This window comes from Tenrec ecaudatus, chromosome 14, assembly GCF_050624435.1.
Source record: "Tenrec ecaudatus isolate mTenEca1 chromosome 14, mTenEca1.hap1, whole genome shotgun sequence".
NCBI lineage: Eukaryota > Metazoa > Chordata > Mammalia > Afrosoricida > Tenrecidae > Tenrec > Tenrec ecaudatus.
Genome location: NC_134543.1, coordinates 108856054 through 109000232, shown reverse-complemented (window position 1 = coordinate 109000232; position 144179 = coordinate 108856054). Strand labels below are relative to the sequence as shown.

Here is a 144179-nt window from a genome sequence, read left to right as displayed (position 1 = left end):
CTTACACTGTTGCTGAGTGGAATCTGACTCACGACGACCCTGGAGGGCCAAGTCGAACTGCCCTGGAGGGTCTCCAAGCCTATAAATATTTCACGGAAGCAGACTGCCCCATCTTTCTCCTCGAGAGTAGTTGCTGGGTTCTAACTGCTTACCCTCTGGTTCGCACTCTAGCACTTAACCAAAGCGCCACCAGGGCACCATTTAATCTTTATAGCAGAACATAGAGAGTCCGTCTCCATTGTCTTTTTTTTTTCTTTAATTGAATGCTATTTTTTCACCATAAGGTATGTAGAGTGACTTGCAAGTTGAGGAAATGAAATGTATCATGCTTATACCCATGCCTGGAGAGGTGGCAAGGCGTATTCCCAGGCCAAGTAAAAATTTGGACAACGTCTTGCAAGGATGGTGATCCCCGAGATGCCAGAATAAAGACCAACAGGTGCCAAGGCAGATGACTCTGTGGTCACCTTGACACCAGTGAAGACAAGGTAGTTCACATTCCTTTTTCGCTTCCCCTAGACATGCCAGACACAAGTTTTCTTTTCACACCATCCACAGAGGGCCCAAGATGGATCAACTCAGATTTGAGGAAGATTTGTTTTTTTAAGACATGTTTTGGGAAAAAGTCAAATAGCACAGTGGTTCTAAAACCCCCTTAATTAGCAGCGGCGCCTGAACGCCAACATGAAGATGATGGCAGAATGAGAGAGGAAGAGCATATGTAACTCTCTTCAAAGTGAAGGAACTCTGGCTCATAGCTGAATGACTTAAGGAATATGAAGAAATGGTTTGCAAATGGTCAGGATCAAAACCAAGTTTATGTCACGTCCTGTTGTTCTTAGATGCCATCGAGTCAGGTCGGACCGGAAGCAGGCTGAGGCAGCACAGAATGAAACACTCCACAGTCCTGGGCCATCTGCACAACTGAGTCTGTGCTTGAACCCATTGATGCAGCCATGGGGCCACTCCATCTCTTCTCATAGAGGGCCTTCCTCTTTGTCGCTGCCTCTCCACTTTACCAAACATGATGTTCTTCTTCAGGGACTGGTCTCTCCTGATAACCTGTCCAAAGTGTGTAAGATTCCAGTCTTGCCATCCTTGCCTCTAAAGAGCATTCTGGCCTTACATGTTTCAACACGGATCAGTTTGTCCTTTTAGCGGTTGTGGTAGTTACATAATCTGGTGTCAATATGGGACTTGAGAGGATTAAGAGTGAAGGGGTGGAGTCTAGTCTGTCAATCAGGTCATAGCCAGTGAAGTCTCTGTGTAGGCATGGCCTTCCCTGAGGATTCTGGTAACTCCTATAGTTTTTCCTTGGAGGTGGGAATGTCTCTCTCTCTCTCTCTCTCTCTCTCTCTTTCTCCTCACTTCCTGTGAGACATTTCTGCAGAGAAGCCACATAAAGCTATCCAGAGGCAGTCAGAGTTTTGGAGTGGAAGGAACCATGTGGAGACCCTGCCAGCACCAAGGTGCCTCTCACTGCCAATGGATTCACCAGACTTTTCACCCACTGGCCTGTGATCTTCCTGCATTCATTGTCATGGATGTGTTGTGTGAGTCTGAAGAGGTATTTATAGACTGGTACTGGACATATGGGCTAATATTGGACTTTTGGCTTGGTCTGAGCTGGGATGCTTTCTTAATGTACAATTGCTCTTGTATATAAAGCTCTTTTCTAAACACATATAAGTGTCTATGAATTTGTTTCTCTAGTCTACCTGGATTAATACAGCAGTTCAGGGTACTTTCCATAGTTTCTCCAGCACCAGAATTCAACTGCATTGACTCTTCTGTGGTCTTCCTCATTCAATGTCCACCTTCACATGTATGTGATGCAATGGAGAATATTATGGCCTGGGTCAGGCGCACCCTAGTCCTCAGAGTAACATCCTTGCTCTTCAATACTCTCAATAGGCACAGTGCAGAAGATTTACCTAAAACCATGCATCTTTTGACCTTTTGACTGATGCTTCCATGATCATCGATTGGGGAGCCAAGTAAGACAAAATCCTTGACAATTTCAACCTTTTCTTAATTTCTAATGACGTTACCTATTGGTCCAGTTGTGAAGATTTTGGTCTTCCTTACACTGAGCTATAATCTCGACTGAAGGCTACCGTCCTTTATCTTCATCAGCAAGTGCTCGCCGTCCTCCTCACTCTCAGCACGCAAAGTTGTGTCATCTGCTTACCCCAGCTTGTTAATAAGCCATCCTCCAATCCTGATGACTCACTCTGCTTTATATATCCCAGCTTCTCTGAGGATTTGATTCAACCCTGATACACACCTTTCCTTGTTCTGTTTGCTCAACTGCCTCATGATCCATGTACAAGTTCCGGATGAGCACACTGAAATGGGCAGGAATTCCCTTTCTTCTCAGGATTATTCACAGTTTATTGGGGTCCACAGTGAGGCCCAGAGCTAGAGCTAATTTCTCTTTTTTTCTTCTTATAGTATAGTATAAAGAAGAAATGGAACATTCTACTTTAAATTATTTTGGGTTTTTTAAAGAGTGAGTTGTGTTTGGATTTCACCCACCTTCTGATGGTCACAGAACATATTGCTCAGCTCACAAAATTGAGAGGACTTCCTTTTCTGTTACACTAGTCAGACCCATCTAGTTAAGGCTGACTCACAGCAAGCCCAGGACAGAGGAGAACTGATCCTCCAGGGTTTCCAAGACTGTGCATCTTTAAAGAACCCCCTGCCTCATTCTCCCACAGAGCAGCTGGTGTGTTTGAACTGCTGAACCTTTGGTTGGCAGCCCCACACTTAGCACACTGCCTTGCCAGGATTCCTTGTTGCACCAGGTTAGATCTTCAGGTGAATTTGTTATGAGAAAACCGACAGCTTACAGATGAAGTAACATCAACCTCACTGAGGAGGAGGACGTTCACACCAATACTGGACATGTTGCAAATGTCTTCTCCCTCTTGTGTTGTTTCCCTTTGAATTGGGAAAAGTACGCTCTTGATTGGTGGAACTCCTTGTTTCCAATTAAAGCATTGAAATATTTTAGCTACCTATATTTATCTAATCGGAGGAAGAATTCTCAAAAATCTTGCTCTTCATTGAATGCTTGAGCTGGAGCCTGAAGCTTCGCTCCATCAGCACTGTGATGTCTCTGTTGCCACGCATTCTAAAATCTCCATCTGAAGTAAACATAATTCAATCCATACCTCTGTGAAAGCCAGCCTCTCAGTCAAAAAATAGAACCTACCTTTGTACATGGCAAAACTACACAAAATGTTCTCTTCTGTCACTCAAGGCTGTGTTCCAGATTTTTTTAAAATAAAAAATAAACAGGTCAGCCAATAGTTGTAGGTGGGTTCATGACACCCCTCACTTCCAAAGCTACCATCTTTAGACTGCCCCACTTTCTTATAAGTGAAAAAGCCAAGGCACAAATAGAGTAAGTGATTTATCCAAAGTCAACGAGATGGTAAGTATCAGAGCTGATATTTGAAATCTGCAATTCGGCCCAAGGGTCCATAGTGTACACAATGCCAGTGTACTATGCTATGGAACGATATCATTACTACCACTCTCTCTTTCATAAGGACCCTGAAGGACAGAGCAGAACTACCTCACGGGGGTTTCTGCAACTGTAAATCTTTATGGAAGTAGAAAGCCTCATCTTTCTCCCTTGGATCAGCTGGTGGTTTTGAACTTCTGTCCTTGTAGTTTGCAGCCCCACACATAACCTGCTATGCCATCGAGGCTCCTTTGATAAGTATCACATACAAGTAAGCTTTACCAAAGATAACTCAAAATGGTTGCAGCAGCACAACAACAGAGAATAACCAGAAATGGAACTCTGATTCAGAAGGAAACACGGAACCAAGCATATCATTGTTGCTGTCATATCGTTCTTGGCTGAAAGCAGCAAGATGCTTCCTTGTGCCATCCTGACTGTGCAAGGCCATTATGTGTAGATCATAATAAACTATGGCTAAAACTGGGAAGCACAGGAATTCTAGAGCACTTAACTGTGTTCGTGTGGAACTATAACCAGACTAACAGGCAGCTGTTTGAACTGAACCCGGGAATCCTGAGTGGTTTAAAATAAGAAACCATTTGCATGTGTCCTTTCACCATACTTTAAAATTTTTTGATTAGCTTGTATTTTATTTATTTATTTATTTAGATCATCTTATTGGGGGCTCTTACAACTCTTGTTACGATTCCTACATCAATTGTATCCGACATATTAGTACATATATTCCAGCATTCGTTTCTAGAAATCTACTTTCCATTGAGCCCTTGGGATCAGCTCCTCTTTTTTGTTTTCCTCCCTCTACCCCATCCCACCAACCCTTGTGGGCCCTTGAAAAATTACAGATTGTTAAATTATGTTTAAGTCCCACACTGACCACTGTCTCCCTTCCCCTCTGGTTTCTGTTGCTCTTCCCCCTGGATGGGGTCACCATACTTTAATCTCTCTTCTAAGAAAATAACCTGGAAGCTAGATGTGGCCGTTACATCATCTCCTGTCAACTTGTGAAGGGGTGGAGTCTAGCTGTCAATCAGGTTGCAGCTTGATGGCCGCATTTTGAGGTGTGGTGGAGATAAATAGCTGACTGGAGGCCAGAAACACACTCACTCCCTGCGAGACATTCCTGTTGACACAAGGAGACCTCTGATGGGACCAAAGCCCTGGAGCTGGAGGAGCCACATGGAGACCCATGCCAGAGCTGAAATGCTTCCACCACCCTGGATCCACAAGACTTTCCACCCACTGGCCTGTGATGTTCCTGCACTCGGCATCATTGCATGTGTTTCCTGAGTTTGAAGAGGAATTTATAGACTGGTATTGGAAATATGGGCTAACCTGAATATGGACTGGACTGGGTTGTTTTCTTAATATACAATTACTCTTTGATATAAATTTCTCTATTCCACACATATTACAGACCCAGACTAACACGCTAGACTACATAAAAAACAAACATGGTGTCAGGATCAGAGGAAGACTCACGCATCACCTGTGCTATTCAGATAACACAGCCTTGTGTGATGGAAGCGAAGAGGACTTGAAGCTCTGGCAGTTGGAAATCCAAGACTACAGCCTTCAGTATCGATTACAACTCAGTGTGAAGAAAACAGATATCCTCACAACCGGGCCAGTAGAAAACATCGTGACGAATGGAGAAGAGATAGTCATCAGGAATTTCATTTTATGTGAAGCCACAATAATCGATCATTGGAAGCAGTAGTCAGGAAAGCAAAGAATGTATTACATCAGGGAGTAGCAAAATCTCGCTTTGAGGACTAATAAGAGTCAGACCCAAGCTATGATAGTTCCAATCATGGCATATGGATGGGAAATCTGGACAATGAATAGGGAGATTAAAGAAGAAATAATGCCTTTGAATTATAGTGTTGGAAAAGAAAATTGAACATACACTAACTGCCAGAAGGAACCCTGGGGGTGACCAGTCAGGCTGCTAATCCCAAGGTCAGTAGTTTGAAATTACCACTCATGGGGAGAGAGAAGAGACTTTCTACCCACAGAGGCAATTCTGCTCAGGCAGAATCATCTCTTCTGGATTTTTCCCAAAAGAACAAATGAACCTGTCCTGGAAGAAGCGCGGTAGAACACCTCTTAGAAACAATGCCATTGAGACTGATGCTCACGTACCTTGGGCAGGTTATCTGGACGGAGCAGTTACTGGAAAAGGACATGATGCTTGCTAAGTCAAGGGTCAGAAAGTAAGAGGAGCAGTCACAATGAAATGAATTAATGCAGTGACTTAAACAACGGGTGCAAACAGAGCAGCGACTGGGAGGATGGCGCAGGACTGGCAGTTTTTTCTCTTGTCCAGAGGAAAACCAGACTTGAGTCACAGCAGATTTGATAGCACCCCAAAACAGAAACAATACATTATCCAATATCTCCTATGTAATATACAACACATGGAGCCTAAAAATAAACTTATAAAATGGTAAACTTATTAAAATGTTAATAATAATAGCAAAATGTCATATGTTATTTCCTAGCTATGAGGCTAGAATACTGTGTCCCTGGAGGGCTCGGAGGTGGGGAGACATGGTTCATAGCAAGAATAAAACGTGAATACTCTGGCCATCCAGAAAATCAATAATAGAAGGGGGAGGGGGGAGAACATGACCATGACCTCAAATATCTCCATGGCAACATTCCATGATAAATGACCATTGACCACCCATGTAAAAATCAATATGAAAATCATTTAAATTGTTTATATTCCTATTTACCTTCATTTACACTTCTGATTCAAATAGATTCATATTTTGCTTGAAAAGTAAATTTTATGATATATTCTTGGGTTCCTTGCTGTCAACAGCATACAAATTATGTGGAAATATTATTTATAACAATATAATACATGGTGTGGGTAAAGAACACAGATATACTTTATGGAATAAACTGGCAATATCTTATAAATTATGTATGTTTTCATTTCTTACTTAGTGAAACATTGGAACTCACTGGTAAGAGCAAAAATTATCCTATTTACTTGTCTTTGTGATTTCACAGCACTAAGTCATATTAAAAGGTATAGTTTTATACAGTTTTCAATTCTGCCACTGGGAAGGTATATTTCTGAAGGTTGGGAGATAAAACGTATTTCATGGAAAGCGAGCTTCCATGTGTACTGTTGCCCAGAACCCACACAGGCTAGATTCTGGCTGCGTAGCTTACCTAACACTAATCGTGAGGTGGAGAAAGAGAAAGTGTAGGGTAGAGAAAGGATGCTAATTTCCTCATCATTCATAGCAAAGAATCAATAAATACTGTCTAAAGTTTCAATAAGGTGGGTTTATGTTGCTTTTTTTTAATGATTCCCAATCTCTTAATGTTCTTCATAATTTTTTAAATTATGGGTATCTTTCAGCAATTAGGACTGCTTTTCTTTGATCAAAGGAAGGAATAATCTAAAGATGGGTATGGTGGTTTTACTTTTAGTACGTCTAGCCTGTTAATATGCGTGTGAACTTAAAGGTAAGGTGGCCCTGTGTGTTAGGTGCTGGGAAGCTAAGCCTGGGCTTAGTCAAAAGCAGCAGCAGCAGCTGCTCAGGTGAAAATCGAAACTCTCTGCCCAGGCAAAGGTTACAGCCTCAGGAGCACTCTTTAAAAAAGAGTTGCTGAGAGTTGAAATAGACTCGATGTCACTGAGTTTGATTCGGTGTAGATTTTATTAAAATAGCTTACTAAGTAGCTTCGTTGTGGTGAGGTTTACTTCCCAATAGTCTTTCTTCTTTACAAATATAGATGTCAAGAATGATAGCCCCTCAAGTTAAACAAAGGAGATTTCTTGTCACACGGAGCTTTGATGCTGCAGTAGTTAAGCACTCCCCTGCTGACTAGAACACCAGCAGTTCGAACCCACCAGCCCCTCCCAGGGGTAATGATGAGTCAGTGATGATCCACTTCTACAGCAGTGGTTCCCAACCTTCCTAATGCCGTGACCTTTTAATACAGTTCCTCATGTTGTGGAGACCCCAACCATAAAAGTATTTTAGTTGCTACGTCATCACTTTCATTTTGCCACTGCTATGCCTTGTGCGACCCCTGTGAAAGGGTCGTTCGACCCTCAAAGGGGTCAGGCCCCACAGGTTGAGAACCGCTGTTCTACAGGGAAACACCCTTCAGACAAACAATAGATAGATCTATGGGTGAATCTAATACCAGGGGGGAATGATCTGAGAACAATCACCACCTGCAACCCAAAAGGCAGCATCTGCCCCAAAACAAAGCTCAGAGAGCAGGAGTGGGCAGGAAAGAATGAATGGAAACAGGAAATCCGGGGGAAGCAGGAAGAGCGCTGTGACCTTGAGAGGGTGGCAATCAACCTCAAAAACACAAGCAAAACGTGTACAAATTGTTGAATGGAAAATGAATTTGCTCTGTAAATTCTCACCCAAGTCACACTAAGAAGTTAAAAAAAATGGCAGTCTTGGGAACCCTGCGGAGCAATTCTAGGCTGTATTTTAGGGGTGCCAGGTGTCATGACTAGCTCAGTGACGTAACAGGTTTGGGGGGTTATTTGTAGTGAGGAAACCGTGGTGTGATTTTTTCTTATTTTGCTATTTCCCGTCTGGTATTTGGAATTGCCTGGTGGTCTTGTGGGAGAGTGGCTACACTGGGCTTCTAGCTGCACGATCAGCAGTTTGAAACCACCAGCAGCCACAGGAGAAAAACCCGGGCTTTCTACTCCCCTAAACTGTTACGGTCTTAGAAGCCCACAGCGGGGTTCAATGACTCAGTATTGATTCTAAGGCAGTGAGTCTGGTTTGTTGGTTTGGTTTGGTTTGGTTTGGTTTGTTTGGTTTGGTTTGGTTTGGTTTGGCTTGGCTTGGCTTGGCTTGGCTTGCTTTGGCTTGCTTTGGTTTGGTTTGGATGGCAACAAACAGGAACCCTGGTGGCCTAGTGGCTGCACATTGGGCTGCTAACCTCACGGTCAGCAGTTTGAAACCACCAGCCATCCCTTGGGAGAAAGGTGAGGTTTTCTACTCTCATAAAGAGAGTGTAGGAAACACACAGAGGGCGTTTTTCCCTGTCCTACAGGGTCGCTATGAGTCAGAATTGACTTGATGGCAGTGGGTCTGGTGCTTTCCTTGGGTGGTCCAACCAGTTCATGTTCTCAGCCCTCACTGAAAGGTTAATGGTTGGAGTCCACCCCGAGTCACCTTGCTTCTTCCCCCAAATCACTAAGGAAAGCTCTTGGGAGCACAGGTGTATGCTGACAGACAAGTTGGAATCCATAACTGCTTCACTCCGATCTTTCTTTTGGCCGCTAGGAGCTATTATTTTTTCCACACGCCCAAATTTGAAATTGTGAATGTGTTCAGGGACAAGAAAGACCTTTATAGTCACACCACATACCAGGGAGCAGAACTGTGTCTGGCCCTAGGTGAATGGGGCTTCCTGGCATGATGGAGATGACGTCAGACAATGTCATCCCACTTCACGCCCATCGAACAGGATCTGCATCTTCCTTAGCGATCTGCACCGCGCCATATGGCGCCCTGACTAAATCGTTGCACAGTGTGAAATAATTCCTTTCGACAGGATAACCGCTATTCCAGCAGGTAGGCCAGGCTGCGGGGAAGATGGTAATCAAATTACATAAACAGTTGCCAGACAATCCCGTTTGTCCACCACCACATGCTAGACCTGATCCTATCAGGGTGTCTGCGGAACATATGGTTAGGATTGAATTGTACGGCTGCGTAGACGCTGTACCCTCCCAAGGTTCGGATGAGTAAGCCTTTAGACCGTACTGATGGCAATCGCACAAGGCCTGGTTTTCACCGTGGTTCAGAAAATAAATGTTTCAGTCCATGGCTCAGAGCTCAAAGGGCTAGCCCTAGGAACAAGGCAGTGACGACAAATTGCCTTGGCTGTTTAGCCTGGTGGTCTCATGCATTAGTTTAATGACCATGATTTTTAAAATTCTGACGTTAAAGGCTCATGTTTAAGTCTCTGACAGAAACGTACAGTGGCAGGCTGTGGGCAGTGAGGCTCAAATGAACCTTCTTAATCCTCCAAATGAACTTCTTCCCCTCCCTCCCATCTCCTGTCCATGGGTCTCTTGGATACTTCTATTGGAATGAGCTGACTAAAAGGCACTGAAATCCTTTCTGTTCATTCCCAAGATGCTCTGGCAAATTTCTTCCATTTCCCCTTCAACGTGAAGGAAGTCTGGTGGCCCTGTGAGGTGAGGACTAGGCTGCGAACTGCAAGGACAGCGGTTCAAGACCACTAGCTGCTTCTCAGAAGAAGGACCAGAATGTCTTTTCCAATAGAGATCTAGCATCTCACATACCCTATATAGGTTTCTCGTTAGGAGTCAGAGTGGGCCCTGTGAGAGCGGTGTGGGTGTGAGGTTGGTGTGTGCTCTTGAACAGAACTGAGCCCCCCCACCTCCTGCCCCCAAACCAAGCTAAAGTATTTTGAATGAAAAGTTCCTCTCGAACTGAATGGGACATAAGAGGTCCTTTGGAGAGGACAAAGCTTCTGTACCCAAGGAGGCGAAGTATTCTGAAGAACACCACAGGAGCAAAGAAGGCTTTTTAATATCTGCTAAAGTGAGACGCATCTGACAAAGCTTCGAAGCTGTGCACGAAGTCCTTCTTTGTTGTTTGTCCTAAGCCTGGAAGCTCGGCTGAGACCTGGTCACCTTGCTTGACCCCGGTGGCGCTGGAAGTGACGCAGCTGCCAGCATGACAGAAGCGCACAGTTCCCCGAAGTACCACCAGCTGACGGGCACGTGGTGGTGCGGGGGATGGATACCGAACGGACCAGGGACTGATAAAGGACAAACTGATCAGTGTTGGAAGATGGAGAGTCAGAGTGCTTCTGAGAGGGAGGCTGGTGAGACGTCGTCCTTCTTTGGACACGTTGCCAGCAGAGGCCTGTCCCTGGAGAAGGATGTCAGGCTTGGTAAGCTAGAGGGCAGTGCAAGAGAGGAAGGCCCTCAAGTGATGGTGCGACCCCGTGGCCGCATCAGTGGACTCAGGCCCAGGAACAACGGTGTGGATGGCGCAGGGCGGTGCAGTGTTTCATTCTGCTGTGCATCTGGGTCAGAGCCGACTCAATCACCCCTAACAGCAACATCAACGTGAGAAGGAAAGGCGTCGGGGAGTGATGATGGAGTCTGACAGCTTCTTTAAAGCGGGGTCTTTGAGAGCAGTCAATTAAAGTTTACCTGCTGGAACATTTTGCAAAATAAATCAATATCTCATTTACTAAAAATTAAAAGTCCATACACTTCTGATACAGGAGTTGGAGGGAAAAAAAAGACAGGGAAATCATGTAGTAATGAAAGCCAGGGGACTAGAGGGGAGAGAGCCCTACCACATCCATTTGTGATTTTTAAATATGCCACAAAGTGCGGGGTGTTCTCCGGTGGCACTGCATGACATTAGCATAATCAGGTTTGTTTACTTTGAGTTTATGAGCTGTAGACCACAGTTAGGCTTGATTTGTGTTCCGTTTCTGCTAAATCACTGGCTCTGACTCTGGAAGCAGTAGAAGTAGTTAAGGAGACGCTTACAGAGACAGGGAGCGTGAGCAGGTTATCGACCTGCCTTGAAATGGAATAGGTAACAGAAAGCATAGTGGGATGGAGATTTTTCTTACAGCTGGCTTTTGTATGAGTTCCCCACCCCCCTCCATCACCCCAAAATGGACTGAGGAACCCACAACGTCAAGGTGTAAAGTGAGACTTTGCAGAGAGGGGGGGATACACGGACTCATTGATTCTGGCTTTAAGAATGGTAGGCCATGGGTTTGCTCTCGGTGCTCACTGTGGTCCACATCTAAACCAATACCAATAAACTAGTCATCTCAACACTTTTAGCCCCAAGCGCCAAGCGTGTTCGTAGGTTTGAACTACCTGGGAAATGAAAACCAGCCCCTTGGGTACCATGCCCACCCTGCTTCATTTGTTGTGGCCAGTGCTATGGCGTACAGCCTGGTCATGGGGTTGCTTTGGTTGTTATTTTAATCCCAAAGTGATTTGAGAGAAACTGCCATGAACCCCCAGAAAGAAACAAGCCCTTCTGCCTCAGGGTCTTCTAAGTAGAGGTAGGAGGGGGGCCAGAATGGTGGGACTTCTTCATCTCACACGCTGCGGATCTGTGATCAGAAAGGACCGGTTTCTGGAAAAGGGCATCCTGCTTGGTGAAGCAGAGCATCGGCCCCAAAGAAGAAAGTTCTCGACAAGAGGGATTGATTGACACCGTGGCTGCAACACTGGGGTCAGACCTAGCAATGATGAGGATTACACGGACTTCGGGGGTACATTGGCCTGCTATGAGTCAGAATCAATGCGCTGGCTCCCAGCAACAACAACAACAACCATTAGCTAGAGGTTTTCAAAGTGTGGTCCCAGAAGCACCTGGATCACCGGGAAGCTTGGTAGCCAAGCAGACTCTCTGGCCCCGCCTTAAAGAAGAACAGTCAGAAATTCTGGGGGCCAGGGCCAGCAATCTGTTGTAAGAAGCCCCTCCAGCTGATTCTGCCACTTGCTCAAGTGTGAGAGCCATTGTCTTATGCAGAGCGTTAGGGAAAGCTTTAAACCCCAAATGATACCCACTGCCCTTCAGTCAATCCCAACCCGAAGCGAGCAGGGAGAGAGAGCAGAACGGCTCTGTACGGATTTGCCCACAGGACTGCAAAGTACAAGGGTGGCAGTTCGAAACCACCAGCCGCTCTGCCTGTAGCGGCTAGGAAACCTACTGGGACCGTTGTACCCTGCCCCAGAGTGTCGCGATCCCGTAGTGTCACGATGAGCCAGAATTGACTCGATGACAGTGAGCAAGCTATATCTTCCCAGAAGCCGGCTGCCACCTGGTTGTCTTGGAGAGTAGCTGGTGGGTTCACCCTGAGCACTTTAAACCTCTGTGCCACCAGACTCCTTAAGTACTATTTTGGAAACCTACATGGTGTGACACTATTTGTGTAGCTCTGATTCACGTCCTAAATTATTCTTTCTAGGAAGCAGCAAGAGATGGCAGAAGGATAGCAGGCTTTGGAGTTAGGCCAGACCCATGTGTGAATCCCAGCCACATCATTTATGACCTGTTTAAGATTAGACAAACTGTTTACCCTCTCTGAGCATCAGTCTCCTCCATTCTGAAACGAAGGAGATGTAAAAATTAAGTGGGTAACGATATCTAATAATATTTATGTGTTAGCCCAGGTTGACTAGAGAAACAAATTCATAGACACGCGTATGTGTATAAGAAGGAGCTTTATATACAAAAGCAATTGCACATTAAGAAAGCATCCCAATTCTGTCCAGTCTAAACCCATAAGTCTGATATTAGCCCATAAGTCCAGTACCAGTCTATAAATTCCTCTGTAGGCTCATGCAATGACGCCGAATGCAGGAAGACCACAGGCCAGGGGTGAAAAGTCTTGTGGGTCCAGTGGCAGTAGAGGCATCTCAGCGCTGGCAGGGGGCTCTACGTGGCTGCTTCAGCTCCAGGGCTCTGACTGCCATCAGCCTGTCTCCGTGTGGCTTGTCTTTGATAGCGAGCGTGTGTCCCACTTCCCAGGAGAACCTCCTTAGAGTCTCCAAATGAGGGCATCAAGCTACGGCCTGATGGACAGGTTAGACTCCACCCCTTCACGTGGAATTTTCGAATTGACACCAGATTATGTAATTACCACAATCTAGGATGCCGTCACTGAATGCTAATTGCATCTCAGTTCCTGGTTCCGGGTTCTCCTACGTGTCTATTCTGAAGTCTAAACAGCGGTAGGGAGATGTGGTAAAAATTCCTCTATACACTAGCATCTCCCCATCTCGGCCAGTTCCTAAACACTCCATAAATGGAGTCCCTGGGAGGTGCGAACATTTAAAGGGCTTGATTGCTGGGCAGGGCTTTGAACGGTCTCATTCCAGCTCATCCCCCGGGGACCTTGTTGACCACGTCGCTTCTGATTCATCTTTTCCAGGAGAGAAGAGCAAATTCTTAGCAGGGCTCAGACTGGAATGTCCCGGTTTTGAGCCCACTGTGACAGCCTTTGGGTCAGTTCAACTTCTGGAGGGTTTTACTGTATTTTGCTGCCCTGCCACTTTACCAAGCCTGATGTCCTTTTCCAGGGACTGGTGTCTCCTGATAAGCGACAGAGAGGTACCTTAGAAAACTACCCAGAGATTTATTTCTGAAAAAAAAAAATCAGCTATTGAGAACCATCTCGGATCATAATTCTACTCTGACACGCACACGGTCACCTCCTGGGGTGAAAGGGTTGAAATTGATTGACTAGAAACTAGAAGGAAGGAAAAGTCTTTACATTTTTATTTTGTCCTTTTTTTTCTTTTAATAAACATTTTTATTGGAAAATATCATACCATTCAATAGTTCAGTGGTATCACCAACAGCTTAGGAGCTCTGGTGACATAGTGATTTTCGAGTTGGGCTGTTAACCATTAAGATCAACAATCCAAACCCATCAGCTTCTTCTCTGGATAAATATGAGGTTTTCTTCTCCAAAAAAAATTTACAGCCTCATAAATCCACAGGGACAGGTTTACTCTGTCCTATAGTGTCCTGAGAATTGGGATTAACTGGATAGCAATGAGTTTTGAATTTTGATAGTGTTACTATGGGTCAAAATTGACTTGATGGCCATGGTGTTTTAAGACAGATATAGAATTGCTACTAAAAGACATGTCCCTGTGATTTCGTACAAACCTCCAGATCTAGAAAACCTACTATCAATGATCTACCCTCTACTTTCATTACTGTCCCTTTGGTTCCAATAGTCTTAGTCCCTCCCTTGAACAGTGAGAGATTTCATGAGAAGACTGCGCGTGTTTTCCAAGTTTAGAAGAAAGGTAAATAAGACAGAAAGTAACCTGCACCGAGATTTCCAGAAGTCTCTGGAGCTCTGCTTCTGAAAGGGCTCTGAACAAATGCCATTAGCACCTCCTGGGAGACAGTACATCAGCACCTACACCAGGCTGACTGATCAGAATCTTGAGGTCAAAAAGCCCTCCAAGAGATTTGGCTGCATGGCATGCAATTTCTAACAGGCTCTCAGATAATAAACATCCATGCACTGCGGACCACACTGTAGTAGCCAAGCCCAAGAACACGCGTCTTTCTCTTCTCGTCTCTGGACTCCCTACCTCACACCCTAGGGCTTCAGCATGGGCAATTTCAAGGACTTGTTTCCTAGGACCTAACCTAATCCTCACAGCCCACACTCTACATCTGTGTAAAAGTAGGAAAGCTGGGGGCTCCTCTGAGGGCCTTCTGGGCAGATTCCTGGCAGAGGTGTCTGAGAGTGAGTTACAGCTTCAAAAAGTGGTGCCCTGGTAGGGCAGTGATTACATGTTGGGCTGCAGTCGTTACGGTCGGCACTTCAAAACCACCAGCAGCTCCAGGGGACAAAGACTGCAGAAAGGGTGTCAGTGGTGGCCAAGGAGAGAGGTTTTCTTCCTTTCGGTTGTATTCTTGAAGTCGTGTGGACAGGATTTGCTGTCTTGCTACTCTAGTAAACAATTATATAAACAAATCATTGTTATAACAAACAAGTAAAGTCTCAGAAACCCACAAGGATTCTCTCTGAGTCAGCATTGACTCAATGGCTGTGAATTAAGCTTCTGTGGCAGTAGAAAAAAACATATCTATGAAGCTTATTCTTGGCATCACTCTGCCAACATGTCAGGACAGGGGACTGGCTGGGATAGGCTATGGCTCTTAAAGATCCGGTGTTATTCACACACCAGGAAATATGATACATTTTATAGGAGGCTTTAGAAATGTCGGAGTAGAACCATCCTCTTCATCTCGACTCTCAAGAGCCCCTCTCCTCTTGATGTACATAAAACAGACTGAGTTTACCTTCAGTTTCTCCTCATGCCCAGATTCTGAGTGATCTCTTAGCACTTGCCTGGGCTGTGCCATCTTTCCGTTTGGCTCTCTATCATGCTCCCTTATCCGAGTCCTGATCAATGGATGCCCTGTTCCCTATAAAGGTTCACTTTCTGAAGTTCCCTTGACCAAAAGAAATTACAGCCTTAGTCTTAATAATGACATAAATCCAAAGCAGAACTTCGAAGTCATCTCTTGCGTGCCAAAATCTGTTCCAGCCTGTGGAACTTCCCAAATCAGTAAAAGCACTAAAGTCATAGAGTGACTTCAGCTGAGTGAGGCGTCACCCACATTTCCTCCTTGCAGCATCTCACATCTAATCCAGCAGCAAATCCTGTCTACAGTGTCTTGGGGATATAACCCAATGGTACAACCGTGTCTCCTTGGCCACCACCAACACCAAGACAGTGATCTCTTGACCATAGCGCCCCTTTAGCGGCCCGCTGCTTCCAGTCTGGTCCTCTGTCTACACAGAGGTCAGAGTGATCATTTCATTAAGACTTTTCAGATGATCACCATGACAACCCCTGATCTGCCTATTTCAACGAACACTAATGGGGTTTCGAGGACATCCAAATAGGTCATGATGAACTTGGACTTGTGTTTCCATCTGGTCTCTGACCCCATGTCTCTCATTCCCTCCAGGTCAGCTACATGGGCTTGTTCCTTTTGGTCTGTTTTCTCCAGCTGGCGCTCTCTGTCCACAGATGTTTGTCGGGCTCCCTTCCTCTGCTCACCCCACACTCCAGCACCTCATTCTTAAGGAAGCCTTTGCCTGGCCACATTTTCTCAACAGACTCTCTTTCCAAGCTTATGATATCGTAGCAGATCTTCCTAGAGCTATCACAATCTGAATTATCTGGGCCGTGTCTTTTTTGTTGTTGTTGTTGCTTCATTATTGTACGCCTCCATCCAGGAGTATGAGTTCTTGTCGGTTTGGTCCATATAGAGGGCCTTTTGTACATGAACGGAAAGGCTGAGAGAGAGGAAAAGGTGTAAGGGCATTGCCTTCTCCATTTCTTTTTTTTTCCTTCTCCATTTCAGTGATAATTTGCTATTATCAAAGAGGAAGAGAAAACTAGCTGTATGAGTTGGAAAATCATAGCTATGAACCCATGATGCAGCCAACAACCACAACTCGTACAAGCTGGGGAACCAGGTAATGGACTGGTGATGAATCAAGGGTATCTATTTCCATCTAGAGCACAGGATTTTAAGATGCAGAACTCTGCGCTCTTTGGAGTGATGGAAGAGTCGACAGTGTCGTAGGACAAAGAGCAGAGGAGGTCAACTTAATAAGATCATCGATTTGTCCAAGAAATAGAAACGTATTCTACTTGGTTTCCTCTTTCATTTAGAGAGCAAAGCTCATGCTCCAGGGAGACAGTAGCTCTGTCCCATGTTGACAGATGGATGTCTATGGAAAGTCTGGATTCCTAAAGGGACATAAAGGTAGGAGAAGATGTCCTAAACTTATGTATGCCATCAGCCGTCCCATTATTAAAAGGCGAGAAAGAAGGGCAAATAGCCTAAGACACAGAGAGTTTTCAGTCTTCCCTACATCCTTTAGGGCTTCTCTCCCCCAACATTGGCATGGCCATAGCATTGTTCTGGTTCTGAGGCTGATTACCATATATGTCGTTTGCTCTGTCTCCCACCATCATGACCGTCCTCGAACTTCAGAATTGTATCTCTACTTGCCAAAGCATATTTTAAAGAATGCTTTTACATTAATGAGGCAAAAGTGACATACCAAAAAAACGGCATATATTTAAAGGGTGCAGTTTGATACATTTGGCAAACTGTCACCACACTCAAGATAGTGAACATATCCATCACCTCTAAACTTGTCCTTGGACATCTAGCAGGCAGATCTGTTTCCCAGCTCTATAGACCAGTTAGTATGTTCTAGAACTTACATAAAGAGAAGTAGTCATTATTTACTCTGTCGCCTGGATTCTTTTGGGGGATCCATGCATGCTATTGCATAATTCCCCCACAGAGCCATACAATTATATATGTGTTTGCAGTTTCTCAATATGTTCCTTATTTAATTCACTTGGAACATTTAATCAGTAGGATAATGTGTTAGTCTGGGTTGACTAGAGAAATTAATTCATAGATACTCATATGTGTGTAGGAGAGAACTTTATATCAAAGAGCAATTGTCCAGATCAAGTCCATAAATCCACTATCACCCCACATGTCAATACTGGTCCATAAATTCCAAATCAAGTCCATAAGTCTGATATTGCCCCATATTTTAAGACTAGTCATTAAATTCCTCTTGTGGGAATTTATGACTTACGCAGCCAGGCAATGATACTGAATGCAGGAAGATCATAGGCCTGTGGGTGGAAAATCTTGTGGATCCAGTGGCAGTGGAAGCATCTCAGTGCTGGTGTGGGTCTCCACGTGGATCCTCCAACTCCATGTGGCTTGTCAATAGGAACGTTTTGCAGGGAGTGAGTGTATCTGGCCTCCAGTGAGCTATTTATCTCCATTCCATTTCCAAATGAGATCATCAAGCTGCAACCTGATTGACAGGCTAGACTCTACTCCTTCACAAGTTAACAGGAGATTATGTCCCTGCCACAGATGATATTTAAATTAAATAATGTTTTTCCTCTCAATTCTATAGTGTTCCTTTTAAATAGTGACCTAAATATTACAGAATATTTTTATCTTTATGACAAAAATTATTTTAAAAAGGAGAAAATGACATTGAAGATATAATTATATTTCTCTAATGACTAGAGATGCTAAGCATTTTTCTTGTGCTTGTTTATCATCTGTGTTCCATCTTTGGAGAAGTACATATTAAAATATTTTTATTTAAAAGTGGTATTGTTTATTTTCTTGTTACTGAAATTTGAGTTCTTTAAAAACATAGGTTAGGGATATAAAAATTTTATGATATAAATGATTGGCAATGGCTTTGGTGGTCATTATGCTAATAGGGTTGTGAATTTTATTTTTTACCTACATTGCATAAAACCCACAATACATTTCTAAAACAAATAAAAAAGAAGAAAAGGAAAAAGGTATTAAACAGCATTGTATCAAGTTTATTGGAATTCATAATAATTATTAAATATTGACACCTAATTAAAGGACACTGAGTTATACTGAAATTAAACATAAGATAATCAAGCAGCGTTCTTTCTGTACGAATTTGTTCCCTTATAGAAGATGCTACACTCACTTACCACATGGAGAGAGTTCAAGGGCCTGTATGCCGTCTGAAATCAGCATTATGTGAGAATTGAGGCTGTTACCTGTCTTGGGAGTTGGTGCCCACCCTCCGTCACACATCATCCAATGGGTGGCCCTGGCATGACTTGAGATACACGTGGCACCATGGTCCCCGGGCCCAGCACACTTTCCCCACCACTATGAAACCAGCTGGAATCAGGGGGATGGTGGGTGTGGTTAAATGTCGCCATCTGCCCGCTGCCTCTCACTCCATCCCCTGCGTGAAGGCCATGTTCACCTCCATTCATCGCAGCCCATACTCCTCAAAGGTCCCCTTCCTTCCCCCCAATTCCCACCGCCTTTGGGGCCCTGGCCTAGCTTTCTCTGCCATCACAAGTGACCAGGAGAAGCAGTCTGATAGCTGGTGGGCTCTCACCCTTCCTATGGGCAGATCATCTCTGGGGTATATCTCTAGATATAGTGTTTATCTTGTCCCATGGAGGGTGCTCCAGGCGCAGACATTGTCCCATGTGGGACCCAGATCATTGGAGTAACAATCGATTTTCCCCCAACGTTATAAGTGCAAAATATCCAAATATGAGAACATTGTTAGGTGAGGGTGTGTGCAAGGAGCAAGAGGTGCACACAAAACATGTTTTCATCAAGTTCCCCTCTTCCTTGTAAGTTTCAGGTGTACAGTTCCAGCATTTATAGCCCAGCGGGGAAAAGGGATCCCAGGATTGTTCTGCCCCACTTCACAGCCTGGAGTGGGACTGACTCCCCGGGGACCTCTATAAAAGCCTAGTCACTGAAGCTCCGCCTTTCTTACTACCACTCCCTACTGGGACTGAGTAGGGATGGACATGTCAGGGGGCTGGGGTGGAATAAAGGTGATTTATTGGCATGGCTCTCCAATTGTTTACACCTTTCTGCTTTGTAAAACCAGAGGCCCGGGGGGGCGGGGGTGCGCATGCACGTGGTGTTGAGGCACTGATGCTAACTGAAAGGTAGGTGGAGTCTTCAAGTCCACCCAGAGAGGTCAGCCTCTGAAAGGCTTGGTCATCCACTGAAAACCTATGTAAGAGTTCTACTCTGACACATAAAAAAGGAGGCCACGCGTTAAGGGTCAACTCATACTTGGATTGTATTTGTTTTTATTTTTCTTGCTCACTTAGGTATTTGCAGTGAAGTAATATTTTCATTGTGTCTTTTAAAAATTTTTTTAAAAGACAAAATATTCCATTTAGGTAAGATGCATGTCTCGAGGCTGACCAACCAGTAAGCATGATGAGGCTTAATGCCCAAATCTCCATGACTCCAAGTGACTTCCATCTTTATCTGTATCACCACCATCATCACCACCACCCTCAACACCACCCACGGCAACTGGTTTTGTCATTGTTCATCTCGTTTGCTTTCCAAGCGTGGACTCTGTGTTTCATGGTGTGTCTGTAAGCTCACCCTGGTGTTTCTCAGGGAAGGCCATTCTGAATGTGGAACAGGGTGTCTGCTTCCTTTGACACGTTTGCCCTTGGGTGCTGAAGGAATTGAAACCCAGCTGCACTACATGTAAAGGAAACGAGATAACAACTTCACACCTAGATACCAGAGATTCTTGTCATTGCTATCCCAGACCAGACGCTGCAGGTGTGGTCAGCAGAAGCCAGAGATAAGGCCCCTGAAGGAGCTCAGCTGGAGCCTCAGACAGCTGTGAGGGATCAGCCCTTTCCTCTGCCTTGTTGGTGGGTCCGAGCTTAGATTGCTAGTCCAAAGGCCAGCAGGACCTCACATATGCAGCCCTGACAGGTGAGAAATCTGTGTCCTGGTCTCATTGCCTATCAGTCATAATGTCGGCCTTGAAGCTAGAGATGCTTATAGCACCTCTTTTGAAATTAAGAAGCGCAACACAATAATCTCATTTTCCAAAGAGTGAAAATCTCAGAGCAAGGTTGTGCAAGTCCGCGAGTATTTAGAGATGTGTTCTTTCAGTGTGCAGAAGCACGCAGACGTGTGCGTACACACGTTGTTGATGTACCTGGAGCTGATGAACTAGAAAAAGTGGCAAGTCCTTTTACATGCTTCCCCTGGGAAAATGTTTCAACCCCCCTGGAATCCAAGCGGGTCTGTGAATGTTTGACCAGTTGAGTACACAGGAAGTGAATCAGTGCCTGGTCTGTTAGAGGACTGGCCTCGTTGGCATTCTCGACCACTTGACAGCATATAAGAGGCATGGCTGGTCCCTTGGAGAGGCTGCAGGGAGAGGCCTTGATTAATGGAAGACAGAGAAATCCAGCTGAGGCCAGCCTTCCTGATGTTCCTGCCAAGGCAGTGAAGTCCTTTTGCATGTTGTAAACCAGCCAGGTCCCAGGTTAAATAACCAAGTGGTTCCAGTCTTCTAGCTATGATGCCTCCACATGATGCCTTACCGAAATACAGTGTAGGTTGTTTTCATTCCCTAAGTTATATAATACTCTGATAATCAACAAGAGGTTCCTGAGGCAATGGATAAAGTGCAGAATGACCACAGAATCCAGCAAGCACTGGATGGAGGCTTAAATTTCTGAGAACCACGTTTACAAAAGATTACAGCTCACAGTGGAAGCCCTACATTCATTTCTGGGGCTCCACATAAATTCGGCGTCCATCGAATTCCTTCTGACCATTTTCCCCGCAGCACAAGTAGCCCTGCCCTCAGGCAGAGTACATTAGAGAGTTTCCCTTCCCTACATAGTCAAGGGTTTGGCATCATAGTCTTTAGGGACTGGCCTGGGTGTGCCCTTGGTGGAATTGGGAATGCTAAGATCACAGGGCCATGAGTCACATCCTCATTGCTTTGGAAGGAGAGCTTCGTTAAAATTTCACGAATTCATCTCACACAATCAAGCTACGCTGAACCCATTACCCCAAAACAAGGCCCTATGAATTAATGAAATACGAATGGAAATGATTCATAAAGCTCATGAAGCACTGGGAGCACTCAATCATCCATGCCAGGGAATTTGGAAGGTCAACTCACTGGAAAAGAACCATATTTGTACTCATTCCAAAGAAAAATTACCTAACCGATTGCTCAAATTATAGAACAAAACCATTAATATCACATGCAAATAACATGTTGCTGAACATCATCCAACAGCAATTGCAGCCGGACATTGACAGGGAGCTGCCAGCAATTCAGACCAGATCCAGAAGAAGACATGGAAAATGTAGGTAGCTTAGCCTAGGAATTGGGATGTCCATTGACACATGCCCAGGAAAGCCAGCATAGGACAAAGCTGGATTTTCCCGCCATGGGGCACGGATGGACGTTGAACCTGGATCGGCCCACCTGGGCCAGGTGATTGCAATTCAGCCAATGGGATCGACCTGGGGTCGTTCACCACGCCTCCCCTGGGAACCCTTGAAAAGGCAGGAATGGAGAGGGAGAGGGTCTTGTCTGGTCGTCTTATTTTGAGGAAAACTTGGGAGAGAGACCTTTGCGTGACCCTGAGCAGTCTCTGCCAGGCCGCATGGTCAAAAGGAATCCTCTGGGTGCCACGTAAAACATGAAGCTTCTTTTAACTCTCATTAAATTCACTTGGATCATGAGCCAGGCTTCGCCATGAATTCTTTCGCGTGCGGAGCCAAGGACCGGGGCTGAAATCTAGCCAGGAGAGAGAGACCTTACACTTGCTGATGTCAGATGGATCTTGGCTGAAGGCAGAAAATACCGGGATGTTGTTTCCTTGTACTTTATTGACTATGAAAAGACATTCAACTGTGTGGATCATAACACACTATGGATCGCCTTGAGAAGAAGGGGAATTCCAGATCACGTCATTGTGCTCATGCAAAAACTGTGCATGGATCCAGAGGCAGTTATGTGAATAAAACAAGCAAATACTTCATGGTTTAATGTCAAGAAAGGTGTGCGCCAGGCTTGTATCCTTTCACCACAATGACTTGATCTGTACGCAGAGCAAATCATCAGAGATGCTGGATTATATGAATTAGAATGGGTCATGAAGGTTGGAGGAAGGCCTAATACAACCTGTGATATACAGATGACACAATCTTGCTTGCTGGAAGCGAGGAGGATTTGATGTATTTGCGGTCTTCAGTATGGATTGTGACTCAAGGTAAAGAAAACTCAAATCCTCACAACATCATGATAAATGAAGAAAAGATGGAAGCTGCCAACGGTTTCATTTTTCTTGGATCCGCAGTCAATGCTCATGGAAGCAGCAGTCATGAGATCAAAAGACAGACGAGTTGCCCTAGGTAAATCTGTTGAGTAAGACCTCCTTAAAGTGTTGAAAGCAAGAATACTACTTTGACTATTAAAGTGCACCTGACCCAAACCATGGTATTTTCCATTGCCTCGTAGGCATGTGAAAGTTGGACCTGAACTAAGAAAGACCCCAAAATACTTGGTGTGTTTGAATAACGGTGCTGGCAAAGAATATTAACAATACCACAGACAACCCAAAGAACAAACACGTCTGTCTTGGAAGAAGTACAATCAGAACATTCTTAGAGACAACGATGGCTGAGACTTTGTCTCAGATACTTTGGACGTGTTGCCAGGAGAGCCCTGGCCCTGGAGAAGAACATCGTGTTTGGTGGAGCAGAGGAGCATGGAGACAGAGGAAGGACCGGACAAGATGATTCACACAGCTGCTGCTGGTGTAATAGCTCCAGCAAAGGCACAATGGTGATGACAGGCAAGACGGGGCAATGTGTCATTGATTTGTTCATAGGGTCGCTAGGAGTTGGAAGCAACTCAACTGCACCTCCAAAAGCAACATAGCCTACTTGTGCCAATCATGGTCCTGTGCTCACTTCCTTCATCTTTCCTGTATCTGTGATGTCTTTGCTGATCGGCCGCCAAGCATCGTTTTTTGATAACTCCCTTTGCCCTCCCATGCACTTTTTAAGTCTCCTGATCTCCACAAATCGTAGGATGTCGTGATGACCTGGTACTCACAGTCTCTGTTTTTTCCTGTTCGAAACAACAATCCACTGCCGTTGAGTCAATCCTGACTCAGAGTGACGCTATGTGACGGGGTAACTATGCCACTGTGAATTTCGGGACTGTAACTCTTTAGGGGAGGAGAAAGCCTCAACTTTCACCTTCTGGTGGTTTTGAACTGCTGCTCTTGAATTTACAAGCCCAAGGTACAACTACTATACCACAATGTTCTCCTTGAATTCTATTTAAAAGTTGGAGTTTCTTTTGTACCTCAAACAGCATAAGTAAGTTCATGCTAACGTTACTTCCCAGTTACTCTCCCCCTGTCAGAGATTGCACATGGGAAACAAGGCGTTGCTTCTGTAGGAAGGTGCTGTGGGGATGGAAAGGAGATGCCAGCCAGCTCTAGAAGCAGAATCTTTGAAGTGGGAGAACATGTGAAGCTGTTCACGACAGATTAGTAAGCAAGCACCAGTTAGACTGTGTTTACTTTGTTTATTGTGGAAGCCAACACTGGTAAAGACAGATTCTACAGGTGCCTTCAAACTGGATTCAGAATTTCTAGTTCCTTTCAAGACTCAGTTCCTGTTCAGGCCTGTAGCTCCTCATGAGACAGTTTAAGGTCGAGCGAAGGTCCCTTGGGACCCTCAAAATCATATTCATTATGGTCCCAATCAGGCTCATAGACGAGTCTCTTGGGCCTGTTGTTATTATTGCTGTTGTTAATATTACTAGAAGCATAACTCCTATTTGTAAACGAATTAACTCAAAATATCAGAGCCTCATGCTCTGTCCAGGCAGGGTGCCCTGTGACAGACACTGTATTAGTTGCTATGATTGCCATTTTAAACTTTTTTAAAGACGTGAAAATCACACACAAGGCAGACCGCACCCATCGTCTGAATGGATTCTGACTGGGACTGAGCCTACAGGATGCGGTTGGATGCCCCATAGAGTCACCAAGACTGTCATCTTGATAGAGCAGATGACCCCAGCTTTCTCCCGAGGGTCAACGAGGGAGTCTTGATCACCAATCTTTCGGTTAACGCTCCAGCACTAGGGAGTAGGATTAACCAGAGAGAAGAAGTAAATCTTCCCAAAAGTTTTTTTTATTCCCTGAGAGGAAGGAAATATTCACAGATGGAAACTGGATGCTTAATTATGGCTCTTTAATCCTCCCCTGTGTTTCTTTGTAATTGTCACGTTTTCTTTCCTCCGAAGCTCACGTCCTAAAGCCTGTGCTGCATTTCCAGATATAAATCCCAAAGTTCTCAATTATTATTCTCTGCTAGAGCTATTTTCTCAGCCTCGGCCCCTGCTAAAATTAGCACTTCTAGTGGGGATCCATCGTTAACTCAGAGCGCCTCTGTAGCTCTGAATCACATGCCCAGAACACCTTTTCAATGTGGTTCCCAGGGTGCCTGCATTGATGTGCAGGAGTGGGGGCATCAATATGATGCTCAGTGATGCGGAGTTGTTTCTATTCTAAGGGCTACATTTGACTTTTGGAGAACTGCAAGAAACAGCCTAGTCTCTGCCCGCTGACACAATGAATGTGGGTGAGATGCTCCAAGATGAGTGGCTTTCAGGCATGTGACCAGTAATCAGCTGAATTTAGGCGTGGCTTTGTCAGAGGCAGTTTACTGGATCTTAGTTCTTCAAATGGCCTTTTCACTGGTTCTGGGCCAGGGGTGACTTTTACTTAGCCAGTTAAAAGAAAAGAGAGCACATGAATTTGACACATCAGAAGGACCCTTTCTCATTTATTAGGAAATTGTGAAGTATTTCCCGGTCCTCTGGTGTTAAAGAGTAGGACATTTATCAAAAGCGCAAAAAGAAATACAATCTGGTGGAGGAAGACTTGAAGATGATAGAATTTGTTCCTGTTTGTGGTAATCATTCGGATTAATACTGGACTTCTTCCAAAGAGTGGGTAACTCAAGATTTCCTAAATGTCCAACATCCCCAAGATGCCACTTTGTGCCTCCCAGACCCTTCTCCCTTGAGTTCAGCCCCCACCCATGTCCCTAGGTTCTTCACTTCTCCGCCGCACCCTACAAAACTCATGAAACTTGGAGGAAACATTTCATGTGGTGGGGCTGCTATGCAGCGCAGAATCTGTGGGTCAAGCAAGGGGGAACCAAATGCAGGGTTCAGAGGCAGAAGTCAAATATTTCCAAGAGCCTCAGCAAGTCTTCTTCATGCTTCTACCAAAAGCTGAGTCAGGAAAACAGAGGTCTGGCTTTCCAGGTGAGGTGACCTTGATAGAACTGTGTGGTAGCACCATTGTCCATCCAAGAGCTCACCCTAACTCACAACCAGGACTCAAGTGGAGTCTTAAAGATGCCTTCAAAGAAACAAAGGATGTGGCTTTGCCCACAGCCTCCACTAAGGTCAGGTCTGAATCCCACATCATGCCTATCCATCAGCACAGCAGAGAATGCTCTCCAAAATGCGACCAGAGTTACAGAGTTACAGTTATAAGTCTAGAACCAAAATTAATCATATATAGAATTTGGTAGGACTTGTCATTTTCAGTTGTAAAAAACACTGGGCAAGGCCTATCAGTTATTTTCCATACCAAGATACTTTTGAATGAAAGATGGCCCTTCTAGAAATTACTCTAGGACAATAGGTGTCAAGTTCTTATCATGTCTCCACTCTGCATTCTTCTTCAATCTGTGTGCTGAGAAAATCAACAAGGAAGCTGAATTATAACAACCCACAATATGTAGATAACACAAACTTTCTGAAAGTAAGGACAATTTTAATGAAGCTCAAGATCAAGGATTATAGATTTCAATTTAAAAAAATCCTCACAACTAGACCAATAGATAACATCATGATCGGTGGAGAAAAGGTTTAAGTTGTCAAGGATTTTGTCTTACTAGGATCCACAATCAACGCTCACAGAAGCACTAGACATGATATCAAAGCAGAGATCAGTTACATTAGGTAAATCTTCTGCACAAGACACCTTAAGAGTATTGAAGAGCACGGATGTTACTTTGAACTAGGGTACACCTGACCCATTCCTTCAGATGCATCTTAAAGTTGGACATTGGATAAGAAAGAAGGGATTTGAATTGTGGTGCTGGAGAATATTGAAAGGACAATGACCCGCCAAAGGACAAACAAGTCTGCCTTGGAAGAAGTGTGGCCAGAGTGCTCCTTAGCAGCAAGGATGGGGAGACTTCATCTTACATGCTTTGGACATGTTGTCAGGAGAAATCAGTCTTGGAGAAGGACTTCAGGCTTGGACCAATGGAAGGGGAGAGGAAAAGAGAAGGGCCTAAAAAGAGGTGGATTGACAGGGTGACTGCCACATTGGGATCAGGCATAGGAAAAACTGTGAGGTGCAGGACTTGCTTCTGCTGGGCATCGGGTCACGATGGGTCAGAACTGACCCAATGGCATTGAAACAACAACAACAAAAAAAAGCTCTGTAAAATGCCTTGATTGACTTACACCAACAAGGGACTGCCCTTAGAGGTGCGAGGTCAGCAATCTCCTAAGAAGTTAGACCAGATACCAGGGACAAGGGAACAACAAGTGATCCAAATTGGTGGTGAGGAGGGTGTGGGAGGCCTGGTAGGGCATGATCAAGGCTAAAGTAACCAAGATGAATTGCTGAGGAATGAGCATGATAGTGGGACAGGAGGAAAGTCAAGGGAAATAGAGGAAAGAGCTGGGAGGCAAAGGGCATTCATAGAGGTCTAGATAAAGACATGTACATATGCAAATATATTTATCCATAAGGATGGGAAAATAGATCTATGTGTATATATTTATAGGTTTAGTATTAAGGTATCAGAAGGACATTGGGCCTCCACTCAAGTACTCCCTCAGTACAAGAATACGTTCTTCTATTAAATTGGCATTCTATGATGCTCACCTTCCGGACACAACTGCTGAAGATAAAGTGGGTGAAAAAGCAAAGGTGGTGAAGAAAACTGATGGTGCCCGGCTATCAAAAGATATAGCATCTGGGGTCTTAAAGGCTTGAAGGTAAACAAGTGGCCATCTAGCTCAGAAGCAACAAAGCCCATATGGAAGAAGCACACCAGCCTGTGAGATCACGAGGTACCGAAGGGATCAGTTATCAGGCATCAAAGAACAAAAAATCGTATAATTGTGTGCTCATCTCCACGATATGATTGCTGAAGACAAATGTATGCATAAGCAAATGTGGCCCACATGGGAGAAGCATGTCAGCCTGTGTGATTATGAGGTGTCAAAGGGATCAGGTATCAGGCATCATCAGAACAAAAAATCTTACCATAGTGAATGAGGGGGGTAGTGTGGAGTGGAGACCCAAAGCCCATTTATAGGCCACTGGAGACCCCCTCACAGAAGGGTCTCGGGGAGGAGAGGAACCAGTCAGGGTGCGGGGCAGCAACGATGAGAAATACAACTTTCCTCTAGTTCCTAAATGCTTCCTCCTCCCTCCCCCCACTATTATGATCTGAATTCTACCTTGCAAGTCTGGCTAGACCAGAGGATGTACACTGGTACAGATAGGAACTGGAAACACAGGGAATCCAGGGCGGATGATCCCTTCAGGACCAGTGGTGTGAGTGGCGATACTGGGACCATAAAAGGAGAGTGGATTGGAAAGAGGGAACTGATTACAAGGATCTACATGTGACCTCCTCCCTGAGGGATGGACAACAGAAAAGTGGGGGAAGGGAGAGGTCGGACAGGGCAAGATATGACAAAATAATAATTTATGAATTATCAAGGGTTCATGACGGAGGAGCGGGGAGGGAGGAGAAAAAATGAGGAAGTGATGCTAGGGGCTTAAGTGGAGAGCAAATATTTTGAGAATGATGAGGTCAATGAATGTACAAATGTGCTTTACACAATTGATATGTGTATGGATTGTGATAACAGTTGTATGAGCCCCTAATAAAATGATTTTAAAAAAAGAAGAAGTTAGACCAGATGGCCATATTCTTTGAAATCTGGGTAATGCACACCGGGGTGAAACAAGAAGGGAATGTGACAGAGCAGCAAGGGGAACAAAGCAATGAAGTCCCTGAGAAATCCCGAAAATAGTTTAGATTCCGAGGGTGGGGCTTGCCACCTCCTCACACTTGATCAGAAAACATACATAGGAGTCATCAGACAGACCTGGAACTATTTATAGTCCTTTTATTATTTTTTTTCATGTCTATCTATGTAAAATAGGCATGATAAACAATCCTGAGGAGAAAACAACATGACTGACAGTTCTGGGAGACAGGGAAGAGGGGGAAAGGAAAAGGGAAGCCAAGAAACCCAGGGACAAGGAGACAAAGATCTAAATTCGATGGTGAGGAGGTGTAGAATTCCTTGGTAGGGTTTGATCAAATACAATGCAGCCCAGAGGAATTACTGAGAGCTGAATGAAGGTCAAACATGATAGTGGGACAGGAGGAAAGTAAAAGGAAATAGAGGAAAGATCTAGGAGGCAAATGGCATTTATAGAGGTATGAATACAGGCACATACATATGTAAAAAAATTAATTTATAATGCTAGGGGTATAGGTCTATCTACCTATATTTATATGTTAAGTATCAAGGTACACACGGACATTGGGCCTCTTCTCAAGCCCTCCCTTAATGCAAGAACATTTTGTTCTAATAACCTGGCATTCTGTGATGTTCACCTTCCCAACATGATCACTGTAGACAAAATGTGTGCATAAGTGAATGTGGTGAAGAAAGCTGATGGTGCCTGGTTATTAAAAGATATAGCATCTAGGGTCTTAAATGCTTGAAGTTGAACTAGTGGCCATCTAGCAGGGAAGCAACAAATCCCACATGGAAGAAACACACCTGCCTATGTGATCACGAGCTGTCAATAGGATTAAGTATCAAGCATCAGAAGACCTCAAACAAACAAATATATTGATGCAATTGATGGGGGTTGGAATATAGACCCAAAGCCCATATGTAGAAAATTGGACATCCCCCCAGAGAAGGGTCATAAAGAAGGGACAAGTCAACCAGGATGTAGTATAGCACCGAGAAAACAAACACATTCCTCTAGTTCAGCAGTTCTCAACCATGAGTCGCAAGGCCTTCGGGGGTCAAACAACCCTTTCACAGGGTTCGCCCAATTCATAATAGTAGCAAAATTACAGTTATGAAGTAGCAATGAAAACAATTTTACGCTGGGGGGAAACCATGACATGAGGAACTGTATTAAAGAGTCGCGGCATTAGGAAGGTCGAGAACCACTGCTCTAGTCCTTTAATGCTTCCGCCACCCCCACCCCCCATATCATTACCCCAGTTCTACCTTACAAATCTGACTAGACTTCAGCATGTACAGATAAGAGCTCTCAGCATATCCAATCCAGGACAGATAAATCCCTCAGGAACAATAATGGGAGTGGCGATGCCATGAGGGTAGGGGGAAGGTGCGGGGAGGTGGTGGGAAGATGAGAAAGGGGGAACCAATCACAATAATCGACATATTACACCCCATGCCCCATGGGGATGAACAACAGAAACATGGGTGAAGGGAGACAGCAGATGGTATAGATATGAAAATAATAATAATTCATCATTTATCAAGGGGTTGCAGGAGTGGGCGGGTGGGGAAGCAGGAAACAAAGAAGAGCCGATACCAAGGGCTCAAGTAGAAAGAAAACATTTTGAAAATGATAATGGCAACTTATGTACAAATGTACTTGATAGGATTGATGGATGGATGATTACAAGAGCAGTAAGAGCCCTCGGTAAAGTGATATATAAGGGTTGCAAAATCTGGGCATCATTAAGAAGAAAGAGGAGAGAGCAGTGGTAGGTACCTAACAAATAGGCCCCCTAGATGTGTTAGTCTGGGTGGACTAGAAAAACAAATTCATGGACACTGACATGTATGTAAGAAAGAGGTTTATATACAAGAGCAATTGAATATTGAGAAAACATCCCAGCCCAACCCAGATCACATCCATAAGTCCGATATTAGCCCTTATGTCCAACACCAATCTATAAATCCTCTTCAGACTCACAAAACACAGGCAATGACACAGAATGCAGGAAGATCACAGGCCAGTGGGTGGGAAGTCTTGTAGATCCAGGGGCATTGTAAGCATCTCAGCACTGGCAGGGGTCTCCAGGTCCAGGGTTCTGGCTGTATCAGTGTAGGGCCGTGTGGCTTCTCCTCAGGGATGTCTCTCAGGGAGTCAGCCTTGTCAGTAGAGAGTCTCCAAGGGAGTGAGCCGAGAGAGAGACAGTATCTCTGGCCTACGAGGAGGAAAAATAGGAGTTCCCAGAATCCTCAGGAGACCACACCCACACAGAGGCCCTATTGATTATACCCTGATTGACAGACTAGACTCAACCCCTTCACTCTTAATCCTCTCAAGTCCCAAATTGACACCAAATTATGTAACTATCACACTAGATAATGCAAGGATGATGGAGAGCAATAGCTAACCAAAATGATGTCCCGGAAGAAAGTCTTGGAAGTCTGCTTCTCGTCGATTGAAAATTGTAAAGAACGCAGATCCACTCAGATTGCACAGAGTAGCCATGAGTCTGCATTCACTCAAGAGCAACTATTTGTTTGGGGCTTGTCTGTTTATTTTAAACTAGCAAACAACTGTTCAATTGGAAACAAACCTGATATAAGGTATGAAAGCAATTTTCACTCATACTGTAATCATTAAGAGAGGGATACTCTAGTGTCAGATTTCCTAGATGCAAACCTCGAGTTTACCACCAGGTAGCCCTGTACTCTTGCATGAGTTATTTAACCAAGTTTCTTTTCTGATTGTGAAAAAAAATTGGTAATAATATTAACTGTCTGGTGTGGTTGTTATACAGAGGAAATGAGATGATATGTATAAATGCCATGTCAGCCTCTGGCATATGAAAAGAGGTGAAGAAATGTGAGAGATTCTTGCAATGATTGTTTTCTGTAATTGTTGAAAGGCATCCATAGGAATGTACAAAGACATATTAGCTTATCGGTAACAAAGAACTTGGTTTTCTAGTTTGAAGTATTTAGAAGGAAGACAAGGATAAGATTGGAAGTAAGGGTTGGGGTGAGGGGTGCTTCAAGAAGAGAAGAAAGATCCCAAATAAGAAGACAAGTATAGTTCGATTCCATAAACTTCAATCTGATTCCTTTCCAAGGTGAGTCTGACATTCTTAAACATCACCACCAACTTTCTCAGGAGCCTTTCCAGTGCTTCCTGGTCAACAAATGCTTCCTTCTATTCGAGATAAATCTCTGAGGTTGTCACAAACGCCTGCTTTCTGTCTTCACACAGGATAAAACATGGGTAAAGATCTTAGAGACATAGAGAGCTAAGAGGGAGCTTTAGAGATGTTGCCAAGGAAAAGTGACAAGGCTTAGGGACATCCATTTCTTCGTGACAGAGAGAAAAGGGTAATGTCAGATGCAGGCCTGCGATAGGGTGCATGAAAGACGAGGGAGACAAAGGGATCTCTGACAGAGCGAGAGAGGGGAGAGGTGGGTCTGCTAGATAAGGAGGTGGATTTATAAATATAAGTTAGTGGCATTACCAGGGCTTTGATAGTAAAATCAAAATGGTGCCAGAATAGTAGAGACACATTTTCTCTTCCTTTCTGTTCACTCCTAGATAAGTAGTCCATTCAAGAGAGAGGAGAGTGGGGGAAATGGTGCAAACAATAAGTTCCAGCAGTCTGTGCACATTCTGACAAAGCTCACTGTTTAGGAAAATATCAAGAAGGGATATTTTTCCAGTCCAACTTCTTGTTGGGCACAAGTGTGTGTGTGTGTGTGTGTGTGTGTGTGTGTGTGTGTGTGTGTGTAAGGTGGGAGAGGGAAATGAGGTAGTAGAGTGTGGTAAGGTGAGATTGCTGCATTTTTCTGTCATCCGGGGACTTTTGACACCCCAGTGTGGTGGGATACAAAAGGGTATTTCCCCAGGTTGTCTGCCCCAGATATATGGCAAACCTAGGATGATGCTTGCTGGCTGAATGGTGAGGTCAGCTGCTTGAAGGTAGTCTTCCTGAGAGCATCAGCCATCTAGAGCACTCAGGCACTATTGCTGGCGAGCCCACCAGTAGGGCCCACACCCTACTGATAAGCATAGTGATTGTTTCCCTTAAGGAGAGCCCAGAGACAAAGTTAAGCCAGCTCAAGGAGGATCAAGGTTAGACTGCCATCTTGCATCGAGGATCCACCCATCTTGTCACATGTGTATCCCTAGTCCCTCCTCTTCTGGTTGAGTGTCCACACCCCCTAGCTCAGCCCCTTCCTGACGTGTATATGCCTATGGTACAGCCCCTTCTTGTTACAATGTAATCAGAGGGGCTTGCACACCCATAAATATAGACAAGCCTAGGTTAGAAATATATTCTGTCTCTCCTCCTCCCTCTCTCTGCGCAGACCTGGCTGCTGAACTCATGGCAGTCCCAGAGGTGAGCATGCTACCTTGAAATGTATCTGACTCCTTTATTTTATCTTCTCTCCTATCTTCTATAACGTTACTAGACTCTTTATAGAGTATCACCGTACAGTTGCGCCTATGGACCCCATGGTTGTTAGAGACTGGTTTACTCTAACACAGTGTAACTTTATTGTTTAAACCAATCAAGTAAGCTTTCTGCCCTATAAACACAGTTTGAACAATTCATAACCAACCATATGCAATAGTTCAGTTTTGCTTTCTCCTGTTTGTCTATAAATTTCCTAGGCAACCGGACTTGGGTAGCCTCTTGCACTTAAAAAGGAATTGTACCCAACCCAGGGACACATATGACAGCCAATTAAAAAGGAGGGGAAAAGGAAATAAAAAAAGAGGGCGTGGGTAGGGGAAACAGGGTGCTAATCCACCCATGGGGAGGGTATTGTTTATGTCTCTACAGGAACGGGAGAGAGGAAACAGACCTCAACCTGGTGCACAAAGATTTGAAGGCAACATACTGACCTGAAGCAGCAAACAAACAGAGAGGTCTGTGGGGCCGGCCCCAGTCCCAGCTATGTGGACACCCCCACCCCCACCCCCGAACAAGGCACTACAGAGGACAGCACTGAAGATACAGTCCTGGAAGAGGGGCAGGTCGTCTCAGAACTCACTGGCGCCAACTAAGAAGTAAGGCGAGAGAGTGGACTGCAACCTGGCCCAGCAAGCCCTGAGGGCTATATTCCTGCTCAGAGCAGCCAATGCAAAGAGGAATATAGGCCGGCCCCACCACAAGACATGGCATCTTCTCACTGACATAGTGATTCAGGGGATAATACTGTAGACACAATGTAGGAATTGTGCCCAGTCTGATCCCCAACACCAGGGCGAAACACAAAGGGAACACGACAGAGCAGCAAGGGAAGCAAAGCAATGAAGTCCCCGAAGAACCCCAGAGTAGACTTTGAGGGCAGGGTTTGGCACCTCATCAGACTCAACTAGAAAACATTCATAAGGGTCAACAGACAGACCTGGAACTATTTATAGGCTTTTCTTATTCTTTTTTTTCTTCATGTTTATCTATATAAAATAGTCAGGATAAGCAATCTCGAGTAGAAAACAATGGACTGATGGTTCTGGGGCAGAGGGTGGTCATGGGAGAGGGGGAGGTGGGGAAAAGGAAGGGAGGAGCCAACAAACCCAGGACAAGAGAACAACAAGTGATCTAAAATCGATGGTGAGGTGGGTGCAGAATGCCTGTTGGGTTAAGTGCAGTGTAGACGATAGGAATTATTGAGAGCAGAATGAAGGTCCAACATGATTGTGGGACAGGAGGAAAGTAAAAGGAAATAGAAGAAAGAACTAGGAGACAAACTACATTTATAGAGGTATGAATACAGGCACATACATATGTAAATATATTAATATATATAATGATAGGGATATAGGTCTATGTACATATATTTATATGTTAAGTATTAAGGTAGCAGAAGGACATTGAGCCTCTATGCAAGTCCTCTCTCAATACAAGAACCCTTTGTTCTAAAAACCTGGCATTCTGTGATGCTCACCTTCCCGACATGATCACTGAAAATAAAATAGATGCACAAACAAATGTGGTGAAGAAAGCTCATGATGGCCAGCTATTAAAAGATAAAGCATCTGGGGTCTGAAATGCTTGAAGATAAATAAGTACCATCTAGCTGGGAAGCAACAAAGCCCACATGGATGAAGCACACCCGCCTGTGTCCACAGGTCAGGTATCAGGCATCAGAAGACCCAAAACAAATAACCATATTGATGAGAACAACAGGGGGGCAGAGAGGAAAGAGTGGATATCCAAAGCCAAGCCAGCCAAGGTGCACTATTGCACCCATGAAACATATAAGTCTTCTAGTTCTTTAATACTTCCTTCCCCCCACTATCATGACCCCAGTGTTACCTTACAAATCCGTCTAGACCAGAGCATGTGAACTGGTACAGATAAGAGCGCTCAACACAGGGAATGCAGGACAGATAACCCCTCAGGAATAATAATGAGAGTAGTGATACCATGAGGGTAGGGGAACTGATCACAATGATTGAAGTATCAGATCCGCCCCACCCCCAGGGGGATGAAAAACAGAAGCATGAGTGAAGGAAGACAGCATATGGTTTAAGATATAAAAATAATAATTTATAATGTATCACGGATTTTTTAAGGGTGCCCAGGTGGGGGAGGAAGGAAAAAAATGAGAAGCTGATTCATGTAGAAAGAAAATGTTTTGAAATTGATGATGGGAACATATGTACAAATGTAATTGATGTATGGATTGTGATAAGAGCCTGCAATAAAATAGTTTAATAAAATTTTTTAAAATACACAAAATATATAGAAAGCAAAAACAAAATGGCAAGCGTTAATTTATAAATAATAGCAATTGTTTATAGTTTCAACAGAAGACAAATTAAATTCCTCAAATTTTGGTGACTCATAACTGTGATGGGAATATGTGTCAATTCGTCCTCAAACAAAGCATTTTCATTATGATAAGCTACCCGGGAATTTATAAATATTTAATGTAATTTGGTACCCACACAATATCTGATCATTGTTCTACTTCTCAGGTTTGGACTTTAATTTGTTGTTGTGTATTTTTGAGTCAATTCCAAGTCACGGCAACCTTGTGAGAAAGAGTAAAACCTACCCACTGGGTTTCCTGGGCTGGAATACATATCACCAATAGTTATCCCATTAATGTCACTCCCAAACCCACTACCAAGTCAATTCCAACTCATGGAAATCCTCTATAGGGTTTCTGAGACTGTAAAATGTTATGGGAACAGAGAGTCTCATTGTTTTCCCAGTGAGTAGCTGGTAGTTTGAACTTCTGACCCTGTAGCTAGCAGTCTGACAATGCAGTGACTAGAGTTCTATGCCAACTTGATCATACTTATGTAGAAGTAGGGGTGGCATTCAATCTGTGGATCAAATGGTTGTCTGGTGATGTCTCCTTGGAGGTGTGACCTTTTTCTAAAAGAAACACTGGGACCGTCTCTCTCCTCCGGCCTTTCACCCTCCTTGCTTTTTGGGACTCTGTGTTTTTCTCCCGGAGAAGCCCCATAGGTTCCCTGACCCTGGCAACCAAGCTCCAAGCTGTCAGCATTCTGCCATGTTCCTCCGCGGGTCCCGGTTTCCCGCTTTGCGCTTGCAGATCCAGGAGTCTGAGAAAGCCTCAGATGGGCATTGGATTCAGGGACCTGAGTTGGACTGAGCCTTCTTAATTACTTCATGATACAGAGTTCTTTCTTAGACTTACATGAGTGTCCCTAGATTTTATCTTGTTTTGTTTCTTTAAAGAACCCAGCCAAACACAAATATTTACCTAATAATACTACCGGAGTTCCCATATCATTGGTGGCAAGTTAAAGTCCTACATAGACTTATGTTCATCAAAAAAGAGCAAATGTGAAAACATGTGTTGGTGTTTTTTAAAATTGTATTTCTCCTTTCAGTTTCTCCAGCACACTTTGTTTGGAACATGGTTTTCGTTTGTTTGTTTTAAATCCTCTTTCCATTAGAAAATGGATGCAAAAGATATATCTTTCTCTCTTTTTTTGGCAAAAAAGTTGCTCAAACGATAATTGCAGGAGAATGAAGAGATCTGTTGTACTTGGGAAAAGCAGTCCAGAATATTATTTGTGAAAGATGCAAAGCATGGAGATTTTTTTTTGGTAAAGGATGCAAAGTCTCGGACATAAAGCTGCCATTTATATCTTAAAATAGAGCAGACCCTAATTTATTAACATGTTTAAGAATTTAATTCTTATTTAACTACTTGACCTACCACTGTCCACTAGTTTCAATTATTTAACAGCTTAAACTGACATTTAATAAGTATGTAAATGGAAAACACCCTAACGTACTGCAGGTATCTTCTTAAGTGCCAATTATATGCCTCAACATTCCCTTCAATGCGGATGTGTTAGTAAGAATCTAATTACACTGGTTTATAGCTGATGGAATTACAGAAAGAGAAGATTTCTCTCCTACATACTTATTAGTCCTCAATAAGAGTTCCCTTGCAATCTGTTGCTATTCAATTACCAAGTAATAACTGTCTTAATGAATCTAATTGAAATGCTTATTTCAAACGACTAGCACACACCGGGAAGGAGGCTTCACTTGGAGTGCTTCCACTGGATGAGGCCTGGCTTGTTTACCCAGAAAGAAGCGATTTTCCTGGGAAGAGGAATGTTTACGTTCATGAAAATATTTGCAGTGGCGAGGGTGTTCACAGCCCCCTCATTCCCACATCATACAACGTAAACCCCGCTCCCCAAACCCACTGCTCTAGATGACAATCACTTGGCCTTTACTTTTCTTTCAAAAGGAGAAATTATTGTGTAACTTCCCTAAAGGCAGACTAAGTCATAGTAAGAATGAGGGGAGTGGGGCTAGCTGTCTAATCTCACCGCATATAGACATCCATAGAGATTTGTTTAATGCTCATTAGGGAGCTGACGGCAAGGAGTCCATGTAGAAAAAGAATCTTTGGAAACTAAGCGTGGTAGCAATGCACCATTCTACTTGACGTGACTGAAATACGAATGATATGTTTTGTATTAAATCCCAACTAGTTAAAAAAAATCAAAGCATACAGAAAATAAAACACAGAGTTTACTAGAGCAGTCAGTCTACAAAGGGCTTCAAAATGTACCTGGAAAAATGCCGTTATCTTAGAAATTCCTTTGTCTTTTTCCATGATTGATGAAATTTCGAAGACCCCTCATATATTCATGTAGAGACCACTGTGCTTCACACACACACACACACACACACACACACACACACACACACACATACACATGAAAATAAATAACCCAAGATAGGTTGGTTGAAACTCATAAAGAGAAGAGCAGAAAACCAACTGCTGGCTAATCTTATGTTCTGCCCTGCCTCCCACCCCTCTTTCGATCAGCAGATCTAGCCAATCTTTTACATATTGGTAGCTCTAGGGGTGGGGCTATCCCAACCCTCTACTGTCCCCCCCACCCCGTGCTACTGAGTCTGACTCATGACCCTGGAAAACAGTAGAATGGCCCCTTTTAGTTTCTGGGATTTTAAGCCCAAATCTCACCTTTCTCCTGTGGAGAGGCTGGTTAATTCGAACTTCTGACCTGATGAGCTGCAACTCAACCCACTATGCCACCTGGGCTCTTTTCCCGAGCTATGAAGCCTAGTTTTGAAATTAAAATTAAGAGGGCACACAGTGTTTGTTCATGAAATCACTAGGTAAATGGGTTTTTTATTGACTACCCTTTTTAAGCTGGGGAAAAAATTTTTAATGACAATGCTGTAGAGTGGTTTTGCAATTCTGAGTAAAAACCCAATGTAAAAGTCACAGTTTAGAGCCAAGCTTGGACTCATATTTTTTTGATGTGTGCATATGAGATGTCATTGAAATCAAAGCAATCTGTCGATTTTTCATTTTTATTTCAGACCACAAGACCTCTTTAAGGTAGAGACACACACATGTACGTTATTATTATCCACATTTGAGAGATGAGAAAACTGAAGACATGTTACTGTTTTGTAGGAGAGCACATTCACATAATTTAGCAGCTCATAAGTGGAAGGGGCAGATGTCACCCAGTGAACCTGGCGGTGGTGTGCCCGTCACCTGCAGGACCAATCACAAAAGTGAAGACTTGCGATGAACGCTAGTGTTTCCTTGATGTGTCCTGCGGTAACACCAGAAACCGAAGCTTCAAACACACAAGCAAACACAAGACTAGATCTAATTCTCTTCCGTCCAAGTTCTGGGCACATCAACCTAAACCAAGCTTCATTGCTGTAAAACAACTACAAAGCCACCGCAGAGCTCTTGAGTCAGATGTCCCGCAACATAGCACTCTTGTCCGCGACACCACCGTGCTGCTGACATCTGAGTCAGCAGCAGCTTCCTAAGATCCAGTCATCTCAAAGTCACAACAGAAGATAGTTGAGAGGTTTTATCAGCAGACAGTTCCAAACATACCACTTCCTTTATAATTTTTAAAGGAGAACTTTATGATGTATTGACCCAGACACAAAAGTGAGATTGAGTCAGAGAATGTCAAATCGGTTTGACAATTCACGGTGTTCATTGAGATTCTGCGATTTCCCATTCAAAACCACATAGAAAGTGGGCGTGGCCACAAAGTTGCTGGCACAGAGGAGCTAAACTTACTGAACAGTCAGATGAGCCATTGTAGTGTGTGGTTCCACGACGACAGTGATGATAATGGAGTTAGGTGACGCCCATGGATTTGAAAGATTTTTGTCGTAACAAGATCGTTCTCTATGGGATTTATACTTTTAGTAGCAAAGAAATTGAGAAGAATAAGAAATACTTTTGTATATTATCTTTCAAACAAATAATTTATATAAATGCCTTCTTTAAATAAGCGGTTTAATATTTAATGCTTAGTCACTGAGCAGCCAGGACTTTCAATACATGACCTATTGTTTTTTTAGGAAGTGATTTAGTGCCATAAAATTGGCACCGGCTCATGGTGATCTTACATAAAACTGAATGAAACAGTGCCCAGTTTTCCACTGTGTTAACTATGATAGGTTTATTGTACCAACCTGACCAATAGGAACATGTGGGATTAATCAGGTTGCAGTTTGGAGGGCAAAGAGATAAATGGCTCGGGTAGGCCTGCCCACCCCTCTCTCTCTTGCTCTCTGGTGATCAGGCCAGTGTGTGGATGCTTTAGCTAGTTCTCTGCCTCAACAGAGCTTTGTGAGCTATACTACCTGTGGGACAACCAACACGTGGATCTTATCACTAGAGCTCACCGCACTGCTGGTGTGTACATCGCTTGAACTTGAGGCTGGTGGAGCCTGTCGTCTTGCATTGCTTGAGTTCGATATCCCTTCTGGGCCTGCTTTGCTATACTCTTGAGCTGTTGTTGACTGTTGGTGACCTGCCCTGCTATTTTCTATCCCTGGGAGGACTCTGCCTTCATTTCCCAAAGGGAAGGCTCAGCTGTTTGCTGCCTTGACCTTGGATGCAGCAGACCTCTTGAGTTGAAGGACTCCCAGTATATTAACTGTTCCATGGAAGTGAGCTGAACTGAGCCCCCTGTACTACTGTGTGGACTGATTAGCAGATATATTCCTTCGTGCTGTATATCTCTATTCATGTCTTTGTCTGTATCTATATCATCATAAATGTCCTGGTTTTGCTTCTCTAGAGAATCTTGCCTAACATATTATTCATAATTGTCGAGTTTGAGTCCATTGTTGTAGCCATTATGCCACTCCACCTCATTGAAGATCACCCACTTTGTCTCTGACCAAGCATAATGGCTTTTTCTGGGTACTGGTCACTGTGGATAGCATGTCCAAAGCATGTGAGATGCAGGCTCACCATCCTGTCTTAATGCTCCTAGCTTCTTCGGAGCATTCCAGGAATACTTCTATCAATATAGATTCCCACCCCACTACCCCTGGCAGTTCACAGTGCTTTCAGTACTCTTCACCAACTCTATAATTTAAATGCATCAATACTCCTTTGGGCTTCCTTATTTGTAGTCCAGCTTTCATAAATTATCCAGGTTTGCTAAACAATCACCTTGTGACTTCCATAGGTGTGACGTTCATTTTTAGCCATTGGTCCATGAGTTAGTTAAAGTTTATTGTGACCCCCTGGCCGATAAACACATGTGGGGTTAATTGAAGGGCAGAGAGATAAGTGGTTTGGTGAGCCTCACCTTTCTAGTTCTCAGGTTTCTTGCTTTGTGATGGTCGGCTGCAGCTGCCTTAGCCAGTTCCCTGCTTCAGCTGGCGAGGTTCACTTCCTGCAAGACATCCCCGAGGAGAAGCCACATAGACCTACCCCCATGCAGCCCTGGGTGCTGGAGCAGCCGTGTGGAGACCCCTGCTACCGCTAAGATGCTACACGCTCACTGATTTGGCTTTCCTCCTGCATCATTGTGTGTGTTTTGTGAGATGGAGGAGGACATTGTGGATTGGTGTTGGACATAGACTTGTGGGATAGGGCAGCACTGGGTTGGGATGTTTTCTTGATGTGCATTTACCCTTTATATAAAACTCTCTCTTATACATATGAGTTTCTGTGGATTGGTTTCTCTAAAATACCCAGACTACACAGTCCATCCTCAGTAGAGATTGGTGCAATTACTGCACTTGTAAATCATCCGAAGGGAGTCTCCCCAGCCTGTTTCTGTCCTACATTGTCATCTGAGCTGTATTCTCCTTATTTTAACCACAGTGTTTTCTCCGGCCATTCATGACGATTCATACAAATTCCAGAGACGTTAAGGCTTTTTAAATTTATATATATACTATACACTCACAAAAAGTTTTTAAGCATTAATGAATTCTTGTACTTACCCACTTCACATAGTATCCACATTACAGAAACCATGTCCAAAGTATGTAAGACAAGGCTTTGCCATCCTTGCCTCTGTGGAGCACCCTGATCATACTTCTTCCAAGATACAGCCGTTTAACCTTTTAGTAGTCCATGGTATTTTCAATATTCTTCACCAGCACCACATTTCAAAGGCATTGATTCTTCTTCGGTCTCCTTAGTCAACGTCCAACTTCCACATGCGTTAGTCAGAATCAACTCAACGCCTGGTTTTAGAATTTTAATATGTCAAGCACTCTACTGGATCCTAATCTCACTGTTGGGTTAGCTCTGAACTGCTAAACACAAGGTCTGTGGTTCAAACCCACCAGCCTCTCCTCTGGAGAAAGATGTGGCTCTTGGAAACCCTATAGAGGGTCGCTATGAGTTGAGATCAACTCGGTGACAGTGGTTTTTTAAGCATCCGTGTAGGTTCCCCAGCTAAAGAGCAATGCCTTGTAATTTGGGGGAAACTCCTAGGAATGTTGGCCATGGGAAATTCAAAGTGGGAATAGGGCTTCACAATTAATAGGTATTCGAATTCACACCAGAGTTTAGCTTGATCCTGACTTTCTTCAACAGAAAAGACCCTGAACATATAGGGTCTTCATATAGACCAGCCAGGAGGCAGGAACCAATTCCAAGCAAAAAGAGGGATGTATGGAACAAAAATTAAAATTTTAATGAAAGAGAATTTTCAAATGGATTTTTACTAAAAAGAACTACAATCAGTACTCCTGTGATTAATTTTCAGACAAATCTGATTTGCCTTCTAGTTACATTAATTTGCCCTCACTTTGAAGTGATGGAGCCAATTCCCTACCACTTCTCCACCACAATCACTTTTGCTCACGAGATATGCAGGTTTTAAATCATTGAGGAAGACTTTTCTTGCACAAACCTAAAGAAACCCGCTGCTGTCTATCAAGTTGATTCTGACTCATTCCAACTTAAGGTGTTTCTGAGACTGTAAATTTTTACAGGAGTAGACAGCCTCGTTCTTCTTCCACAGAGTGGCTAGTTGATTTGAACTGATGACTCTATGGGTAGCCCTGTGCTTATTCAATGGTGCCACCCACTCTCCTTTTCTTGGATTAACCAAAAACCAAACCAAACCTACTGTCGTCACCAGGTGCATGGTGACTTCATGTGGGGTTTTCCAGGCTGTAACTCTCCACAGGAGCCTCTCCTGAGGAGAGGCGGAGTGTCCCAACAGTGCCACCCAGGCTCCCTTCTTGCACTACAGAAAACAAACTGAACTCTCTGCCATTTGGTACATTCCAAATCAAAGTCACCTTAATGCACAGTAGAACTGTCCCATGAGCTTCTGAGACTGCAACTCCTTGTAGGAGGAAGCCTTGCCTTTCTTCTTCCGAACAGCTGGTGAGGGGAAGTGTTGATTTTGTCATTCACAGCCCAATTCCTAGCCCACTGTCACCTGCGCACCTCTCTTGCACCAACTTACTCTGCTGACACATAGCGGACCTATCAGAGGCAGTAGAACCGATTCTGTGGTTTCTGAGACCGTAACTTTTTAAAAATTTATTTATTTATTTATTTAATTAATTGGGGCTCATACAACTTTTATCACAATCCATACATACATCAACTGTGTAAAGCACATTATTTGTACATTCATTGCCCTCATCATTCTCAAAACATTTGCTCTCCACTTAAGTCCTTATTTTTTCCCCTCACTCCCTGCTCCCCCCTCCCTCATGAGCCCTAGATAATTTGTAAATTATTATTTTGTCCTATCTTGCCCTGTCCGAGGTCTCTCTTCACCCACTTTTCTGTTGTCTGTCCCCCAGGGAGGAGGTCACCTGTAGATCCTTGTCATCGGTTCCCCCTTTCCAACCCACCCTCCCTCAGACCGCAACTCTTCATGGAAGGAGATAGTCTCCTCTTTCTCCAGTGGAGCAACTGATAGTTTTGAACTCCTGACCCTGTGCTTAGCAACCCAATGTGTAATCACTGTGCACTAGGACTCCTACTCTCTTGCACTAAAGTAAGGCTAAATGAGAACCATAGCCCCTCTTCCAACTTATCTACAAGTTCTTAAAGACGCAGTCAGGAGCAGATCTCTTTCATATGCCGCACCTTGTTTGTCCTTGTGTGCATAGGATGATATGGATTTGAAATAATTTAACTTTTAAATTAAAAAAATATTTAGATATGAAATTGTAGAGGCATGTGTTATAGTTTACAAGCAGTAAATCTAGTGGATTATGTAGAAAGTGTTTTTTGTTTTTGTTTTTTAAGAACAGGGAATAGATACTACAAATGGGCTTCAAAATGTCCATGGAAGGGAACTGACACCAAAGAATTCAAAAAGGAAGAGAATGTGTTGAAAGTAATTGCGTTAGCAATTGTACAATACTGCTTGATGTGACTGAACTATGGAATGATGCGATAGCTGTAGTACCTCCCAATGAAATGGTTTTGAAAAAAATAAAAGTTCATGGAAAGATTTCCTTATCTTTTAAGTAGATTTTTCCAGAAAGTGGTCAGAGCCCCTTCATTTGGGATTCATGTGGAACAGATGCAACATTCTTAATATTTGATTTTCAAAATACTGTGTTGTTTAGATTTGGACATCCAGTGTTCTCTGTTTATTAAATTAAGGTGCTGATGGCTCTGGGAGAGCAGGGCACTAACCCACCCAGGGGGGAGAAAAAAATTATCATCATTTAAAATATGACCATTATAGTTGCTTTTATTTTGTCATTTCTCTAAGGTATAGGATATCAACCCCTCTTAAAGTCTTTAACTTTACGTGTGACGTATCAGAGCACCCCAGTTTTACATAGCAATCTAGAGCGTGACTGCAGGCATTTTGCTCCTTTATTAGTGTTCCCCAAGTAGCTCTTATCCATTGCCATCAAGTCGATTCTGGCTCACAGTGACACTAGAGAATAGGATAGAACTGCCCCGGAGGTCCCAAGGCTGTAATCTTAAATATATATATATATATATATATATATATATATATATATATATATATATATATATATATATTAGGGGCTCATACAACTCTTATCACAATCCATACATATACATACATCAATGGTATAAAGCACATCTGTACATTCTTTGCCCTAATCGTTTTCAAAGCATCTGCTCTCCACTTAAGCCCTTTGCAACAGGTCCTCTTTTTTCCCCTCCCTCCCCATTCCCCACTCCCTCATGAGCCCTTGATAATTTACACATTATTATTTTGTCATATCTTGCCCTATCCAGAGTCTCCCTTCACCCCCCTTTTCTGTTGTCCGTCCCCCAGCAGCAGACTGCTAGTCTTTCTCTTGTGGGGCAGCTGGTGAATTTGAACCACCAACCTTTCAATGAGCTGGCGAACTCTGCGGCAGAGCACCCCCAGGGATTCTAGCAGTGCTTAGTGCAGCTTCAGCCCTACGATTTGACTTCGTTTCCATCAGCACTTTCGTTTTCTGGAAACTTGGTATTTTTTGGGCACGTTCCTTCTAAACAATCAAAATCGGTTTAGCAAGTCTTCCTATTTTACTCAAACAGGTAAGAGTGACAGAGTTGAACATCTAAATTTCAGGTCTGAATCCCTGATGGCATATTAATAGAATATAGGGAAAATGGGGCTCATTGAAGTTTAAAGCAGCGGGATTTACAAGGCTGTGGGCAGGGTGTAAGGAGGCAGAAGGAAGGGCTAGCCGCCAGGGTTCCGGCGGAGCAGACCGGCATCACCAACTCGCGATCTGAAGAGGGATAGAGAGCGAATGACTATTAGCATTTGGAGACAGAGGGAGTCTTGTGAAGTCTCATGGCCACGCGACTTCTGTGGGTTGATCAGGTGCAGCGTGAAGTTAGGATTTCCAAGGTGTGTATCAAAGGAATCCCGACGATGCAGTGGTGTAGCCCTGGACTGGCAACCTCGAGGTTGGCTTGACATGGACTCTATCACCCAAGGATTACAGTCAAGAATGGGAAAGGGCATGTAGATGTATCATCTGATTGCAGTGTCGAAAATTATAACGTCCATCAGAGGAGGTCCCATAAAGACTAGGGGTACAGAGAGGCCACGTTCCTTTCCAGCCAACCCTTAAGAGGTGTTGCCATGGGGAAGATGGCCGGGTTGCCATGGGGAAGACGGCCAGGTTGCCACGGACCTTAGAGGAGAGGCAAGATTGAGACCTGCTGTGGGAACTGCCAGAAGACCCTGCCACGTGAAAGGAGAGGCAAATACACTCCGTCATATATAGAATCTAACATGCATCGTTCGACAGAAGCCTCCCATGTGTATGAAGAGGATTTAGATTTTCCCATCTCTGAATCAGTCCTCCCGTAACCCTTTTACTTGTCTTCTGGTCTCTTTCAACACATGCCTTCTCTCTCTCTCATGTTTTGATTTTCTGTTTTCCTTTTGGGAGGGTTTGGCTGTGCGTGCACATAGGAGGAGTGTTGGGGGTGCTGGTACTCTGTGGAATGTCAGGTTAGCAGGCTGAGCCTGGATTTCCCACGCTTGATCATAATCTTGACCCAGGGAACCTTGATTGTAGCTGTTACATAATCTTCTGTCAACTTGTGAAGGGGGGAAGTCTAGCCATCATTCAGGCCATAGCCAATGAGGCTTCTGTGTGGGCATGGCCTTCTCCTGAGGATTCTGGGAACTCCTGTCTTCCTTTCTGGAGGCAGCACAGGTATTCCTGTGTCTCTGCTTTGTCTCCCTGCTGACAAGACACATGGAGCTATGCTGATGAAACTGGAGCCCTGGATCTGGAGGAGCCACATGGAGGCCTACACGAGTGCTGAGATGCTTCCACCACCACTGGATCCACAAGACTTTCCATCCACTGGCCTGTGATCTTCCTGCATTTGGTGTCATTGCATGCGTTGCATGAGTCTGAAGAGGAAATTATAGATTGGTAGAGGACATATGGGCTAATGTCGGACTCATGGATTTGATTTGGACTCTGCTGGGATGTTTTGGATTTGTTTCTCTAGTCTACCCGGACTAACACACTCGATCAATGATGGGGAAAAAGAAACAAAATAATTCTGAGAACAAAGGCTGTGTACTTTATCCCTTCAACCCAATTCTTCTGTTTCGCTCCCCATTTTCTAAGAAACAGTATCAGGGAAAAATGGGGAAGGAGAAGAAAGCTACCTTTTAGAAAAAAATCATTTGTCTTTTGTCCTTCAGACAAAGACCACAGGCCACTTCTGCCACCACCCATTTCTGTGAGCAGTTGATTCATTTCACAACTCAACCAAGGTACACAACCTGGCTTGTACTGAAGGAAGCTGCTTTATCATTGGCTACAAGGCAGCAGTACTTTCCAGCATGTTGTGCCATTGTCCAGACTAAAGGCTCTTCTTTTGCTCTCTGCAGCACTAGCTAAGAAAGGATAGATGAGCTTCTCTAGTTTGTGTTTCTTCTTTCATTGGTTAAGCCTAGTAAACATGGAAATTTTATGTTCAATTTATTTCCACCTGTTTCCCTAGATCCATGAACACTGGGTGGGATGAATGAACAAATGCTTGTAAAAGAGCCTCATATTCATCACAATGCAAGATTGACATCAATTATACTTCTTACTACTCTAGTACTTACTGTAGTTGGGAGGAACAAACCTTTGCTCATTCATAATCTCCTGCATCTAGAAGACCATATATATATTAAAAGGACTTCTATGCATATTTGTTTGAATGAATGGATAAGTGAATTATTACATGACTATGCATGATTTAGGGAAATGATGGGAGATAATGAAGCCCCATCATAGAGGCCAACTTGGGAAGTGCTTTGTATATAGGACAATAGAGATTGAATTTTATTTTTCTCTTTTGCTGCATTGGCTTAATTCTTTAATGCTATAAGAAACAACTGGGGATTTTCAAACACTCAGAGTAATTTAATGATTAAGGCTGCATTTTAGAAAGATCATTCTAATAGTTAGATAATGACTGATAATTTGGCGAGAAGTCAGATGCACGGTTGAACTTTGGTTGTTTGCAAAAAGTGGCGATGAAAACTTCCCTGAATTTTATGAGTTCAAACGTGAGTGTGGCTATGTTGACTCTATTGTCTATTAAAAGCAAAGAATACAAGTTTCCTAGTGAAATAGAGGAAACCCCTCAAGGAGATGGACTGACCCTGGGCAGCAACGATGGGCTCAAACATCACAACAATCGTGAGGATGGTGTGGACTGGCCGGCGTTTCACTCTGCAGCGCACAGGGTGGCTGTGAGCTGGAACCAACTTTCCCACACCTCACAATAACAACAATATTAGCTAAGGAGCTCTGGCAGTGCTGCTGGGTAAACACTGAACTGCTTGCCAACCATAAAGTCTAAGGTTCAAATCCACTAGTGGCTCCACAAGAGAAAGATGAGGCTATCTGTCCCGGTAAAGATTCACATTCTCCAAAACTCTGTGGGGCTGCTGAGAATTGGAATAGGTTGGATGGCGGTGAATTTGGTTTGGTTCAAACCTGTCTTACCTGGCCTAAAGATCTTGTGTGGCTACGGAAGACAATGTATTCTCCTGAGAGTACAAACCTAGTATGTTAAATCATTTATTATTTTAGTGAAGTTCAAAGCCCCCTTGGAATTCCATATCCTTATTGGCAAAGGAGACTATTCCCAAACGAAGAAAGAGGAATGCTCCCATTTCTAGTTTTCAAGACCACTCTCAGGAAGCAAATCGTGGATTCCAGTGGCCCTTTAAGGTCCTAGACAGAAAATGACATGGTTCTGTAGTCACACTAAGGTTTGAAATGCCTGGCTTGCTGAGACAGATTTTGTTTGTTTCTGTCATGTGAGTAGCTGACACCCGCTAGTTATATCTTCATATATTAGGTAGATCAATCATTTATAATTTCCACATTGAAATGTATTGGCTGAGCACTTGGGTGCAGCGGCTTGTGCTGGTTTGTGCCTCTGAGAGGACGTGCCTGTCTCTTGTTAACAAACCAGCATCAGTATTGATTCCTCATGATGGTATGAACGGCTGCCAATTCTCTGCAGCTTCTTCCGTCGAGGAGTGGAGCCTCTCCCTTTCCCCTTGCATATGAGGCGGTGTTACGCCTCACTGAGATCAAAAGATGAGGTAGGCATGATTTTGTGCGTCTTCCAAACATCAAGTTGATCTAAACGATGGATTAGAGTTTCTGTTCTCAATCTCTTGGAATAATGAACCCTGGGACTGGCAAAACCAGGTTCTCGTTGGAATAGAGATCATGGAGGGAGATTGATAGAGAACATGCACCCAGCCATCCCAGGTGAGATCTCAGACACAGAGTAAGACTAGTATCATTGGCCATAAGTGCAGGAGCGAACCTTACTGATACTGTCACAGGTGAGGTGCCCTGACTAAGCCCTGGCCCAGTTATCAACCTACAGAACTATGAGGAAGTCCAAGGTTACTATTGTCAACCATTATATTTTGGGGATATCTTAGCAAATGGAATTCTAATAACGGCTCCCCAAGATCCCCATTCCTTGGCTGTTTCATAAAATGCTAATCTAGATGCTGTGCTAGGAGTTCAGATTGACTAGATAGTCGTGGGTTTGTGTTTTGTCTCTCTTTGGTTGTTAGGAGGCCTGGTGGCTCAATGCCTAAGTGCTAGGCTGCTAACCTTTGGGTCAGTGGTTCATACCCACCAGGGACTCTTTAGGAGATAAAGCTGGCAATGTGGTTCAATAAAGATTAAAGGCCAGGAAACCCTTCTCTACCTTACAGGATCTTTATGAATCCGAATCAACCCCATGGCACACATCAGTCACAATCAAAGTTCTAAGTCAATTCATCTTAAAATATAGAGATTATCATATTGGACCTGAAGCAATCATTTAAAGTGATAGGGTGGGCACTCTGCAAACAGCATGTTTTCTCCAGTTAGCAGAAGAGGATGCCATAGAGAGTCACATTCAGACAGAAAGCAGTATCCGGGCTGGTTTAAAGATGGGTAGAGCCAGTCTCTAGAAGCTGAGCGCCTCCCTTGAATGATAGTCAGCAGGGAAACTAGGACCCAGAGTGTGAAGTCTACCAACAACTTGAATGAGTTGGAAGCATTTCCTTCCTCCAAGCCTCCAGATAAGAGGTTACTCTTGCTAACACCAGGGTGTTATTAGCCTTATGGGCCAAAAGAGAGAATCAGTTGAGGCAGCCCAGATTTTTGACCTACGGAACTAAGAGCTACAAGCGCTGAATTTCTGGGAGGTTGCTATGCATCAATAGGAAATGAATAACCCACTGTCATGAAGCTGATTCTGACTCAGTGCTGCCAGGGCTTTGTAGAAAATGAATACAGGTAGCTTATTTCATAGCAATAGATGATAAAAGTACTGTACACTAACTTTAAAAAAATTATATATAGGAAAGACAATACAGAAGAGAGGATTTCAATTTCTGGCAGTGCATCAAAATCTTGTATAGAGTATTAAAAAAATACTAATGCCTGGATTTGCGCCGGAGATGTTGATTTAATTGTTCCGGGATGGGGTCCACCCATAGCTCTGTGCAAAACGCTCCCCAGGTGACTCAAGAATCAGGCAGAATTGAGAGCCAAAACTATAGAGCAAATTACCTATGGAAAGACACATACATGACGGAGGGAAGATTTCTAGCCCATCAGCTGTCATCCTCCCCCTGCAGTGAACTGGCCACTTTGAACATTTCTGTGTAACTATCAGAATGTTTTCAGCTGTAGAAACAGAATACAGGCATATGTCGGAAATATTGTGGATTCGGTTCCAGCCCGCCACGTCAAAAGAAACCTCGTCAAAGAGCAAGTCAGGCACATCTCTTGGTTCCCCAGGCATATCAGGGTCAGGGTTACACTGTACTATTGTCTATTAAATGTCCAATCCAAACTCACTGCCAATGAGTCAATGTCATGTCTATAGAACGGGGTAGAACTGCTGAGTTGCTGAACTTTCAGAGACTGTAACTCCATATGTGCATAGAAAGCCCAGTAGTTCTCCTGACGAGCAGCTGGGGGTTTCGAACTGCAGATCTTCTGGTTAGAATCCCAGCATGTAAGCACTACTCTCTCAGAGTTCCACAGGGACTTCACAGGACTTTAAATCTTGATAGGAGCAGAGAGCCCCATGTCACTGGACGGTTTGAAAGGCTGACCCTGAACTTCAGAGCTGAAGGTGCAGCCCACGATAGCACCATGCAATCGAATTATGAAAAAAAACTTACAATATTTTGGAAGTTACCAAAATGTGATATAGAGCCCCATAGTGAGCCCATTCTCTGGGAATCAAGATGGGTGGCCACACATCTTTGATTTTTTAAAAATGAATTATATGTGAAGCCCTACAAATGGACACACAAGAAGACAAAGAGGTGTGTCTGCCTGTACCTGTGTGGCGACGGGATGGCAAGAGCATCGCTAGCTCCCTAATTTGGAAATCCAGAGAAGGCACACTGAGGCTCAAGCTTGGCAAGTTGAGTATCTCAACATGGCCAGCACAGACTTGAGACCTTTCCATCTCTTCGATTTGCCAACTTCAGAATGTGAGCCTTTCTCCCAGATGGTGCCCATGCTACCAAGATGGTGGCTGCTGTCTGTTCACCAAAGGTCACTTCCTCACCACCAGATGAACACTGGACGTTTCCCGTCATGCAGACGCTTCTATTAGAGAAGAAAGTCTTCCCCCGAACTGCCCAGACTTTAACTCAGGTTCTCTGGCTCAGAATCGGATCTGAAGATATCATAGGAGCCTTTGGGGTGCTGCCAGGGAAGCACCTAGACTGCTAACCAAAAGACCAAAAGATTGCAGGTTCTAACCCACCAGCTACTCCAAGAGAGAAAGTGGGAGCTATTTGCTCCTATTAAATATGACAATTTGGAAAACTTAGATAGGGTCCGTGTGATTTTTTTGGTTAACTCAATGGCAGTGGCTTCTAGATCCCAGGTGGAACATCAGTTAAACACCTGGCTGCTGACTGTGAGGTTGGCAGTTCAACCCCACGATCTGCTAGAAGGGGGAAAGATGTGGAATCGGATGCTGTAAACATCAGAGCTTGGCAAACCCCATAGGGCAGTTCTACTCTGTCCTCTTCGGCCACCACGAGTGGGAATCAACGGGGTGGCCCACGGCGACCACAGAATGGAGAGTTGGCACAAACTGGTAACACACTCTGCTGCTATCCAAGCAGTGGACAATTCCAATCTCCCCAGAAGGCCTTCACAAGACTAATGCAGTGCGCTGCTTCTGAAAACTCAGCCACCGAAAACCCTGTGGCACACACACAGTCCTATTGCGATTCGCACGGTGTTGCCAGAGACTGGAATCCGTTCGGTGGCAACTGCCTTGTTGTTGTTGTTAAGGTTGGGGAAGCCGCATTCCCTCCGTGGGAAAGTACACCTTGGGTGTGGGGGCATTTGTTACATGTCACCTTCCCCCTGTCTTTTGCCTCTGGAACAGTAGAGGCCGGAGCACACGCAGAAGGGTTCATTCTTTGCCGATTCCCTTCTTATTCAATGGTTATCCCAATGCTGAAGGGAGTTTCTTCACAAAGGTCTAAAACTGGTCGTTGGGCCAAGGATTTGGGCTTTGTTGTGCTATGCTTCTGGGTTATTTTATTTTTAGGAGTTACCGCTGTTTTTATTGTGCGTTCAACAGATAGGAACACACAGAATAGTCGTTAAGTAAACAAACAGGGTAGGTGATCTGAGTTCTGCTTGCTGTTCTTCTGCACAGCTCTCTGAACACGCTGGTGTCTGAGGGCCAACCAGAAGGAAAGAACAAAGACATCAAGGAAAAGCCATCAGACCGTTGAAAAAGCACAGCCATCGAAGTGTGATTCCTCACTAGTTTCAGGCCAGATCGTAATCCAACATGTATGAGGCCCAGGGTGGCCAAGGCGGCCACCATGTTCTCTGGGTGCCTAATGAGATAGAGTCAATTAACATGACCCTTCTACCCATGATCCCTTATGGGATGGGTTACAATTCTGGATTCTATGCTTGTAACTGTGATCTCGTTTTGGAGGGAACGCTATATGATCCCTGAGGACATAGTGGTTCTGCTTTGGGCTGGCAGTTCAAAACCACAGGCAGATCAGCTGCAGAAAGATGGGGTTTTCTACTTCCATAAGAATTATACTCTCCAAAACGCACAGGGGCAATTCTACCTATACCTCGATGGTGCAGGAATAGGCAATTCTGTCCTGTACCTCGATGACAGTGAGTTTCTTCTTTCCTTCCTTCCTTCCTTCCTTTCTTCCTTCCTCCCTTCCTTCCTTCTTCCCTCCCCCTCTCTCTTTCTCTGTTTCTTTCTTTCTTTCTCTTTTTTTCTTCTCTGTTATAAGATTAAGGTAGGGCTAAATCCTGACCTTAGTAGAAGGTGTGAGCAAAGCCACATCTTTTGTTTCCTTGGGGGTATCTTTAAAACTACTTTAGTAGAAGGTGGGGACTTAACATACCATTCTTCCTTTTTCTTGGGGGCATGTTTGACTCAGAGACAAACCACACCTCCATCAAAGCCATTCCGTAGTATAGAAAAGCTGGGACACAGAACAATGGCAGGACCTTGTGGAAGAGTAGGTCCAAGATCTTTCTTGAGTGATGACTGGCCGGAGGCTGCTGAGGCCAGATGCATCAGAGACTGTGGCCTGGAGACTCAGAGGAGCAGCACTATGGGGTACCTTGACCTCATTTGGCTCTCCTCGAAGGAACTTTGAGACAGACTGACAGGTGGGCTGGCTTTCAGACCCATGGAAGCAAAGGTCAAGGGACCACATGGCTGTTGCTTTTACCAAAGACTATTTCCTTACTGTTTGCTGATCCTGATATTTTTAACAACCAATTAATTTCCTAATAAACCTCCTTAATTGTGACTGTTGTCTGTGAACTGTCTGACCACTGCCACAAACCATTGTACCCAGCATAGATGTCGACAGAGTGCCACAGGAGGAAAAGTTGGTTTGGGCATAGGTTAGAAGGAGGGAGCAGGGAGACATGGTTGACCCTGCCCCATAGCCATGAAGAAGCCAGGGGAGGTCAGACATATCTGCCTCAATTGCTTTTGCCCGCTCTTAAGACACCATTGTAGGTACTAGAGATTTACCACTTGCATAGAGATTTTTCTGTTGTTATGGCAGTCAACTTAAGTGTGGTGAATATCTCCTAAAAATGGGAATCGGTTCCTGTGAGCATCTCTCCACGTGGGCAGGAGGCAAGAATGAGGGACTGCCAGCTATTGGTCACATGGACTCAAGCACCCTTGGCTCTGTAAGCAGACACTCAGTCCGCTTGTGTTCATGGCAATAGCCATGGGTGGGGGGTGGGGTGGGGTGGAGCCCTGCAGGTCAAACCCATGTTGCCTAAGGGCCATCTGTCTCATTCAACTGGGAGACTTCATAGGTACAAATAAGAAAAGCACTCTTTGCCTACTCCATTGGCTGCAGGAGGCGACCGACCTACAAGCAAGAGAGATGTGTCCAGTTAAGTGGTCAGCTGATGTCCTTTCAACTTTGGAGTTCACGCTCTTTGGATGGCTTGGTTCTGCTTGTGAGGTCAATGCTAGGCTCCTTTTCAGGAAAACAAGTCGATTCTTGTTAAGATTGCCCTGATTACCAGCAATTTGATATAAGTTCCAAATGGCCAGACAGAACAAAGACCAAGTGCCCCATGTGGGTTTCCGGGACTAACTCTGCTAGAGGAGAAAGGAGAAAGCCTCATCTTTCTCACCAGGAGTGCCTGGTGGTTTCAAAGTGCTGCCTTTGCAGTTAGCTGTCCATTTCACAGCCATCTTGGGGGGGGGGGGGGCTGACGTAAGTTAGGGGAGTGGAAACACCAATAAAATTGTGATAACCTACAGATAGACCTTCACATGCTGATTTAAAAGCTGAATTCCACTTGCCCTGACTACCTCAAAAAACAAAAAAGCTTGTTAACCTCTTTAAGATTGTTCACGGTCAGAATAGACAGGCAGGGTCACAATCACTTCAATGGAAGGAAATGGTAGCTTGCGAACATTCACACATTCACAGAACAAGCAGTTTGGGGGTGGGGTGAGGGACAGGGTGGGGTGGAAAGGGGGCTGTTTTCCCTGACAGCCTTAACTGACATGCCCGTCACGTTTCCTATTTTCCTAGGTTGTCATTACCATAACAATCTCATTGTCCCCCAGGCTTCCTGATCTCCACCCCTCTGCTTCCTTGCTTTCTGGTCTTCTCTGAGGCCAGGAATCGAAGACAAAGGAGACAAAATGAATCCATAGTTTGCTGCTGGGTTTCCTGTCGGCCACGTGGAGTGCTGGACAGTCTCTCCCTTCTCCTTTACTGCCCTGAATTCCCAGCGACCTACTACTTGCTAAACTGCTGCTCAGTGAACCTTACCCCGGAAGCAGTTTTGTCCCAGTGAAGCCCTTTCTTCTTTTTGGTGTTTTCGCGCTGTTTCCACAGTTTTGTCTCCAGCTTTAACAACAATAAAATCTCTAGTTGGGCCCGTTTGAAACAAAAGACATCAAGGTCAGTCATAATCACTGACATCTCCCACTTAGCTACACAAACATTTCTAAAATTGATTTTCTGTAGTGAATGGAGATTTCATCTGTCTTTAAAACCAGACAGCTAAACAAAGCCAGGGTTCCAGGATTATTATCAGTACCGTAATTCTTTAAACCAAGCTTAGTATCAAAGATTATAAAGATTGTGTGCGTGTGTGTATATGCATATAGAGAGAGAAACTTTAAATCTACGTATTATATGTATATACAAATATTTGAATGAAGTGCATTTAAATTGTTTTAATAATTATACCTAGTTTTGAGTATGTGTGCATGTTCCATTCTATATTCTTTTTATATATGCAGATAAAATTTTTAAATAATTTACATCCCATTATTTTTGACATCCTGTCATTTAATATTTTATTAAATAATTTCATAGTAAATATTTACTGAAAATGCATTTTTAAAATAAATGCCGTGAGATCAAGCCTTTCTATCTCTGTGAAGTGTGTTGTTTAGGTGTTTGGAAAGAAGAACTAAGTTCTGGAAATCAAAGGGAAAAGGGGCAAGTAGCCTTAACTTGGACAGAAAGTGCCAGCAAGTCCAGTTGAGTCTTAAAAGTTTGACCTCAGGTGAATGCGTTGCCACTGACCAATAAACATCTAGATTGCCTGGACCTATGAGTGGCCCTGTCTTTCACCCTGAGCTGTCAATGAGCTTTATTTTAGGACTAGTTCAAATCCCCAAAGCTTAATAGCACCATTTGCCCCACCTGGGGACTCCTACTAACACCCAAGGTTCATAAACTTGCCAAAGTACTAAGGGTCCCATTCCCTTGTCACACCTCTTTAAGCTGCCCTCTAAGCCCAAGAAATGCTCTTTTGAAAACAAGGCACTTTATAATCCTATTACTATTTGCGAAACTGATTTGCAAGTGATTAGAAAGAGTTTATGCTCTTACTATGCTTATTTGCATCCATGGTTGCAAATGTCAGGTCTAGCTCGGATTTAAGAGAAGACTCTGGGGCCATCATCAATTTGCTGTCTCTTCAACAGATATTTTGCTAGGTGCTTTGCTTATTGTTCTGTGCCCCACAGAAGACGAGGCAGCTCAAGTGATCACACAATTCTCTCCTTTAAGATTCGGTCTGACTCCTACAACTCCCCTAACCCAAAGGGAGCAGTGGGAAAATCACAACTGTGTTGAACTGCCAACATGCAACCCCAGCTCAATATGAAGAAATTCCCAAGTAAGAAATAATAGCGAGTCTCACCAGGGACTACATGGCAGCCTTCAGATGAAGATCTGGCAGGATGCCCAGAACCTGAGATGGGTACAATTTGGGCACACCAGGTTATTTCTTTTTACCATCTCTAAATGTCATCCTCTGGTGCTTTCAGCATAGGCCAAGTCATCTCGGTCCATGCACCTTTTCAAGTAATTGATTTCACGTGTTCCTTATGATGGCCTCGCATGTGAGCAATTCCACTGAATGTGTCACTTTTTACAGTGGCAGTTTGGCACCTAGCTCTGGGCACTGCAATTGTTCTGACCTTTCTGTGGGTGCGTTTCTCGTCGTGATACATCAAGGACTGGCGAGAAGCCAGTCTTGGGGAGTGAACACAGATACGTTATTTCTTCCCATTCAGGGAGTGTCTTGGTTTGTCCGCCAGGCATGAATGAAGCTGCGGATTTGTGAATTAGTCCTGTTTTGTGAATTGGCGCTCACTTATATTTCCATAGTTGTCACCGCCTGCTGACGTCAGTTTCTGGACCTTGAAAATGGGAACGACAAATCATTATTTCTTTTCAATTAAAAAAGTGCGCTGAGAGTTAAGTATAGAGAGCTCAAAACCCCCTGGAAAACCTAAAACAAACTAGTCCACATTAGCCAATTGCCAAACTCTCCTAGGGGCTAATCGATGTTCTCAGTAGTTTCTATCACAAAACGACCAAAATGCAAAACAAAACAAAATCCATCCACCTCAAACTACGTGCACAACTGGTGAATGATCAGGTTAGCATTGCACGTCCCACTGTCTGGGAGACTAGAGGGGAGGTAGTTCAAATGAATAAGAAATGACATACTTCAAGTACAGATAAATACCCAATGCCATTGCTGCATGTGGAGTATCGACCTGACTCTATTAGTTGTGCCGGGAGCAACAGTGGCTTTCTAGACAGTGTCCAATCTTGTATTTCAATGTGGCCCCATATCTGAGTGGCAATCATATTGGGTGGTAAAGATATAGAGTGTTTTTATCAGCACAAGTTCCATCGGAAAGGCTTGGTCTGTCCCATAGTTTCCCAAATTTATTTAGTCTGCCATTCTCTTTGCAGATGAAAAAAATATATATTACTCAGTGCTCCCCTGGCAATTAAAAATGCTTGTACAGTGTTCAGTTAATTAATTTTAAAGCTGTATAAGTGACCATCCAATGTAATTCAATCTAAAATGCTTTCCTATCTATATACTTTCCTTTTTCAACAGTATTTTAAGTTTATACCATTGACTAAATTAATAATATTATTATTAAAATCACCAATGTCTCATTGAAGTTACTTAAATTCTTTCTCAACAAGATGATACTATACTTTTAAAGTGGACCAGGGATACACATGAAATTCAGATATACACATGGAGCTTGAATTTCATCGTAAGCCCTAATCTAAGAATAATAGTTCATGTGAGGTGGCCTTCATGAAATGATCACTGAATATATGTGTGGTGAAGATAGAAATCAGAGGGTGCCCATCCGTCAGAAAGAGCAATGTCTGGGGTCCTACAGACGCATCTTACAAAAAGCAGTCATCTAAGGCCACATAGACAGGACACACTAGCCCATGTGATACAAGGATTCTAAGTAATAAAATGGAAGTTCGGAAGATGGCGTGTAGGAGAGCTTAAGGTCTGAGGATGTGGTTTGCAGAGGGCTATGGATGGCAGTGAGAACCCCAAAGCTATGTGTGGAGTCCCTACGAGGGTTAAGCCTCCTTTGCTGCATTCCTTTGGACCATTGGCTGCAGGTCTGAATAGCCTTGCCCACAGACAGAGTGCATTTCTAAGGAGATTACTGCACATGCTGTTACGTTAAAATTTAACATATTACTTGTTTTCTCTCTTGACCATTTGTTCTGGTTCCTATTTTCTTTTTCCATGTTTTATTTATCTATTTATCTATTTGTGTAGTTTTTAAATATGAAATCCAGGATAGGGGAATCTATAGAGATAGCAACTAAGTTAATGGGTTCTGAGGGTTATGGCAGGGGAGGTTTGGGGCTAATGGTGCCCTAACAATAATGAAGAAGTACAAGGCAACAGCATGTACAAGGATGAAGATACGATTCTACCGTTCTAAAATGATTATGGTGATTGCAATACTCTTTTAAAATAAATTTAAACCATTGAATGGTATGGAATTTGAATTATATGTCAATAAAACCATTTTTTAAAAAATTTGTAATGTAGCCTATAATCCAGGATAAAGTATAAATGTCTGCTTTGGCGACCCCCTGGATCATTTCTTCCCCTCCCCCCCTCCAGGGAGTGGTCTCACCCACTGTAGGTAACATTGGTCTCTTCTAAGGGGGCTCGGGCTAGTCTAGACCATAGCACTGGGTAGGTCTACTCTTATCAATTAGATGCAATTGCTAGGAATAAGGCACACCTACCAAATGCTATATCTTCACATTTGCATCGACTCATGGCTAGCATCAGAACCTAAGATGCAAATACTACTTTTATACTATGTATTACAGAGAGGTTTATCAATCAGTATGCAATACCTAATTTTTTTTAAAAAGGTTGACATCTTGGGGATAGGGAAAAGGAATATGCTCTTTTCTTTTATTTGTAAAGTTTCGTTCATTCATGTTCTGCGTGCCTAAGACATTGACTTCCCTTGCTCGGCTGACTAGAAATTGAGTTTAGTGTAGGTCCATTTCCTCCTTGTCTATGGTTTCCTAGCTATCGCATATAGAATACGATGTTGGCACAGATTTAAAATATCTGACAAGTTATTTAAACAAAAAGGATAAACATCAAACATCACCCATAGTTAAATAGCTTAAAGGGCGTTGTTTATCATGCCTTATTTTGTTGTTAATCTCACATCTATCTCACATCTAATAGGGAACATGTCCTGCGCACCCATAAAAGAGCTCACCAACAGAGCTATTAAAATGGTAATGCTTACGTAGGCCATTCATGAAATAGAAACACAGCGTTCACCCAGACCATAAAGCCATCAGAAATATGGATGGTGAGCCACCTTCTTTCTAAACAAACAAACAAATAAATGAGAGAGAGAAACCAAGGTCAAGAGAGCTCTGCTCCACAGTCACTTGGAAGGTGATGGAGTCAGGACTAGACCTAGACCCTTAGCTGTGTTGGGCATTGGGCCCCATGTTCTTTGCTCTCCTCTGACAAGGGAAATGAAGGAGACAAGTTAGTAAGGAGGAAAAGGTGGTCCTTCTCAGATGCCCTGAAACTAAGTTCTCCAGGTGTCAGGCCAGCATCCTATAGCCCTCACTACTTTGACCCCAGGAGATGCCCTTTCTTCTTAGTCTGTAGGATCATTTCCAGTGTCCCATTTGTCTTAACGATTCCCATGAATATTGCCAAGAGCAACATCAATGGCCACTCAACGGGATTTCGGGCCGCCCCGCACAGGTGCTCTGGCTCATTCATCTAATTTAAGCCTTTGCCATAGGGTTGCAGGATGGCTCCCCTATAGAATGTTCCACTTCTGTTACCCCTCCCCCTCCTCCCAAATAGAATCAATGTGTCACAAAGAATACACAAGGATGGTTCTTGTGAGAATTCGACGGGGCTGAAGGACTGTGTAAACCCTCTGAAAATGAAAGTGGAAGTAAGCCTTCAGTCCAATACACTCATCAAATTATCAAAGAGACCCATAATCCATAAAGGGCAAGAACCATGATCAAGGGGTTAGAGGAACATGCAGTTTCTAGAAGAAAACAAATCACTCAACCCAGGGAAAGTGAGCAACTCGCCCTACGATATGAAAACCATTTATTCAGTAGAGTTCCACTCCACGTTCACTGCTACCCAGTTGATGCGGGCTCATAGCAGCCCTAAAGGAGTGGGTAGAATTGACCCTGTGAGATTCTGAGACTCACTGTTTACGGGAGTAGAAAGCCCTGTCTATCCTGCAGAGGCTGGTGGTTTTGAACTGCCTATCTTGCTGTTAGGTCTAGACAACGGAAATGCTAAAAATGTCCAAGAAGAAATAAGGCTGAAGACACTTTCCACTAAATTGTCCTTTCCTTCCTTCATTTATCCAAACTCAACAAATCGACTCCTAGACATCTGTGTGAAAGCAAGCACCTTCCACTCTCCTCTCCAGTCCTGAAACGGGGTCCAGGGGAACCCAGGTTTTCACCCATGGTAGGGGCTATGAAATGCCATGGGTAGGTTCCATGGTTGGTGGCCTGGCAGTATGCACAAGTACAACGTTGGCAGGTGAGACGTGGGCCACATAGTCCTTTAGTCTTTGTCTCTCACTCAAATGATACCTGTAAACATTTCCTCATACCGCTTGGTGGAAACCTGCTGATACTAAGAGATCAAAAGGAATCTCTAAGCCCAAGAGCGAAGCTGACATCAGATTGTAGGACCTCTAGATGAATCATGAGAGAAAGCATGTTTGAGGCAATGTATGACCTTCTGGAGAGATGTTGCTGGGCGTCCTTGAGAAGATGTGACCCTAGGGGGTGGATTATAGGCAGGCTTTGTCCAGGAGCCCCAGCTAGCCCAGGAAAGCAAATGTTGGCACAGACGTCCCCTTTTTCCTTCTCAGGAGAGTTTGTCCCTCTTAATATCCATAAGACACAAGGACAGCAGCTGATCCCTCGTTACATACTAGGGGTAGACACAAATGGAAATGTATTTTCATCTTCCATTTTGATATTTGAATAAGACATCTTTTCCTACATTCTAATCAATCAAAATCATGGTCCCAAGAGGTGTCTTATACCAAATACCGGGTAATGTGCACCTGAACCATTTGTCATCTAAAATTTTGGACTCAGGGTATGTTTTAAAAATTCATACAGAAATAGAAATCATGATTTTAAAAAATGCTTATTAATCTAGATATGCGGATAATGAGAAACAGGAGTGAGTTTGCCTGAAGCATTCAGCTGTTGGTGCAGTGGATAAGCTCATTTGACTTTCTGAACCGTTCCTCGTGTTTTAGGGACACTGTCCACGACTGAGTCTTGGTGGCACAGTGGTTAAGTGTTTGACTGCTAACTGAAAGGTTGGCAGTTCAAACCCATCAGCCATTCCATGGGAGAAAGAGGTGTCAGTCTGATTTCATACAGATTTGTAACCTTGGAAACCCCATGGAAGCCATTTTACTCAGTCCTATGTAGTCGTTAGGTGTCAGAATTGACATGGGCAATGGTTTAATCCATTAATATCGGTTTCCCAAGAAGAAAACAATCCTGAATCCGTAATTGGGTAGCAGATATTCCAAATGAGAATTTTTTTTGAACAATATTTCGGTAGGTTTGAAAAGAAACTCCCATTGGAACCGACCGACTTAAAAGTGTATCAGCCCCATGACAGGTTCTAAATCTTTCCAATACTAAGAGCCAAGCTATAATGATTTGAATATTTTATTTTGACTTTACATGCGGTGGTAAAAACCCAAAGTACATATTATTTACACATCCACAATACAAGTTTACAAGATATCTACACATGTTAAAGTACTCTATGAAACAGTATAGAGTAACTTCAATTTAGGGTTACTTTTTATGCCGTACCATTAAAAAAGATACAATCTGTGTTTACCTTTGCACAAATGGATAGAGCATTGAAAAAAAATTAAATTAACAGGAGAGAGACTAGATTTAATGTTAGAAATCTCAACATAAATACTGATAGAACTCACATTACAAACTACAAGGCAGCACAATGTTACAAAATGTTATTCGGGTTCACATAGAGTTACTGTTCCGTTTTACACACTGTGATTAATATTGGTAAGGTGAATTCAAACACGTCTGTGGTGGGCGGACCGAGAAGTGGTTTTCATTGGTTGGTTTAATTTATTATTAATCTGTAATCTTTTAGTTGCAAAGCTGAAGTGTTTCCAGAACGGAAGTTTTCGCTTTTGAACTTCTAGAGAGCTCAAGGACTCACGTTCTTTATAAAAACAGCAATTCCAAAGGAAAACCAAAACCCTATCAATGTTCTATAGACTGTATTGAAATGCTCTGATCGTCTGCAAACCACCCTTCCCCAGGTAGCACATGTAAGTAGCGCATGTAAGCATCATCATGACGATCAGGCGACATCAGCGGACCTCCTTTGTCTGTGTAAGTCAGGAGCATCCCTCTGCCTCCGTACCCTGGATTGGATTCAAGAACTATTGTGCAGTGTGCAGCCTATCAACTGAAACCGTCATCCGGGCTGCGCATCAGCAGCCACAAGTGGCTTCTGCAGAGCTAAGCATAAATGACTCGGGCTGGTCTCAGCAGGTGTCACATTACCTGGGAAACCTCTTTTGACTTCACATTGTCACTGTTTCATCCTTAGGAGAGCAGGAGTGGAATGTTGATCATGGCCAAGGATGTAATGCTGCCCCTCGGGTAGATTGTGTTACGATTAATTGTCCTAGATTGGTTGGGGTTTCTTTTTTTTAAAAAAAGTCTTTCCAGGTGCTGGCTGAAAAACATTTACAACTGGCGCTTGTAAATGATGGGCTCTACCGAAAACACGACCTATTTTAGTACTTCTATCATTCTCGTGAATAAGGCACAAGATGCACAGATTCAGGTAAACGCACATGGAGTATTTACAGAATTGTCATTACCTGCATGACCGATGAGGAAATCCTCACCTAACACAACATAGACAACATGACTGCACCATTGCTGGTTTTCACAGACTGCTTCTGTTATGCCCATCACAACTGCATTCCTGTTTCTTTTATCTTGTTCCCTTTGTTTGTTTGACTTTGGGGGTGGGAGGAGTTTGAGGAGGAGAAATGGACCCAATGGGGACAACTGAACGCAATCCAAATAAAACCTGTGTAGTACGAAACAGAGTGACTCGGGTTAAATGCAGTGACTCGGGTTTGAGTTCACAGTAGACAGGTACGTTTTACCACTGAATACTGGTGGACGAACCAAGGAAACGGCTTAACGTGTTTCGCTCCCTAGGCTAGCAAGACTGTAATACAAGTTTTAATGAATAGCAGCACAAAATTACTTAGAACTCTTACACTGTAGCCTTGGGTACCACGTACATCAAGTTCATATTCTGATGCCCCAATGAACTTCGATTTTGTTTTGTTCTCAACGCTGAACCCCACGGACTGCTGTTAACGAAGCCATTACCCCTTGTTCAGTCATGCTTCGTGTAAAGAAGTCCATAGCACAGAAAGATGTGGTAGACAGACTGAAGTGAGGACAGAACACACACACACACACACACACTCTCGCTCTCTCTCACACACACGCACGCACCACAGCTTGTTGGTGGCACGAAGTTAAAAAAAATGCCACACAGGAAAAAAAATGCTACAGTTGGATCAAAGACAGTTTTTACAAATTGCTTGGTAATCTACAAGTTCGTGTTTTTTTGAGACATAACCATCTTTTCTTTTTTTTTTTTTGACATTTGTGCAAGAGGCAAGGTGAATGCATACATAGTAAAATGTTCACATTTAATGGGAAGACCACACAGAATGGCAGTCGAAATTGAACCCATTTTCAAGTATTTGCTTACAGATCCTTCTGAGTACTGCATCGGCTCTTTCCTCTGGTCAGGCCCCTCCCTCCCCCCTCACCCCCCCAGCTCCCCATCTCTTGAGTTTCAAACAAAAGAAATGGAATGGCCAGCACCTTCCTTTGTTTGCAGGCAAGTACTCAGAAGCCTTGCTGTGGTGGCTACATGTGGCAAAGTTCTCATGTTGCCAAAGCGAGAAAGAGTTTCTTTGGCCACTTGGTTCTCTTAAAATATAAGCGAGTCTCTTGTGTTAAAGGTCCCCCCCCCCCAACATCATCCTCTCAACAACATGTACAGGATAAAGCCACGCGGGGAACAGCACACGGGAGGTCTAGTAAGTGTATTTGTTCAGTGGTCTGACTGACGTGGCTTGAGGGGCAAATGAAGGCTTTGGCGGTACATCAGGTTTTAAAGACGGGGTCCTCTTTAGTCCCGTCCTCGGGAGGGTACCATTACTGGTGTAGCTGCTCTGTCTGGAGAGAGAAGGCTGCAGGTGGACACTCACCGGTGTCCCCTGAATAAAATCCACCTTTGCTCCGGTCGGGGTGGGCATGTAGCCTCCACGGTCAGTACTAGGCTGTCTGGAGAGCAAAACACCATTCGGTGAGTTTACGTTTTTAGGCATGGCAGATATAGAGTGCCTTTGGGAGGAATTTTTGTGACAGCCTCTCTGTCTTTCCAGAGAAGTCATTGGGACCCCGGGAGTGCTGGGGACGTCCACTCGCTTGGTTGGGCTATTTCTGGGGAGGGTGGAAGGAGGAGAGTAGAGCGACGCCTCCCGGTTGGGGACCTTCGGCGGAACCTCAGACATCGTTCCCACAGGATCCAGCATGAGGGTCTGGTGCGCCCTTTGGATGTCTCCCATGATGGCTTTGGGGTTACTAGTCGGGTGGCTGAGGTGCTTCAGGAAATCATTCAGGGTGTTTCTGGAATCCACAGAGCGCCGGTGATCCCGTTTGCCGGATGCGCTTGTCAGAGGACGGTCCATGTGTTGGAGCTTCTTCTCAGCTTTGTGAGCGTTGGAGTTTGAGAAGGATGTGTTGTAATCGTGAGTCGCATTCGGGAGAACGATAGCACTGGGGATGTGGCCGTGGTTGAGTGAGGAGTGGGACGGAGGACTGGAAGGGAAGAACTGGGAGGTTTCTTTCCTTGATGCCCTGTGGCCGGGCACCTTGTCGGACTGGCTCTTCATGGGCTGCAGGGGCTTCTGGTGCAGCACCGGTGTAGACTCGGGTGTGGGGAGGGCAGCCAGCTCGGGAGGTTGACCTCGAAGATCCACTACCATGGATTTCGTGTCTCCGTTGGGAGGCAGCTCTTTCTGACTGGTCAGCAGGTTACTATACAGTTTGGGCGAATCGATGTTCTGTTGGTATTCTTTAACGGGGCTGTCGAAGAGACCATTTAGTTTGGCAAAACTTCCATTGGAGTCCGTGCATGACTGGGCAGATTCGGCATCTTTATGGATCTTTCTGGATTTCCGGACATGCATGCCGCGGTAGCAATAAACTGCCACCCCTGCAATGAACGCACCCAAAGCAAAAGCGGCAAAGACGCAGGTGATGAGGACGTTCATGTGGACCATCTTGCTGGACTGCCCCGACTGGACATCCCATTGCACACCTGCAATAGACACACAGGAAGGATGTTTGAGGGAAGTGGTCTCTCAGCACAATAGGAACCACCGGGTAACTTCCATTCATAGGGGTGGATCTTTGGAGGGCCAAGTAGGTTCCCACATTCCACATTTTCTCTTTCATTACACGCGGGACCCCAGAAAGGCAGACACTTGCTGCAAAAGTCAGGGCAACACTAATCACCCGTAGGTCTCTGCTTACCGTCCTCTTTTATTCCCAGTGCCTCTTAACTAGGTTTTACTTAATGCTAGAAATTTTCGTTCATCCTAAAAATTAAAGTTAGGAAGTAAGCTATTTTTCAAAACAGCCAAGTTTAAACTCACAAGAAGCCCTGTCTCCTGATTGTCTCCTAATTCAAAAGTCAGTGAAAAGGCCAATAGGGCGGTAGAAATGTCTGAACTGGCATAAATATATATTATGCTGAGATCATTATGCTAATACAGTCATGCTGATTTCACTTGAATTAAAAAAACATACACAGTGTATAATTTGTTCACATACTAAAGGCATTAGCTTGCTTGATGCGAGCTACAAATATAGAGTTATATTTGCTTTTGAAAAAATCCTTCTTGCGAGAGAGAGAGAAAGAGCCCTTGAATCGTCAGCTATGTTAGAAATCTAGGCCGTCTAAGGAAACACACTGTGTTAGTTAAGAAACATATTCAAGTGTTTTGAGATATTTGAGAGGAATTTAACCTAGACCTAGAAAAAGAACAGGGAATTAGTTTGAAATTATCGGAGCTTTTATTGCAACCACAGACATCTAACAACTTATCAAAGAAATGTTAGTTGAAGAGGTATCCAAGTCTGTTACATGCAGTCTAGACAGCTACCCCAGAGCAAGGGGAGTCAGAGTGATTGTGAAGAGCCCGTTGGCTTTCGGTTAGTACTGAGGCCTTTAAACACTAGCAGTTGGTATCAGTGTTTGGGGTTATGGATGTCAGTGGCATTGTGAGAAGACAGAGAAAGTTGCTGAGACATAAATGGTTACGACAGAAATCAAAGCAGAAAGGAGAAGGATTATAAAATGATTTACAACAAAAACATACACAATCAAAATCAACAAAGGTAATAAATCAGAAAAGACAATGGACTGCCATAAACACTGATTGGAAACCTGATAGCACAGTTGAATAAGAAGAGGATTTGATTTGTTTGTTTGTCGTTTTTTGGTTCCCCCCACCTCCGGAGTAACATCTCTAAGAAGTCAACTCCGCAGGCAGCTGTTTTAGAACTGCTTCTATTCACTGCTGAAAAGGAGAGTTCTGAGCACATACTCCTGTTGTGTTTTATTGCTTGGGGCATCCAAGCGCCTGGGCACCTCACATCACCTTTTCATCTTTCATTTTGAACTGAAGCAAAAAAGAAGTCTAGAAAGACTCCCGGGTAGGCCATCTGATGCCAAGCACTCCTCCGTGAGTATCAACAAGGGCTGGATTTGGGGTTTGGATGTTGCTGAAAGGGGTGGGGGTGAGGGGGCTTCTGGTGTCAGATGGCCTCTCCACCTCTTCAGCGTGGCCAGTAGACGCGGAGCGCCCGCCACCAGCGCCTCCATTGAGGTTGACCTCTAGGGAACCTCAGGTTCAAAGAGTTCTCAGAGAAATTTCGAATCAGGTTTCCACTCAGTTGGCGATGCGTTCCCTGGTGAGGCCTTACCCTTTGGGATACCTGATAAAGGATCAGTAAAGTCAGAAGTATTGGGGTCATCTTGAACTACAAATTTCCGGGAGCTCGTCAGTTTAGGATTCCAGGAATCAATCACTTTAGGTGTGATTTCTGAGATACTTGCCATTGCAGTAACAGTAGACGAAGATACCTCCATGTCTGTGGTGGCAAACAGATTTTTATTAACACGAATAGTGCTGGCAGAGTTCTCTGAGTGGTCTGTGGCATTTTTTTTTAAAGTAAGGTTTAAAACAAATCTAGGGTTTTACAAAAACACACCTGAGTTCAGACTATGCTGACTCCCTTTTTTTTTTTTTTCAAAGGAAGAACAAAACTCAAGATTAAAAACATATTGAGTAGATTTGAAGAACAAAAAACCAGACCGAGGACATTCCTACTGGATCTCCTATGGTTACCAAGGGCACTTAGAGAAAGGAACCAACAGCCCCAGCCCATCTGAATGGTGGTTTTCTCAACCATCTTTGAGACATCGTTTTGTTTCTTTGGGGGTATATTTTAGGAGGTGCTGGTTTCATAGGTAATTAGAATGTAGATCTGTCCCTGGAGAAGAGGTGATGTAACATCCTCAAAAAATACCTGATTACATGCCTGTAAGAACTTGAATTTGGACCCGATCTCCCCAAACCCTGCACTGCTTCATGAACCATTCACTTCTCACTCATCGGTGTTATGACTCTCTCCGCTGAAGGCTATCAGAGATAAAGAGGCACTGAAGCAAGGACAAACTTTTTTTTTTTTGGGGGGGGGGGCTGTCTAAAATGCCTGGGGACTTTCTTTCAAAGAGTTAGCAGCAAATGGCATTTGTAAGCAAAAGAGGCTGTTTCCTCCCCATTGCCCTCCCCTCACTCAACCCCCCAGAAATGGCACTAATGGCGAGGTTTAGAAGTTTGGAAGTAGCAACAGGAGCAGGGTGGTTTAATTTCTAACATCTCTATTACACATTTCAGCGAAGGAGCGTACCCCTCCAAATGGAAGCATGTACTTTTCAGCTAAAAGCTCACGCCTTCCGATCAGCCTGGCACAACGGTCAGAGGCGACGGCTGCACGACAGGTACAGGAGGAGGCGTGGAGCACTCACTGAGCCTCGTCAATCATCAGAGACCAACTTCCTTTCCAGGGAAACCTTTCCTTTTTTTTTTTTTTTCCGCCCACACCACTGCGACCACCACACGGCATACAGAGATCCCCCATGATCACCACAAACCATTCAAACATAAAAAGTGCTCAAACTTATAAATACACATTCCTGGGAATGCGTATTTGTTCACGAGGTCGTAAGGCAGGTGAGGAGAGAAGAGGGAAATATCATGAAACCCCGCCATCCGTTCAACACGGATGACCAGACAGACCCTTCACGATGCAGGAGGTGAGACAGAAAAAAAGCTTGGGTGGAAGTGCATGCAGCTGGAATGCAGTATGTTAATTCGTTTGACTTTTGTTTTTTACCCCCTTAAAGAAGGTGTCTTGGTCGATGATGTTAACATGCTACAGGAGGGTGAGGTGCTGAGGAAGAAAACGTCTGTTGGTGCCATCGGTGGGATTATGAGTCCAAGCGGAAAAATGGAGGGCGGCCAAACTGCGCAAAAGGAGGGAGGGAGGGGCTGAAAATGCCAAACTGAAGGAGAGAAAAGGTTGTTAATTCAAAAAGCTTAAACAAAACTAACCAGATGTTGGACCTCCAAATATTTTGTAATCTGGTGTAGTTGAAGTAGGCAAAATTTCTACAAGAATTAAAGGAACAAGGAATCAGTAAAAAGTAAACGAAAAGAAAGCAAAAGATGTATGAGCTCCAAATAGTTCCAAAAAAAAAAAAACAGGATTAAAAAAAGGAAAGACTATAAAAAGCGAGAGATTCACCAACTGGTTAAGACTACCATTCCCAAGTACTTCCTGCAACATTGAAAATGGTGACGGAAACCAAAGAAACCAGTAAGAGTCTGCTCTAGTGCACCCCCATGACCAAACGGCTCAGCTTTTGCGAAGTTCAAGTTAAAATGCTAGGTGGAATGTGTCCCGAGTCATTAAAAAGGATGATTGTAAAAAAAAATTTTTTTTTAAGTCTACATGCAAATGTGATCCAAAAGAAGTACCAGGCAGGAATGAAAGACTCCATCTTACCATTGCAGTCCCCCAGGTGGCTCGTGTTGCCATATTCAACGTCTTGCTCATACCTTTCCGCGCTGTGGTTATGGAAAGCAAAGAAGGTGTTGGTTAGCCACCCTTTGGGGAACACACGGGACAACCGAAGCGAAACCCAAGAACACAGCCCGATTAGCAAGGATGGGTCGAGAGAGGAGGGACACATGACATTTCGACATAGCATGCTACAATCAGTCTTGCTATGTCAAGTCCGGTAGCTAGAATACCAAAGAGTAGAATCACATCATTTTTGTCTCTCCCCGTCCCACCCACCCCCAGTCCATTTCCCTCAGGTATGTTGTTTACAATCTCTTTTCCCCTTTCCTATCTACAGGTGTGGTTGGTTTTTCTCCCAGACCACCACAACCAACAACAAAATAAGGGCAGGTGGGGTGGGAGGGTAGTGTTATTGGAGCTTTTCCGAAATGCCTAGCTTTACGACCTCAACGAGAGAGCTCCTCCCAGTGAAGGTGACCAAGGGCACTTACAGCATCCCCGGGGTCACTCTTCCACAGGTTCCCTCCTTTAACCAGCCACAGTATGGGTCACGAGCTGCGATGCAAGACCTGTAACACAACCAAGCACAGTGTAACGTGGATTAGCGTCATCCAAGGTTTTGATGCCGCCAGATCCAGGGTAAGTCGGGAAATGCCAGCTTACTTTTTACAGGATCTATAGAGCTCACAGCGACTGAGGGGAATCCGAATAACGCAGGTAGAGAATGCTACGTATAATGCGTGGCGCTCTAGGTCCAACTGCAGTGAGATGACTTTTCGGTCCTCCTGATTCTCAGCATTGCACCTGTTTTGTGGGACACACACAGGTAATGTGACGCTATCGGGAAGTCAAAAGCTAAATGAACAAAAAGAAGGGAATGTTGACGTGGTTTCCACCAGCACTGGGAGCTGGAGAGGTTGGAGGAATAGCCGGGTAGTAAACCAAGGCAAGCTCATAATTTGGGATTTAAGAACTAAGTGGTTTCCCTTCTACCTCTCTGCATGGTTGGTTCAATTTCAGGCAGGGCAAAGGTTCTTTCATTTTTGTTTTTTAAGATAGCTTTCCTGTTTTCTAGTGCATCCCAAGACCAAACAGCTCAGCGCTTCCGTGAAGTTTAAGTTAAACTGCTCGGTGGTATGTGTCCCGAGTCATTAAAAAGGCTGGGTATAAAAATGCTTACTTGCAAATGTGGCCAAAGGAAAGGCGAGGTTAGAATGAAAGAATCCATTTTACCAGGGGAGTCTGGGATGCTCTAAGGCCAAGTCAGACTACTGAGGACAAGAAAGATCTCAAGGCGTCAAGATTTTCCCATGGGAGATGGTTCTGCCTCTCTCAGTTGTCACCTTTGTCTCATTTCTCTCATCTATGTCTTGTTTGTTTGAATGGCCCCAGTCATCTTTTATAAAAGCGAGTAGAAAATTTGTTTTAACTAGAAATGGATTCTCTGCGTGTGCATGCAAGCACACACTTAGAACCAACGTAGCATCCCCCAGTGTATCTGCAAGGTAGGCGGGTGCTTCTAAAACGTTCCCACTTTTCACAGGTGAAAACTTAGGACTTGAATCCATTTGAGACTCATCAACTGTTTGCCCTCCTTGCCCTAGTGGACTCAGGAAAACAGCAAAGCCAAGATTTATGCCAGTGAGGGGGGTAGCACGCACACACACACACAATGCAATACTAATGCACCAAACCACTGCTGATTTAGAGAGCTGAATGGAAAGGACTGGATGCAACCAACACGGGCAATGTCTGAGCCTCCGAAAGGAACACCTACTTGGCGTGGTTGAAAGCTTCAATCTCTTCCAGTAAAACGGTGTCATTCAACGCGAAGGAACTGGTCTTTGCCAGAATCTTAAGGACAGTGCCGGCTTCGGAGCCAACAAAGATGATGGTGTAGTTCTGGTAGGGTCCGGCGGAATGATCAATGGCAATGGCTGTCAGTCGATACCTATGAGAAGACCAGCGACGGGTCACTGCGAGAGGCCAACAGGAAGAGCAGGGTTCATTGAGTGCGGGGCACCACTGCGGTCTGCACCTGCCTACCTGACCCGTGTCTTTGTGAAACAGGGCTCGTTGGCAATGGATGGAACGGCCAAGTCCATCAGGGAGTGCGACTTCATGAACGTCAGGGTCTCGTCAGGGAAATTGATGGACGTTTCATATTTTTCTGCAGGACCATGCTTGGCACAAGAGCCAGGCCTAAAAGGGAAACACGGGAGGTTTTGGACTAGTTTTGTTGTACTGGGCATTTTACCTGGGCAACAAGTCGCGAGACAGTCTCACAGAAGTGGTGGAGAGAGAAAGAACAGGGAGAAAAGGCTGAGCAGCAAGGCTGTTTCTCTGGATCGATCCTACACACGGTCACTCGCCCGTGCTGCAGGTCCCAGGCCTACATTTATTAAATGGCTGCCTGAGATGCTGTGGAGGGGCCCCTGAGATGCTGGCGGCGGGACAGGGGGAAGGGGTTGAGCCAACTGCTCTCTGACAACGATGCTTCCGGAGATCAGAGGCTTGGTCCTACCGACCTCAAACCTTCCATCTTTGTCCTTTACCTTGGCTTCGGGACTCTGCTTTCGTGGACTGCTGCCCAAAGAGAATCAGGCGATTTCTGCTCTTTAAACCGTCCTCTGAATACTCTTTCAATGTCATCCATGCTAAACACGCAGACAGCGGAACCGGGAATGCTGACAAAGGAGACAACCGTCAGGAAGGAGACTTGACTTTGGACCCGCTCTTGGTTCCCGAAAGCAAGCGTGGATGGGGCGTTGCAGTGCTAAGCATTTGTTCTCACCTGTTGAACTGGGTGGTAAACACCCCGACCACAGCCAGTACGCCGTTGATTTCGATAATGTTCGTAATCGACTGCAGCACATCGAAATAGAAAATCGACTCTCCGGTAATAGAACAGTTCAGCCGAGCCTTTAGAAATGAAGTCCAGTGTTTTTCCAGGACCCGCTGGGAGCCGCCCATGTCGTTCTTACATATCCGGGCCACGCGGGAATAGAGAGTCTGCCCAAGGGACAAAGGTAAAAGCAACAGAGGTCTGAGCAGGGAGGTGGAATGGAAAGGAGAGTCTGCTATGGAAGGGTCAGAAGATACTAAGGATCAATCTAGTTCTAAGGAGTCTAGCAGCCTTCTCTTGTGGGATCTGGATGGGAGGAAGGCAAATGAGATTTACCTATGAGAAGAGGATCATGTGCATGTTCTGCCAATTGAGCGCCGGGAGATGTGTGCTCCCGCACTGCCTTGCTATATGGAAACCGCTCCTACCTATTGCCTCCCACTCTGCTGTCGCCCCTTCTGTGAAGGACGCATGCCCCCCTGTAGCTGGGCACAGAAAAGGTGGCACTACTTTAAAATCACAGGGGCTCTGACTGAAACAATGGAAACGGAACAGGGACCTCCACTTTCCAGCCCGCCTCTGGACACAGAAAGAGAAACAATTATTAAATGACTTTCTAAAGCAGTGGTTCTCAACCTTCCTAATGTCACGGCTCTTTAATCCAGTTCCTCATGTTATGGTGGATCCGCCAACCATACATTATTTTCCTTGCTACTTCATCACTGTCATTTTGCTCCTGTTATGAATAGGGGAAGGGTCGCTCGACGTCCCCCAAAGGGGTCCCGACCCACAGGATGAGAACCGCGGTTCTAAAGCCTTAAAGAAGTTTCAAAATTGTCTAGAAAGAACCCACTTTGGAGTGAGTCAAATAGGGCCTTCTTTTTGGCTTAGCCTGCTGTTCTTCCGCTCACTGCTGGGGAAGTCTTCCAGCACACATTCTGATCAAGGCCCTGCACAGTGCCAATGGTTACCATCCTTGCTGCCAACTAACAAGGTGGGGATTGACTGACCCCGAGTGCCTTGGAAGAGGGGCCTGGTGATCTTCTTCTGAAAGACCACAGCCCTGGAGCTCCCTACCAAGCCCAGTTCGGTTCTCGCAGGCACGAGATTGCCATGCGTGGCAGTCAACCCAGTGGCCACTGTTGTATTGATCATCTTGGGATGAGCTCCCGACCCATCTCGCTGCACGTGACTTGACGTGCACCACGCTGAGGATTGGGGAGTAGGTCACAGTCATGCAGAATCAGGCGAAACAAGTCCAGTGTGTATACGTGCCTTGTCCAAATAACTATGTTCCACAGCAATTTCTTGAAAGAAGAAATAGACAAAGTTTCCATACTCAATGGCGTGAAGGAAGTGTGGCTCTGAAAGGAAAAAAAAGGAAAACAGATATTTCAAGGATAATTTAATTAGCATTAGACCCCGGCAACTAGGTGTGACTGACAGATGTCACCCAGTTCCCTCCAAGGCAACGAGAATGCCGATAGGCCAATGGTTTTGCGAAGTTCCAATATGGGTGTGTTTAAGCTTCAGAGAACCCAGTAGTCTTTAATGTCAGCTAATGGGCTGGAAAAAGGCCTACAGGGAATGGAACTACCACAGAGGTCTTTGTTTCAACAGATTTATTCATTAACCTATTTAACTAGAGAAGAAAACCTCTTTCACTAAGAATGAAAAAAATCTCGATTTCTAGACTCCAAAGAACAAAATGACTCAGCAGATATGGGACGACCCCTTCTCACTGTTAACTTTCCACGTTCGGGAGCAGGGCGTGAGCCAGGGTTAGGACATGCAGTTAGAGCTAGACAATGAGGTACACCAAGAATACTTTTTATTTTTTTAAATTTGTTTTTGGGTCACCCATAATAAATCTGGGACGGACAGATCCTTTGACGTGAACATCGGCTTCAAAACAGTTTGTACTTGGACTTAAGAAAAAAAAACCACTAACAATATCAAGTCATGCACGGAATTCCCCGATGCCTTTGGCTCCTGTTCCCACCCGAGCCATGCCCATTGCCCTTGGAATTCCTACACCACTGCTCTTCAAAGGTACCTTTTATCCATTTGGAATCATATTTAATTGTGCGGAGAGCAGACCCATCACCCAAGCTTCGATAAATCACAGCATCACTAGCCAAGAAGTCAGCCACTGTGGCAGAATACAGCTTCCCATCTGAAACCAAAGATATGATTTTGGTGAAAACAACCACAGATTTCCTGAGATCCTAGTTAGCATGTTACACCCATTGGAATGCTTTCAGTTGCGTTTGTTCCACGCCTACACAAATAAACCTACACCTGATGCATACAACCCACCAGTGACAGTTTGGCCCATGCTGTTGCCTCATTCTATAAGTCACCTAATTCTACAGGTTAACTAATTCTGCAGGTCACCTTAAGCATCAAAAAGTTAAGCCGTGTGTCCAGGGTCACTGGCCTAGCACATAACAGACCATCAGCACCCTGGCACTATAAACTGAAATCTTCTCATTTTCCATTCTTCCTTTCTGGAAATTTGTTCGTGGATCTTAGTCTTTGAGAGCCCTATATCCAGGTGGTTATACAAGCTCTGAGCTGTGGTTTGTCTCTCCCCTTTCAATTCCTTCTGTTCCTTCAATGCCATTAATCATTGACTTTCCCTACACTTAAGGATCTTACCGACAAAGAGGGCAATGTTGGTTTGTTTGGGATCAAACGGGCATCGTGCCAGGCCGCTGATTTCTTCCCCATCATACTCTAAGGTGTTCAACTACGAAAGCAAAACAAATAGCTGGTGTCATATCTGCTCAAGGCACCCGCGCGGGTAGGCAAACGCTTTATCTGGGCTGAAATTCTAAACATAAAATGCTGTCTTTATCCTTCCATAAAATAGATAACCAATTACTGGGTCAGGGCAGGAAGGATCTCACTAATAGCAAACAGCAAAGGAAGTGACATTGATATGAAACAAAATAAAAACGCACATCCTAGAAGATATACTTACCTTGTAGTATCGACACATGGGGTTAAACGCGTTGGTCCCACAGACAAAAACCATCTCATCGCTCCTCGGAACAAACACTTTGATAAAGTTGTGGCATTCGTCCTACAGAGAACAAGGAGTATCTTCACGTTGGCCAGTCCACGTCGGTCTCTGAGATCAAGCCCAGAGGGAGACAGATCGCACTTACCTTATGCTTGCCCTTCATAGCACAGTTCTCTCGGTCCTGCTGCTTTGACCGCCACGTCAGTTTCTGTATGAACCAAACAACCATCGAAGGTCCATGTTTAACTGGGGACAGTTTGGGAGGGGAGGGGCCATGGCTAGAATAAATTGGACAGCGACCGCTGCTCACCTTTCTTGGTATGACCTCTGTTTTGGGGATTTCGTTTAAGTTCACTGTATACACCTGATCCCTGTTGGAAACAATGCACCAAATCACATCATGCAGCTAATGCCTAACAATACTAACCCGCTACCCATTTTCTTTTTACACATCTGCCGTGAATGTGTTTTGGGGATTTAGGTTTCTCTTGGTCTCAAACAACGTCAACAAAGGGTGCTTTCTCATTAGTGAGAAGCTTTTCGGTAGCCATGCCTATAGTTAGGGAGCATGAAAAGCGCTTTTCTCCAGGCATAGGTCAAACCGCTACTTGATATTAGCATACTCATAATTCCAATATTTGCTTGAATAATTCGAAGTTATAAAAGGAACAGGAAAGATGCCCCCTCTCTCCCACTGCTCTAGAAAAAGGAACAAGAAGGGTGTATGTTTCTTAATGGCAGTAAAAAACAGCCCTGCGGAAGGCATTAGTTCTGCATTTTGTTCCTGGTACACAACACCGATTCTCTTCGCTGAACATTTTGGGCTCCTTGATCACAATCACATATTAGTTTTCCGTGAACTAGACACATTAATGCAAGCCCCAGAAGAGAAAAGAATTTTAATCTAATAAACCAACGAGAGGAAAATTACCTGCCAGCAATATAAAGCGTGTCTCGAATTTTCACCATCAGCTGAAAGTCCAGCCGGTGCTGTGATTCATTGCCTGAAGGGCGTCCCCGGAAAACCGGATATTGCCTTGAATCTGCAAGTAAAAATGGGCGAAACCATCAGTCAGGATTATGGAGCTGAAGAATCAATATACGGCATTGATTAGTTGTATATACTAGTTGTAGAAGGGTTGTAACTAAATTTCTCTCGGAAGGTCTTGAATATAGATGAATAAAAGATGGTGACTCTCAGCAAGTGGGCTTTGTCTTTTAACTGGAGATGTGTCACCTGTATCTAGGTTGCTTGAGAAAAGAGAGTCCCTGACAAGACTCTCCCGCAGTCTCCAACCACTGGAGCCGCATGATGGCGGACGAACCGACCGGGTGTGAAAACACACAACCCCTTCACCCTTCAACAACAACAAAGCCTGCAGGAATCGGTCCAGAAAGCCAAGCCAAGCCAGCTCCCTTCTTGGAGAAAAAGCCTGTTCTCTCGGTTACTCACAGTGAGAGACAATGGTGTTCAGGGGTACAATGTCCTCAGGGAAACTGAGGACCCTCCGCTGGGAAATCATCAGCAAGAGCATATAGGCACAGGGTAAGAGGAACTTCATGGTGGGCCAAGGTGAACTCCTGAGCAGCCCCGCCTCAGAAATCCCAGGCAGCTACCTGGAAAACAGAAGCCACGGGAAGGAGTCATATGCTGTGGTCAAGCTCTGTCCACATTTATAATCGGCTCAGTTTTCACCACCAGCTCCCTCCAGCACCCCCTCCCACCAGGAATACTGGCAGTGGTGGATGAGGGAGCTTGGAAGACCCAAGATGGCAGTGCTCCAGGCCTGAGGGGGAACGTCTGGTGAGCATATTTGTAAGCGGCTATGAGGCAGCTACGGATGTCACCACAGCAAAATCACTGGAACCCCAAACAGGACGGCTGCTGCTGTGGCAAGACGATCGGCAAAGTTTGGGGTTTGAATATTAAAGGCCAATATTCACCCTTCCCCACACCCCCTCCTGAAAATGTCCCCAATCCCACTCTCTTTGATCACAAACTAATGAAGCTATCTCACAAGTACCCTAGAAGGTAGATGTCCCCCCCTTATCAGTTCATTGCTTAAGTCCACAGCTCAATCCAAGCTTTTGCCTTGAGATCCTCAGTGGAGTACTAACTGCCAGACATTTGGGAAGGCCAACATGGAAGCACTCGGGGGCCTGAATGACCTTCAGTCAAGGTGAAAGGGAATGCAAAGAAATGAAGTGATTTTTAGGAGAACCAATCAACCAAAGTGGGGCAGGGAAGAGCAACACAGCTGACATCAGGCCACTGGGGAAGTCTAACTCGTCACGTAATACCATTTGGACACAAACTAATACCCTAAGTAGGCCCAGCTTCTCAGCTTGATTGAATGTCTGGGCTCTAAGGGGCCTTAGGGATCATCGAGTTCAACCGCCTCATTTTTCAGAAGAGAAAATTAGGAGCAGAAAAATTACGGGACTCGCTGAATTTCATGGCAAAAAGAACCCCTGGTGACAGCGTGGCATAGGCAGCGGGCTGCGAACCTCAAACCTGGTGATTGAAACGCATCCGCTGCATCCCGGGAGAAAAGGTAAGAACGGCTGCTCCCGGGAATGCTGGGAGCCGTTGCACTGTGTCTTACAGGATCACAGCGAGTTAGAAGGAACTAGACAGCAATGGATGGGAGTGAGCATAGAGCCCAGACCCACACCCTCGGGGTCCTGACAGGCCCTTTGCATCAAACTAGCCAAGTCAACGCAATGGCTTTATTTTTCTTCAAGAAGGTCACATCACAAGGTATTTGAAGAGAGTGAGATGCTCATTATTCTATGGAGGTGATGGTTTCACAGCTGCATGCATAGGTTACATTTGATCAAATGGGGCATTGAAGTACCGTACATACTCGAGTATAAGTCAACCCGAATATCAGCCCAGGCACCTAATTTTACCACAAAAACTGCATTTAAAAAGTGCCAAAAAATTCGGCTTGTACTCGAGTATATATGGTATGTGTACTGTTCTTATATCAACTACATCTCAAAAAAGTAACAGAATTTTTTTTAAGTAGCAGTTCCTGCACAATCATGAAGTTTCAATCATTTTAAGGATTTCTCTTTTAAAAAAAAAAAAGAAATCACTTTATTGGGGGATCATTCAGCTCTTATCACAGTCCATCCATCCATTGTATGTCAAGCACATTTGTACATTTGTTGCCCTCATCATTCTCAAAACATTTGCTTTTTACTTGAGCCCTTGGTATCAGCTCCTCGTTTTTTCCCCTCCCTCCCCGCTACCCTCTCTCTCATGTACCCTTAATAATATATACTTTATTATTATTTTGCCTGATGTCTCCCTTCACCCACTTTTTCTGTTGTCCGTCCCCCAGGGAGGAAGTTAAATGTGGATCCTTGTAATCGGCTCTCCCTTTCCACCCCACCTTCCCTCCACCTTTCCGGTCATTTTAAGGATTTTTAAGTGTTGATAATCAATTAGAATAATACACTAATTCCCTGGCGAGCCCACAGGATTGGTACCTTTGTGAAACTATGATGACTCAGATTTGTCACTGATACCACCCTTTCCGCATTCCAGATGCCAGATCTAGCTAGGTCTCCGCACAGTAAACGACTTCGCTCTGTTCCTCCCCCCCACCCCACCCTGCCCGTCTCATCACCTTAAGAGCTTGAGAGGACAGCTTGAGAATCATTTAAATTGGAAGGCAATCCAGCTGTTCATCCGTAGTCCTACTGTCCATGTGAGTCTATTTCATGTCACATAGACACATGAACACACATACATGCTCTGTGATGCTCAAGTTATTGCTCTTTATGACCAAAGCGGAGGCCAAGCACATGTGACATTTTGAATCCTGCTTTTGCAAGAAGAGGGTACTATTTCAACCAAACTGTCTCACCGATTGAAGTCAATATAAAATGCCCTACAGAAAACACGAGAGAAGGATCTAGAACCACATCAGGGGGTACCCAAGTTGAGAATGTAGAGTCTGGTGCCAGTCCAATGTGAATTTGACTGGCGCTCCACCATGGATGACTGGATTCACTGTTGAGGACAGGTTCCCCATAAGCTCTCGAAGCATTAGTTGTTGTTGTTTTCTCCATCTTTATGGACAACACTATCTTCCCCAGTGGATGAGTGCTTGGCACACAGTGCATCCTGAATGAAAGTAGTTCTCAACAATTTCTTATGGGAGAAGCCGAATTATGGGCAGTGTGGCCTTTAGCGTCTAGGTAGAAGAGATTCTAAAACATAAAAATGCTATGCTGCAAATTGTTCTCTTCCTTGACAAATGAAGAGTCATTTTTAAACAGTAAGGGTCAATTCTTAGGATATATTTAACTGTTGAGCCTATTGTAGAACAATCACCATTAATAAAAGATTTTCACTCTAGTGTTTGTCAGATAGCAAAAATGGGGGCTTGGAAATTTTGTGGAGAAATTGTATTATGTTTTCATTCTATTCTTCCATGAACTCTTAGAAGCCCTCTTGAATGTTTACCTCTTGTAACAGAGTGACCGCTTTTAGTCTTTTGACCATTGCCCCTTCCCATCTTCCTTCCCCAGTGTTGCCATTTATAGAGAGCCCGAGAAGCGGGAGCCTTATAAAATTATGGAATTTGCCTTTGAGAATTTCATTCTGCTAAGCCACCTACCCTAAACTTCATCTTCTCTATGAAAGTCACGAATTTTTCTACTGGGTGTCTGCGAAACACACAAACAAGAGCAGTTAAACCTAAAGAAGCTTAGAACGATCTAAATGAAATCAGGAAGATAGTTCTGCGTTTCCACCCCAGGCGAGGCATCTTCGCATTCCTCACCAGGTAGCCGGAGCTTTGTTGCGCCAGAGAGAAGTGCTGGAGGCCCCTTGGCAGCAAGAGCATCTCTCACAGCTGTGACCCGGCATGGAGGCCGAGGACAGAATCTCCGCTGACTCATTGGCAAGCACCCAGCTGCCGGCTGAGGTACCGTTTCCTATAACTCATGCATCTGACACACAGAAAGCAATTTCTCCTCACCCCCAGTCGACTCTTCCCAAAATAAAGTCACACCACTAACTGCTTCCTGTTCCTGCACAAAGCTATTTTATATAAAAAACCAAACCAAAACCCTACTTTCTGGTCTTGCCATAGAATTTATAAACGAACCGATTTAATGTTATGCTTATATCAAAATAAGGATGAAAGCGGGCAGGAAGAATCTGGAACAGCCAGATGGAAATGTACTCTGAGGGGATTTATTTATGGGCCGACCCCTCAGCCTCCATTACTCTTATTTAATTTAAGGAATGCCTTCAGGAGGGTAGCGTTCAGTTAAATCATGGCAGAAGGTATGCTGACTAAGGGCAAGGCAAGAATCAGAACCACATTTTGGTAAACACCCCAACCCCCAGGTAATACAAATATGAGTTCAAACTTGCTCATGTCATTTATTTATTGGCTCTGGGGCCTTATTTACCTTGACGTTACCTCTTCATGCCTTAGAATCCTCAACCGTAAAAGAGAAATAACTGTCATTCATATGTCCTAAGCTCTTCTAAGGATTAAATGCGATAATTGATCAGTCTAAGAAGCACAGCACATGGCCCACAATCAAACTTTAGCATATATGTATATGTATATGTATATATATATATGTATATATATATATATATATGAATAGCACATGACTACTGTCACTGTTACCTCTTATTTATCAAAAGCAATTTAATCCCTATATAACTACTGGCAAAACTGCTTAAGGATTCTAACATAAAAATTACAGTCCATACATATGTAAGTCTTCAAATGCCATGAAGTTCACTACAGTGATAGAAGATTAGGTAGGACTTCATACAAGCACATGCCCACAGGAAGGGGGACGGCACTAGCTTCCTGTGTACATTTTTAGTACGGGGTTTGCCTGCGGGAAGTTACTTTGGGTTGGAGAGATGTTACTTGAGTAGGTATATTTTGTCATTTCTCTACATTGCTGCTATGGAGGCCTAAATACTATAAAGAAAGCTAATTAAAGGATTTAAAACTTGAATGGCAAGGTCCAGAGGACACAGGTGCAAACAGAAAGCCCATCCTTTACCATTTCATGCTCTCTTGAGGCAGTTTACAGCTTTAAGGCGCACAAAGAGGAGACGGTAACTATAAATTCAAAAACAAGATTTTCACCATCTCAATTTGAAGACCAACCTAAGAGGAGGCATTCTAGTAAATCTTCAGAGATTCTAATTTGGGCACCTGAAGTCCTAAACGAGCAGGGGATTCTGATGTTGGTTGACCCTTACCATGACTCCCACCTGGTCCCTCATAAGTGCACGTCCTGATTCGAGGGACACCATACTTTCTCATATCAGCTGATTTTAGAGGAGCTGATGCCAAGAGCCCAATAGAAAGTAAATGTTTAGAAAATAATGATGGCAACATGTGTGCAATATGCTCAATATAATTGATTGTATGGGTTATTACAAGAGCTGTAAGAGCCCCCAATAAAATTATGTTTAATTGAAATAAATATTTTTTTAAAAAGAAAAATAAGGGAAATCTCCTTTGTAAAAAGGTATTATCATCCAGAGCCAATATTTTTTTTGCATAAATCATTCTGCATTAAATTAGAAAATATTTTACATTCTGCCCCCCAGAAAAGACCAAAAAACCCCCAAAACCAGATAGTAGAAACAGGTTCCCAATTGCTTCCTATGCCCAAGAAAATAGAACAAAGTTTGACTCTTTCACCAGACAACTGCAATCTACTAAAAAAGTATCAAATGCAAGTACTGCAAGTCGAAAGAACAATAACGGAAACTCCTCAATCAATGCGCTTAGTGCCAAATTGATCACAATGGAAGAGAAGGCTGTAGAACTACCAGATTCAGTGCTACATTGTTACCAGCAATCAAATGAAACACACAGCAAAGAGGTGGGAAAACAGACTTCCTTCGACAAACAGCATGGTTTAAAAGAGCTCATGAGAAACACAGAGACCGGATGAAAAGGCCTAACATGGATGTAATTGGGGTCTTTGAGAGTCAAACGAGAGAGGGCAGAAGCAATAACTGATAAGGTGATGCCTTCTTTTTCTTTTTTTTGCACAACTGACAAAAGACCATAAGGCACCCATTCCCCAAACTCGGAAATATCTAAATCCAAAGAAAATTGCACTCAGATATGTACATGATAGTCAAATGCTGAAAACTACGACAAATTTTAAAAGGTTCAAAGCAGGCAGAGAAGAAAGGGCATTCAAAGGATCAACCTTAACACAAGAGTAGACTTATCAAGACTGTAAAATGGAATGTTGGAAATGCTAAAGAATATAGAAATAATAACTAAGCAGCCTAGAATTACACCACCGGTGAAACAGTCTTCGAAAGTAAAGGGGGAATAAAGAAGCTGTAGGCAAAAGCAAACAACCAGAAACCTCAGAGATCTGTGTTGCTGGCACACCTAAGCAAAAAGTGATAAGGAAAAGGGGCTCGTTGGGCAAGAACATCTCTGAGTGACACGACCGCAATGTGTTCTTCTGGGGGTAATAGCATCGCGGCCAAATTCGACATTAATAAACCGAGAGGAATAATCATTTCTTCTTTGCAGCCCAGACAGCGAGGTTATTCCAAAGGATAAGGATTCAGAATCTAGTAAGCTTAAGGTTTCCCCAGCTCAAAGAATATCAAAAGCTAACATTGCTTTTAAGGCCCTCTTCTACGGATGCCATGTTTCAAGAAAGAGATGGTCAACGTCTAATATGTCATCTATTGCAGGGTCTCAGAGCGGTGTTGGTTTGTCCGAGTTCCCAATGACTAGTTCAGAACCCGAAGCTCTTATAAACATTTGAACTGTTTTCTTATTGGAAGTTCTCCTTGTCTTCCTTTAGACGACATTCGTCCACCACTTTACCCATCTTCCTGAATCCCCCCTCTGATTGCCTCCCACTCATTTTCCCCATAGACACAAGAATGATCCTTTTTATAATATAAAGCTCAAAACCTTCCAAAAACTCCCTGCTGTTTGTGCGTGTGATACAGCCCAAATTCTTATCATGGCCTTTAAACTTCAGGTTCTGAGGCCTGTCTTGCTTTCTGGTCTCTTCTTGCACCCCTCTTTCCTTGCCTTTGTGATTGTGTCACCACCTTGACACTGTGCCTGACCGTGAAAGATGCCGTGCTACCTGCTAGAACCAAGGTTTTCTTTGCTACTGGTTTCTCTGTATATGTAGCCTTTGACCTAGTTCAGTCTAAAAACCAAATCCATTGCCGTTGAGTCAATTCTGATTTCGCAGCAATCACTCAGGACAGAGTAATACTACCCCAAAGAGCTTCCAATGCTGTAAATATTTCCGGAAGCAGACGGTCTCCTATGGTGGGTTCAAAGAGTCAGTCTTCCCGTCAGTTAGCAACTTAAGGAGAGTGTTCCTGGGGCACCATGGTCTCTTGCTCAAATTAAGTTCTCCTAATTTTTCAGAGCTGTGGGAAGTCTTTATTCATTGCCTTGGGGCAAGCCCATTTTAATTATCAATACTTAACACAACCGCAAATGAACTGCAAATGAACGAATGAATGAAGAAGGAGAACGAGTCCTGTGTCTGGGACCAACCTACACCCTGCTGAATATCTCAGGGCAAGATTCGCATTTTTGGACTGCTGTCTAATTTACATCTGGAAAATACTTTGAACAACTAATAGCAACAGAAAACAGTGAGCCCAGGTAGGACGGGAGCCCTAGGTCCAACGCTTCAGCATCAATAGTTTTAAGGAGAGAAGCAAGGGTGAAACTAGAGCTGCCATGTGGGAGGTCCCATTCCCCCTGTCGTCTTTGAGAATGAGGACACCCGTGTGAAGAATTAAGTGTCCTGCCTGAGAGCCTCACATGACCAGGTGGAAGGGGGGTTGTGAGTTTTAGATTGATGGAGAAGCCCGTTAATGGCTATTCCTGGGAGTCTCCCAACACTCAGAGACGTGTAATTGAAGGTCATCCGAAAATAAAGGTTTAGGGTTATATACCATTGACGCGTCCAGATTCCAAGGGGTGTGTATTCTGTTAGGCTTGGGATTTTCATCTGTTTCAGTATCCATATTTAATGAGAAGTGATATGATAGCTAGGCTGATGATATTACCTTTGGAGAATAAAGACATTTTCCCCTCTTCCACAAGCAAGTAAGAAGAAGGGATGATCAATGATCACCAGATATATATAGATTCCTTCAGATTCCCAGTCAAACTGGAGCCAGACAATCTGCCCCTTGTGAGCACCGTGAAGAATTCCTTGCTCTCAGGTTCACCAGTGCCTCTTGACTGATGTCGTCTTTTGGGGGTGGTGCAGGGGAGTGTAATCACGTACACGGCTCTTATAGCTGTTTTAATTCCCTTCAAATGACTGGCCAGAGCATTCAAGCAAAATGTGTAAGACTTTGTATCAGGGACTTGGTCGGAGTGGCTCTCCTCTGGTCCTTCCCAGGTCACATCCTTTCCGATTCTGTTGTGTCAGCAAGACATCAGCTGGGGAAAGATTGCATCAAGTGCTGGGGACAACATTCCCAGTGGTTCATTGTCAATGCCCATTCATATAACAGCCCCAAATGCTTCTTTCTCTCCACTGAGCAGCCAGAGGGAACCCGGATCTCAAAGTCAGAGGTCATTCACCCCTCTTTCCTGAAAGTAAAAGAGGAAATATTTGTTCGGACGTGTGACCTGAATGCCTCTCTGGCAGGAGAGGGAGGGGGAGCAGAAGTAGATATTCCCTGAATGGGAAGAGTGGAGCTTCTTCTGGAGGAAGTAGCATGTGTGTTGTGTCTGATCTCCAGATACACAAACACAGGAAAGGGGAAACCGACTCCACACCAGCCCAAGGCTAATTTAGATGAAACTGAGGTCAGACAGGCCTCCACCCTTCAACCTTCTTGATCCTACTCTGACACCAACGTTCTCTCCCAAAACCTTCAACTTCGCTGCTATGTTTGATTGGCCATCTCTTTGGCCACATGGAACCCGCGGGCAGCACTCAAATTATGGGAGGAAGTTTAGGAGGGACGTTAACAGGCTACAAGTCAAGATCAGAAATATCATGGATACAGTTCTTTCGTTCATAGGACTTCTTCTCAGCCTGCCAGTAGGTACGCCTTTCTCTGGCCTTCAACTTCTCAGTGATGCAGGCTGCTTTGGCAAGGCTTATGATGCTCCTGGAGCACCGAGAGATTCCCAAAGGGAACCCCACTCTACAAGCCAGCCTCTTGCCTGGAAGACGCTCACTTTTACTCATTCAGTGGTGCAGTGGACCTGGACCTGGAAAGATCTGTGTGCCACAGTGTGTGCTGGTGCCTCAGTCCCCACGTCTCAATGCAGAGATCTGACACACTCCCCTCTTGATTCTTTTCTCTAGATGGACATGGGGGTCTTTGTTCCTACTTCTGAGATGCTTCAGTTTACACACAATGGTAACCCCTAGGTACTGCTATTTACTAGACATACAACTGTGGACACTTTATTCAACCTCTCGAAGTCTCAAGAATCCCCACATAAAATGAGCTTGATAATAGGACTAGTAACAGAATAATGATAAAATGAAACTATCTCTATAAAGCACTTGGCTAAAACCCCTTGCACATTGTAAGAAACTAATAATTTTTAACAACCATATAGTTATCATTTTTATTAATAGTTGAGGCATATTCGGTCGCTTGACCTTTAAAACTAACAGCCATCCTGGATTTCTTCTTTCCTCCATATTCTCTTCCTACGATGTCAGTACATCCTATTGATCTGTCTTCACCATCCTAGAATCAACTCTTAACTGATCTCTGTTCCAGAGTAATGGTCCATTCTCCACAAAGCTACCAGAATGATCTTTCCAAAGACAAATTGTGTCAGGTTACTTCTCTCCCTAAAATCATTCAACAGCCTCTGAGGGCCTATATGATATAAACTGAATTCATTTCCAAGGTTTTCAAGGCCCTACACAATCTCATTCTGTTGCACCTATTGATACTCTGTGCAGTCTGTCCTTTCTAATATGTTCTTCCTGGAAATGCCCTACTTATATGCTCACAATTTCCCTGTCTCCATTGATGGTCCTCTTCCTTCCACCCCACGCCAACCCCCCAAGCCCCCAGCCACACTGCAGTTCTGACCCTACCTGACAGGCGGGACATTCTTCTAGTACAGACCTTCATAATTCACACAGAGAACTCATTTTGGTCTCTCTGCATGTTTTCTCTGAGACTGGGCTGCTTACAGAGAAAACCACATCTCATCCATCCTCTTTCTTCCCCAAACAAGGCCCAGGGACTGAAAGCTCAGGAGTCCTTCAGGAACTCTTTAAAGAATGGATGAAGAAATCACAAAGGAGGAAGCGCTCCTCCCCAGGTGTGCTAGCTGAGATGGCCATGGCCCTTGGGCCACATGGCAATGAGCATTTGCCTTCCACCTCCTCTAATACCTATGGGCCTGCCACTCTTCTCCCTCAGCCTTGGTGGGCGTCCCCAGTACCCCCAGGTGCTGCAAGACCTAAGCTTTTTTTTGGTGACAGATGTCTCTTTTCACAGCTACCCACCATCAACAGACTGCTCTTTGATCCAGGGGGGATGGGTAGCAGAAGCTTAAAGGAACACCTGATGGTTGTCAACCCCCACCACTGAAACGCAAACGCATTTTACAGCTTTTCACAAAGAGATGGAAAAGCCAAACTCTACCTGAGATTAACAAGCAGGGTATATGGGACTGGCATAGAAGAAACCCTATTTGGCCTTGTTACTACCCCAAGCGGGGAGGGGGGTACAAAAACAAACAAACAAACAAATAAACAACTCAGCTTGTCACATGGCTGGCTGATGCCTGAGATTCTGCAATGAGAAATTATTTTCTTTGGCTGAGGGCCTTTATGCCGATAATAAAGCCAGCAGCGCCAGGGCATAACACAAGCCAGAAATCAGGAAGAACACAGCACTCGGGTCATTTCTTGGCATAAGAGAAAGGGAAGGGGGTAGTAGTTGCCATGGGATGGAGAATAGGGCAGGCTGGGGGTGTGGAAACCTACTGTTGGCTTTATTAATGCCTGGCTTTTATAATCAATGTCTTCCTAAAAGTTGTTTATTTTAAGTATACCAGGAGAGCTGGCTATTTAAAGGAGCTTTCCGCAGATTGAAGCCGTCTTCATACAAGGTCTCCACTTTTAAGCCTGGCTTTTCTTCTCAAAAAGCATCCCAGAACTGTATATCTGAATCCCTAATGTTTCTGGTAAAATATTAATAATTCAAATAAAAAGAATTAAGACTTAACTTAAAAGGAACTGGGCAGGAAGGGGCAGAAACAGGCTCCAACGTGTCCTTGCCAACTCCTCAGCCCAGCTGAGCAGGGACTCTAGAGTCTGACCTCTGATCACGACCACGACTCCAGAGAACACAACGCATCCCATTCTTGAGCTCCAGAGGAGAGAGCTGGCTTTGTGAAACCAGAAAACTTAGGACCCTGGTACGACGGAGAGAGAAAAAAGATAGATCGTAGGAGGTGGGACTGGTAGGAGGGACTGCAACAGTCTCCTCTTTTCCGAGAAGACTGAATGAAGGGCTGCCAAAGGTTAGGGAACGAACGAAAGCAAAGCAAAGCCTTTTCCTCTGTTTCATCTCTTCCACACTCGGCACACAGATAGTCCCAGCCAGGCCAGGCTGCTCCCATTGGGCCCGCAGGAAACGGAGCCATTCGAGACAAAGGAAGAGTTCAAGGTTCCAAGGGATGGCGTGAGGTGGCAAAGGACTCGGTCTGTCGTTGGAAGATAGTGTGCTTCTACCAGATGACCTGCTGGGGCTGCCATATGGTCCGTGTGTGCCATTCTGCTCGGGATAATAGAGTCTGGGCTCGTGCCTGGTTCTGTCCTCTGGGCTGGGGTGTTTGTTCAGATTCTACTGTTCCATGCAGCTTCTGAGAGCCACCACGGTGGCTGATTTAGATGTACAAGGAACATGAAAAAATAAACAAACAACCCTCCCCGCAAAGTCAAAGGATACTTAGGCAAGGAAGGACGGAGGAGGAGTTGCGGATACCATTCATGCCTGACAAATGGGAGATCAAACGCAGATCAATTCAGAGACTTCTCATGCAACAATGGTAAGTCAGCGTAGAACCCAGATCTCATGGCACAGCGTAGTGATCTGAGTTTACCATCAGTGCCAGGAACTATGAGAATTTGCTCTGTATTCAGGAGCTTGCGTCTTCATGCTTTCTATTCTACAAACTACCTCATCAGAGAATCCCAGGTGATGTCATGCTTTTAAAAAGTTGTTGACGGATTTACACGAGGCTAAAACAACGCTGAGAAAGGAAAATGGCCTTTAAACCATTTTTGAAAGCCAAGAATTCTTCAGCCTGCACTTGTCTCATGGACCAATGCAGTCAATTGTAATAGTACAGTTCTTAAAGTTCATGTTAGTGTCTGGGGGATCTTAAACTCTTACAAGCAGCCATCTACGATAAAATGGTCTTTATTTAGCCAGAACAACAACAAAACCACCCTAAGAATCAGAGATGAGTGGAGAGAAAATGCTTTGAAAATGATTAGGGCAAAGAATGTACAGATGTGCTTTATACAATTAATGTATGTATATGTATGGATTGTGATAAGAGTTGTATGAGCCCCTAATAAAATTAAAATTTAAAAAAAGTATCAGAGAAGATGCTAGACTATAGGATTGTCTACCTAAACCATTACCTAGTCTATCCTGAGGCTTGGAGAATTAGATAACAACCGGCTCCCCGACAGCGTGTTCGGATCAGGAACACAGCAGATGAATCCTGACAAGCCAGGCAGGAATGTGGAACAGAGCTTTACAGTCTTAAGGAAGCAAGACTCATCTTCAATTAACTCTTCAAACTCTGAATCAGAACTGTCCCCTAAAGTCACCTTTAGGCAGAGTAACAGTCTAGACCAAAGGGTAGCGATGGGTACCCTCTACCTAGTGCACACACAAGACTCATGCGTAAACCCAAAGGGAGGAGGGCGATGTGAAAGTACAGATGAGAAGGCTGGGGTGGGGGAAAGGGGGGGGAGCATGTGCACACGGATCAGAAGGCATGAGGAGACCCACTCCATGTGGAGCAGGTGCACATCACCACTGCCCCGGAGGCTAGACACAGTGGGGTAGGAGTGGGTTCCGCTGTCTACATTGTCCTCAAATAGCAATGAAATAATAAGAACCGCTTGTTCACCTTCAAGCCTTTAAGACCCCAGACACTATCTCTTTCGATAGCCGGGCACCATCAGCTTGGCAATAAAGCCCACATGGACGAAGCACACCAGCTGGTGCATTCACGAGGTGCCAAAGGGACCAGGTATAAGGCATCATGCAAAAAAAAAAAAAAAGGAATATATATATATATATATATATATGTGTGTGTGTGTGTGTGTGTGTGTGTGTTGTGTACCATAGTGAATGAAGGGGGAAGTGCAGAGTGGAGACCCGAGGCCCAAGTGTCAACCACTGGAGATCCCCTCATAGAGGGGTTTAGGAGAGGAGATGGATCAGTCAGGGTGCGAGGTAGTACCGATGAAGAACACAGCTTTCCCCCAGATCCTGGATGCTTCCTCCCCCCAACTACCATGATCCGAATTCTACCTTGCAGGACTGGATAGGGCAGAGATTGTACCCTGGTGCATATGGGAGCTGGAGGCACAGGGAATCCAGGGTGGACGATACCTTCAGGACCAGGGGTGTGAGGGGCGAGGCTGGGAGAGTGGAGGGTGAGTGTGTTGGAAAGGGGGAACTGATTACAAGGATCCACATGTGACCTCCTCCCTGGGAGATGGACGGCAGAGAAGGGGGGGAAGGGAGACTCCGGATAGGGCAAGATATGATAAAATAACAATCTGTGGATTATCAAGGGCTCATGAGGGAGGGGGCAGTGGGGAGGAAAGGGAAAAAAAAGGAGGACCTGATGCAGAGGACTTAAGTGGAGAGCAAATGCTTTGAGAGTGATTAGGGCAAAGAATGTAGGGATGTGCTTTATACAATTGATGTATATATATGCATGGATTGTGATAAGAGTTGTATGAGCCCCTAATAAAATGTTAAAAAAAAGAAATAATAAGAACCAAAAGAAGTCCTGGCCCGCTCAGGATGGCCTCGGAGAGCTTTTATTTTAAAACCTTGGCCGCACAGTCACTGTTGCTCGTCTGTGGTCATGGTCAACTGGGGGAGCCCAGGCAGGATTACGGAGGGCTCCGAAGGATCTGAAGCACCGCCATGCCTGGTACTGATCCATCCAGAAGGAAATGCGGTTCTGACTTCGCCTTCAAATTGTACTTCCTGGGGGAAGGGGCGAAGTGCACAGGACTCCGTACGGTTCTTGCAACTTCCTGTGGATGTGGAATTATTTCCAAGTGAAGACATTTCTTAAACTGTATTTTGTCTTCCCAAATGACAAGGAGGCCCCCTGGGCGTTAGGTGTGCCCCCCCCCGCCCCCCCGCAGCTCAGGACTGAAAAAAGAAGCTGTAACCAGGAAGGAGGAAAATAAAAGGCAATACTGAGTTTTATGGCTAGTGAAAAAATTCTGTGAGGCCTCAACCTGAGGCTGGATGGAGGCACCTGGGACTCATCTGCCAGAAAGACGTGGGTCCCAGACTCGATCCACCTCTGTGTGCACAGAGGCCGACAGGAGTGTAGGTGACTTTGTACAAAGTCTTAGGTTAGCGATGTCTGATGTTGACTACATTCCGTCAGCTAAGACCTAGAGGGGTGGTTGGCCGCTGTGCGATGTTAGTGGGTCCGTTCTGACAGAGAGCCCCACTGTGTGGATCAGCACAGAGCATCGCACACACACAACTGTTATGTCTCAGGTCATGGTGCATGGCAGCCACTGTGCAGATGCTCCTTGAAGAGGGCACGAGAAAAGTCGTTCTTATCAGAAATGGGACCGGGCTGAAGCCTGAGCAGGTAAACACAGTGCTTAGGAACATACGCCCTGGTCCCACGCTGCCTAGGGAGGAGGGCCAATTGTGCCACTTAACCAGGTGTTTGACTTTGGGCAAACAACTCAACTATTGTGTACCTCAGGGATGTACGTTGGGAATGAAAATTACAGCTCCCTCATAAAGTTGCCGTGAGGATTGAATGTGTTATCTGAGGGGTGGAAGAGAAGTAAGCACCTATACAGCTTGCTACCTTTATAATGGTAATTGCTATCAGACCCTGGGGGGACCCGGAAGCTTATGTGGGATCAAAGACTCACCGAGAGGGTCCAACACTGTGGCTAGAGATAATCATGCTTCCAACATTATATTACCTTTATCCCTACTTTTCTTTCCTACCCTGTGAATCACCTCAGGGGATGTTAATCTTGCCCTGGATTGCAAATGCACCTGGAAATAACAGAGCATTAAAAAAAAAACAACACCAACCCAACTACAGAGTTCAGCAACCATGACACATCCAGTCTGCCTCGTCCAGCTTCAGCTTCCTTGCTCCTTGCCTGTCCAGGGAGAAGCGGGATTTAGCCTATGTGATCCCTCCCTAAAGCATCCGCTCAGGTGTCCCGTTTAAGATGCCCAGTTTGTGCCTGGAGAGCAGGAGAGGCTCCTTCCAAAAGCAAAACGATTCTCACTGCAAACTTTTCTGTACCGCGTTGGTGTGGCCCAGGAGACCAAGTGCGTCCGCTCCTCTGAACCCCAAGACAGGAGAGCATTGTGCTCACTTCCTCTGAGCTGTCATGCCAAACCACAACTAGGTCTTACAGTAAAATCGGAGCGATGTGTTGAAGACTGAATGAGTCTCAGCCGGCATTTCTGAATGCGGACTGGGCATTCTTAGCGTGTCCCAGATGAAGCAGGCAAGGGTTAATTTTTCTGTCCACAACTGGGTGGCCCGAAGAGGAAAACAGCTCTGTAAGTACCATGTCCAGCTCTCCCTGACTGTGGGACAAGGTGGCCCCGGCCCTTCTTCGGCAGTTCCATAAATCACGGCCACGTGCTTTTTCAGATTGTATGACACGTTCATGGGAAGCCTATGTGACATACACCCAAGACCACGAAATTTCTTAGTCTCTCTGTGCTTTCAAATGTTCTTCAGAGCTGATGGATATATTTTATACAAGTCTTCTGTGTTCTGGGCAAAAAATCAGAGCCACCAACCTCTTAGGGATATTTCCTCCCAGACAAGGTCAATACTGGAACTTCAAACTTTTCTGGTGTCTTATGATTTTTTGATGCAAAATGTGCTTTTTTGTGTGCTTTGCCCATCCAGGTTCACAGTTCCGGGCAAGCGTTCTCTCCACGGAACTTTCTGTCAGCTTCACAAGGAAGTAGTAAGTCTTCTCTTTCTGGTTCGCTCATGTGCCTTTCACACCCACCACGGTGGCCAGCACCTCGCGTCTGCTCAGTAAATGTTTGCTGAATTACTCAGTGAGTGTGTCTCCTTCATGGACTCAGGGTTCGAGACTACACTGTCTATAAGAACGTCCCACATCAGCCACAGCTGAGTCTACTACACTGTCGATGAATCTCTGCATGGCTCAAAATGGACGTGCACAGACAGAAATAAAATCTCCATCCTGCAGCGAAACCCAGCAGTGGTCTCACAAAGACGCGGCCAGAGAGGGCGCACAGGACAACACTTGAATATCTATTCTCCTAACACTCTACGCCTAGCTGTCTGGTCCCATCGAGGGCACTGTACGGAACTGCCTTTTTCTGCTTCTCGGTCTTTGCAAGTGTTGCTTCCACCCGCCCCCACCCCACCCTAGTATGCCTATCATTCTCCTGTCCCTTCTCCCGCTATCACTACTGCTCATCAGAAATCATGCCCAAGGGAATCTCGTTTCCCTTTTTTCTATCCCCCCCCCCACCCTCGCCCTTCACCAAAATCAGAGCTCACGTGGTGCTGTACACACAACACACTATTGCGTTTCCCTTTGTTCTTTCTCCCTCACCCCCTTCCCCACCCCCCATCACGATGAATCCTTTAAGTACAAGAACTGTCGGTTGTATAAGAAAATTCTTAGGATTTCCGAAGTTGGTGGTTGTTTTGTGGAATGAATTGTGTACAATCTTGTACCTTACTTAGCAAGCAAAGGGAGGGGGTAAAATCCCCAACCAGTATTTTCCCACCAATGGTGTACGTCATACTGTGGCCTCCCCAGTGTCATGGGTAAGGAACGCAGGCACATACCAGCACATCAGATGATGCTGCAGTGTGAGTCGATGGCATTCTCTCACTGCAGATGTGACCACAAGGAAGCCTTGGGCTCCCATTGATCTCTGTAACTATGAGGATGGACCGGGCGTGCATTGCTCAATGACATTCTCCGGCCCATTTCCCACACTGAGGATTGCCTTACTTTGTGAGGCTTAAGGTGTAGAGGTTATGTGTCTGTCTGTTAGCCACAAGGCCAGCCTTGTGAAATCCACACCCCCCCCCCGCCAGGGTCCCGTAGAAGAAAAATAAGGCTTCCGCTCCTGGGAAGAGTTATAGTTGGGAAACCAACAGAGGCAGTTTGATCCTGTCCTTAAAGGGTCACGATGAGTCAGAATTGACCTTATTGCAGTGAGTAATTTTTTAGAAGAGTCTAAACTATTCACAGGAAGCGCACTGAGAAAGTAGAAAATGAGGAAAATATTGTCAGAGACATGCAAACAGGACAGACAAACCCCTCAGGACCAATACTGAGAGTAGCAATACCAGGAGGGTAAGGGGAGAAAGGGAGGATGGGTGGAGAAAGGGAGAACCGATCCCAAGGATCTACATATGACCCCCTCCTAGGGGGATGGATGGACAACAGAAACTTGGGTGAAGCGAGACATCGGTCAGTGTAAGACATGAAAAAATAATAATAATTTGTAAAATTTCAAGCGTTCATAAGGGTGGGGGAGGGAGAGGAGAAAAATGAGGAGCTGATATCAAAGGCTCCAGTAGAAAGAAAACGTTTTGAGAACGATGATGGCAACATATGTACAAATGTGCTGGACGCGGTGGATGGATGTATGGATTGTGAAAGGAGCTGTATGAACCCCCAATAAAATGATTGAAAATACAATTAAAATTTTAAAAGACACGCAAACAGAATGGGCATTGGTAAAAAGATGAGAGGCGGGTGTCAGGGATGCATCTAGCTTTCATTTTCATCACTTGCTCTTGTTTGTAGACGTGCTGCTCTCTGATAAAAGATAAAAAAGGTGTTCTCTTTGGTTGCTTTTCAAAGGAAAGGAATTTCCCTTCAAAGGATCTAGGGATGAGGTAAGCAAGGAGCTCTACCTGGAACAGGCCCAAAAGTAAACGACAGAACCTCCAGGGAAAGCGGTTCTCAACCTGTGGGTCGCGACCCCGTTGGGGCTCGAAGGACCCTTTCACAGGGGCCGCCTGAATCTTAACAGTAGCAAAATGACAGTGAGGAAGCAGTAAGAAAATAATGTTATGGTTGGGGGTCACCACAACACGAGGAACTGTACTGAAGGGTCGCAGCATGAGGAAGGTTGAGAACTACTGGTCTAGGGCTCTTCCAAATCAGTCCTGTTCTACTGAGCTGCCCAGGGTGGACGGACAGGAGACCAGCGTTTCTCACGTTGTCCACGTCAAAAGTCACATAGAGTCCTCAGGTTGATGTCAACCTAATACTCGGAGGCGACAATGAACACAAATACAATCCTCAACTCCACCTGGAGCACACTGGGTCAACACCTGCACCCTAGGGCTGCCGCATTGTGTTGGCTACATATTTTATGATGACTGTAGCGTATAACCTGTCCCCACCCCCCAAAAAAAGAGAGAGAAGAAGTCATAGAGGCAACTCTTAAGGAGGGGGCAGGGCCCTCCACCACCAGGGCACCCCCTCCGTGTGTGATCTTCTACAGCCTTCCAGACTCCCAGCATGGCTTGTCACCTTGCTTCTGAGGTGAGGAGAGCGGGGGCACAGTTTCTGACTGCCTCCCTACGGTGTTTAAAAGGGACAAGTGAGAAAATGCGAGCAAAAATACTGTGTGAATTGTAAAAGTGCTATCCAAGTGTGAAGAAGTCGTATTATTATCGGCGCTTTTTTTAGTCACAGCTTGGAATCCACACGGTAGACTGACACGGTTGATGCCTTCGCTCAAGTCAATATGAACACTCCTGTTTCCGCAGCTCACATTTTTTCTGCCAGTCACCAGACCCAAAGGACTCCTGCCTATCTCTTCCGCTCTGTGCTCCATCTTCAGTGTCTTCCTCAAAAACTCTGACCAACCAGTTCCTACGGCACATTCCCAAACATCCCTTAGGACCCAAGGCAGATGCCATCACCTGTGTGATGCCTTTCCCTGGTCTGCATTCCCAAACACTCCACCCCTCTCTACCAGGGATTTGCCACGTGGGGAATACCGCCCATCTATTTGACTTTCTGATGAGACCGCGAGTTCTGCGAAGGCCAGACTTAGGACCCTGCAAATAAGTTCACGGACCAAGTCACGAACTAGTCATTGTCTAAGCAAGCGTTTTCCCAGCACACCTGTCATTGCAGGGGATAGGAACTCTGGAGACTGGAAAGGGAAACGAGAGGATGATCCCACCACCCAGGACCGAATGGCCGCCATGCTGAAGGCACTAGACCTTGTGCCCGCCCCCGGTGGGAGGCTGGCACAATCTTTCCAGTCGCACGGATGAGCAATGGAAGAGGCGACTTGCCTTTGGTCATAAAACTCAATTGTGCGGTTAGTCAGGTGGGCTCCAGGGGACGGGGCCTTCCCCACCACAGCAGGAAGGCGAAAAGAGGGGAAGGTGAAACAAGCATTTATAATTGGCTCAGTACGAATGCTGCTGCGTTTGCCAGCCTAATTTTATTGCTGCTGTCAGGAGACGGGAAGGTCCCACATCTCAAAGTCTTGTCTACCCTCCACCCTGAGTGAGCTTTCTTCGGTGGCAAATGAAAGACTCGTACTAGATGAAGCTCTGAGTCCCGCCCCAGCAGACCCCCAATGAGATGGCAGAAGCAGCCTCAATGCAAGAAACCCGATGAAGGAGCCACGAGATGGTGGACAGGTTCTCTCCACGCCTGCAATAAACATCCTTTTATAACCCAATGAGGGAGGAAGATGGGGCTTCCTACTCCCGCAGAGCGACTCACAGGGGTAGCTCTACCCTGTCCTATAGGGTCAGCCTCGACTCGGTGGCAGTGAAATTTTTTTTGGGGGGGCAGTGAATTTGGAATTGTGGAATAACTCAATGGGAAAACAGGCTTTTCTTTAAGAATATCCTGACTCCACTCCTCATTAGCTACGTGAACTCAGAAAATCACTGCGCCTTGTGTCTGTAAATGGGGGGTAATGATTGGATCTATCGAAGGGGGTTGTTTTGAGGGTTACGGACTTACGTGTATCCCAGGCCTTTTAAACAATGCCAAGCAAATAACAAGTACAGTAAGTGTTCGCTGTAATTAAGGTTACTGCTATGAAAGTTATGAGGAGCATCTCTGTTTTCTTTCTCTCCTACGTACACTGCTGTGGCACGTTCCAGCCAGTTCTGATGATTACTTCAGATGACTCAGTACCTTTTCCTGTGTGGTGACTTTTCTCTTGTTAGTCTTTGGAAGATTGAACAAGGAAACCGCTGTCGAAATGATTTCTCTTTTCCTGATACACCTAAATCAACCACTCAGCAATCAAGCAGGATTCTCCCAAGTAAGGCAGCCAGCACACTAGAAGCTGAACATTTTCTTCGTGTAAATCTATCAGCTATACTTAAGGATATTATTATTTTGAGATGCATCACTCGCTCAAGTGAAACCTCTAGCCTTTTACCTCAACAGAAAGAACAACGGCACAGATAATTAAAAACACCGAGAGCTGGCTTCCTGGGGTGGTCTGAGTAGAGGAAGGAAGACTGCTAGATTCCCAATAGAGGAATGATTAGTTCAAGAAACACTGGTGTGACTTCTTTGTTTGGGGGAATAATGGACTGGGGCATATGGAAAATTCTATAAATTCTCAGCACTCTGGAAAACAGGGGAGGGGGAAGACCAGTACTATCGGATAGTTTAAAAACATGGTCCCTGATTTTGTTAATACTCCTTTCACTTAGCAGCGGTGTACATGTTATCTTCTGGAAACCAGGCTACGTCTGGTTTCTGGGCAGAAGTTTTTTTTGTTTTTTTTTTTTGATCGAGGAATGAGAGAGAGAGAGAGAGAGAGAGAGAGAGAGAGAGAGAGAGAGAGAGAGAGAGAGAGCTGGGCAGAAGTTTTAATAAACTGGTAGCTTCTACTTCCCACGTCTTTGGGCATTTTCTTGGAACTCAGCCACAGCAGCATGAGGAAGCTCGGGTTTCCTGCGGAGAGGTCTTCAACGAAGAGGACAAGGTAGAGAGGAAGCGAGCCCTGGGCTCTGAGCCCTAGCTGAGCTGGCTACTTCTCCAAGGGAACCCACCAGGTGAATGCAGCATCTTAGAAGTACGTCCCTCCCTCCCCCCACCCCCCACCCCCAGCTCCTGTGAAGGCATCCCAGTTGGCACAGTGTGGTTCAGAGATGAGTCTTCCCGCCGAGCTGGGCTCAACCTGCAGATAGATGACCTAAATAGTGATGGCCATTGTCTTACACGTCCGATTTTGGGATGCCTCGTCATGCCACTAAAGAGCTGACATTTTCTGTGGGGGTGGTAATGATTTCATAGATCCTTTAAGATACTGCCCGCAGACTGAAATGTTACTTCCTCTGCTCACTTCTCCGAGTGCAACGGAAGCCTGGAAGCCCCTGTCAGAGCTGAGTCCATCGCTGAGGCTGAGGGAGCGGTTGGTGAGAACGGAGATGCTCTGACAACTCTCCGGCAGCAGTCTTTAGATTGTCTAGGGGTCAAGCAACGCTACACTTGTCCCTAACGTGTCTTGTCCTGGTCTCTTCAAAAGCCAGGCTGCTTGCAAGAAACCAAAAAAATGACACCAAAGAGATACAATTTTATACTGGTTAAACTGACTTTTTTTACTTTTAATATAAAAGGTCTTTAACACTAGTAAAGTTAGTGTGGATGGCACCAATACATTGCTCCTAATAGGGTAAATTAATTCAAGCACGCCTGAAAACAATTTGGAAATGCATATAGCACGCATGCTCACATCCATCCATACCGACGGAACTATTCCTTGATTTCATAATTTCATACTTCTGATTATTTATCTTAAGCCAATCATCTAAACTGGACAAGGAAAAGAACCTTACTAGTGTATGATGCATAGTATAGCCCTTAAGAACGACGGTGGAGTGGGAGAGTGACGGTACCAGGAGGGTGGAAGGAGGGTGGGGTGGAAAGGGGGAACTGATTACAATGATCTTCATATAACCTCCTCCCTGGGGGACAGACAACGGAAGAGTGGGTGGAGGGAGACGTCAGACTGTAAGATATGACAAAGTAATAATTTATAAATTATCAAGGGTTCATGAGGGGCGGGGGAACTGGGAGGGAGGGGAAAACATGAGGAGCTGATGCCAGGGGCTTAAGTGGAGAGCAAATGTTCTGAGAATGATGAGGGCAATGAATGTACAGATGTGCTTTACACAATTTGATGTATGTATGGACTGTGATCAGAGTTGTATAAGCCCCTAATAAAATGATTTTTTTTAAAAAGAATGATGGTGAGAATTTTTTTTTAGAGGAAACAAACCTAGAGAAGTTGTTGAAATGAATCTATGATACCACCCTTGTGGGATATTACATACTCATTAAAATGCTAATAATGAAGACCAGTAACTCTTACCTTATAATGTAATACTAAGTCGAATATAAAATTTATGTCCACCGACCACCAGTTTATAAAAATAACTGTATAGAGAGATAAGGAATATAAAGGAATAGATAAAAAGAAAGGAGTGTTATTAAAGGCGTTTTTTTCCTCCTTTAAAAATACCTTGTGATTTTTGGCTTTTGTCTTTACATTGAAAATAGCAACGTTGCAGAGATCCTCCATTAAAAAAGTCACATTTCTTTCCATGTAAACCAGGAATTTTCTTGGTGAATATAGTTATTGCCCTGATATCAAACAGAGTTAATGCTAATACTTGGATTCTGCTAACAATAGCATATGTTTCTTCAAATATATAGCTGATTTTAGATTTTAGATGGGAACTTGCAGAGAATAAACTCTTATCATTTTATATGTCATGTGTACACTCTGGGGACTCAGTAAGAGAAAAAAATGGAGGTAATTTGTATATTTCGGTTAAACTACCATATTATAAGTTTGGCTTTTCTTCTCTCTTATTTTCTTCTTCTCCAACCTGTTCCTTCTTAAGCTCCCAAAATATAAAGTGCTAACATAAAATCAGTGACAACAATGTCGATTTTTAGAGTGAACTTTAATCTGATTCTCATAGCAATCTAAGTGAAATCAAAATCACTGTTATTCTGGTGCTAGTGACAAAGCATCAAAAACGAAGCATGACAGTCTCACAAAGGAGTGAAGTACACATGGCTTAGACTCCTCCGTGGCCAAATCTCCACCAGGAAAAGCAAGTGAAAAACTGATGCCATTGTGGACGCGCACATCTAAAGCAAAGAGCATTTTCATCCAGTTGTTGACACTTGGCATTAACTGATGTCTGTACCAGGTTGAATACCAAAACTCATACCCATTGTCATGGAGTGAGCTGATTCCAACTCACAGCGATCCTATAGAGCAGAGTTGAACCGCACCAGGGGGTTTCCACAGTGGTAATCCGTGGAGAAGGAGCCCTGGGGACATGGTGGTTACCCCAAGGTCAGCAGGTAGAACTCAGTCCCCTACATAAGGTTTCTATTTCCATAAAGATGTACAGCCTCAGGAACCCGATGGGCAGTTCTGGTCTGTCCTGTAAGGTCGCTATGGGTAAAAGTGGTCTCAATGACAGTGGGTTGTTGGTTTGGGAGATTTTTTTTTTTTCATTTTATTAGGGACTCATACAACTCTTATCACAATCCATACATCCAGCCATTGTGTCAAGCACATTTGTACATCATTCTCAAAACACCTGCTTTCTATATGAGTCCTTGGTATCAGTTCCTCTTTTTTCCCCTCCCTCCCTTCTCCCCCGTGAACCCTTGACAATTTATAAATTATTATTTTGTCATACCTTACACCATCCAACATCTCCCCTCACCCACTTCTCTGCTGTCCGTTCTGCAGGGAGGAGGTTATATGTAGGCCTTGTAGTCTGTTCCTCCTTTCTCCCTCACCTTCCCTACACCCTCCCGATATCACCAGTCTCACCACTGGTCCTGAGGGGTTAATCTGTCCTGGATTCCCTGTATTTCCAGTTCCTATCTGTGCCAGTGTACATCCTCCAGTTCAGCCGGATTTATAAGGTAGATTGGGGATCATGATAGTGGGGAGAAGGAAACATTCAAGAACTACAGGAAAATTGTATATTTTATCATTGCTACACTGCACCCTGACTGGCTGCTGTTCTGCAAGGGGATGTCCAATTTCCCACAGATGGGCCCCTCATTCACAATGCTGTGAGGTTTTTTGTTTGTTTGTTTGTTTTTTGTCTTTGATGCCTGATACCTGATCCCTTTGACACCTTGTGATCTCACAGGCTGGTGTGCTTCTTCATGTGGGCTTTGTTGTTTCTCAGCTAGATGGCTGCTTGTTTATTTTCAGGTCTTTAAAACTTCAGATGCTATATGTTTTGGTAGCTGGGCACCATCAGCTTTCTTCACTACATTTGCTTGTGCACCCATTGTCTTCAGTGATCATGCCAGACTGCCAAATTGTTAGAGCAAAGTGTTCTTGTGTTGAGGGAGTACTTGAGCAGGTGCCCACTGTCCATTTGTTTCCTCCTTAATACTCAACCTATAAATATATGTACATAGATCTATTTCCCCCTCATCATATATAAATATATTGCATCTTTATATGCTGTATTTAAATCTCTATGACTACCCTTTGCCTCCTAGTTCTTTCCTCTATTTCTTTGTAGTTTCCTCTTGTCCCACTATCATGTTCAGCCTTCATTTGGATTTTAGGAATTCCTCTCAGTTACACTGCCCTTGACCCAGCCCTGCCAGACCTCTTACACCCTCCTTGCCACTGATTTTGGATCACTTGTTGTTCACTTGTCCCTGGGTTTGTCAACACCCACTTCCTTTCCCCCTCCTCCCCTTCTCCCATGTCTCCCACCCTCTGAACTGTCATCCCATTGTTCTCTTTTCTGACTCGTTTATCCTGCCTATCCCTTCCAGGTAGACATGCTATGCACCATCACAAGACTGAATACAAGGAAGCAACAACAGAAAGCAAAACAACACACGCACACACAAATGTAAAAATAGTTCAAGGTTTGTTTGTTGTCCTTCATGGGTGCTTTCCAGTGGAGTCTGATGGGGTGCCATGCTCTGGCATCACCTCTGTCCCTGGGGACTTCATTGCTCTGCTACCCTGGCTGCTCTGTTGCATGCCCCCAGAGGCTGGCTTAGGGCGTAGTGAGCTCATGGCAGGCACAATTCCCGCCGTGTGCCTCTAGTGTTGTCCCCAATGGTGCTATGAGTCAATGAGGAACTCTGTGTCTCGAGGTGAGGCCAGCCCTGTGGTCATCTCTGTGCATTGCTGTTCTGGGCAGGAACATTGTCCTCAGGGCTTGGTGAGCCAGGACGTGCTTTACTCTTTTTTCCCCCCCTTTGTTGGCTCCTGTGTGCTCTGACAAGACCAGTCCCTCTTCTTTAGCTTCAGTGCTGTCCTCTGAAGTGAATTCTCCTGGGGGGAGGGTGGTGCTGTCTACTTAGTTGGTAATGGGACCGGCCCCTCAGGCCTCTCTATCGGTTGGTTTGGGGGATCGAAGTGGAAGCTCACTACTACATCTCTGCATGCTTGGCAGCTCTAGATGGTTCCCACTGCTGACCTTTAGATGAAAGCCCAGCACTGTAACCATAGCGCCACCAGGGTTCCGTTGGCTGAACAGTGAAAGGAAGGGACATGGAAAAACAGAGACGTCTCTTTGAAGATGGATGCAGACAGGGAAGCGAGGTGTTTCTACGCCAGGGATTGCCAAGAGCTATCAGAAGCCAGGAGGCAGAAATATTGGAATTTCTTTCTCAGAGCCTCCAGAAGCAATCATCCCTGCTAAGACGTAGGTTTGCACTGCTGTGTCCTGCACCTTGAGACAAGGAAAGTGTAAAGCAAAACGCACTGCCACGGAGGCAAATCCGACTCACAGGACAGAGTAGACCTGCCTCTTTGGGTTTCTGAGACTTTACAGCTTTATGGGAGTCGGCAGCTTCATCTCCTGCCACCTTTTAAGACACAATTGTGGTCATTTTGGGATGGCAGCCCAAGAAAAATAACACAAGGCCTCTTTTCTCTTGGCTGAAGACGTGCAAAGGGAAATGAACCTTCCCCCTTGAAGCCTCTGAGTGTTGGGGGAGAGTCTGAGCCCCGCTGGAGCCAAAAGGCCAGTAGTTTGAACCTAGGAGCCTCTTCGAGGGAGACAAGACCGGGTGCCCTGCTCCTGTAAAGACTGGAGCCTCGGGAGTCTTCTGCTGTCCTACAGGGTCAATATCAACTTGAAGACACATTACAAGAATATGAGGGCAGGAAAGGAGGATGTGTTTTCTATCACCCGTCTGTCTCTTTGCTGGATTTCTCCGCCTGCATCAGCCCAATCCAAATCCGTGACAATATAAGCTTTAGGCAGAGTTCTGTTTGTCTGTGGAGCTCCACATGAAATGCATGCTTTTCATACGCTAATTTCTACAGCTGGCTTGTGGAGATCTTACTTTGAAGATAAACGGCTGCTAGAATACAACCTATTTCCAAATGTGATCACACGGAGCCGTTTTGCTTACTCATAAAATAAATATCAAAGCAGATATGGATGACTCCGTAAGTCCGCCTGCCTCTAGGTGCGGGAGCAGGAAGAAGGTAGACGCAACGGTCTCTGTGGTCCTTTCAAACTCGGCCCAGTCAAGGCTGATAAAATGTACACACATCAGTCAGCCAACCATGAAGGGAATGAAGAAATATTTCCTGAGCAAAAATGTAAGTCCACTCCCATTTGGTTCCAAGGCTTCTATGCAAAGCATCCTATTTCTACACAATAAAAGGGGCAAGAGGCGAGTTTTTCTCTACCAAAAGGAAATGAAAAATTAAATTACATTGTGGAAAACACACATGCGTACCCACGTACATCGGTCATTTCAAGTACCCAAAGACCTGATACTACTGAGTAGGTCTCTAGAAGACAGATAAAAGGTTTTTGTTGTTTTTTTAAAAATACATTCTGTTACACACAGACACACAGACACACACACACACCTGGAATCATATGCGTTGTTTAAGAGTCTGCATTAACACCTCTTGATCGGTGTCAAAGTAAAAATTGCTTAATATTTAAGTGTGGGAACAGCAGCGCTAAGCATCACAGCTTTGATCTTAATTGGCTCCTGGTCCTGTGACTTGCACTGGGGTTGTTTGTAGGCTTTTAACGTTATCGAAAGACTCACCATCTCTTCTCCACTGAAACCGCCCGTCAGCAAGCTGGTAACGTGGAGAGGCCGGCTTAATGATGCAAGTCTTTAATTGGCTGATTAGAGACACTTTGAGCGTTGAATTCTCTTGTGATCTAAAACTTGCTCAAGGAGAAGGTGTCTTCAAGCAGAACGGAAGGGATATCCAAAAACGATGATGGCCGACTCTCGGCTCATCGAGAGCTGTTGGTTTTCTTCCAAGCGTCTTTGATCACCGCTCTTTGCCGGCCACCTCACGTTGAGGTGAAGCACCGATGTAAACGTGGGCTGTGCCTGCCACGAAACCGCTGTCCATGTAAAGACCGCACCTGGAAGCGTGCCCGCCAAGGGGCCAGCAGGCCTGAGCTGGAGAAGTTCTAGCTCCATCCAGCGTCAAAGAGGCTCACTGGTGGAACCTCTCACCTGAGCCTTCAAGGGACTTGATTCTTCATAGAATTAAGCTATTTGGGCCATGGGGCGTACACTGTGGCATCCTTTCTAAAAGTTAGCGTTGACGTGTAAAACGATGCCAGATACACCCACGGCTGGCACTCCCTTTGCCCTCACAGTGTGCGCACTCCAGACAGCTCTGCGCGCAGCTCAGATTGGATTCGGACTCACGGCCGCCCCACGCGTGCACAAGTACAACTGAACCCTAGGGCGGTCAAGGCCGTGACCTTTTAGAACCTTTTCACTTAGTAGCCCAGGGCTTAAGCATTTGGACCCCTCCGGGACTCCTAATTTGATTTTCACGCTCACCTTTCTAAACATCAAAGTTCTGGGTTGGAAAATTAGAGAACATTCTCAAGGATGCCAATGCTTTTACGTGGGAGTATTAAGGTCTTGGATTCAGGCGTGTGTGTGGTGGTGGTGAGTTGGGGTGGGGGGGACCCGCATGTTTAATAGGCGGCAAATGCATCGGTGTGAGTCTCTTCTGGGAAATTAGCACACACAAAAAAAAATCTACAGGAGCAAAAGCCCAGAGCCAAATGAAAGAAGTGAAAGAATCCCCGTGCTCCATCAATTTGAGTTTCAGCTGCAAAATTCCCAAAGGGCAAGTGGTCTCACCCCAAGGTCTAGTGGAAAGGTCAAAGGTTTCAATTACACTGAGCAGAAAGCTCAACTTTTCAAGCACGGGTTTGCTTTCATTTTGAAATGGAGGGTGCAGAGGCCAGGAGCATCAGCCTCATAATCTAATTTCCTTTTCTTGTTTTCCGGTTTTATTGGCGCACAATCCACATATCATACAATGCAACCGTTCAATTGTATCAAGAAGAATTGCACAATCATTAACCCCATCAATTTTAGAGCACTTTCTCCCCACCCCATGATTAAATTGCCTTTCAAATGAGTTGTGTAATCGCATTCAGTTCTAGCGCTACCTACCCAGCCTGCCTTCATTGTTGACTCCCCAACTCCCCTCATCCTCCCTGCCTCCCCCGCACCCCTGCCCCTACCCCCTCTATACACCCTTGCATCCGTTACTATCTCTACGCATCCACTCCTTCTGTGCTTCACAAACTGGTAAACCCAACTGAAACAATAATGAACCAAAACTGAATGAAGTGGGGAGGATAAAACAATAGTAATCTAAATTTAAAAATAAAAACAATGTGTAAGAAAGAAAGGACAACCGTCAATATTTTAAAAGCCAGGGGAGACATGTTTGTCCTGGAACAAGCAAGAGATCCTTGCATCTACGACCAATTCAGGTTGGTTCCAGAGGGAGGCCAGCCGACTAAGCATCCAGTACAGTCGGGATTACAGAGCTCTAGGTTTCAGGGTAAGGCTGTTCCAGACCTTTGCCAGTGGCTGGAGGGGATCTGCCAAGGGCTAAGGGACTGGACACTCTGCAGATGCCTTTTGGGCTCCCACTGTCCTCCACGGCCTTCCACAAATTTGGAGGCCACAATTTTAGCCTTGCTACTTGTCCCTTGGTTCGTGTTCTGGTTTCTAGTGTTAAAGGAATGCCCACCATAGTTATATCCAATATGCTCTTAAAGCATGGTCACGAGTGGAAGTGACCCTGTGGGGACCAGGACTTAGTTGACAAGCGAGAAACCCAAGACCCAGAGATATCAAGCGAATTGCCTTTCTGTGTGAGGCAATGGGAACTCAGACACAACTCGGTAGTTACTCGGTGACTCTTTCCAACTGTCTGTGTACTCAGAGAGATACAGAATAGGTTCTACTGTGGAAAAGGTGCAATCAGGACTGGCTACATGATTTATGGATACCAGTAGAAGAATGGCATTGGGGGGTGCTTGATTAAACAATTAAGCATTTCAAGGTGGCGACAGCAGCTTATTCTGAGTGTGGGCGCCTAGTTGATTGCACGGGTCACATGCCCACAAAGCCAGGGCGGGGTACAATTACCACTGGACTTGATTCTTTGAATTCACGCAAACATGATTTTTTTCATAGGTTAGTAATGGATAAGGGAATGCGTGTAGGGAATGCCCCCCATAAAGTAATCCCATGACCGGGTTCAACGACAGTAATAGGGTTAACTCACTGGGAGCACTTGGTCCATTATTTATGTCACAATTCATTATATGAAAATACAACATACAATTATTCCCAGATCAACTCGATATCAGTTGCCAGAATGCTGCCCAGCATTTGCATGGCAACGTGTCCCCATATAGTGGTAGTATCTCTTTCCATGTGTGTTCAAGAATGCCCATCAGGCAGCAGAATTGTTGCTGTATGTCTTTCATCTCTCTATGCATTTTGCGATAGCCATCCAAAGATGTTCTGGGAGGCTGAGCTCTTCACCCAGTTCATGGAAAACTTGAACTAAAAATAATGGGAGTTTTCCATGAACTTTTTGAGAAAAAAAACTCATATATTTCACACATTGACAGGCAGCCTTCATTTAGGATTTAAAAAAGCAATTATTAGTCACCCAGCTGCTGTAATTCATTGAGAACTTATATCAGACAGGAGTGCTGGTGGCACAGTGCAAGAGTGCCGGGCAGTCTGAACCCACCAGCCTCTTGGTGGGGAAAGCAGGGCAGTCTGCTCCGGTAAACATTTACAGCCTGGGAAACAGCACGGGACAGTTCTCCTCTACCCCTTAGGCTCATTATGAACCAGAATCGACTCGAGAGCAATGGTTTTCTTGCATGCATTTCTTCTTTAAAGCCAGACCCCTCTATGAGACAAACATATAATCTCAACTTTCCAGTGAGGTAAGCTAGGTTCGGAGAGGCTAAGAGGCAGAATCTGACTTTGAATGAGCACCGACTGTACTCATGGAGACCCAGGAAGGCAAGCAGTGCAGGCTGGGAGTACACAGAACAGAACAGGCTAGTGTTTGCCTTTCAGGGAGATGAGCTTTATTTGATAAAGCTTTATATTGGTGAACAAAAATATAACCATAAACCACCGAAAAAAGAAATTTCAGACATTGAGAATCTCGGTGATTAATTTTTATATCTGAGTCCAAAGGCCGATCAGGTGTCCAAGTGAAGTAAAGGTGAAACCTCCTTGCCTACATTCCTAGTGCTGCAGAGCTGATTTATTGTGTTACTGTACCAGGAAATGAGGTTAAACAGTACACAGTGAGGGAACCATGAAGCCAGGCATAGGTTCCCCTCAGGTAGCCTGCAATATATTTCATTAAGTGACAAGAAACATTGACAAAAAGAAGGCGGAGGAGCAGGTAACTTTCCTTCACGGACGTGAGATTTTTAATATGTATCAGAAACCCATGAAACTTTTACGGTGAGTGCTTCAAGGGCTAATGGTTTTTGAAGTAGGGACCATGAGGAAATGTGAATTTGTAATCATGAAATGTCTTACAGAGATGAGAAAAACAGAGTTAACATTTCTGTCACTACCCCCCCGAGAAATATAGTGCCTTTATAATTATGCCATATATTTATTATGATGTTTCAAAGGGCTCATCTGGCCAGGGGTGTTTTATTTCTCAGTGAAGACAAGCTACAGTTGAGAGAGAGAGAGAGAGAGAGAGAGAGAGAGAGAGAGAGAGAGAGAGAGAGAGAGAGAGAGAGAGAGAGAACATGAACCCTTAGCAAAGACAAACCGATTTTACACATTCTGACTCCTTTCTGCAGCATTGTCTCTTAAAATCCCATCTTTTACACTTTTAATTGCCTAATGGAAGGCACATCCTGCTCCAGGTATGCAAAATGTTTAGTAATGCCAAAGAAATATGACTGGCCATGCACCAAATCTCGATAGTTTTAAAGGACTCGTGAATGTGCTTACGCAAGAGACACCATATGACTGCTATGGAATCGAGGCCAACGCACAGGGACCGGCAGGAAGAGATTTGAGCTACCCTACTGGGCTTCTGAATCGTCCCAGAAGCAGAGTATTCCACCTGTCTCCCACGGAGTGGCTCATGGGTTCCAATCACCCATCGTTCATGTAGCAGCCTAGCACTTAACTCCCATTGGGCTCTTCATGCATAACCCCCCAAAGGCACTGCTACTAAGCTCCTTCCAGATCACAGTCACCCCAGATTGGGAGCCCACAGCCTCTTTTCTCTCTCACAGAACAGACAGTGGACTTCAACTGCTGACCTTGAGGTTAGGAGCCCAATACGTGACCCACACTGTTCCCGGAGTGCCTTCAGAGAAATTTAGCGATGCATAAACAACAATACTTTATCACACAATGCTGAAATTGCTCCCACATCCATGAGAAGCCAAGAGTAATAGCCATGGGCCCATCTCTATTGAGGCTGTTTTAGGCTTCAGTCTAAGCATGTGATGCAGCTCTGTGCACGGAAATCGAGGGGAAGCGTGTTAGTTTTCGTAGAAAAACTGGTCTCTTGATCTGCTGGATTCTCATCTAGAATGTGCCAGTCTTCGTGAGGCCATAAAAAGGAGCTAGCTAGGACACACTTGATAGGCTAAGAATAAAAGAAAAGAAAGATGGAAGGCACTTGCGTTTTTGATGATATTGTTACCCCAACACACAAACCACCCCCTTCTTATGCCTTTCAATGATGTGACTTAATAAACTGTATTGTGCAAGCAATTTTGAGTTCAGTTTTATGTTATGTGTAGCCCAAAGCATTCAAATGATGACCGACTCAACCCCACGGAGCACTTAAATGTTTTCTAAGAACTGTCCTGGCCAATTTACACTCATTAGCCCCTAATTGATAACACATCTGTTTTTTTAGGATAAGTGGCATTATTTTCCCACTGTACACAAACAGAAACAAAGACAGACAGAAATGGAAGCTTTGCCTGATTTCTCTAATCCAGTAAACTGATAAGGTCAGGTGACAACGGACCTCTGTCTGATTGTAAAGTTTATCTTTTTAAGTCTCACTATATGTGCAGGTGTGTAAATCTCAGGATGTGTGTTTGTGGTGGTGTAGTGTTAAAACACATCTGTGCCTACACACCCATGGTAAGGTATTCTCTGCCTCAGCAAACATCACATTTTTTTGAGTCTAGTGTAAAAGGTTGGCAATGGTGAAAATACTTGCAACAGAATTAAGCAAATGGCAAGAGGTGAGTCACGTGATTATTGTCAAATTTCCCTATCCTTTGGAAATTAAGGTCTTCCTTCTCATAGGTTAAATCAAAAACAAACTCACTGCCAGCCGGTTTATTCAGACTCAGGGCGACCCTTGCAGCAGAGGGTGGAAGGGCCCCCTGTGGATTCCTGATACGGTCAACCTTGAAGGGAATACAAAGGCTCATCCCACTGAGAAGCTGGTGGGTTTGAAGGGCAGGCCTTGTGGTAAGCAGCCTAGCACATAACCACTCACGCACCTTTTTCAAACGCTCGTCTCACGGCTGTCTGAGCCATCACACCAGATGACCCCTGCCTTACAACACCAAGCTGTCCAAAGGCCATGTCCGACGCGGATGAGTTGTAAGGAATCTATCTACCTCTGAAGAAAACTCCGTCAAAGATGGTAAGTGGATTGCACAGTGGCTACCATAGTCCCACCTGTTCCATAGATGCTGCAAATCAATCAACGAAGGTGTTCTTTGTCCCGTATTTAGCCCTAGCTACGCAACTGCAGCAGCCACTGCAAACCAGCCAGGGAGAAATTCATTTGCCTTAACATTCTGTATGCTCAAAGGTGGATGGAATTTTAGGGTTATAACTGAAAATTACAGGGAAATTGTCCAATGGTAGTATATCAAGCCTGAAAGCTGAAATAGGTGCAATTACTGCTAACTGAAAATATTATCTATGTGCTTCTTAAAATAGAGCCTAAAATTATATTAGCAGCAATTAAGTTTAAGTGATCAGGAAAGAAAAGAGCAAGTGTAAAATGTAAAAGGGAAAGAATAAATTTATAAGTTGGAGCGTCTGTATGTTTGTCTCTTTATATAGATGCCTACGTAGCTCTTCATGAAGTTAATTAAACTCTCACTTAATGAAAAACTTAAAATTAATCAAATCACTCCTAGATTTGATTATACTATGTAGGTAATTGGAAATAGGAAGACAAATATAACATTGAGGACTCCTGTCACTAAGAAGTACTCTGGTGATCATTCGAGACTCTTTCTGCTGCCCGCTCCCAATCCACTTGGTTCTAAGAGGGAAACTGAGGCCAGGCAGGTCAGTGCCTCGACTTTAGATGTTTTGTTGGCCAATAACTGAGCTGCAGGTACTTGAGTGACGGTAAAGGTTAATGTACCTGCCTGTCTGGTCATCGAACAGTCGGCAGTTTGAGTCGACTCAGAGGTGCCTTGCAAGAATGCCTGGAAGAGCTATTTTGGAACAACGACTCATTGAAAACCCCAGGGGATATAGTTCAACATAGGTGGGGTCTCCTCGACATAGGTGGGGTCTCCTTGACTCAGGATCAACTCTGGGGCAACTGCCCAATAACCGTTAAGGTAATCCTAAATGTCTAAACTTCCAGCTTTTTGTGCTTAATCTTTTCTCAGACCTCCGAAGTGAGCTAACTGGCTGACACAAAGAAGATAAGGAGAGAGAAAGGGTAGGTAAGAGAGTTTGTGGGATGATTCTTGACAACTTTCTACAGTTCGTTAGAAACATCCTGGTTGGCCCCTGTAGACACTAAGCTGGAAACGTGACTGGTGTTGAGTATCAGTGGATGGGATAGCGCTGTCTCATCTGAGGTACCCATCCAATTAGCCAAGAGAGAGTGTCGGAGCCAGTAGAGGGTGGCCCAGCTTCCCTGCCATCTGTCTTCAGCCATCCTAGACTGAACTAGAAATGCCATTAAAAGACATTCGTATTGTCCAACAAGGCAGATATACTCTGGTTCCTAAACGTCACCCAGTGAAGATGACTGGATTCAGAGATTCTATATTTAGTCAATTAGATGAATAATGTTTCTACTGGGAAGAATAAATGGGTGACTACTATACATGATGCTATACATATATATGCAATAGACATACATATACAGGATGACTACACACATATAGGGCATGTGTGTGTGTATAGTGTGTATATATATACACATATTTTTTCCTCTACAGAACGATTTGAGGAGGTTGAGTGGGGGTCATTCATAGGGTCATTACGAATCAGAACTGACATGATTGCACTCTGTTTGGTTTTGGTTTTGGTGTCATTGATGGAAGGAGCCCTGGTGGCACAGCAGTTAAAGCATTGCTCCCTAGCCAAACGGTCTGCATTCAAAGCTACCAGTCACTTTGTGGGCAAACAATGTGCCAGTCTGCTTATGGGACGGTTTACAGTCTTGGGAACCCTGCAGGGCAGTCTGATTCTGCTGTGTAGGGTCTCGCTGTGTCAGAACAGACTCAGGAGCAGTGGCTTCATCGTTTGCGTAGGTGGTGAATGGTTGGGATGGAGGCCTAGGTTGTCAGACTTGAGTGTGAATTCTGACCTTGCTGCTGCGTGTTCCTAATAAGGCACTAAAGCAGTCAGAATAATGGGCACCCACTCAAAAAAATCTGTCTGCACCTGGAACCTGTCAATTTGTAAACAGGATTAATTGAACAACTTTAAAGTAGAAAGATTATCTAGAGCAGGGGTCCTCAAACTTTTTAAACAGGGGGCCAGTTCACAGTCCCTCAGACCATTGGAGGGCCAGACTATAGTTTTTTAAAAAAACAAACTATGAACAAATTCCTATGCACACTGCACATATCTTATTTTGAAGTAAAAAAACAAAATAGGCAAAAACACCCGGCGGGCTGGATAAATGTCCCCGCCGGGCCGCATGTGGCCCGCGGGCCATAGTTTGAGGAACCCCGATCGAGATTATGCAGGTGGGCTCAAAGTCATCACCACGGTCATTAAAAATGAAAGGAGACAGCAGAAAAGCCAGAGAAGGAGGTGTGGCAACAGAAACAGAGATCTGAATCATGCGACTGAAAATTTAGTAATAATTTTATCACCGGAGCAAGGACTGCACGTGCGCAAATGCAGCTGGGTTCCAGAAGTGGGAAACGACGAGGAACTGGATTCTCTCCTGGAGGCTTCAGGAAGAGCATATTCTTTCTGACATCTTGATTTTACCCAATACAACCAATTTATGGATTCTGACCTCCTCCAGAAATGAAAGACAATAAATATGCTTTGTTTTCTCAAAACTCACTGCCACCAAGTCAATCCTGTCTCACAGTGACCTTACAGGGCAGAAGGGAGTTGCCCGTGCGGGTTTCTGAGTCTAACTCTTTATGGGAGTGGAAAGCTTCATCTTTCTCCTGTGGAGCATGGGGTGACCTTGAGATTAGCAACCCAAAGCATAACCTAATAGGACACCTATGTTAGGTCACTAAAATCGTGGTAATATATTACAGCAGCAATAGGAAACTAACTGATACTTACTCCACGTTGGTATCCTGATCTATAAACCAGGAATAAAAAGGTGTCTTCCTTTAAGGCTGGTGTGAGGGTTCTACAAGAATGCAGATAAAGCATTTCAGTGTTTGGCACCGATTAAGAACTCACTAAATGTTCTCTGTCATTTATGCGTATGATATCATCAAATAGAGTGTGAGTTTATATATTGTTGATTATAACAAACAGTAATTCCATAAGGCATAACTCATCCTACCAGCATGATGCCTTACATCTGAGCAATGCTTATCTGGTTTTTGCAAAGCACTTCCGTGCACATTATGTTCCTAGATGCTCACGTTCACTGTGGGAGAAGAAGGGGCATCTACACATGCAAAGGCTGAGCCTCTGAGGGGCCAGTGCTTTATCTAGGTCATGGACATTCTTAATCGAGGCTGGCATTCAGATCTTCTCATCCCAAATACAATATACTCTCAGCCTCACCCTGGGCTCGAAAACACAGATGCATTCCATCGTTGAATCTTAATAGAGAAAACCTGACTCACTGCCATCTCGTCTCCCAAGATGTCTCCTGCTCTTAACCAACCCCTTTCTTTGGGCCAGAGCTTGCAAAGCACGGAGACTCATGGGTTCCAACTCACGGGGACATTGGAGGGCACAAGAGGGTTTCCAAAGTTGTAAGTATTCAGGGGGTTGGATAGCCTAATTATCCCCCAATCCCCATGGGTTGATGCTGCCGGTCAAGCAAGTAGCAGGCCAAGCCTCAAACCACTACACCACCAAGGCGCCTTTGACTCTTAATAATACAAAAGCAAACTCACTGCCATCAAGTCAATTGTGGCTCGCAGTGACCCTCTAGGACAGAGTAGAACTGCCCCGTGGGGTTCCGAGACTGTAACACGAGGCCAGTGTAGAATGACCCATCTTTCTGCGACATGGCAATTGGGGTTTAGACCTTCCCAACGGGTAACCACTCCACCTCCGGGGCTCCTCTTGACTCTTCACAGGAAACGAAAATGCTAAAGACAGTGATGATAGGGTGTTCACCTCCAAACAGATCATTTCCCAGGTGGTCTCAGGAGATGGGAGTTCTATGCCAGGGACCCCAGACTGCCTCTTCCAGAAGCAGCGCCCGTAGTCTCTCGAACGCATCGAGTCAATTGTGCCAACCACAAGGGGACCAATTGCATCCTGACCGCCGCAGCAGGCAATCACCTTATGCCCTGAAGCATGAAGTTTGATTACCCTTATCTCAGTTTATCCTTAAATCACAAAGCATTGCTATGAATCCTGGCCCAGGAGTCCATTCAGGATATGATATAGGCCGGTCAGCAGAAATAGCCGAGTTCGCTTCTTCTTTCTTAATTTCTGCTCACTGTGAAGATCTTTTGCGCACTGGCAAGGGATGAAAAAATAAGACCTTCTTCAGCTTTGAGCGCATTTTATATCTTTCTTTGCCCTTTCACGAGCTAGCCAGGGTGTCTCCCACGCATAACCAGAGGCCTCCGCTCCAAGCAGTAGTCTGCGGACCAGCACTGAAGTCTTGCTTGGACTGGCTTCTGCCTCTTAGGTGCCAAGTGCTTTGCAGACGCACTGATGTTTGAAAGCCATCGGGTACAAGAGGGTACCTTTACTCCATGAGAGGTCAAGGGTCAACTAACATGAACCATCTAGGGCAGTGGCTCTCAACCTTCCTCATGCTGCGACCCTTTAATACAGTTCCTCATGTGATGGTGACCCCCCCAAACCATAAAACTATTTTCATTGCTACCTCATCACTGTTATGAATCGGGTGACCCCATGAAAGGGTCATTCGACCCCCAAAGGGGTTCTGACCCACAGGTTGAGAACCGCTGATCTAGGGTGTTGGTTTAAAAAAGTAGCTTCCTGGGCCTCAATCTGGACTAAGCAAAGTTGACTGCCTCTTCAGAGCCAGGACCCTATGGATCTGGGTTCGATCCCAAAGGCGTGTGATGATTTTGAACATCGAGATTAACTGATGGAGAACAAAGACGAGGGTGGAAAGGAGGGTGCCTAATTTCTCCAGAGGAGCTCATTGTCCACTAGCATAGACTACATCCCGATCGCCTGCATTTCTTTGTTCTGAGACACAACCAACCAGGAAAGCAGAACTCTGATACCATAGCATCTCGGGTAGAGAGTTGCAACCAGTGGCCAAGGTCTGGGCACCGCCTGCCAAGCTCTCCTTTCTAATCTGGACCTATAGCGAGTAGAGTGGGTGGGGATGTGGAGTAGCTGGTTATAGAAGTGGATCCAAGGTTTATAGATCGATTAAAAGAATATGAGCAAGTCACATATGAAAAGACAGCACAGCATCGCGGCTCTGAAAAGCCAGATTGCATTTATATTTATTCAACGGACACTAAGACACACACACACACACACACACACACATCACTCACTACATGCCAAGCAGTCTTCTAAGTGCTTCCCAAATATTAATTCATGTATGTCTCTCAACCATCAGACGAGGTGGGTACTGCTGTCATCCCCTACCTTTTATATAGGAGAACGCAGGCCCACAAAGGTTAAGGAATGTGCGTTTAAGAGCACCCAGCACCTCAGTCACACAGCTACGGCTGGCTATTGCTACGCTGTGTCTTATGGACACGAGTCCCCTGGTTCTAGGTATTCACCAGGTAGATAAATTGTTTGACCCCGGATAACTTACTTAAGCCTCTCTGTGCTTTGTTGTCCTCGAGTGTAAGTAAACTTAACTATTATATTTACAATGGAACTGAGCTTAAAAGACGCTGACTTAGAATGCAAACTTCAAACCGTGCCAGGCACATCGTAAACTTTTAATAGGTGGGTGCTCTTAGTAAGCTATTAGTAATACACACTCGGGGCTGGCACAAGGATTAGATAACATTTGAAGCACTAGCCACAGCAAGCACGTAGTAAATGCTGGCTGGCTGTTATTATTAGTCAAGCTGAACTAGGCTGGTTTATTTTAGGTCTTGTTTGGAAGGCAAGTGTGCGCCACAAGGCGAGGCAGTCTGTCCTTCACATCAACAAGAGACTGGGTAGGAGCCAGACCAATTACTAAGCTCAACAGGTTCTCTGCTTCACACAATTGGAATATTCCTGAAAGTTCCCGGTATTGAATTTGTAGATGCTGACTTCTTTTCCCTACGGGCCGATTTTTTAATTTCTGATTGATCATGAATTGGCAGTGGTTCTGCGCTTCCTAAGACAGCCTGTTATGTAACTCTGGACTTGTAAAACACTTAAATATACCAAGGAAAATTGAACCACTGGGCTCAGCTTTTTTTGGCAGGGCAATTGTCTTGATTAATCCCAAAGACAACTCTTTCTCTTAGTTGTCATTTATTTGGTGTTCTTGTGAACATACTCGTGCTGTCCAGAGCTTCGGATCTTTCCTCTCATCGAGCTTGCCACCTCCACTATGAGGTGGCAGCATGGACTGGCTATCATTTGCATCAATTTAAGGGATGCGTAATGGCATAGAAAGCCCTAGGCACTAATAGCCCGACTCAGGTCAGGGATGGAGGTTGGAGGGGGCAGGGGAATCCTTACAGAGAAGCCAAAACAGTTGGATGGCAGTTGATGATAACCACAAAAAAATCTAACAGACAAAGCAAACAAACTCACTGCCATTGAGTCAATTGTGACTCATGGCAACCCTATAAAACGGAGTAGAAGAGCCTCATTATGGCAGTATAAAGACTCATCTTTGCCCAGCGGAGGTACTGGTGGTTACAGATAGCCAGCCAACTGGCAACCACTACACCACCAGGGCTCCCCAGTTGACAGGGTGGGTTTACCAAAAAAGCTCAGACTCAAGAAAGTGTACTCAATCACCCGATCGCCCATCACTCAATATCATGGATGGGATTCCCCAAATGGATAAGCTGGGAACATTCCAGCTCACTTGCCTCCCCCATTGCCACCACTCAGAAAAAGACGTCCGTAGTTCCACACTCATTATTTGTATAGTCATTAAAACCAAACAAACAAACCTGTATCTTGAAAATTATCAACAGGAAGTGGAACCAACCCTTTCACTCTTATATCTGCTAGGTCTACATGCGTCACCCCCTCGGTTAGCTTTCAGTGGTGAACATTCCATATAACTTCCGCAAGCCTGCAGTCGCCTGAGCTCCTACACCTCAACTCTAGTAAGGCTCACCCTCTCGAGAGGTTTCTGCTCTCTTCTGGAAGTCCTGTATCCACATCCCTCTCGTGGTGTTTCTGTTAGGTGCCAACTCACGGAAAATGCTGATGGGTCACCATTCTACGTACACAGGATTGTACTGTTGTGACCTGTGCGTTTTCACTGGCCGGTTTTGTTGGAAGTAGATAACCAACCCTTTATTCCTATCCCACATACATCGAGAAGCGTTGCTGCAGCATATTCTGCACCACAGCAACATGCAAGCCCCTGCTGACAGATTGGTTCTCAGCTGTGCATGAGGGACATGGCCCGACCCACCAAGACCTCATCTCTCACTTACTCCACTAAACACACACACACACACACACACACACACACACACAATTTGTTCCATTTTATAGAGTGTTTGTCTAAGGTCTTTTTCCGTTAAAACAGCTCTGCTGCAATACTCTCATTTGACGCAACTAAGCAACTCTGCAGGATCAGGAGCTGTGTTGCTGGACATTTTATGGCAAACCATGTAATCTCTTAAGGCAGTGTTCCCCCATTGGTAGCTGAATGATTTGGGGTTCTTAGTTCCGATCACAGAGCAATCTACTGACTCTCCACCAGACTGATCGTAATCATATTGATGCTGGCAACCAGGGGCCATCAGCCAAATGTCTGGCACAACAGAGCAGAGAGAGACAGTCAGTTCACATTGGTGGACTGCCTGCCAAACTGCCTTTCACACCTGAAATGCAAGTCCATCTGGAGTCAGGACTTACACGGGTCCACTGACCTAGGCGCCCACAGCCTCAGCCTAAGCTGTTCTCTATGCCTGGAATGCCCTCCCGCTCATCACCTCCCCCACGCCCCCTCACTGTCCACCTGTCTAACCCCTACCTAGTCAAGGACCAGCTCAAATATCACTGGGCTCCACAAAGCCTTCCCTGACCACCCTAGCCAAAAATAAGCTGGCCCGCTTCTCAATGTCCATAGCTCTGGCCCTTAAAATCCTGGCCATTTGATTAGGGCTCCTTGTGGACCTCCTCTTTTCTATCCCGCTCCCTGGGGTCCTGCAGCTGCGGAATCTTGGCGTGTTCCTCTTTGAAGCTTCTTCCCACCCCACTTGTATGGAGGAGACACTTGAGCCAAGCCCAAGGAACAAATGGTCCCCGGCCGTGGCTAAAGCAGAAGCAGCTCTGGGATCCTTCCTTTCTTCTCCCTCTCCTTTTTTGGGGGAGGGAGGGGAGCTTTGAAACATAATTTTATTTGCTCAAGCAAGGACTCAGAAGAGGCTTGGGAATGAATGCACTGATAAATGCAAACCACTATCGGTTTTTTGTTGTTGTTGTTCTTTTAATTTCCAGAGATCCTTAGAGCGAGTTGGGTCTACAGCAACATCAGCCCTGCAGGAGTCTGATCCCCCAGTTTGCTAACAGTGCGTTCCTGGGGCCTGGAGTGTTATTTTCTCCAAGAGTTTCATCTGCTCTGGTTGGTAGGTGTCAATTCCTCTACTGACAGTAGTCGACTCCTGGCTTTACTTTAAAATACACACTCTAATAATAGGCAGAGTAATGGAAGGACTTCCTGAGACCTTATTATACATGTACGAGCATATTGGATGCTTTAAGAACCCGTATTTCCTTCGCTTAAATAGATGTTGAAAAACTTAAATCTCAGTATGGTGTGTAGTGGTTAGGTTCTAATTGTTTGGTCTCTTTCTCTCAGAATCTTGAAAAACCAACCAACCAACTGATGCTGGGTGGTGACAATTTCTCCATCTCTCTGGCTACTCATATAGGGGAAGGGCTTATTTTTTTTTCCTGCCAGCGTAACTAAGAGAAAATGGACATTCCCATGTAATACATAGTCAGACGTCAGAAATCCACCTTCCAGCCTGGTGCCGCTCTTGTCTGAACAGCTTTCACTCTCTTTGTGGATGGGGCCCATAGATACTCCCGGGGAATGGACAGGGTGCACACTGCATCGTCCCCTGCCAAGATCAGGGAAATGAATGCCAATCGCACTGGGACGCTGAAGCACCTTTAGGGAGAGAGTGACGGATACTGCCCTTTGTCCTATGCCTCTGTCATCTTTCCCAGGAAGGCCTTGCACGGAGAAACATGGTGGAGGAAGGCGCTTGTCTAGGGCACTTGGAAAGAGAAGGGTGTCCTAATTATTTGGCCGACAAGAATGAAAATGGAAGGGCCCAAATATGATTCCGTTTAGGGAAAGGTGAAGATTTAAGAGCATAGCCATACTGTACCTATATCACTTCATTCTGTATAAATATTTCAAAACCACGAGAAAGCGCTCCATATGGCACCTAGAACTCAGTAAAGCGACCAGCAATAAACCTTCAGTGGCTGAATTGTTATGCTTTCCTTCTCCCTTTCTCCACTCACCTCCTCCTCCCAGTTTTCTCTCTCCACCTCCCAGCTATTTTGTGAATGTTTTCATGAACGTCAGGGGGAGGACAGGAGACTAGCTAACATCCACCAAACCGTGAGACCATCACCCCTCCTCTCATCCAACATCCAAAGCAGAATTCCTCACTCTACAAGTTATTTCAAAAACAAAACAGAAAAAAACTGGTCACATAATCTTACAAATGAACCCGCCTAAGAGACAACATTCTTGCCTAATAAGCAATAAGTCCTGCTAACAACGATCTGCTCGAAAAACAAGAAGGCAAACAAGCGAGTGAAAAATGAAAGAAGGCATTAGACATGAATCATAGATGTGGGGATATCACATGGTATTGTGAAAAAAAGATAAAGCAACTGACAAGTGTCATTCACCCAGGAACTAGACAAGATCTTACCCTGTTTTCAGACATGTGGAATCAAAGTCTACACTCTGTCTTAGCCAAAAGTCTGGGAAGCAATTGTGAATCAGAGTCTAAAGTCAAGTTCACTTCTTCCTACCCCTTTTAATATAGACTGAGGTCTGGGATGAGCCTTGATAGAAAGACTCCTGCTGACTCTGTAACGAGGAGCCCTGGTCGTATCCCCATTAAGCCCATGGCCACTGACCACCAGGTGGATGGATCGAACCCACTCCACGGCTCAGAGGAAGAAAAGACTCGTGTTTTTCTCCTGTGAAGCTGACAGCCCACAGGCAGTTTTACACTACATGCAAGGTGGCTGTGAGTCAGAGTTGACTGGACTCAAAGGCGCCCAACAACAACTCTGTAACTGGTCGTTTCACCATCAATCAGGGAGGCTTGGTGGTGCAGCAGCGGGTAAAGCCTTAGGCTGCTCACCGAAAGGTTGGTGGCTCAAACCCACCAACTACTCCGCAGGAAACAGATGAAGCAACGCGCTTCTGTAAAGACTTGGCCTCAGCCATTCGAAGGCGCAGTTCTCTCGGCCTTCCAGGGTCCCTATGCATCAGAATCGACTCGGTGGCTGTCAGCTTGGTTTGGGTTCCAATCGTCATTCCCAATCAACTTGAGGGCACACAGCAACACTTCTGTAATCCTGATCAGCAAGCCTCATGAGGCTTTGCTGGGGGTCTTATCAGGCTGGGGCAGGCCCCCGCTCAAGTGGGACATGTTACCCAAGGCAATCAGGTGGGGCTTCTTTTTCTGTAGGTGCGCCCCTAGAGCCAGATGAGGGGCCAGGCACAGGTTGCCAAACAATGCAATCTCCCCGTTCTGGGTGTTAACTTTAGTTACCACAGCTCGACAATGCTGCCAGTGACGTGGAAGGAAAAATTGCTGTAGCCAGCTGTGCTGTTCACAGTCGGATGGATTCTGTGTAGCTCCAAATGGTGACGGAGCCAGCAGCCTGTTGTAGCCAAGGACAGGATGATGGATGATCTACATACTGAATCCAAGTGGAGCCAATGGCAGAAGTTCACTTCAGGGTTGTTAAAATGCTAATCTGGGCGAATTAACAAAAGCCTAACAGAAAAGAAAAGTTTGAGAATAAGGAGGCCTCATCTGGTTATCTGGGTGGACCACTGATTTGATTCACAGTGGGCTCCCTAAATGGATGTCTTTCAAAGTCAGAACAGTTAGTTTTCTTGTTGGGAGAAATGAAAGCGGCTTCAACTCTCAGCTGTGCTGCCTCCATGGTCAGGGTCTCAGGATGAGAACTCAGCCTAGGGACGGCTGCACCAACTGGAAAGTGTGCCCAGTATCGGTTTGTGACTTCTGTTCTCTCCATGTGTCGTGGAATAAATCAAAACACATACTCTTTTATTTTTTCTCTCTCTCATCTAAAAGTTGGCAGCGGTTCCCAAAATAAACAGCGACCAGCGCCATGGACGTTGGTAGATTTTAACTGGATGTTCTCATTCCCGCGATCCACAGCAAACCAGGGTTGTAACTCTTGGGAGAGTTTCAATCTGTGAATTGTTACTAACAGTACCATGAATCATTAGCATTCAAGGGGGAGGCCCGAGACACCTTAAGTAACTGGTAGGGCTCATCTTGCTGGAAAAGATCGAGGATACAACAATATGCTTCAAAAGACAGGTGGCTGATTACTGGTCTTGTCCAGTCATTCACTTGGCCATCCTTGATTTCTTTTCATTCTTGCTCAAGTTGAACATACAAAAACATATCCTGCTCATCTGGCAGTGGAACATGGGCTCGGGCAGTACCTTGAAAATGACAGGTACACCCAGTTCGCATCCCTCAACACCCTCCTGCTTTGCTATGAAGGAGCCAGTCTTGAAAGTGCAACCTTAAAGTATCTTAATTGAAATAAAAGACAATCTCTTATCCAGCTAAGGGAGGAGTTCACTCACCTCCTATGGTTACACCAATAACGGTTAGGCAGCCAGCCAGGCTCTCCACTCTGTGAAATGCATCAGGAGGGTGAAAAATGACCCTGATTCAGATGCTTTATTTCATTCTCAGTATCTTAGTGAACTTCACAGGCGAGAACAATGACTAAGCTAATTACCGCAGTTCATTACCATGGAGCAGAAAGGAGTGAAGAACTCCACTTTCAGTAAGTCCTTAGTCATTATAAACTTCTTTATGATCCAAAGCTCAAGCTCGGGTTCCCTTGTTGCCCATGTGTCTCTCAAGCCACAGAAACCACAGCATGTGATGCAGGGCCCCGCTTTACCCAGATCTCAGTTACTGGACAGATCCTTCCTGGCACAGGGAGCCCAAGTCCGCTGCAAGTCTACGTTGCCTTCACGCTAAGGACTAACAGGTTTACATCACAGCCATCTTTCAATGCCATCAAACCAGGGGAGACATGACCAGATGGTGTTATTAGAGGGCACCCCCAAAAAAAGATGGGCAGGCAGACTGCCCACAAATCTAAATCAAACTCCCGTTAGCCAGCTGTCTGGTGATGCGGGAGTCACAATATCCCTGGTACATTCTCCTGCATCACCACGTTGCTTGAAAGGATTCTCTCTGTAGCACCCCTAGTAGAAGGAGTTGGCAGGATCTAGGAAGACATGGCTGGCAATCAATCGTTCATCTAAGTGACATATGCCTATGAAAGAAAGCCGCCCGCTTCCTGACACGTTTTGGAAATCCGAGGGTTATCTGTTTAGCTTTGGGAGCACCCGCTAAGGAGATGAATCCAATGACAGACGCCAACTAGAAAACACACAAAACTCAACTACGGCCGACTGGGAGTTTATTTAACATAAGACGTGGAAACAAATAGTTATATAGACCAAAACCTCAGCGCTTATCTGGCAAATTCTATTTATCTAAACCCGGGTAAGTGTTTATGTAATATCTGCCAACCTGACAAGATACGCCTGCCACTCACAACATTAAACATGACTACACACAACTTAATTTCCCAAGTTAGATACTGATGATGGTGAGGAAACCATTTTATAAAGCAGCATCAAGATCTATTGTCTCTAAGCACCAAAACGCTAGTAAACTCCTCACTCTAAGCCAGCTCTATCTTTTAATTCTAGCAAGAAAATTCTTGGGGAGTGGGGGAATCCTTAAACAGGCACCTGCCCTACTCTGAGAGACCATACCAGTTCCGGAACGTGTAAACCTTCTCTTGGGGCGTCAGCCTTCATAATAAAGACAAGAATCCAACGTATTGGCTCAAATAACCGAGTGCATGGAAAGGCGATTTGTAAAACACGCTCACACTTCTTACCGCAGACTTACAGAGGAAGTAGCCAGAAGTTCTTGAGAAAATTGCTCTAGACACGCTCCCCCGCCCCCCCCCCACCTCCAGGAACCCAAACACTACCTTTCTTTTTGAAGGAGACCGGGTCCACTTACTGTTTGCAAGACCACGTATCCCTAAGGATTTGCAATCTCTGCTATGAATGACAAGCACCCGGCTGAGGGCGGTGAGGGGTGGGGATGCTGACCTAACAGGTAAGGCCTCGGAACTGGGAGGGCCTGGGTCCTCTACGTGCTACAATGCACGACCTTACAGCCAGCCTCCCCCCCAGCCACCCCACCCCGGGGCGTCTAGTACTTTTACAAGCTTAGGGGTTAAACCCTCCCTGGGTCGCTCTAGTGCCTGGAGTCTTCCAAGCCCACATCGCGCCTACACTGGCTAGTCCTTTATGACCTTTCCATTGAATCCTAGAGTTCTACATAATAGAAGCTTTAAACGCTTCGAAATTGCCCCCCAGCGGGCTGCCGGATCAGGCTTGGCAGCCTGGGGACCGACCTCAGGGCCCTCAGGATGGGGAATAAAAGTTTCCCTACCTGCCTCCTCACCTTCCCCCGCGCCCCCCCTCACAGTCCGCTACTGCAGACCGAGGCGGCGGCTCCCTCCCAGCGGCCGGACGCGGCGAAGGGGCTCATGCAAAATTGACTCTTCCTTATTTGTTCCTATCCATAATTGATGGGGAGACGCGAGCGGAACGCATCTCAGCGCCGGGCTCCGGCCGCCTGGCGGATACCCAGTCCAAGACGCTTCCGTAAACCATTTCCAGCGGGAGAACAAAGCACGGAAAGTTGCCGGGGAGAGTGGCTGCGAGCGGCGGCCCGGCCCCGGGTGGACAGTGGGGGGTGGGCACGGGCAGCTCCGGGGTCCCCAGCCCGCCCGCGGCGGCGCGCTCGGCCAGCACGGGCAGGGGGGCAGGTGGGAAGTGGCTGCCCTCCCGGAGGGAGCGGATCCGAGCCTGGGGGTGGGGAGGCCAAGTCGCTGCCGCCCCCGCCCGTCCACCGGAGGGGCGACTGCGAGCTGTCTACCCCGGGGCGCACTGACAGCTAGCTGGGCGGCTGCGCTCCTGGTCTGGGAGCCGCTCGGATCCCCAAGGCTGCGCCGCGTCCCTGCTCCCCAGGGCCCACCAGGGCCCGCTGCCAGCCCGACCCCCGCTGCCTGGGCGTCCGCTCCGGGGTGACCGGCAGGAAGGGGCGGCCGATCTGCAGCCAGCATCTCCGGCCTCGGCTGCGCTGTCGCGGGCCGCCGCTGGAGACGTGGTGCCCGGGACCCAGCGAGCTCCAGCTCTGGCTGACAATGCGCGGGGAGCGCCGAGCGGGCGCTGCCCGGCAAGAAACTTTTAGGAGCCCCCTCCCTCGGCTTTTTATTTATTTATTTAAAGGAAGGTGCACGGTGGCGGAGGGTCAAGTCCAAGTCGCCCCTCCCCCAAACATCCAGCTGGGCCCGCGTTGACCGGTCCCCCCCAGCTCTCCAGTTCTCTGCCTGTCCCTCGCACGGCGGGCGGAGAGACCTGCTTGGAAAAGACATCAACTCTCCAGCGACACGCCACACACACACACACACACACACACACACACACACACACACAATCACACACGCACACACACTGACACGCACGCACTTGCGCGCGCTCACAGGCTACGAGCCAGGCTCGGAGGATCCGGGTCCGATCCCCCCCCATCGGACGTCCCCAACATCAGCCAATTTTTAAAAAGACTCGTCTTACCTCATGGGGAGAGGCTGGTCTAAGAAACTAGGAAAGGCTGGTCCCGCTCCGGGGGGCGGCGAGGGTGGCAATAAAGGCAAAATGTCACATCGATCTAGTCCTCGGGCGCCTTAGGTTTGCGTTTCTTCCATGTAATCCTGCAACGCGCCCCCACCGGTCCCGGCTGCAGCGATCGCGGCGGCGGCGGGGCCGAGCCGGAGCCAAACAAACCGCGGCTCGGCAAATGGTGTAATTCGATCCATCCCCGCGCGCGTCCGTCCGTCCGTCAGAGGAGCCCGAGCTCCGCTCCCTCCCCGCGCGCCGCGGCGGGCGGCGCGGCTCCCACCCCCGGGCGCGGACGGTAGGAGGCGCGGGCGGCCGGGCGCTCTCCCCTGGGCCGGCGCGCAGCCCGCAGGCCCCCTCCCCGGCGCCGCCGCCCCGCTGACCCCGCGGTGGCCCGGGCGTCCCTCCTCCGGGCGCACGCTCCTTCTCCCACCGGCGAGGAGCCGCTCGGGCCAGCGTCTCCCCGGGGCCCGGCTCCCAGCTCGCCGCGGCCGCTGCAGCCTTTGCCTGCCGCCCGCCCTCCGTTACCTCCTGGGCTGCCTCGCTCCCTTTTCCCGGGGCCGTCTTCCAAACATCCAGAGGACAAATCATTGCAGCTCAGAGGAGCTGTCGGTCCGTGAAGTTCTGCCTTAGTTTTGAGGTCCAAGTTGTTTTTCCCTTTCCGTATTTTTTTTTTTTTGACGCACATCCTCATAAACCCGCCCCCACCTTACCCCTGATATGTGTATACACACACACACACACACACACACACACACGTTTCTCTGTATAACCACTAAGCCAAACAGCTGGGGAGACGCAAACACTGCTTTATCTTTGTAAAATAGAGGAATTGCCTGCGAAAAATCCCATTTCTGCTTTGAATGAAAGCCATTCCGTACAGTATAATTTTGCGGGCTAATGAGCCGCGTTTCCAGGCAAGTGTTTCGTGTACTATGTTGTGGGAGAGATGAAAATGTCCTTGAAGTGACATCATTGACAATGAACTGTCACAAATGAGAGAAAAGTCATATCTTCCAAAACAAGCGGATTTTAATCCAAAGTTCATTTCCAAGAACGGTTGTGTTTTATTCATTTGCGTTGGATTATGCAGCACTGAGGACTCTCAGTGGCTGGGACGAACCACATGGTCCTAGTGAAAGAAAAACAAGAGAAGAGCTGGTTTGGGATGGTTATTGTTGTTGTTTTTGCCAAACTTTTCATGGTCTTTGGAGTAGGGTTAAAGAGTGAAAGAGAGAAGAAGGGGACACAGGAAGGATCTTTCCTTCCTCAATGGCTTCTGCTCTTTCCCAAACGCCAAGTGACATGTTTACATTTAGGTGGGAAAAATACCGCATCTCACTCAGAGTTGGTTCTGAAACTTCCACTTGACAACCTGGAAAAGCAACCCCACAGAACTGCCGCTGGGCTCACACAGACAGCAGCTTCCTCACTAGTTACAGTGTTGTTACCAAAAGGAAGGGGTGGGGGGTGGAGGGGATGGCTTGGAATACATCCACTCTTCCTCTATTAGAAGAAAGGGGTAGGGGGCGGAAACACACACACACCCCCCTCTGTGATTCCCCCCCCCCTTGTTGTGAAGTCCTTTGTTGGCTGGCTGTTGCTGATGCTCTCTGGTTGCGCTGGCCTCTGACATCACTGCCAGTTCCTTGGCAGTCAGAGTGGTCCTTCTCCAGCCAACTTCTGACCAGGACCCAGAAATCCCTGGCTGTTTTACTGGCACCCAGTCATGCGGTCTTTTCAACTTCAAGGGAGCAAGGCTTGCTCCAGGCAAAGGCCCCCCAGCAAGATCCCCAAATGCAAGGAGGCCACCAGTGGTTTGTTCCAGACTCACGTGACCCTGCCCATCCATCGGGAGGCAGAATGTTTATTGACTGTCACTTGTCTGCAATAGTAGTGAAGGGACACAGCTCAATTCCCTGTGCCCCAGAATCCGTGGCTGATATGTCTACAATCACCAACTCTATGGGGCACAGCCTGGGGAAAAAGCGTCCTCTCCACTGTGTGGGTCTGAGTTCTTAAATCAAGGTGTAGAATACTTTTGGCGACTGAAGAATATCCCAGGCGATAAGTTTGAGCTAGAAATAAGACTCGTTTCCAACCTCCAGGACTGTCTAGGACTCAGAGACAGCCCCTATGTTTGGTCCACTAGAAGGACAGAGGGAAGTGGGGAATCCGCTGACATGGAAAGAAAGGGACCCTTTTACCTATTGGTCAAGATCCAGTTACTGATTCATTCAAATTAAAGAGCCCTTGTTCTTCTACTTCCTGGGTCTTGATCGTGGGAGTCATGGCTCATTTTCTTTTGGTTTCGGTGAAAATAAGTTTAAGGAAACTTCACACCATGAACACATAAACTAATGTGGCTGCTTAGCAGTATCTGGTCCTCTCAATTGATTTTGCACATTTTGAATCTTTGAATCTGTTTTATGTTTCTGGACCCAGCCATGCTTCCTCGCCACTTTATGACAGACTGTGGCTAACTGGAGGAGTTGCCATGGCGAGTGGGCACATCGGACCCATCCTGATCCTTGAGGTCAGTTTGAAGCCACCAGCAGCTCCTCGGGAGCAAAACAGGGCTTTTTACTCGGAAACTCACTGGGGCAGCTCTACCCTGTCATCGGGTCCCTATGAGTTGGCTTCCACTTGAGAGCACTGGGTTGGCATTTGTTTGTTTGTTTGTTTTGTATAGCTAGCTGGCAGTTCTCCAGGGCCACGGTTTTTGTAACTCCAGAGTCTCTGCTTTCTCCCATACTTTCATGTAGGATAATTTCCATGCTTTTTGACTTTTTCCAAAAGAGTTTGTGGAAGCGTCAAAATATCACTCATTCTCTTCGTTGGCAAAGGAACCATGGCTCTGTTGAGGTAAGCATTGGATCGCTAGCATCCCAGGGCCTGCTCCATGGGAAAAAGATAATATAACAGCTCCCATAAATACGTATAGCATTGGAGAGTATCTGTATGCTTTCAAAGAGTCAGAATCAACTGCATAGTAGTGGGTTTTTAATTTGTTTGGGTTTGTTTACTAGGTCCCAGGACAGGATTTGTGTGTGTGTGAAGGAATAATTTATTATTTTTAAAGGTACAATTATGGTATCTCAGTTCTGGTCTTTTAAAAAAAATCCAAATGCTTTGAGAATGATTGGGGCAGGGAATGTATGGATGTGCTTTATACAATTGATGTATGTATATGTATGGATTGTGATAAGAGTTGTATGAGTCCCTAATAAAATGTAAAAAAAGAAAAGAGGAGAAAAAAAAGAAAATGATTAGGGCAAAGAATGTACAGATGTGCTTTATACAATTGATGTATGTATATGTATGGACTGTGATAAGAGTTGTATGAGCCCCTAATAAATTGTTTTTAAAAAATCATTTTATTGGGGGCTTGTACAGCTCTTATCACAATCCATCCATCCATCGTCTCAGCACATTTGCTCATTTGTTGCCATCACCATTTTCAAAACATTTTCTCTCTACTTGAACCCTTGGTATCAGCTCCTCATTGGTTTTTTCTCTCTCTACCTCCTTCGCTCACGAACCCTTAATTTACAAATAATTTATAAGTTTTCTTTTGTTTCCCCCCATGTCTTAACACTCACCGATGTCTGCCTTCACCCACTTTTCTGTTGCCCAGGACAGGATTAAGGACCACGTTTCTGTGCCACCTAAACACGTTCACTTAGGGCAATTAAAAATGGAAGTCAGGTTAATGGCTTATGCTGTTTTCCCATGAATGCTTCACATGAGCGGGGATCTTGTTTCTTTTATGTGGGCATTCCCACTGTCTGGGGGACATAATCACTAGATTCATCCTTGTTGGATAGATAAGTGAATAAAGACTCCTGCTTTCTGAGACTCTCCTCTATGGAAATTCAGGGTGCATAGATCGGATGTGCTAAATCACTCCTCTCTGGATCGAATGTTCCTCCCAAACTCACTGCCATCGAGTTGATTCCGACACACAGTGACTCCGCAGGACAGAGGAGAAGTGCCCCTGTGGGTTTCTGAGTCTGTCAATCATTATGGGAGGGGATAGGTTTCTTTTTTTCCCCTGGAGAGGCTGGTGAGTTCAAATCATTGATCCTGTGCTTAGGAGTCTGAGGCCTAGCTCGCTACACCACCAAGGATCCTTGTGCACCGCATTCTAGTCACCCGTTTGGACACCAGGACTTTAAACGGGGTTGCTTTTGTTGTTGTTGTTACTTTTGTTGTTGTTGTTAGATGCCTTTGGTCAGTCCCCACTCACAGTGCCTGGCTCACTGCCATCGAGTCTATTCTGACTCACAGGAACTGCAGCCCAACACCTAACCAACCCCCACACCACTAGGGCCTAGCTGCAAACAAAGCGAAACCCTGCTCTGGCCTGCAACAGCAGCACAATTGTTCTTATGTGTGAGCCCATCGTGGCAGCCACTGTGAGGATCCATCCTGGTGAAGACCAAGTTGATCCTCGATTCTTGCACCATAGAACAAAAAACACAAAGTAGGCAGATGGGGGTCTCAGACTCCGGCAGTGCTCTCAGTTGTTGGCCTGGGCCTAACTTGTTATGAAGGCCTCTGGAAACTAAAAAAAAAAAAATGTTTAATCTGTAGTTGGTTATGTTTATCAAAAGCCCAAGCTTCTCCTGAGTCATTGGTTGATCAAATGATGATATTTTAAAGGGACACCGAAACCAGGAGAGGGAGAAGAAAGGAAGGATCCCAGAGCTGCTTCTGCTTTAGCCACGGCCGGGGACCATTTGTTCCTTGGGCTTGGCTCAAGTGTCTCCTCCATACAAGTGGGGCGGGAAGAAGCTTCAAAGAGGAACATGCCACGATTCCGGAGCTGCAGGACCCCAGGGAGCGGGATAGAAAAGAGGAGGTCCACAAGGAGCCCTAATCAAATGGCCAGGATTTTAAGTGCCAGATCTATTGACATTGAGAAGCGGACCAGCTTATTTTTGGCTAGGGTGGTCAGGGAAGGCTTTGTGGAGCCGGGTGATATTTGAGCTGGTCCCTGACTAGGTAGGGGTTAGACAGGTGGACAGTGAGGGGGCGTGGGGGAGGTGATGAGCGGGAGGGCATTCCAGGCATAGAGAACAGCTTAGGCTGAGGCTGTGGGCGCCTAGGTCAGTGGACCACGTGTAAGTCCTGACTCAGATGGACTTGCATTCCAGGTCTCCCTCTGCTCAATTGTGCTAGCCAGTCCGCTGATAGCCCCTGGTTTAAGGCATCCGAATGAATGTGATCCGTCTTGTGGACAGGCAGGAGATTGAGTTTGCATGAACACTGCAAGAGATTACATGGTTTGCCATAAAATGTGCAGCAACACAGCTCCTGATCCAGCCGAGTTGGTTAGTTGAATCAAATGAGAGCATTGCGGCTTTATTGACTTCATCTTTTTCAACTGGGAACTAGACATAGGCTCTATAAAAAGAGTGAATCGTGTACACACACTCACACACACACACACACACACACAGTTTTTTTAGTGGAGCAAGAGGGAGAAGAGGCCAATAGTGGATCAGTTTTCGAATTCTCTTCTTCTAAGTGAATGTCCCAGGTTTGATTTCGGGGCCATGTCCCTCATGCACTGCGGGGAAACCCATCTGTCTGCAGTGGCTTGCATGTTGCCATGGTGTAGACTAGGTATCAGCAGAGCTTCTCCATCAAGATGGACTAGGACTAAAGAGTTAGTTATCTGCTTCCAAAAATCAGCCAGTGAAAACCTGTAAGTCAAGCAGTCCAATCCGGTTGTATATGGACTGGCCATGCATCGACAGGCGCTATGGATGGACAGCTAACAGCTGCGCCACAAGAAGAATGTGGATAGAGGACAACATCAAGACTGCAGAAACGTCTTGAGAAAATGAGCTTTTTCAAGCATTGGACCTGTAGGAGCTCCTTTGACTGCTAGTCATCACAGGAGGGTTGGGGAGCAGACTGTTAGCATCCATTGGATTTTCACTGGCTGCTTTTCAGAAGTAGATCGGAAGACCATTCTTTCTAGGCCTCTAGAAGCTCTTCTGACAGCTCTCCAGCGTTCTAGCAACTCACATGTTTCCATTTACGGGTGTGTATTGCTGGAAATAGAACCCGGTTCTTCCGGGAGGAAGGAGTGACTTCTACCACTGAGCCATAACTGTTCCCAGGGCTCAGCACAATGCCTGGCATAAAAGTGTTTGTTGAATGAACGGAGAAACTTGGTTCTTTCCATATCTAGAAAGCCAATTTAGGAAACTTAATTATGCTTAGTATTTTCTGCACCCATATCCCATTAGTGATCATAGTAACTTAAGTTTTCTATTTAGTTTCAGGAATACAAGAAACTTGGAAATTATAGAGAATATGTGTGTGTGTGTCTAATGGGCAATACATTGCTATTATTCTACAGAACACATCACTTCTTAATTATTACAGTTAGTAAATTTTTAAAAAGTGGTTAATAGGAAGGGGTTTCTAAAAGATCATGAAATAAAGATAACGGAATTTTCCCACAAGCTTTTTGAAGACCCTTATATGTACCTGGTTCTATTCTAAGCATTTTACAAATTTTAACTCATACCAAGAGTTTGGGGAATTTGAGTGACTTGTCTAAGATGAACACAATTAGTAACTATGAACAATTAAAGATTCACCTCCTCCTGAAGCAGCTAGTAGGTTTGAATTGCTGACCTTGGGGTTCGCAGTAGTTTACTTAACAGCAGCACCAGGGCTCTCAGAAACTAAGAGGTCATAGCTAATAGCAGTTGTTAATGCGGCATTTCTGGAACATGCTATTGTGAGCTGCTGTCAGGTCAGCCCCTGATTCATGGTGACCCCTTTCACTATGGAACAAAAGGCCACCTCTTCCTGTGGCAGCCTCATGTTTGGTTAAGGATAGGGCCATTTTGATCTTTAAGATTTCATCGCTGATTGATTTTTCAGCAGTAGATGGCCTGACCTCTCTTTGGGTGTCTTAGTAGTCTGGAAGCGCTGCTGAGAACTGGTTAGCAGCAAAGCAATATGCAAGCCTCCACTTGCAGAGGGGAGGTGACCGCACATGAAGTATACTGGCCAGGAATTAACCCCTAGTCTTCAGCCTAGATGGCTAGACTTCTACCCCTGATCCAACCAAGCCTTTCCTTTGGAATTTTGGAAAATCTGAATTCAAATTCAGGGCCCTCCTCTCACTCGACTCATGGCTTGGGATAATCTACTGGACCACACCGTGCCTCAGTGTTCTCATCTGTAAAATGCTTCAAGCGGTATGTATGAGTATCAAATGTGATAAAACATCTTGCCTGGAATACAGCAGATACTGAGTAAATATTAGCTAATGCTATTACATATAACCTGGAGGCAGTGAAATCTTAGAACTCTCCAGAATTGGATCAGAAACACAATCTAATGTCACGTTACATGTGAGACCTTGGACCCAATGACACGGTACACAATAGGTTCACAGTTGACTATTGGTCTCCTTTATCTATGAGTCTATGCCTAGTAAAGCGAGTACACTCACTATTCGGGGTCTCTGTTATACAAAGAGACACTGTGCAAGAATTCCAACCAATAATCCAGTTAGGCTGCAAGAATTCATGGCTTAAAAATGAAAATGAAAATTTTCAAGATGAAAGGACGACTCACAGGCATCGAGGCAATGCTGACTCACCAAGACCCCACAGGGCAGAAGAGGATGGCGCCATCGGATTCACAAGGCTGTCAATGTTTACAGAAGCAGAAAGCCTCCTCTTTCTCCCTAAGAACAGCTCGTGGGTTTGAACTGTCGACCTTCGGGTTAGCAACAGTGTTTTCACGCACTAGGCCTACAGGGCCCCGTAAATATATAAGCGTGAGTTGTTGCATTTTCAAAGCTAGCTGTGGCTGCCGTGATCACTTTAATTTAGAATGCACATGCAGTACTCCTTGCCTTCACACATTATCGAAAGTCCTTCTGTAGCAAGGGATTGATTTAAAAACGAATCTGAGCTCTCCATGACACAAGGCATCGTTAATAATATAGACGCAAGTCTCAGCATCTGCATAGGCACAGCTGGCCTCCTTGTGTCAACAGTCTGCATATGAAAGTGACACTGCCAAGATATTTCACTGTAATGAAAAATATTTATCATGCTAAATTTTAGACCTCGAGATTTTACCGACATAATTCGTTTCTATCATGATATACTCTGAGAGGACAGCACCATAGGTGTGTATATACTCAGAATAGCAAAAGAGAACGTGTTTCTTTTTTAGTCCCCACCTCCCCATTACCTTGGCACAAATAATGTTTGCCACGCTCTGAGTAAAGCAATGTACCATGCATTTATGGAAAGAATAAATCAGTTAGTTCTCTAATTTTGCTCACGACTCCGCAGGTGCCAGGGTGCAGAAGGACATGGTGTGCCCACGCTATATGAAAGAACCAGGCCCTTATGATTATTATCCTCAGGAAGATGCAGAGCAAACAACCCTGAATAATGCTAGCTTTTTTGGAACACGAGCAAAAGGTAATAGCATCATCATTTGACCCAAGATCCTTTGAACCAGCTGAAGCAAAATACACTTTCTGGAGGGTGTGCTCTGGAAGTAAGATGCTAACCCAGTCAAAGTCATGTATTTTTCTTTATCGGTACTTTGAGAAAGAATGCCCAGTAGAGGAGAAAAGAAAGTATGTATCCTGTCTGGGACTTTATGTAAATTTGCTTATATATATTTTTACATTTCCCCCCCTATAGTTTTGGTGAAAGTTTACAGAGCAAATCGGTTTTCTCCTCGAAAGTTATACACCTTGTGTTCACTGATATTACTTGCAATCACCACCGATGTGACCGTTCCCTTGCCCTGCCTCCCTGCCTCCTCATTTCCACTGGCCTGTCCTACCTGGTCCTCTGAGCTCTGCTTTTGCACAAGCACTGCGGAATATATGCCTCTCTGGTGTTAATGTTCACTGCACAGTCCTGCCTATTGCTTGGCTGAAAGCTGATCCGCTGGGATAGGTTCAGTTCCAGACTTGAAGGTTCTCTTCACAAAGTTACAGGAACCCAGCTTCTGATTATCAGTTAGCTCGCATTGTTAAAGGCTGTTTCCTTTCCCTCTTTTAATGACTCCATCTCCGGATTCCTTGACTACGGTGGAGCTGCATAATATCTATTAGATGTGATAATGTCTTAACCAAGAAGAAAGATAACGAAAATAATTCTAAGTGGTAGGGAATTAAAATAGATATTTATCTTTTTATGTTTAAAGAAATATACTTTGTATTTTGGTTTTGAAAAACCGGCTTCGGGCCTAACCTTCCCTTCTTTTCTTTTTCCTTATATCTATGCTAAAATTCACACCAACAAAGAAAGACAAGCTTGACTGGGTATTTGTTGTATCTTAGATACTGAGGTACAATAGTATCACTTAATTCTCACCTCAGCCCTTTGAGACAGACATCCTGGTCCCCATTGACCAACAAAGAAAGCAAATCTTGATCAAGTTAATAGTCCTAGTAGGTGGGAACGCCTAGCTTCCAATCCAAGTCTGTTTGGCTCTCAAAGATAATATTCTTTCTAGTCTATCTGCTACGAAAAAGGAAAATAACATGCATTAAAAGGCTGTCCTCTGGACAGCATAAGAAATAGAAACAACTTTTAAAATCCCCCAACTAGACACTTAAAGCTAAGCTAAAAAGGTGTGCACAACTTTCCAATTCTGTGATATTTCAGTTTGTCACATCTAGTATGGGCACCCCTGTGATGGGCTTGCATTTGATTGCCTGCATAGTGCCTTAGAATCACTTGTCACTAATAAGAAAGATGACTTATGTAACAGCATACAAATTTAGATGAAAATAGGCTTCATTGATGAAGCAATACATGTTTCAATTAATGGTTAGGGTCATAGGATTTTACCTTCTCCCCGCCCAAACACTCCAAATGTCCAAAGACTTGCAGGAGGACGCCTAGTGGTGCAATGGTTAAAGTGCCCCACTGCAGATGAAAGGACCCTACACTCTGTACTAGGGTGATTCACAGTTCAGGTCACCCTGTGGGGCAGCGCTACGCTGTCCTATAAGGTCACTATGAGTTGGAATCTATTCCGTGACAAACACAATAAGAACACAGCTACAGGGAGTGAATCCATTGCCAGAAACCACTAGTGTCACCTATTGTCTGTTTTTTGGTAAAGAAAAGGATTCTGGGTAATTTCCCTATGTCTCTAGTTGCCATTGAGTCTATAGTGACTCATAGCGACTCCATGTTTGCCAAGGTACAATTATGCTCTGTAAGAATTTCACTGGGTGGTTTTCAGAAGCAGACCACCAGGTTACTTTTGGAGACATGTCTGGGTAGACTCGATCCGTCAACCTTTTGGTTAGCAGTCCTGTGTGTTAACCATGCTCATCACCCAGTGACTTCATCTTCCCAAATAAAGGCCCACAAATGATGCATCCTTTTTTTCTCGCTGCATGCTATCTCGGGAAGAACTTTTCCCATGGTTGTTGTTTAACACTGACTTTTAAAATGGATGTCATTTTATAAAGTAGACTTCTAATTTGGAAGAGACGAGGAATACTGTATATATGGAGGCTGGGAAGAAGTTGATGGCCTGGGATCACCATCAACAGTAAACACTATTAGCGTCCAGCTATAATGATAGGCACCGCCACTGGTCAAGCACCTGATTGCTAACAGAAACAACGAGGGTCAGTGTAACCAGAGACTCGTCAGAAGAGAAGTCTAGGAACTTGCTGACCTGCATCAGAAAGGCTACAGTCTTGAAGGCACCGTTCTTCTTAGGCATTCTTGGGCGAAAAGATTGACCGTGTATTTGTTACACCACAGAGACAGATGAGACACAAACATGACACTTAATTCTCACCACAGCTCTTTGAGACAGACATCTTGGTCCCCACTGACCAACACAGAAACCAAGGCTTGATGAAGTTCCTAGTCCTAGTAAGCTGTACAGTCTTAGTAGGTGGGAGTGCCTAGCTTCTAATCCAAGTCATGAGTCAGAATCAACTCCACATAATTGTAACAAATAAATTTTAGGGTTTTCTTTTTTTTTTTTGTCTAAACTTCAAACACCCCAGTAGGTGATGATGAAGTAGCAGAACCCAGGAGCATGGGGAGAAACATTCGGCTAACTGAGTGTTTAATTTTGTGTTTGGGATATGGTGTTACTGAGCCATCAAGGACACAAGCAAGGTGGTCCCCACCACCCTGTTTCAAAGGCTTCTTTTCATGTCTCCCAAGGTTGCGTCTGGAGTTTAGAAGAAGTCAGTGTTTTCGCTACCCTTTGGTTCCACAACACATGCTGCCCGAGTCCTCTTGGTCTCCGATTGCCCCTGGATTTTTAACCAGTTGCCAGTTAGGAAGCAAAAACAATTCAGGTTCATATTTGTATGGCCATTTTAACTGTGTTTTAGGTGGAGGTTTACACAACAAATGAGATTTCCATTTAACAGTCCTTAGACAGATTTTTTCATGACATTTATGACAAGTGTCTCGGAGTGCCAGCTTTCTCACCATCTCATTCTGTTGCCATTGATCTAGCCGCCCTTCATTTTCTTGCCTTCTCGTCTTTGCTGTTGGTAAGTGCTAGCTCTTTGGTTTCATATCCAAAAAAACTAAGCTCACTGCTATTGAGTCGATGCGGACTCACAGTGACCCTAACAGGGCAGGGTAGAACTGAAGAACTGCTCTAAGACTGTTAACCTTTTCTGGGAGTAGAAAGCCTCATCTCTTTCCTGAGGAGCACCTGGTGGTTTTGAACTGTTGACCTTTCAGATCACAGCCCAAGGCAGAACCACGATGACACCAAGGCTCCTCTTTGGTCTCGTGGTGGATTGTAAAAGGGAGCACATTACTCATGGGTGTTAGAAGTCAATCTATTATTTGCTGGAAGGTAACCTGCAGAAAGAGCTTCAATTGCAAGTTCAAATGCAGTATTAGGGAGATAGTCTCGGGGATTCCTCTGGTCTGTATTGATCTAATAAGTCCGTTTTTTCTTTGAGGGAAATTTAAGAAAATTAGATTTTCTTCTACGTTTTCCTCCCATTCTATATGGGACCTTCTATTCTAGTGCCCATGGTTGGAAGGGCTGGTAGTGACCATCGGGCACCATCTTGTTCTTCTCCGAGGCTAGAAGAGGCTGTGGTTCATGCGGACTATTCATCCTATCCATTAGTTTCCTCCGTGAGGCTTGGGTGTCCTTCATTCTCTTTTACTTGAGGAAAGTAGAGACCAATAGCTGCATCTTAGACAGCTGCCAGGCCGATTGCTCTTTATAGCAGACTATCTTACCAGGATGTTTCCAGCAACTGAGTGAAATTGAAACACTAACTGGGACACTTGACAGGAGAAGCTCCATGTTGCTGTCTTCTAGAAGCCTGAACAATGGTGCCGGCTGAAAAGATCACTTCAATCATTGACTCGGAAGGAAGGCCTTTTTAAAGGGATCCTTGTGGAATTTGCCATTATCTAATGTGTTTTAGTGAAGACACTAAGAGAAAAGTCTATTTGGCTAAAATTCTTTGTGGAAAATCTAGAAAGATCCAGAAGGACCACTAGTGGTTTTGTAAGAATATTATATGCCTATTAAAATCCAATTATTCCCATCTTTGCTGTGTATTACATGACTTTAAAAATCTTATTATATCAGGATCTATGTACATGTTGTGGGTATATGTGTATTTTTCCTCTAGGAGCTTCTCCTTAAAGGCTTTGTGAGTTTCTTTGGCACATTAAAATCTTTGGAATGGTGCTCATAAACTACTCCAATATGTTCTGAATTTCTGGGTTATAATTACAGAATAAACATTCATTTCTCATCACAAATTTTAATTAAGAATTCGAGTTAAGCAATTACTTATTAATGAATAATACCTACTTGCTACCAAGGCATGCCGTGAAATACGCTTACTCAAAGCTGTGCTTTCTAAAGGCAGTTTGCATGGGTAAGTTTCTCATTGGTAAACTAGGGGCCTCTCTAGCTGTTACAGCAACATTCGAGAAAAAGACTTGTCTCCCATTTCATGGAGATAGGCGAGGACTCCGGAGCCAAGGACTGGTTATAATTGAAGGAAACAATTTAAGATTAAAGTATCATCAGCCATGATTTCAGCAACTAACAAATAGGATACTACTGAATTTCATGACAATAGGTATCCAAATGTCTATTTGTTGTCTAGGCTTTTGTCTAGAAAAGGCAGTGTTAGAAGAATCACATGTCCCATGTTACTACCATATGCTTTTGAACAACAACAAAAAGAACTACCCCCGACTGAGCTACTGATTCCTTCAATAAGCTCTTGATGTCTATGTAGTAGGGAAGCCGTCCGTTTGTTCTATGTTGGTATGCAAAACTATGAGAACCACTGAGCAATCCATTTGGATAGCAGGGGATTGGGCAGCCAGGAAAGGGGAGTGGGGAGTATTTCTAGAAACAAGAAGCAAGGCTAATTCTTCCAAGTTGTTGCAAGAGGTGAGATAGAAGATCTCTAGAAATGATAGTACCGGGTAATCACTGGGCTGCTAACTGCAAGGTTGGCAGTTCAAATCCACTATTCACTCTGTAGGAGAACTAGGAGGCTGTTAGCGCTGTACAAAGCCTCTGGAATTCAAGGTTGGGTCTCGCTCGAGTCCGAATTGACTCGATGGCAGTGGGTTAAGAGACAGGGCAGGCAGGCGGGCATGCCCCCGGAACAGGCAACATCCCAAATCCAAGCAGGGCATTCCTACTGCAATCAAAGTGGCATAGCTCCCCAGGAGAAGAATGCAACCAAAGCGGAATGGAGTAGGATCATTTCTTCATTGGTTCTTTCACACGTCCACTCACCTTTTGTTATTAATAGCAGCAATCTGCTTTGTGTAAAGCATGGTGCAGAGATAAATGAGAACTACCTTGCATTCAGACAGCAGCTTAAATTTTGAAAAGCAGTTTGATCCGTCAGAGTCCTGGCAGGAACAGATGGCACACTCCACGTGGGTAATTTGAGGAGCCTTTAATAAAGGGATTTTTTTGTGTGTATGTGTGGTAAAGATGTAGGTAGAGCATGCAGCCCTCTGGGCCAGTCACCCTCAGGACTTACTATTCATGGATGTGAAGGAGCAAGAAGAGGGAACCATTAGCAGCACCCAGCGGCCTCCAGGCTCAAGGAAGAGGAACCCCTTACCGAGCTGTGACCTTCAACTAGGGAACTTAGTAAGCGTGGGGTGATCTGTGGGAGTGCAGGCTAGAGAAGTAAATACCACAGGCTACTCTGTCTTCCCTTTTGTAGGTGCTTCTCCTTGACCCCAGGCCTGTGCAAGCCAGGGGGGAGGAGGGCTTACTGATTCAGTCCTTAGAGGTCAGCCTTCAGGGGGACAGAGCAGGAGAAAAGGACGGGACATTGGGCAATCACTATGTAGGCAAGTAGACAATCACTATGCTCTTTGACTTCAGGCCTTATAGAGCTCTCCTTGGTAGAGATCCTGGTTTTGAAAATGAGGAAAGTGAAACCAGGAGATATGTCGATCATAACGCAGGCACATCAAAGGGGCCAGACTTTGAGCCCCAGCTCTTCTTGATCTAATTCTGGTGCTTAACCCGTGGTATCGCTGTTCTCTGCCCTGTGGACTTTCCTCTTACCCGTGTCTCACCCTGCTTCTAGGCTTTATTCCCATGTTTTCTTTGTCCCTTCTTAGATGGGCGGGGCTCCTTGAGACAGAGCTAGGTCTTCATAGTATGAGTGGCTGGAATGGTGGCCGGGACAGGGACACAGGATGGGATGATGCAGGAGAGAGTGGATAGGCTCACTGGAGAGAGATGTGCAGAAACCAGCTTCAGACATGGCAGAGTGGTATAAATATGAAACTGAGAGGTGGAGGGGACATGCGATAGGCGAGAAAGAGGCAATTGACTATAGCATGGTTTGTGGACGGCTGCATGACACTGCTTCTAAACTTAGAGCCAAGTAGTGGGCTAAAGGGACGGCTGGGGAGGAAACAGTGTGGGACCTTAGAGAAGCCGTTCTCAACCTGTGGGTCGCGACCCCTTTGGGGGTCAAACAGGGGTCACACAATTCATAACAATAGCAAAATGACAGTTACGAAGTAGCCACCAAAAATAATGTTATGGTTGGGGGGTCACCACAACATGAGGAACTGTATGAAAGGGTCGCAGCGTTAGGAAGGTTGAGAACCACTGCCTTAGAGGCATGATAAACATGTCTCCAGATTAGTAGGAGATCTGACCTGAAAGGAAGGATAGGGTCATTGACATGGAGGTGTTAAAGCACCCTGCATTGGAGTCTGAATATTTTTTTGGAAATATCTTTTTTTTTACATTTTATTAGGGGCTCATACAACCCTTATCACTGGAAATATCTTTTGAGGGGCACAAAAAAGACCATACAGACATCCCCCAAGACAGAGAGAGGGACAGGGGGGATAGCAAAGCAAAAGCGTTCAGGTATTAGAATGGTCCAGACAAACGATGACTTCAGTGCCAGTGGAGTGAACAAAAAAATAGGAATACTCCAGGCACAGCTGAAAGGGCAGATGTCAGCCTTCCAAGAAGGGTGACACGAGAGATTCGCCAGCGTTTCTCTGGCTGGCTGTATTTAGGAAGGGTCAGGTTATTGTGCGTAAGAGATGGAAACACAGCAGGCGGAGCAGGTTTGCAAGGGCGCGGTTGAATTTTCTGTTAGAGACGTTGAACTTAAGGGGCTGGGGTGGCATCCAGGAGAAAACATCAAGAAGAACCTTGGAAATTATTATTATAATTACAGTCTCACTCCAAAAAAATAAAAGCTATGCAAGAGAACAGATTCATTGCCATTAAGTGGATTCCAACTCACAATGACCCTAAAAACAGGTTAGAACTGCCCCCTGAGAGTTTCTGAGACAGGAAGTCTTTATGGGAGTAGAAAGCCTTGCCATTCTCCCATGGAGCTGCTGGGGGTTTTGAACTGCTGACCTCGTGGTTAGCAGCCCAACTTGTAACCACTACACTGCCAGGGCTCCTTTATAGTAAGTCATCATTGCAGGGAAAACTTTTCATCTTTCAAAGAAATACCAAAACTTGGGTGAGCCAAATACTTCGGGAAAGTAAGAAAAGAGTTTGCACCTAATTAGACCGGTTAGCCTATTTGCCCTCTGAAGTCTCACTTGCTCAGTGATTGCTGGGGTCGGAAACCTTTCATCTTTCACAGGCCTGGACTCTCTCTTCCAACATGAAAGTGTACAATAGAGAATTACAGTTATTCCCATTGCTCACTCATGGCTTACAAACATGAAAAAGGCTGCCTAGTAATTCATCATACTTTAGCTAATACCTTCTTGAGCCCACTCTTCAGTGCTATCTTTTAGCCTGACATTTTTACAGAAAACGCTGATGGAAAATTTTGAAACTTTTGGGGAAACTATCCAACACCACTCTTTTAGAAATGCTGTCGGATCTTTAAGGTGCCCTTGTGGGTAGTGGTTGAGGTATTATGTTGCCAACTGCAAGGTCAACAGTTCCAACCCACCAGCTGCTGCAAAGGAAATGGATGAGGCTCTCCACTCCTCAGGGGCAGTTAGACTCGGTTCTGCGGGGTTTTGAGTTGGAATGGCTTACATGCAGTGAGTTTGTCCGTCTATCTGCTTTCATTCATAGGAACCTGAGTCATTTTACAATGTACTCTAGAGGTGGCATGGAAACCCAGTGATGTAGGCGTTGGGCTGCTAATGGAAACCAGCAGCCACCTCGGTGGGTGAGAAAGACAAGCTTTCGCTTTCTGTAAAGCAGTGGTTCTCAACCTATGGGTCACGACCCCTTTTGGGGGTCAAACGACCTTTTCACAGGAGTCACCTAATCCCTAACAGTAGCAAAATGACAATGCTGAAGTAGCAACGAAAGTAATGTTATGGTTGGGGGTCACCACCACATGAGGAACTGTGTGAACGGGTTGCGGCATGAGGAAGATAGAGAGGCACTGCCTGAAAGAGTTAGTCTCCGAAACTCTTAGGTGCGGGTCTAACCTGTCCTGTAGGGTCGCTATGAGTCAGAATTGACTCCAGGGCACTGAGTTTTGTTTGGCAGATAGCAGGGGGAAACAGGTCCAATAAATTAAGTTACTTAGAGAACTATGATCAGCCCACCTAATTATGCCACTTTTGCCTCTGTTTATCAATATTTGCTGCTAAATGAACTTAGAGAAGTACAGTTCTGTGACGGCTTCTCTCAATTATCTTGAGCAACACAGATATCATTTTTACTTGAAGTGTAACGTTAACATGAAATATAATGGAGTGGATCATTTCAGAGAACGAAATCATATCTTGACAGGCAGGCGATAAAAAGCTGTAGCAATACAGATTAGATCACTTCCAATTTTTTTTTTTTACAAAAAAAGTCCGGGAAGAAAAACAGACTATGATCTTAATTCTTCAAGCAGAGTTTTCTATTTTATTTAGAAAAGGTTAAAAAAATGTTCATGGGTGCTGTGAGCACGGTGGTATTATCTAATGGTCGGGTGAGCTTTTAGTAGTGGTACTTCTCGGATAATTTAAAATATATTAGTTATAGGATTACGGTCACTTTCTTTTCTGCTAAGGTGATTTGTTTCCTAAGTCATATTATTTATACCCTTCGAAAACAGTTTATTGAGTATGCGCTTAATATGTGGGGACTAGGAGAGTCATCCACCCCAAGAGGGAGAGAGAGGGAAGATGAGAGAAAGAGGGCGAGCCACATAGAGCCCCCAAAAGGGCAAAAAAAAAACAACTCTAAGGAGATTCAAGGGCATGTGTCCTAGAAAACAGATAAAGTCTTTAGCAGCCTCTGTGGTTTCCATTTCTAAACTGTAGGTACTTATGTTGGCACGAACTTAAGATTTTGTTTTGTTTTATTATTTGTCATTAATGGAAAGAGAAAGAAAACAGGTAAAGTATTTGCTAATTGCACGCAAAGCACTTTAGATTGCACTGAACGCCGCAGAAATAGTCTTAATTACATAAGCAACCTTTATATTAAAAACATCCCTTTATTGCCCTCTATAAACATTTTATGAATCTGTTTAGCTTATGATTAAAAGAAGAGGAAATGAAAGGCAGGGATAAAGTACAAAGGCTTCGTTCCTCCTATCTTTGACACCGACTTCCTTAGCACCATAATTTAGTGCTCTGGACAACTGAGCCATCCAAGAGGAGAGATGGGACAAAGCTAGACTTTCATTAGTCAGTCAAATGTGGAAGGGACAGGGTTTTAATTTCGATGAATATTTAATATGCCAGAGACTCGCAGGATTCCACTTCAGCAGCACGGCCTGGGTCGTTTCTGACCCAAGTGTCCATCTGACCTCCTCCAGAGTTCCCTCTGCCACGTTTCTTCCTCTGATGTTCCCTAAGTTGCAGAGAACCGCACAAAAAGAAAACTCGAGCCCGACAGTCGCCTAGGTGTGCTCTGTCATTGAGTGGCTTAGGGAAAGGACACTTGGGCGGATCGCTCCTTGGCTTGGGCTCTAAAGGTGAGCCCATCCAAGGCAGCTTTATGATTCCTTCGTCATGATCTGAAGCTTTGAGGGCCTGACAGGAAGACCCGATTTCCAAACAGCAGCACAAAATCTGGCCCTGATTTGGGCACATGCACTCCCTGTTCCCTTGGTTGGTCTGAGACAATACAGGAAAGGGCTCAGGAGTTTTTACAAAGGTTTGAGCTCTGCTCACCACTCAGGGGGCCAGGGACTCACGCAGATGTCTTGACAAACTACTCATGGCAAGGTCTGGATGAAGATGAAACGGAATGGGATGGGTTGAAAATTAGCAAACTATCAAAAAATAAAAAGAAAGAAAATTAGCGCAGTATCAATTCGAGATCCTCTCTAAAAAAAAATAATGCAAATTGTCCTCCAACATGGAATACTCCCATTACTCGATTGATGGATTGTTGTTCGGTGCTGCTCAGTCAGTCCCCACTCACGACGGTGACCTTTTCCACCAAAACCTCAGACGTCAGCCTTCCAATCATTGCATTACTGCGACAGACACTGTCTCACTCCATCTCATTTTATAGTGTTCCTCTTTCTCGCTGACCCTCTACTTGACCAAGCATCTCCTTCTGCAGGAGAAAAAGAACTATTTGACAAGGCTAAGTGACAAGGGCCCAAGGTCGGATATTTTTTTGCTTAGCTTTCGGATCCTAACAATATTGTTTCCGTTTTCTCTCCACTAATGTTGAATGTATAATAATTCCTGTAGACATTATTGTTAGGAATCAAGTTAATGACATTTGGTAAAATAATAATGTGATCTAAGTCTCACAGAATATAAGTGTGAACCCTGGGTAAAGGTGGTGGGGTGGTTGCGATCCAGTTGGTTCTGATTCACAGAAACCACAAGTGCATGAGAATGCGAAGTTGCTTGGTCCTGGATCGTGGTGAGCATCTTTGTTGTGTTTGAGTTCATGGCTGCAGCCACTGTGTATTGCTACTTCCTGCCAACCTAGACGGTTCATCTTGTAACACTATGTTGAACGATATTCTATTTTAATCCGTAGACTTCTCATTGGCCAGTTTCGGGAAGTAGATTGGCAGGCCTTTCTTCCTAGTCTGAAAATTCTTCTGAAACTTTCCCATCTTGGTTGACCCTGCTGGCATGTGAAATGCCAGTGGCATAGTTTATAAGGTCACAGCGGCATGTAAGCCATTAGCATGACAAATAGATGGTGGTAGAAAGATATTCTTACTTATCATAGCAATGCAATACCTATCTATCACCCATCTGTCAGTGTGTATTCCTGTGTTGGCTTACATGCTACCATAATGCTGATAGTTATGTCATTAGTATTTCAAGGGTCACTCATGCTGGGCAGGTTCCAGTGAAGTTTCTAGAAGAAGTCAGACTAGGAAGGTAGGCCTGGTGATCTACTTCCAAAAATCAGCCAATGAAAACCTTTTGAACCATAACAGATCCTTATCTTACTCACTTGCTTTGCAGACATAATTCAAAACCCAACCCAACCCATTACCACCACTTCAATTCCAACTCAGAGCCCCTATTAGGGTTTTGAAGGCTATAAGTCTTTACAGATAGCAGATAGCCTCATCATCTCTTTGTAGAGCGACTGGTGGATTTGAACTGCCAGCCCTGGAGCTAGCATTCTAAAACTTCACTGATCTTGCCACCAGGGCTCCACCATCTGGAGGGGCATGCTACTGGTGGACATGATGTTTGG

At 45.0% G+C, this 144179-nt stretch overlaps 1 protein-coding gene across 1 annotated transcript; it reads right to left on the bottom strand.

Moving 5' to 3' along the window:
* Positions 1-63642: 63642 nt before the first annotated feature.
* Positions 63643-124211, bottom strand: SEMA6D (semaphorin 6D). The gene is made up of 18 exons (XM_075531643.1): positions 123984-124211; positions 76311-76474; positions 75789-75900; positions 75168-75228; positions 75003-75065; positions 74816-74917; positions 74491-74581; positions 73886-74005; positions 73105-73193; positions 71779-71996; positions 71540-71671; positions 71031-71186; positions 70762-70935; positions 69648-69788; positions 69476-69553; positions 68967-69028; positions 66819-66986; positions 63643-65148 (listed from the first exon to the last, which is right to left on the bottom strand). Exons 2-18 carry the CDS (start codon positions 76417-76419, stop codon positions 63860-63862), a joined length of 3165 nt encoding a protein of 1054 aa, XP_075387758.1. The 5' UTR covers positions 76420-76474; positions 123984-124211; the 3' UTR covers positions 63643-63859.
* Between the last annotated feature and the right edge of the window lie 19968 nt (positions 124212-144179).

Excerpts from the sequence above, each read along its gene's own strand:
- SEMA6D (XM_075531643.1), bottom strand. The coding sequence starts at position 76,419 with ATGAAGTTCCTCTTACCCTGTGCCTATATGCTCTTGCTGATGATTTCC. Across the intron at positions 73,194-73,885 it reads TGATTCCAAATGGATAAAAG|AGCCACACTTCCTTCACGCC; the intron begins GTACCTTTGAAG and ends TTTTCCTTTCAG. Across the intron at positions 69,029-69,475 it reads AGAGTGACCCCGGGGATGCT|CGCGGAAAGGTATGAGCAAG; the intron begins GTAAGTGCCCTT and ends CCATAACCACAG.